The 144,179-nt window shown below is 43.5% G+C and overlaps 2 protein-coding genes across 3 annotated transcripts; one reads left to right on the top strand and one right to left on the bottom strand.

Annotated features, from left to right (window-relative positions):
* The first annotated feature begins 35,607 nt into the window (after positions 1 to 35,607).
* On the top strand, positions 35,608 to 47,600 carry Nipal4 (NIPA like domain containing 4). 2 transcript variants are annotated; one of them, XM_076855726.2, is made up of 6 exons: positions 35,608 to 35,770; positions 39,123 to 39,362; positions 42,768 to 42,824; positions 43,966 to 44,056; positions 46,361 to 46,521; positions 46,972 to 47,600. In XM_076855726.2, exons 1-6 carry the CDS (start codon positions 35,734 to 35,736, stop codon positions 47,598 to 47,600), a joined length of 1,215 nt encoding a protein of 404 aa, XP_076711841.2. In that variant the 5' UTR covers positions 35,608 to 35,733. The 2 variants fall into 2 exon arrangements, with proteins under 2 accessions (XP_076711841.2, XP_076711840.2); XM_076855725.2 differs by lacking the exon at positions 42,768 to 42,824 and having other exon boundaries at positions 35,734 to 35,770.
* A 3,864-nt stretch (positions 47,601 to 51,464) lies between these two features.
* Positions 51,465 to 136,465, bottom strand: Adam19 (ADAM metallopeptidase domain 19). The gene is made up of 23 exons (XM_076856392.2): positions 136,284 to 136,465; positions 132,088 to 132,173; positions 127,492 to 127,562; positions 99,875 to 99,953; positions 93,198 to 93,274; positions 84,328 to 84,520; positions 83,592 to 83,657; positions 78,744 to 78,815; positions 74,483 to 74,649; positions 72,573 to 72,657; positions 71,065 to 71,204; positions 69,046 to 69,223; positions 67,650 to 67,739; positions 65,848 to 66,043; positions 64,444 to 64,552; positions 62,694 to 62,898; positions 61,603 to 61,680; positions 61,399 to 61,507; positions 60,280 to 60,424; positions 59,368 to 59,452; positions 58,834 to 59,058; positions 55,515 to 55,667; positions 51,465 to 54,925 (listed from the first exon to the last, which is right to left on the bottom strand). The coding sequence occupies exons 1-23, from the start codon at positions 136,378 to 136,380 to the stop codon at positions 54,872 to 54,874; spliced, it is 2,760 nt and encodes a 919-aa protein (XP_076712507.1). The 5' UTR covers positions 136,381 to 136,465; the 3' UTR covers positions 51,465 to 54,871.
* Positions 136,466 to 144,179: the final 7,714 nt, after the last annotated feature.

Genomic DNA, 144,179 nt, shown 5'->3' with positions numbered 1-144,179 from the left:
TGGGAAGAGAGGGTAAAACGGAGGATATAGTTGATCAGAACATGCTATGTGTATGTATGGAAATATCACACTGAACCCCATTAATATGTACAAACAATACCTGTCAATCATTTGCTTTTCATTTTATTTTAAATATTTAATTAAGGTAAAAATTAAACAAATATTGGGGCTTAAGAATAAAATGAATTTGGGCTGGGGTTGTGGCTCAGTGGTAGATCTCTTGCCTAGCATATGTGAGGCACTGGGTCCGATTCTCAGCACCACAGAAAAATAAATGTCCACCAACAACTAATAAAATATTTTTTAAAAGAATAAAATGAATTAAAAATATAGTAGTTTCATTCTTATTTGCCAACATGATTCTATATTTAGAAGATCCTCAAAATGCCAATTGCTAGAACTCAAATGAATTCAGCAAAGTAGCAGGATATAAAATTAACACCCATAAATCAATTGTGTACCTATATATCAGTGCTGAATCAATTGAAAGAGAAATTAGGACTACTATGCCATTCATATTAGCCTCAAAAAAATAGAATACTTGGGAATCAATCTAACAAAAGAGGTGAAAGACCTCTATAATGAAAACTACAGAACACTAAAGAAACAGAAGACCTTGGAAGATGGAAAGAACCCCCATGTTCTTGAATAAGCAGATTTAATATTGTCAAAATAGCCATGCTACCAAAAGCACTATACAGATTTAATGCAATTTATATTAAAATTCCAAAGGTGTTCTTCATAGAAATAGAAAAATCAGTCATGAAGTTCATTTGAAAAAATAAGAGGCCCAGAATAGCCAAAGAAATCATCAGCAAGAAATATGAAGCAGGAAGCATCACAATACCAAACCTTAAGTTATACTACAGAGCTATAGTAACAAAAATGATATGACTTTGGCACCAAAATGGAGATGAAGACCACTGGTACAAAATAGAAATCACATATAAATATACCTCATACTATACAAAGGTGCCACAAACATACATTGGGGAAAAGTTAGCTTCTTCAATAAGTGGTCCTGGGAAAACTGGAAATCCATATGTAGCAAAATGAAATTAAACTTCTATCTCTCATCCTGCACAAAAATAAATGCAAAGTGGATCAAGGGCCTAGGCAGTAGACCAGAGATCCAATACCTACTAGGAAAAAAAGTAGGCCCAAATCTCCATTATGTCAGCTTAGGAACCAAATTCCTCAACAAGGACCTAAAGTGCAAGAGGTAAAAATCAAGAATCAATAAATGGGGGCCAAGGTTGTGGCTCAGTGGTAGAGCACTTGCCTAGTATGTGTGAGGCACTGGGTTCAATCCCTGGCACCACATAAAAATAAAAACAAAAGTATAAAAAGAAGAATCAATAAATGGGATGGTATCAAACTAAAAAGCTTCTTCACAGCAAAGGAAACAATCAAGAACATGAATAGAGAGCCTACAGATGGGAGAAAATCTTTGCCAACTGCACTACAGATAGAGCATTAATCTCTAGGGTATGTAAAGAACTCAAAAAACACCAAAAGAAAAAAAATCCCAAATAAATCAATAAATGGGCAAAGGAACTGAACAGACTTCACAGAAGAATTACATCTGTCAACAAATACATGAAAAAATGTTCAACATTTCTAGCAAGGAATTCAAATTAAAACTACACTGAGATTTCATCTCCAATCAGAATGGCAATTATCAAGAATACAAGTAAAAATAAATGTTGGTTGAGGAAGTGGGGAGAAAAGGTATACCCCTACATTGCTAATGGGACTGCAAATTGATGCAACCACCCTGGAAGGCAGTTTGGAAAGTCCTCAGAAAACTTGGAATGGAACCACCATTTGACCCATATCCCACTCCTCAGCATATATACCCAAAGGACTTAAAATCAGCATACTATAGTAACACGGCCACATCAATGTTTATACCAGCTCAATTCATAATAGCTAAGCTATGTAAACAACCTAGGAGCCCTTCAACAGATGAATGGTTAAAGAAAATGTGGATACACACACACACACACACACACACACACACACGCACACACACACACACACACACACACACTAGAATTTTACTCAGCTATAAAGAAGAAATTACGGCATTTGCCAGTAAATGGCTGGAACTGGACTATCATGGTAACTGAAATAAGCCAATTTCAAAAAACCAAAGGTTGAATATTCTCTCTGATATTCAGATGTACACACAATAAGGGGGGTGGATAGAAGTTCACTGGATTAGACAGAAGGGAATGAAGAGAAGGTACACAGGATGGGAATAGGAAAATGTATCAGGCATAACTTTCCTATGTTCATACATGAATTCACGGCCAGTATAACTCCACATCACATAAAACAAGAATGGGAAGTGATACTCCATAATATGTCAAAATAGCTTCTATCATGCATAACTAAAAAGAATAAAACATTAGTTTCAATGACAAACTAGATCAAGCAGAAGAAAATCTGTAAATTTGAAAACAGATCTTTGGAAATAATCCATTCAGAGGAGAAAAAGAAAATGAAAAAGAATGAAGACAGCCTATAGAACTTATGGGGCATTATTAAGTGAACAAATATACACATTTTTTGGTAGTTCCATAAAGGAAAGTAACAAACACGGGATAGAAGCTTAATTAACAGAATACTTGCTGAAAACTTCCCAAGTCTTAAAGGAGGTAATAGAAATCCACATGCAAAAAGCTCAATGATTCCCCAAGCAGACACAATCCAAAGAAGTCCTCTCCAAGGCATATTATAATTAGTCTGCCATATATCAAAGCCAAGAGAACTTTAGAAGCAGCAAGAGACAAGGATCAAATCACAAATAAGGAAATACTCGGTAGACTATCAGATTTCTCATGAAAGAGAATCTGTCCCAGATAAGAAAAAGTAGAGGGAACTCATCACTACTAGATCTTATGACAAATACTAAGGGAATTGTTCAAATGGAAAGAAAAGGATGATAATTACTAAAATAAAAACATATTAAATATAAAATTCACTGGTAAAAATAAACACACTCATATTCAGACTACTCCAATACTGTTATGATGCTCTGTAAATCATATGTATTTCTAACATGAGAGTTAAAAGAGTAAATAATGATAGTTACAATGATTTTTAAGAAATATACAGTATAAAAACATGTGAATTGACATCAAAAATACAAACTGTAGAGTGAGAGTAAAAGTCTAGAGTTTTTGTATGTGGCTGAAATTGTTTTCAGTGCAATAAGTCTGCTATGTTTTCTGTAAGCCTCATTATAACCACAAAAATAAAATTGATACCATATACAAACAATGAGAAAGGAACCAAAACTTAATTAACATTATGGAAAAATCATCAAATCACAAAGATAAACAACAGAAAGAAAACAACAGAACAAAATGGCAATAGTAAATTCTTACCCATCAAGTACTTCAAATGTAAATAAATTAACAAATAGAAGAAAAATGTTCAAGGTCATTAGCAATTAGGGAAATGCAAATCAAAATCACACTGAGATTTCATCTCATCACACTCCGATGGCAGTCATCAAGAATACAAACAGTAAATACTGGAGACGATGTGGAGAAAAAGGAACAATTTTACACTGTGAACAGGATTATAAATTTAGTATGATCACTGTGGAAATCAGCATGGAGTTTCCTGAAAAGACTAGGCATAGAACCACCATATGTCCCAGCTAGCTATACTGCTCCTCAGTATTTATCCTGAAGAATTAAAGTCATCATACTGCAATGATACAAACTATGAACAAGACTAGGTGTCCATCAACAGATGAATGAATAAGGAAAATGTGGTGTATATGTATATACACACATATATATACACACACACACACATACACACACACACACACACACATACACACACACACACACATACACACACACACACACATACACACACACACACACACACACACATATATATACACACACATACACACACACACACACACAATGGAGTTTTATTCAGACAAAAAGAAAAATGAAATTATGTCATTTGCAGAAAAAAAAATGAATGGAACTATCGACCATTATGTTAAGTGAAACAAACCAAACTCAGGTGGTCAAGGGTCTTATGTATTCTCTCATATGTGGAAACAAGGGATGTAAAAAGGAAAAGGTGGGGGGAAATCTCATGAAAATCAAAGAGAAATCAGTAGAGGAAGGGACTAGGGGAGGGAGGAGGACAGGGAGAAAGAATGTGCTGGGAAATGATATTAAACAAAATACATTGTTATATCATGTGCATATATAAATATGTAACAAATAATTCCATCATTATGTACAACCAATAAAAGTGAGGCAAGAGAAAAATGTAAATGGATTAAATTCTATAATCTAAAGACAGAATAGCTTTATAATTAGAATAGCTTTATAATAATTCCATCATTATGTATAACCAATAAAAGTGAGGCAAGAGAAAAAATGTAAATGGATTAAATTCTATAATCTAAAGACAGACTAGATTTTAAAAACATCATCCAACTGCATGCTGCCTACCAGAGACCCACTTTAGCCTTAAGACAAACATAGGCTGATATGAAGAGATGAAAGAAGATACTACATACAAATGACGACCAGACAGTGCCAGGGTAGCTATACTTAAAAGGTCTTCACTTATTGGTATAGGACTCAATCTATCACAAGAACATCACAACTATAAATGTATATGCACTCTATATTGAAGTACCTACATAAAGTAAACATTAATGGTCATAAAGGGATACCTATGCAGCAAATAATAGTAGGGACTTCAGTATTCCACTTCAACAATAGAAAGGTCAACTAGACAGAAAATCTATAAGGAAAAAAAACAATAAACCAAAACATAAATCAAATAGAGAATAGAAAAATCATGAAAATAAAATAAATTGACTTAAAAAAAAAAATCACAAATCCTTAGCTTGACTAAGTAAAAAACATAAAACTGGAAATAACATCACAACACATACCTGAATAAAGGGATCATAAGGAACAATTTTCAGTTATACATGTCAACACATTTGATAACCTAGAGGAAATGGATAAATTTCTGTGAAAATACAACATATAAAGGTTGAATCAAGAAGAAATGGAAGCTGGGCGCAGTGGTGCCCACCTGCAATCCCAGAGGCTAGGAAGGCTGAGACAATGAAATTGTTTTAGGGTGTAAGGTAAGGGTTCAATCAACTCAAAATGGGTGTAAGTCCTAAAGCCATAAAACTCCTAGAAGGAAACTTAGAGGAAAAGCTCTTTGATGTTAGCCTTGGGCAAGGATTTTTTTAGATCTCACACTAAAAACTAAAACCTTAGAATACAAAAGCAAAAATAAATGGGACTGTGGCAAACTAAAGAGCTTTCACAAAGCAAAGAAAACCATCAACAGAATGAAAAAGCAAACTACTGAATAAGGAAATATATTTAGAAACCAAACGTCTGATAAGGAATTAATAGTGAAGTGCTGCTTGGATCTAGAATGTCCCCAAAGGCCCATGTATTAAACAGTGGCCTCAAGGAGGTGCTGTGGAGGAGGGTAAACCAAGAGGTGAGGCCTAGTAAAGAAAGGTCACCGAGTCATGCCCTCAAAACAGATATCAATACTCTGCCACTTGTGCCACAGGCCCAAAAATGATGGGCCAATCAACTATGGGTGGAAACCTTCAAGACTATGAACCAAAACAACCCTTTCCTCTTCTGGCATTCTGTCACAGTGATGGAAAGCTGACCAACATACCAACCATAGAATTCAAAAGCCAAAAAGAAAACTACTGTATGGACCAATAATTCCTTTTTTTTAGTTTATATACCAAAAGAATATAAAATCACCACCTCATAGATATTTGCACACCTATATTCAATGTTGCAGCATTATACACAGTATCCAGAATATGGATACAACCTATGCTGTCCACCAATGGATGACTGCACAAAGAAACTGTAGTATACATACACATTGAAATATTATTTGTTGTTCTAGAAGATCTTGCAATTTGCCACGACATGGGTAGGCTTAGAGGATCCTATGCTAAGTAAAATAAACCAGATACAGAGAGAAAAACACTGCATGATCTCACATATATGTGCAATATTTTAAAAAGAAAGTCAAATATACAGAATTAGAAAACAAAACAATAGTTAGTAGAGTCAGAATAGGGCAAAGGAAATGATAAGCAGACAAAAATACGCAAATAAATACATAGGATAAGTACATTGAAAGACTAACACCCAACATTGGGGTTATAGTTAATAGTATATCACAGAAGTTTCGTCTAAGTGAGCAAGTTCATACTGCTCTTGCCACAAAATAAGCAGAATGATGGGTATGTTAATTTGTTCCACCATAGGAACTATATGTAAAATAACATGCTGGGAGGATGGAGGGGAGTCATGGGGAATCAAATCTACAACTGTGCTACATCCATGTATGAACACATCACAACGAGTCCTGCAGCCATGGAATTATAAGGCACTAATTAAAATAGAAGGAAGAAATGTAGAGCAAGTGAATGAGGGACAGAGGAGGGAAGGGAAAAGGAAGGTGCTGGGGAGTGAGACTGACCAAGTTACGTTATGTGCATGGGTGAATATGGCATCATAGATCCCACTGTTGTGTGTATAATTACAATATACCAACAAAAAACTTGAATAACGTGTTGTATGATAAATATACATCATAAGATTTTATTTTAACATAAAATTATATAGAATAGTAGGGTAGCATCTGATGTGTGTCTGCGTAATGTTTAAGTCAGGTTGAACCTCCTCAATCATCGATATTGAACAATGATTTTCACCATGAAGAAATATCATTTCTTCTAGCTTTGAGTTATGTAGTATATAATGCACAGAAGAATGACTAATAGATGACGACTAACACTCCAGAAATTCCTACGACTGCCTAACTACATGTAATACCCATTGGTCAACCTCTCTGCATCCCTTCCATTCCCCTGCCTCTGGTAATCAACATTCTCAACTTTGATGAGGTCAACTTTAGATTCCATATATACATGAGATCATGCAGTTCTCGTCTTTCTGTGCCTGGTTTATTTCACTTATAATGATCTCTAGTTCTACATATGTTGTCGTATGGCAGGATGTCATTTTTTTTATGGTAGAATGCTATTCTATTATGTATATGCAGCACATTTTATTTATCCATTCATCAACTAATAGACACTTGAGTTTAGTTCTATGTTGGCATTTGAGAATAGTGCTACAGTGAAGGGTACTGCAGATGTCCCTTTGATATACCAATTTCATTTAGTTTGGCTATATACCCAGTAGTGGTATTGCTGAATCACATAGTTCTTCAAACAATTAAAAGTAGAACTGCTTACACATCATTTTCAATACCTGTATTAATTTACATTTCTACCAAAGGGTTCCTATTTATCCCTACACTTGCCAGCACTCGTCTTTGGTAATGGCCATTCAGCCTTACTGAAGTTAGGTGATATATCTTATTGTGGTTTCAATTTGTATTTCCCTGATAATTAGTGATGTTAGCCACCAAGTAGTTGAAAAATTGCCTATTTATGCATCTTGTCCTGAAAAATGTCTATTTAGTTTGACCTTTCATTCATCTTAAAATCAGGTCAATTTTAGTTTTTAGTTTTTGCTATTGAGTTTGAGTTCCTTTACACTGTGGATGCCAACCCTTGTCATAGTCCAAAAATATTTTCTCCCATATGTTAGGCATCTCTTCAATCTGCTGATTGTTTCCTGGGCTGCACAGGGCTTTTTAGTTTGATGAAATTTCATTTTCAGCTTGTTTTGTTCCCCTTGCTTTTGAGGTCCTATCCAAAACATCCTTACCCATTTCATTGTCCACTTCTCCTATTTTTTCTTGTAGTTTGTTTCAGGTCATATACTTCAGTCTTTCACCCATTTTGTACTTATCTTTCTAACTGGTGATTCCTAGGTAACTAGTTTCAGTCTTCTGCATGTGACTATCCTATTTCAAGCACTGTGAATTGAATAGCAGTCCTTTCTTTAATGTGTCTGTTCTGTGCCTTTATTGATAATTATTTGGCTATACATGTATAGGGTTGTTTCAGGGCACTAACTTCTGTTCCACTGGTTTGTGTGCAATTGTGCCAGTATCCTGCTGTTTTGATTCAAATAGCTTTGTAGAATATTTTGAAATCTGGTAGAATACTTCCAGTTTGTTCTTTTGCTCAAGACTTTAAAGAAAAAAATCAACAAAAAGTTGGTTCTTGGAAACAGTCAACAAAATTGGCAAATATTTAGCTAGATGAACCAAGGGAAAAAAAATAGAGATGATTCAAATTACTAAAATTTGGAAACAGAAATAGGAACATTACTACCAATCCCACCGAATGAAAAGAAGAGTACTGTGAGAAATTGCATGACAACAAACTGGATAACCTAGGTATAGTGGACAAATTCCTAGAAAAACAAACTCTCAAGAGTGAAAGACAAAGGAATAATTATAGATCTATACAGATTTTTAAAAAATTAAATCTGTAATTAAAAAAAATCTCCCAATAAAGAAAAGCTCTAGATCTGATGGCTTCCCAGGTAAATTACAACACACATTTCAAGGATCAACACCAATCTTTTTCATGATTTTTGATAAAAACCCAAAAGAAAAGGGAACACTTTCTAATTCATTATGAATCCAGCATTACCCAGATATGGGGAAAAAAAAAAGTGAGGAAAAAAATCCCCAACTATAGACCACCTCTCTTGTAGATCCTAATGCAAAAAACAGTAACAAAAAATCTTAATAAAATCTTAATAAAATTCAACAGCATATTAAAAGTATTCTACAACATGCTAATTGGGATTTATTCCTGAAATAAAAGGATGGGTCAATATATGAAAATCAATGTAATATCGCACATTAATAGAATGTTTTTAAAAACTACATGCTCATCTCAATTGATGCAGAAGTAGCATTTTATAAAATTCAATACCTTTTCATTAAAAAAGAAAAAAACAGGCAAGAAAATAGGAATAGAAGGAAACTACTTCAACATAATAAAAGCCAAATATAGAAGACCCATAGCAAACATCATACTTAGTGGTAAAGACTAAAACCTTTTCCTCTAAATTCAGGAATAGGGAAGAATCCTCATTTTCACCAAGTGCAATGGGAATCCAAGCCAAAGCAATTAGGCAAAAAAGAAATATATATCTGTGTTCATACATGTAAAAAGATGTAAATATTCTACACTAAAAATGTTAGAACTAATAAACAAATTGAGCAAAGTAGTAGTATATAAAGCTAAGACACAGAGAACAGTTTTATTTCTATACACCAAGAATGAATGACCTCATCATTAAAAAGAATATGCAGGAATCAATTAACCAAGGAAGTGAAATACTTGTATGATAAAAACTGCAAAACACTCCTGGCAGAAATTGAAACCATAAATAAAAAGAAATTCCAAGTACATAGATTGGAAAGCTGTATAATGTTAAGATGTTAATATTACTCAACCTTATCTGCACATTCAATGCAATCATAACAAAAAATCAAATGAAGTTTTTTAAAGAAATAAAAAGATTTATAAATATACCTATAAATAAAATTCATGTGTAATCTCAGAAGGCCCCTAGTAATCAAGACAAACTTGTAAGAGAAGAATAAATTTGGCAGGCTCATGCTTCCCGATATCAACATTTACTACAGAGCTACAGTAACCAAAACAGCCTTGTACTCCTATAAAAGATGGAAACACAAACAGAATAGAAATATGGGTATGGTGGTGTGCACCTGTAATCCTAGAAACTCAGAAGGCTGAGGCAGGAGGATCACAAGTTCAAACCTAGCCTTGATAACCTAGGTGTCAAAAATAAATTGTTCAGGACCATAGCTCAGTGATAGAACACTTGCCTAATATATGCAATGGCCTGGGTTCAATATCAGTATTGGGGGCGGTAAATAGAAGGTCTGGGGCAAAACACCCTCACTTATATGGTCAAATGATTTTTTTTAAGCAAGGATGCCAAGTTTATTCAATTGGAAAAGAATAGTCTCTTCCAAGTGGCACTGGGAAAACTAGATATCCAGATAGCATATACAAAGAAAAAAATCTTATTGATCAAATATCTAGCTGTAAAAGAAAAATTATTGAAATCTTAAAAAGAAAACAGATATGTCTTTTTATTATATTGGATTTTTTCAACGACTAGATAATGGATTAGATACCAAAGGCTTAAGCAACAACAACAACAAAAATACCCTCAAACAAAACGGACTTCACTAAGCAGCTGAGTAACCATCCCTGAGCAGATAAGTCACAGAAGCCAAAGGAAGCAAATAAGCAGCATTGCCCACACACTCATGACCTCAGAAAACAGACCAATAGTCCTTCCTGAATGGCATAGCAAATTGTGACCCTGGGAAGCAAGTAGGCAGCCCTTCCCATCCTCCTGTGGTTCCACAAAGCACACAACAGCCCATTCTCAGAAGCTTGATCCGCCAAGTCCAGAGAAATAGAAGCTCAGCTCTAAGGAGCAGCTGAGCAGACCTGCCTGAGCAGGTCAGCCACTAGAAAGCCCACAAAAATCATCAGTGAAGCCCAGAGACGGACAGATGTCCTTCAGTGTAGCCTGGCAAACATCCTGCCTTTCTGGACCCTTGGGGTTGTCCTGCTCTCACACAATGCAAATGGGCTGATGGGTGCTCCATACGTATAGGCCAGTCCCCATCACTCTCAGAGCTACAGTGAATCTGCTCCATCTAAGGGAGATGCATTTTTACCGGTAGTACAATCCTACAGCCACTGCAGTCTAGGCATTGAGACATCCACAGAATCACCAACTCTGATTACATATGAAGCAGCTACACAGACACTAAAGAACACCTGGAACCAAAACCAATGCAGCACATCCAACCAATACCCTAGGAAACACCACCAGTAGAAACCAACTGCCAAAGCCCTCAATATTAATAGAGGTAACTGACCCACCAGGTGCACAAATACCCATGTAGGGACACAAGAAATATGGGAAAACAATCTGATGCTTCCAAAGGAACAGAATAGCTCTGTAGCAAGAGACCCAGTGAAAATGGAATTGGAACATTGAGGATTAAAAAGAAAAGGGAATTGACAGATTGCCCGATAAATAACTCAAAAGAATAATTTTAAGGAAACCTTATAATAAAGTACAAGAGAATACAAACAACTCAATAATGTTGAGGCTAATTCATGACATGAGAAATTCAGCAAAGAGATCATAAAAAAAAAAAAAAAAGGAACTGCAAATTGGTACAGCCAATATGGAAAGCAGAATGGAGATTCCTTGGAAAACTGGGAATGGAACCACCATTTGACCCAGTTATCCCACTCCTCAGTCTATATCCAAAGGACTTAAAACCAGCATACTACAGGGACACAGACACATCAATGTTTATAGCAGCATAATTCACAATAGCTAAACTGTGGAACCAACCTAGATGCCCTTCAGTAGATGAATGGATAAAGAAAATGTGGTATAAATACACAATGGAATATTACTCAGCATTAAAAGAAAATAAAGTCATGGCATTTGCAGGTAAATGGATGGAGTTGGAGAATATAATGGTAACTGAAGTTAGCCAATCCCAAAAAAACAAATGTTGAATGTTTTTTCTGATATAAGGAGGCTGAATCATAATGGGGATGGGGGGAAGCATGGGGATAGGAAAGATGGTGTGGAATGAAATGAACATCATTAGCATAAGTACATGTAGGAAGACACAAATGGTGTGACTCTACTTTGTTTACAACCAGAGAAATGAAAAATTGTGCTCCATTTGTGTACTATGAATTAAAATACATTCTGCTGTCATGTATAACAAATTAGAATAAATTTTTAAAATTAATATTATTGATTTGAAACTAGAAAAATCCAATCAGAAATCCTATTTATAAAAAAAAAAAATCAACGGAATAAGTAGTTGAGAACATCAAACAGCAGAATTGATCAGGTAGAAGATATAATTTTTGAGCTTGAAAACAGGTCTTTAAAAATAACCTAGTCAGATTTAAAAAGAAAATAATTTAAAAGAAGGAATAAAACTTAAGGGATAAGTAAATAAACTTTCTCACACAGATATTTCAGAAGAGGAGAAAATGCACAGAAAACTTATTCAACAAAATAATTGCTAAAAACTTCCCAAATAATGGAAAGAAATAAATTCCCAGGTCCAGGAAGCTCACATGACTCCTAATTGATTCAAAAACAACAAAAATCCTCCCCGAGACATATTATACTTAGCTGTGAAAGATACAAAGCTAACAACTCTAAATTGTCAAGAGAAAAGCATCCAGCCACATGTAGGGGAGTCCCCATTAGATTAACAGCAGGCTTTCCTTAGGAACATTATGGGCTAGGAAAGAAAGTGAAAACATTCAAACCTTGCAAGAAAAAAAAGGAAAAAAATATCCCTGCCAATGACGAATATTATAATCCAGCAAAGCTATCCTTCAGAAATGCAACAGGAATAAAGTCTTTCCAACACATACAACACAGGGAATTCATCACCAGACTGGCCCTACAAGAAGTGCTCAAGGGTGTGCTACATCAGAAATGAAAGTATGGCATACTTACCATCATGAGAACCCAAAAAGGACAAAACTCTATAGAGCAGGCACACAACATAAAGAGAAGAGAATCACACCCCACTGGAAAAGAAAACCACCAAACCACAAAGATGAACTAGAGGAAAAATGGAAGAACATTCCTGGGGAGGGGTGGGGAAGAAAGACAGGAATAAGACTTATCGGTAATAACCTAGAACGTAAATGGATTAATTCCCCATTAAAAGATAGACTGACTGAATGGATTTAAAAAAAAAAAAAAAACCCTAGACCATTTTTCTTCTGCCTGTAAGAAACCAACTTCACTTTAAGTCTGTGTGTTTACTACTGAATGGGTTGAAAAAAATACCATACCAAAAAAAGCAAGCAGAAGTAGCTGTTCTTATATTAGATAAAATTGACACGAAATAAAAAACTAAAGAGACAAATAATGTTATTAGGTAATGACAAAGAAAGTATTTTTCAATCAAAAAAGAGACTAATAGAATAATGATGAGGGACTTTGACATCCTACTTCTATCAATGGGCTAGTCCATCCACACCAAAAAGGAAACATTTGCATTAAACTATATTATAGACCTGATGGATCTAAAGATATTCACAAAACATTTCAACATCAGTTGCTAAATACACATTCTCCTCAACACCTGGAACATTTTCCAGGATAGACTGTAATGTTAAGCCACAGTCTTAAAATTTTTTGTTAAAAACCAAAACCATAGCATATATCTTTGACCACAGAGGAATAAATCTAAAACTCAGTAAGAACTTTAGTAAGTTCAGTAAGTAACATTCACTAAGAACTTTAGAAATTGGACCAAAACATGGAAATTAAACATCATCCTCTCAAACTACCATAGTTCAATGAATAAATTGAAAAGGAAATTTTAAAAATTATTGAACAAATGAAAATGAAAACAGCATACTAAAAAATCTATTGGATACAGCAAAAAACATGCTAAGAGGAAAGGTTATAGCAGTAAGAGAGAGAGAGAGAGAGAGAGAGTGTGTGTGTGTGTGTGTGAGAGAGAGAGAGAGAGAGATTGATTTCAAACAACCAAGCAATGCAACTAAAGGAAATAAAACAATAAGAACCAAACCAGAAATAGAGGGAAAGTAGCAATGATGATCAGAGCAGAAATAAAAGAAACTTTTAAAAATATATAAAAGATTAACATGAATAATTTGTTTTTATTAAAAGATAAAAATATGAACAAGCTTCTAGCTAGACTAGCTGAGATAAAAAGAAAATCAAAATGAATAAAAATCATGAAAAATGAATGAAAATCAAAATGAAAAAAGCATTACAACTGATACCAAAGAAACAAAACACAACAAAAACAAATATATTGACTACTAGGAACAATTACATATCAATTAACTGGAAAACCTAAAAGAATTTTTTGGATACATATAAGCTATTAAAATTGAACCAGTAGGATATAGAAAACCAATACTTAGGAATCAATGATTTAAAAGAAGTCTTCAACAAAGTAAATCCCAGGACTGGATGATTTCACTGCTGAATTTTACCAAAATTTAGAAGAATTAATGCCAATTCTTCTCAAAGTATTCTAAAGTACTGAAAGGGAGGGAACTCTTCCAAATTCACTCAAAGAGGCCAGAATTAACTTGATACCAAAAAGATCAAACAAGGATATATATATGCAAAAGAAAAAAACTACAGTATATTATTGATGAACATAGATGCAAAAATTCTGAAAAATACTAGCAAATAAAATCCAAAAGCACATAAGATTTTTATATCATGACCAAATAGCATTTATCCAGGGATGCAAGATGGTTCACCATATGCAAATCAATAAATAGAACACAAACAGAGTGAGGGATAAAAACCATATGGCCATTTCAATAGAAGAAAAAACATTTAAAGAATTTAATATTCCTTCATGATAAAAAATAAAAGACATTAAGTATATAATAAAATTTGTACAATTGTATTAGTAAAATGTTTTTTAAATAAACTATACTTACAAAGAATAAAAAGAAGGAATGTACCTCAATAGAATAAGGGCTACATATGTCAAAACTACACACTATATCCTACATCATACTGAAAAAAGAAAACCTGAAATCATTTTCTCTTAGATAACAAGAGATGTCCACAAGAGAGATGTCCACTTTACCACTCTTATTTAATGTAGTTTTGGAAGTCTTAGAACAACGTGACATGGAAAGAAATAAAGAATACCCAAATAGGAAAGAAGAAGGCTAAATTATCCCTGCTTGCAAATGACATTATTTTATATCCAGAAACATCATAAGATTCAAAAAATCTTTTAGAATTTAATAAATTCAGTAAGATTGCAGTATACAAAAAAACAATATAAATAAGTCAGTAGCTTTTTAATACACCAGTATAACAAAATTGCTGAGAAACAAAGCAATACTATTCACAATAACTAAAAATAAAAAAAAATACACCTAGGAATAAATCTAACCAGGTAAGTGAATGGGAAGTGAATGGGCTCCACAATAAAAATTACAAATCCCTGATGAAACCCAAGGGGGGACACACACAGGAAAGACACCCCCGTTCATAGGTTACAAGAATTAATATTGCTAAACTCTCTATACTCAGAGTGATATACAGCTTCAATCCAATTCCTATGAAAATACCAATGACATTTTTTCACAGAAATAGAGAAAACATTCCTCAAATTGGTGGGGAGCCATAAAGACCACAAGCAGCTGAAGCAACCCTGAATACAAATGACAAAACTGGAGAATTATAATACCTAACTTCAAAACAAACAACAAAGCACTAGTGACAAGATGGCCTGGTAAGGACATAGAGACAGACACACAGACCAAGGGAACAGAATAGCAAACTAAGAAGTCTATGTATTCACAGCCAACTAATTTTCAAGGAAGCAAGCAGGAAAAAGTCAAGTCTGGAGAAAGTAAAGTCTCTAGTAAATGATGTGGAAATACAGTCTCCCCACACACAGAAGAGGCTAGATCCCTCTCTCTCACCATATACAATAAGAAAAAAAAAACTCAAAATGGAACAAAGACTTAAAATATAAGACCCAAAACTATAAAATTGCTACAAGAAAATATAGGGAAGCTGGGTGTGGTGGCACATGCCTGTAATCCCAGAGACTTGGGAGGGTAAGGCAGGAGGATTGGAAGTTCAAAGTCACCCTCAGCAATTTAGAAAGACTAAGCAACTTAGCAAGATCCTGTCTCAAAAAATAAATAAATAAATAAAAAGGCCTGGGGATATATCTCAGTGGGTAGGTACCCGCTGGGTTCAATCCCCAGTACCAAAACAAGAGAGAGAGAGAGAGACAGAGAGAGAGACAGAGAGAGAGAGAGAGAGACAGACAGAGAGAGAGAGACAGACAGAGAGAGAGAGACAGACAGAGAGAGAGACAGACAGAGAGAGAGACAGACAGAGAGAGAGACAGACAGAGAGAGAGACAGACAGAGGGCGAGAGACAGAAAGTGTGTGTGTGTGTGTGTGTGTGTGTGTGTGTGTGTGTAAAATGTTTAAGGTATTGGTAAGGGAATAAGGGAACAGTTATTTTTGAATAGGATCCCAATAACAAAGAATGCAAAAGTAAAAACTGACAAATGGAATTGTATAAAAACTAAGAAGTTTCCATACAGCAAAGGAAACAGTTAACAGAATAAAGACAACCAACCTAGTGGGAAGAAATATTTGCAAACTATTCATCTGACAAGAGACGAGTTCCTTACATATCTGGAAACAAAACAGCAAAAAGACAAAATCCGATTAAAATATGGGTGAACAACATGAATAGACATATCTCCCAAAAGATGTGCAAATGGTAGATAAGGGTATTTTAAAAAAAAAAAAAAAAAGAGTTCAACATTGCTAATCATCAGGGATATGCTAATCCAAACCACAGTGATGGTCAAGTTCTTTCCTTGCATGCATGAGCCCCTGGGCTCATCCCCAGATCTACGACAAAAGAACGAAACAATGAGATACTACCTAACTCCAATAAGAATGGCTATTATCAAAGACAGAAAATGACAAGTGGTGGAAGAAAGTGGACAACAGGGAACTCTTGCACACTGCTTATGGGAATGTAAATTGTACAGCCATTATGGAAAACAGTATAGAAATTCCTCAATTAAAAATAGAACTGTGTGATTCAACAATCCCACTCCTGGGTATATATCCAAAAATCAGTAATTGAAATCTGTACATCAAAGAGATATCTGTACTCACATACTTATGGCAGCACTGTTCACAATAGCCTAGGTGTGGAATCAACCTATGGATCCATCAGTCGATGACTTGCTTAAAAAAAAAAAAAAAAATGCAGTATATGTGCACAATGGAATAGTATTCAGCCATAATAAAGAATGAAATTCTGTCATTTTCAACAACCTGGATGGAGATGGGGGTCATTATGGTAAGTGAAATAAGTCAGGCACAGAAATAAATACCACACTAGAGGGCCACACCTGAGCTATTTGAATAGTCTCTACTCAGCCTTGGAGCCAAGGAGATTTTGGTCTGGCATTGCATGTCCTTTTGTGGTTTATTATGCAAAGCATGTGGTAACCTTTGTCTTTGCTAGGACAGAGAGGCTGCTCTGTAGCTCCAGACTTGGGCATTACCTACTAGACGTGGACAGCCCTCCTCCTACCCTATTTGACAAAAGAACATTCCATTGAAATCCTTTGAATCCCTCTTGTATAAATAAAGCAAACGCAGGCTCCTCTCTCCTTCCAGTGTGGAAGCAGGACCCCTATGGTCACAAGGCTGTCCCACTCTCATTTTTCAAAATTATTTCTATGTCATGTGATTTTTTGCCCTATTTCTCAGCCAGCACATTTCATGCAAGGGAAACCCAAAATTCACAGCCTGCATGGGATGTGGGAGAGAAGTATAGGAATCGAGACCACACAGTCTTACATTTTTGTAAAAGCTAGTTTTTAATCACAAAGAAGCAGAGAACAGAATATTGGTTATCAGATTCTGGGAAGGATGTAGGGGAGGGAGAAGGAAGAGGTAGTAGTTAATGGGTACAGTTGGATTAGAGGAGTAGCTTTTAGTGTTCTACAGCACAGGAGGATAACCATGGTTGCCAACCTAATAAAAATAAATAAATAAATAAATAAAGGCTTAATTGGGAAAAAAAAATTACTAGTACAGAGGATTTTGAATGTTCCTAACACAAAGGAATGATACGTATCTGACAAATCAGCCAATTACTGTGATTTGATCATTATACATTCTATATGCATATTAATACATCACACTATACCCCATAAATATGATCAATATGTTGAAAATAAAAATATATTTTTAAAAACTGGATTTTATGAAAAGTAACTTCTGTGTCTCAAAGGCCTTTGGAAAGGCTATGCATGAAAGAAAATACTTGCAAACCACATCTGATAAGAGATTAATATCCAGAATATATAGAGAATTAAAAATACAATTTGAAAATGGGAAAAGGACTTTAATAGACATTTCTCCAAAGAAAATATACAAATGGCCAATAAAGAACTGAAAAAAAATGCTAACATCACTAATCATTAGGAAAACACAGATCAAAACCACAATAATACTCATTAGGATGTCTCATATCAAAAAACAAATTCAAATAACAAATGTTGGCAAGAGTGTAGAGAAATTGGAACCCTTGTGCACTGCTGGTGGCAATGTAAAGCAGAGCAGCTGCTACAGCCAACAGCAAGTGGCAATTCTTCAAACAATTAAGTGGGAGACTGCCATATGACTCAGCCATTCCACTTGAGGGTTTATTCTCAAAAGAACCGAGCGGGGACTTGAACATATATCCATACACCTGTGTTCATTCACTATAGCCCACAAGTTAAAGCAAACAAGTGTCCACCGGTGAATGAATGGATGAACAAAATGTGGTAGACACAATGGAACATAATTCAGTCTGAAAAAGGAAGGAAATTCTGAAATGCTGTGGCATGGATGAAACCGGTGGGCATTACGCCAAGTGCAGTTGTCCAATCATGAGACACATGTTATGATTTCACCTACCTGAAGCACAAAGTAGCCAGATTCATTGAGACAGTATATATGGTGGTTTCCAGGGCTGGGGGAAGGAGGAATAGAATGTTATTTAGTGAATGCAAGGCTTCATTTCTGTAAAAAATGAAGAAAAATGTTCTGGAGATAGATGGTGGTTATACAACATTAATGAACTTCTATGATTGAACTGTACATTTTATAATGGCAATTTTTAGGTTTGACATATCTTGCCACAATAAAAAATTGAAACAATCCACCAGGGCCACAGACCTAAGGGAGCCCATGAAATCAGAGGAATAAAACATGCACACAGGGACCTGTGAGAACATGATGAGTCTAAGGATTACCAGCACTTAGTGAGCTTTCTCCACACAGGCATCAGGAAAGAAGCTTCAAGTGCTTTTTTCATATAAACTTCACAACTTGGAGGAAGGTAGGATTATTTGCCCATTTTACAGATGAAGGTAGAGGCACAGGTCTCACAGCTGGTAAGGGATGGGGCTAGGATTCACAGGCTGGTAAGTTTGGATCCTGATCTGGGCTTTGTAATCACTAAGCATGTGACAATACACTGTGCAGTGTCTCAGTCCCATGGGGTCCCAAGAGTGGGCCTCAGCAAGTGTCTTAGAGAACAAAGGAAGGAGAAATCTCTTCCAGCTAGGTTAAGACAGAGAGGGTGAGGGCAAGATCAGGAGGACTAGCAGAAAGGGGTTCCACTCGACTCTAAACTTGAAAGACGAGAATCTGCACATGTAGACATGGAAGGAGAAGCACTGGCACTCTCTGGAAGTGAAAAGTAACCTACCAACAAAGAATGGCCAGGAGATGGCCTGGCCATTGCCAGGTTAGACCAAGTTAAATGTGCTTCTACCCCAGCCACACTTCTGTAGGCCAGGACTATCACAACTGTTGTCTTTATGCATTTTTTTTTTAAAGAAAGAGTGAGAGAGAGGGAGAGAGAGAGAGAATTTTTTTTTTAATATTTATTCTTTAGTACTTGGCGGACACATCTTTGTTTGTACGTGGTGCTGAGGATCGAACCCGGGCCGCACGCATGCCAGGCAAGCGCACTACCACTTGAGCCACATCCCCAGCCCAATCACAACTGTTGTAAGTGATAAGTGCATTACAAGCACTGGTCACCTTTAATATCCGATGCACAGTGTAGCTTATGAGCAATGTGCAACCCCAAACATCTGCTCTGACACATCATTCAGGCCCCAGTGTGGCACTTTCCCTCATCTCATGCACAGCCTTGGAAGGAAAGGCTACAGCGTCCAAGTTCAGCCAAGGCTGGTGGATGCATTAGCAAGATGAAGATTCCCTGGAACTGCATAGAAAATTGAGCTACAGAGGCCTGTAGGTCAGAGAAAAGGCACATCAATTATAAAGGAAAACATGAAAACCCAACTTTCAACCTTATGCATTTATTTAAAAGGTCATGGGGAAGGCAGATGTTCATGTCACTAACTTGTAGCTGAAAATCCAGGAACATTTTCTGTATATATGTATAGCACATAGTTTGAATCTGTTTCAAGGATACATGGTTACACCTATTCCTCTAATTCTGTAATGTTATTAGAATAGGAACATTGAAAATATTTCATGGCTTTGCTCAAAGACAAAACATTTGGTGAAACATCAGATTTCACACGATAACAACTTTCAGATGCCTGATGAAATTGCTGACGAATGCTGTTCAAGTAAGTAAATTTAGACAGGGTAAAAAAAAAATGCACTAAAAGAGTTAACTAATGGAATACCTTCAACTAAATAGTGAATTATGGTCTTTGAAGAAAATGAAATTTTAATTTGCCCTAATTAAAATTATTTGGTATGAACTACTGATTACTATCAACATTACAAAAAAGAGGCATCTTCCATTTTAAAGGAATTCGAAAACATTTTCATGAATTTTAGACACCTTGTTTTCCTAAATGAAAATGCATGTGGAATTTGTAAAGGGACATTCCAATGAAATATAAGCTAAAAAAATTATACATTATTAAAATTCACATACAAATAATCCTAAACTAACCTGTTTTGCAAGTTTGTTTTTTTTTTTTTTTTTTTTTGGCTCTTATTGCTCAAAGTATACTCTTGACTAAAGGTAAGAAAAAAATTGAGCTACTGCTTCTGGAAAGAATTCCTAACAATGCACCAGGACTGAAAATTTGAGAGAGCTCTTCAAGAAATACTCCAATTCAAATACTGTTTAAAGAGACAGTGAAAATTATAAGGGATATTTATATGAAAATATTTTGTAATACTTCCTGCAATAATAATTAATCACCCCAGCTATCCCTCTGCTTGGTCTATACCCAAAAGACTTAACAGCATACTACAGGAACACAGCCACATCAATGTTTATAGCAGCACAATTCACAATAGCTAAACTGTGGAGCCAACCTAGATGCCCTTCAGTGGATGAATGGATAAAGAAGTGTGACATATATACACAATGGAATTTTACTCAGCAATAAAAAAGAATAAAATCATGGCATTTGCAGGTAAATGGATGGCATTGGAGAAGATAATGCTAAGTAAAGTTAGCCAATCCCCAAAAAACAAATGCCGAATGTTTTCTCTGATATAAGGAAGCTGACTCATAGTGGGGTAGAGAGGGGGAGCATGGGAGGAATAGATGAACTTTAGACAGGGTAGAGGGGTGGGAGGGAAAAAGAGGGGGCAGGGGATTAGCAAGGATGGTGGAATGTGATAGACATCATTATCCAAAGTACATGTATGAAGACATGGTATGAAGACATGAATTGGTATCAACATACTTTATATACAACCAGAGATATGAAAACTTGTGCTGTATCTGTGTAATAAGAATTGTAATGCATTCCGCTGTCATTCATTTTCTTTTTAAAAATCAATAAAAAATAATTAATCATGACCCCATTAAAGTGGTTGAATGTGACATTGAAATACACTTTTTTTGCTAAATCCAAGTATTGCTTTAAGAATTTAATGGCAATTAAGGTGTCTTTCCTCATCAACGTTTCTCCGAATGAATAAAAAATGTCCAAGAAGAATAATGACTTGAGACAGGTGGTCTAATTTTCCATCACAGAGAAAAGAACACAACTCTGTAAAAATACTGATTATAAGAATATTGCTAAATGAAGGTAAGAAAACTGAAACAGACTACATGCATAAGAGCAAGTGAATTACAATGTCCTTATTTTATCCATCCAACATCATTGGTCCAACAGTGGAATACTTAGAAGTAATAGAATGGTAAATTCAATTCAGTGGTGTTGGATTTTCACTAACTTTCAGTCATAAAAAACATTACTTTACAATTGTTTTATATTCAGTGAGATAAAGGTATATTATGTCAAGTCAGAAAGACAGATATTTTATCATAGTTAAGGTGATACAGAACTTTTAGTCATTTAGAGGCACATGGTATGTGGTACCTTTGCCCCAGATATTGCTAACTCTGGGAGGGGCTGGGACTGGCTCTGCCCTCAGCACTGCTAAAGGGAATGAAGCCCACAGTGGAAAAAGGAACAGGACATTAACATCCCTCCATGTGGAGGGGAGAATTACCAACTCCCAGAGTCAGTCCCCACTTCCCCATATGGTTTGACTTACTGTTTTTCCTGCCTGAGCTTCCTTCTGGGCAGATTCCCTGCTGGCCCCCAGATGCTTCCCTGTCTGGCTAGACCTCTCAACAGGGGAAGGAGGGGCTTCCCTGGGAAGATATGCTGTGAGATGCTATCAGAGCCAGAAACCCAGCCCCTGGACTCTACCTTCCTTAGTCAGAATAAAACCCAGGGAATTCTGCCTTCTGGAGTTTCAGACCAACAAGAAAGGGGGAAGAGCAAAGAGACCCTGGTTGGAGTTTTTCTAAAACATTTTCAGATAAGAAGCTAAGCCTGCCAGTGAGCCAGAGAAAGCAAACAGGGTCCAGGGTGAACCCAGGCTGATGGGACAAGACAGCCCAGGTTCCACTCACTGACTGCCACTACACCTTCTCAATTTACTCCTCTTGTCCCCACAGTGCAAATGTATTCCACCTTTTGTATTTGAAGATGCAAAGTCAAAAACAAAGAAGTTACACAACTGCACCTCTCGCCTTTTTCAGTTCTCCTCAAACCTTATCGCTCCTCCCTATCCCCAGGACCCTCACACCTTCCAGAAATGTCTACCAGAAATATTCCCTCACCCCCATCCCTAGTCTTTACAGATTAATGTTTTTCATCATCGTTCAAGTCTCACTTATAACATTCCTTCCTCCTAGAAGCTTAGATTGCAGATGCTCTGAGAGATGTCCTCCAACCATTCCATCCTTGACCTTCTTGGTTTTTATCAAATTTTAATACAAAGTTAACTGACCATGTAATTAATCCAGTCCATGAGTACAGGATTGCCTCTGTTCTGCATATCATCGTAATGCCCAGGCCTTGCATGGTGGGTGGCACATCATAAATGTTCCATTTCTTAATTTGTTTTTCCCAAGCCTATTACCCTCTCACCACCAAAAAACAGCTTGCTTTGTAATTGGTATTAACAAGTTAACTGCCATAATATAGCAGCTATAATGAAAGAAAGGGCTAATTGGTACTGGCTGGAAGTATTATAGTTGTACTGTGGGTAACAGGACTGAGGAGGAGGAAGGAGGCGGGAGGGACAGGGACAAATGATAATGGAACAGAATTAAAGCTGAGCATAAGGTTTGCTGGTGCAGACGTTCTTTTTCTTGGGTCACCCCTCAACCAACAATGTAGGCAGGAGAGAGTGACTGGCTGAAAACTAGAAAGTATCAGTTTCTTTATCTACAAAATAAAAATAATGGTATAATAATAATAATACCTACCTCCTGGGCTGTTGCAAGGATTAGATGCTAGAATGCACCAATCACTTTGACAAGGTGTCAGTGGTCAATCACTAGCATTGGTCCAGAGGACAGGGTTCCACCAACTGAAGATACTTTTCCTGCTTCAGCCAGGCCTCAGTGCCCCATTTCTTTCTTTCCAACCTGGTTTTCACTCAAGACTGTCTAGAGGTGGTCACAGTCCACCTTGGAAGATCTCACTCACCCCTTGTCTCCAATCAGTCCAAAGCTATGTTCCAAGAGATTGGGACCAAAAGCCCAGTTGTGGAAGAAGAAACCAGTTGGATAGGACTATGGCAGAACCCAGGAAACCAGAAGTTCAGAAAGATATGTTCCTGAAAACAATTTCCCTGTCTCAGCCCCTCTTTGGCATGCTGCTCAGCCTTCAAGAACCCAGAATTTATTCTCAGGATCTGAAGCCTGGGATCAGGAGTCCTTGGATGGGCCTCCTATGTGCAAATTCCCCACCCCAAGAGGTGAAGGTGAGTCCACAGAGTCCTTTACTACCTGAAACTGACTGCTTAACAAAACTGGACTCACCTGTGATTTGAAGCGTCTCTAAAACCTCAGCTCAGCTGGGCACACACCTGTAATCCCAGATACCTGGGAGTTTGAGTCAGGGAAAAAAAAAAAAAAAAAAAAATCACCGGTTTAAGGCCAATCTGGGAAACTTAGACCCTGTCTCAAAACAGAAAATAGAAAGAGTTGGGGATGCACCTCTGGTTTCAAACCCCTGTAGTGGGTGGGGGGAAATAAAAAACAAAACAGCTCAGCCCTGGCCCAAATTGTTCCCTAGATTCCCCCTCAGAGAGGGAAATGTATAGGCAAAAAGACTACACAGAGCTGGGAGAGAGGAGACCTGGAGCTAGACCTAGGTTTTCTTCTTTGGACCTCATTTTCTCCATCTTTCAAGTAAGCAAATACTCCAGCTACTCTGAGGAGTTCCAGCCCTGGCAGGCTGAGATTTCCAAGCTGAGACTGTGGATGTGAACCCGCACCTGCTCTGGGGGAGATGGCAAAGGAAAAGGGAAGGAAGGAGGTCCTTAAAAGAAAGGCTTTAACTTAGGGGAGCCAGGAACATGCCTTAAGCATCCATGAACTTGAAACAGTAAGCACATTTCTACTTTAGAAAATGGTCTTTAGCCTCAGAACCTCAAAAGGATCCAAACAGATTAACAACAACTGCTGTACTGGGATTTTTTAGAGTATACTTGCAGTGTTTGGAAAAACCTTGGAATACTACTCTTTTGGTGGGAATGAGAGGATGCAGCCTTGAGCTAGTTTCCTGATACTGCTTTAACAAACTACTTGGTGTTGGAAAACAACACAAATTTAAATCTTACTCTTCCGGCCATTGAAACATCCAAGCAATCTGGCTTACTCACTGGGCTAAAACCAAGGTGTCCACAAGGGTGGTTCCCTCCGGAGGCTCCAGGGATCAATCTTTGTTCCTTGTTTCTGGAGGCTGCTAGCTCACCACCATATCACTTCACAGGGCCGCATCCTAAGACTCTGACCCTTCGGCCTTCCCTTTATAAGGACCTTGCGGTTACATTGGAGTCACCTGGGAAATCCAGCAGACTCTCCCCAGCTCATGATACTTAACTTAATCACACTTACAAAAAGTCCCTTTTATAATGTAAAATAACTTCAGGGATTAAGAATCAGACCTGGTGCAGGGGAATGCTAATATTCAATCTACCACCAGCAGCAGCAGGAGGGACCTCAGGATCCTATTTCTTCTTTAGGTTGATATTATTAATAAGAACAACTACAAGTCATTGAGTGCTAACTACTGGTTGATACTTAATTGCATAATTTTTATCCTCCCATAAACTTTATGAGCTAAGCAGCACTATCACCATTTCTCAGTGAGGTTGATTGAGGTTAAGAGTCTTGCCCAAACCCACAAAGCTAGTCCATGCTAGTCCTGGGACACAAACCCAAGCCTGTCTGATACCAAAGCTATACCACTGTAACCAACCTTCCTCTTAGCTCCTCTAGCAGAAGGGTTCTGGAGGCAGGAGGATGTAAGGCTGCAGCTGCAGAAAGACATGGTCCTCTTCTTCATGCATACTAATCTAGCATCCTAAAGATGATCTCAGAACTGTGACTCCACCCATAACCCTTTCTTGCTTAAAATGATGAATATCAGAACATGGTAAATATTAAGTTATAAAAGTCTCTCTGATTTGGGGTAAAAAATAAACACATGAATTACAATTCAGAATGGTACAAAATGAAGGCTATGAGTTCCCCTGACTACCCTATGTCTAAGAAACAGTCACCATCATTCACAAATTCCTTGGTGTCATTACATGAAATTGCATACACATATCCACAAAGATTTATTTATATTCTTTAAAAAAATGAAATCATATTATAAAGGTCTCAAGCTTTTCTCTTGTAATGTAACTTGGGTACTTTCTCATGTTAGCACAGATGGATATACATCATTATTTCTTAGAATACTGAACATTTTTAGAATGTTGAAATGTATGCACATCTCTAACTTAAATGTTTCTGTTTTTTTTTTCAGTGGACAAGCTGTTTTCAAGCTTAAGGGTTATAAATTCTGCTGTAATGAACATCCCTGAACATACTTCTTTATATATGTTTGCAGTTACACCTGTAGGATATATTCTAGAAGTGGAATTTTAGGTAAAAGGATGTGACTAAATAAAACATGGATCCCTCTTGAACGGCTGGTGGAGATTTTTATCTCTATTACCGATAGGTGTTGGAAAGGCCCCCAAAAAGTCTTATCAAAAATTCTTTGGGCCTTTCTAAGGGCTGGCAAAGAAAATATAAACAATAGTTACAAGGGTATGAACATCTGTAAAAATCCTTTGAACTTCACACTTAACATAGGTCAATATTCTCTATGAAGCTCTGCCTCCATAAAAATATACAAACATGGAATAGTTTCCCCTTTAGCCAAAAAACCAAGGGTCATCAACCCATGTTCTCTTGAAATTCAGTGCAAAGTGTTTGTGTGTATCTTTCTGGAGCAAGTCAGTACTTTTTGCCAGATTCTTAAAAGAGATTTGGAGCCCCTAAAAAGATTAAAAAAAAAAAAAAAAAAAAATGATCGACCCTTCCCTAGCTCTGGTTCTGCTGGGGTTTGACTAAAGCTCAGCCCACTCTACAGACCAGGCTTTCTGAAATGGGTTACAAGAGACACGAACGCTAAGTTCTTTGCGGAGCAAAATGCAGATAATTATCATCTGTTGCTCTTTGGCCCAAAAAAAATTTAAAAAAAAAAAAAAAGTGAGGCTTTTTATTGGCTCAGTGCCTGGGCCTGCAGCCAATCCTAAGGCAGGCGGGTGTGCCACGCCCTTGTGGGCGGGACTTCATCCCTCCTCCGCATCCCCAGGCTCCTAGGGCTGGGCTGCCCGCCACCTCGCCTGCTTCCAGGCGGAGTCTTTGAAAGTTGGGGAGTCGGAGAGGGTGAGGCACCCCACTGCCTCACCTGACAAGCTCAGAATAAACCTTAACGCGCACTCTGGATTCCTTTGGGTCTCTCATTCAGGTCCTGCTTGCAAACCAGAATTTCCAGTGTGTCTGTGTTGGCAGAAAGTTAATGAGCAGCCAGCCCAGGAGACTTGGCGCTGTGAATCTGCCCAAGGGGAAGGACAAGATGCTTAGTCCTCAGTATCTCTCCTAGGAATGAAGCAGGAGGGAAGGGTGCACGACAGGGAGTGAAGAATCAAGGGGAGGGAATCGGGAAACATATCTAAGCACCACATCAGTCACATTTCAGCTTAAACATCAGCCCCTTAGTGAAGCCTTCCCGAACAATCTTATCAGGCCCTCTCCTGCTCTTACCCTATTTTATTTTCTTTATGTTCATATTTTTTCTTTGCTTATTTGTGGCATATATACTCCTTTTAGAATGTAAGGTCCATGACAGCAGGACCCTTCTGTTGTGACATTTGCTGTCACAACACTGTCATAAATTGCAGAACAAGGCCTGACATGTAGTCAAATAAAACATACTTATTAAACGTGAATTACCATCACTTTGTGTATCACTGCAAACTTGGGAAGCAGGTACCTTTATTATCTCCGTGTTACAAATGAAGAAAATGAGAGGAGGAGGAATTAAGTGACTTGCCCAAAATCATGCCAGTAGGAACTGCCATAGCCTGAGTTGGCAACCAGGACCATCCAGCTTAAAATTAGCCAGTGCCCTTGTGTGGTGCTGTACTGCTTACCCCAGCTCCTGCTCCCAGACCTGTCTAGTCTCTCAAATTGACAATTCCAGCAAGGATTCATCTGCGCTTAGACAGAGACAGGCAGAAGAGTCAGATGTATGAAAATTGTCTGATCTGGTGCCAGGGGATGGTGGGTAAGAGCATTCTCCTCCCAGTGCTGAGGCTGGAGAACAGGCCTCTCCAGAGCTGCCAGCTAATCCCTGGCCTCCTTCCAGCAAGGACAGCTGAATGCAGGCTCTCTAACAGCAGCCTCACCTCCAGGGCCATGGACACTCAAGTGAACTTCATTTTATGCAAAATTCCACCAGGCACAATGATAATTAACTTCTTACTTCGCACCAGATGCTATTCTAAATACATCATTTATTAACTCACTGAACCCCCAAATTAGCCTTGTGAGACCTGCCCTATATTATCCCCATCTATAGGAAAAATGAGACCCAGGGAGGCTAAACAAACTGCTGAAGGACATACAGCTGCAGAATGGTAAAGACAGCATATAAACTCATGCTTTCTGACTACCCTTTTCTTCTTTTAACCACTACTCTACCTTATAGCTCAGCAGTGAACTTGAGAATAAGGCTTTCTTTACAAAAAGATCCACCACTGGGGTAGCTGGAAGAACTTGGACAACCCAGGGAGGCTCTCTGGCATCTGATTGTCTTATGTGCATAAGTGGACAATCATCTTCCTTCCCAAATATGTTTCTGTAGTACAGACTGTTATCAGATGGTATGTATATTGGCAGGGGTGATTCCATGACTAATTAGATTTGGAACAATCTGGGTTAAGCTAAATTTGGAAGACTTTACAGCAGACTGTCTCAGTGCCTTTAATATGCTAATATGCAATGAGCATCTCCAAGACAGGGGTGGAGGAGTTAATGTTTCCCAAGCTTTTTAAAACACAGAACATTCCACATTTGGAATAGTGTCTCATGGAACACAGATTGCAAAACACTCATTAAAGAAGCTTATTTCCAGGGAAATTTCCATTTTTCTGGAGCTCAGACAGAATTTTCTTCTCTTTCTCTACTTTTGTCCTCTGGGAAGAGAGGAACTTTGGTATATTGAACATGGAGCAGAGGAAAGACAACTCATTTGCTAAGCATCTACAATATGCCAGGTCTGTGATTCTAATGTAAATTGCCTTTCATGGTTTTCAAAATAGCCCTTTCTAGCAGGTTTTATTGTAAGCAGGTGGTATAATGATACAGATGAAAATGTTCTTTGGAATCAAATAAATGTGGATTTGAATTTTAGCTTGGTATTTGAGAGCTATAACTTTGGGAATTTGAACAAGTCACCTAACCTCTGGGTCTTAGTTTCCTCATTTTTTTTTGAATGGGTAACATGACACCTACTTTATAAGGTTATCATGAGGATTTGCTGATATAATGCAGGGGAAATATATAGAATCTGCACACAGCAAGTATTCAGTAAGAGGTTACTATTATTATTATCCCCATTTTACAGATAAAACAGCGAAGACCAGAAAGGGTGAGTAACTTGCCTAAGGTCACAGAGTTATTATGAGTGGCCAAGGTGAGACCCATACACAACTGCCAACTTGTTCCTGCCACTCAGAATCCCTGAGGGAGGCTGGCCCAATTTTATTTGAACTTGCAAATAAAACACCACTCCCAAGCCATGCCTCACATCACATGGTACTCAGAAATAAGTGAAATTTTTCCTTTGGGACTCAGATCACAGCACCCATGCAGGAGTGTTCAGACCCCTTTAGCAACATTGTGGCTGGGTTCCAGGACCCTGACAAATGGGTCTGGGGAACTTAGAAGGTTTAAGCCTATAGGAGGTCTCTGACCATTATTCTGGATCTTAGGCCAGCTCTGATGAACCATCCTGTAAGAGCAATGGGCAGTGCACGTGATGGAGGCCCAGGAGATCACACAATCCCCCTCTTCAACCCAGAATCTTCACAGTCTGAACATGGGTAGGAAAGGTCTCAGAAGCTACTATTGAGGAGGGGACAGCAGGGAGACACCATGGAGGCCTGCAAACAAGACACCTGTCCCAAACCATGGCTCACATCATATCTACTCAGGAGGGAGTGGAAATTTCCCCTTTGAATTCAGATGACATCTGGGAAAATAGGAACTCCCTGTCTGAATAAACAACAGTTGTTGCTCTTTATAGAGGTTTGTATATTGTTCTTCCATGTAACTTTCTGTTTGGGGAAAAAGTTGGCTGTCTACTCTGATCCCACCAAAAAGAAGAAGAAAGAAGAAGGTTTTAAAAACCAGTGATATAGTCTGAATGCATAAAAAACCCATCATTATGTATAAGTCTAATGATTCAATAGATAATGGGGAGAAGAAAACCCAGTGATCTTGGTTTTTGTTGCACATATTGGGGAAACTGAGACCCAGGTAGAAAGGAAATGCCTCTGGTTCCTACATGTTAGTAGCAGAATGTGAACTAAAACTCCTGACTTTTAGACCAACCAGTCTCTCAAAGATCAGCATCTGAGATAGGTTCATTAAATGGGGCGGGGGGTGGCAGAGCCCCAGTTTGTCATTGGTTTTCAGATTGACTTCCCAGTTTTCAATCAGTCTTCCCTCTGGCCATGCTCAGAACTCAGCGCATCCCTACCCTCCCTGTTCCCACATGCCAAGGGCTGCAGGTCCACACAGGCTCAGGGGAGCAGCGTCACTGATCTCCCTTGATTCCTACCCTGAGGTTGCTGGTGACTCAAAGAAGCAAACAGTAGGGAACCAGGATGATGGAGCAGCAGGCACTTTGAGAACCTTCTAAATCCTTACTTAGCTACTTATCATCTGTGTGATCTGGAGACAGGCACTTGACCTTACAAGTCTCATTGTTATCAGCGGTAGAATTAGGGTAACTTCATGAAGTCACTGTGAAATTCACCTACAGTGAGGTTATCCTAACATGGGATTACTATAAAGATTAGAGGTAATACACATAAAACAAACAAAAAAAAAAAAACAAAAAAAACCCTGCAACCTAGAAGTTGTGCAACCAGTAATAGTTCACATTGGTATTATTATATTCACTGCAGTTGGATTTTGATAAGATCTGAAGTTCTTATTCATGATTTAAGTGCAGTAGGCTCTCTGCACACCCACTTCAAGGCCAACCAATGCTACACTTCCACGTGCATGCCTCAGAGTAAGCTCTGCCCTCTGCAGTAATTTGAAACTGTCCTGCAGGAAGATGTTACCATAAGTGTAAAGTGATTAGCTTGAGAAGAGTGGCCAAGACATTGGCTCTAGAATTAATCTGCTGGGTTTCATCATAGTTCCACTCTTTAATTGCAGTCAAGTTACTTCACCTCTCTGAGCCTCAGTTTTCTCATCTCTAAAATGGAAATAATAGCGGCACCCAATTCACAGGCTTATGAGAATTAAATGGGATGATGCATATGAAATTTTTAGTGCAATGGCTCATTCTTTAAAACATGAGCTAAAAAATATTTATGGAAATATGGAGCAGTATGGAATATGAAAGTATGGAGAAGAAAATACTGGGTCAGGTTTCAAGTAATTTTGAATGAAGTGACAACTCTGTAATCAATACTGAGATCAATACTGAGAGATTTGGGCATGACCTGGTCCTGCTCTGTGCCTCAGTTTCTCCATCTGCAAACCAAGAAGGTTGGATTAGGTGAGCCCTTGTAGGACTTTGAATGAGGGTGGCTGAGAAGACTGTAAGGCACCCCCAGTGGTTTCTGGATGGCCCCAATCTTCCCAGTTACCCCACACAGAGGAAGGCTAGGAAGGGTCTCAGAAACAAAGCTCTGGTCTTACCAAACCAATGCTGTAGCTAAGAGAACTGCTGTAGGGATGCACCAGCCCAACTGAAGATCTGTGTGGGTCACTGTATGTGACCTTGGGAAAGTCACTTCATCTCTCTGAGCTCCAATTCCTTCTTCTGTAAAGTGCAACTTCAAATCTTACCGAGATTGTAATGAGCCCACGAGTTAATGTATGCAAAGTGTTTAGCACACAGAGGAAGATCTCAGCAATAGAGCACTATGTTAATCATCATTACTGATACCAGTTTCACATGGAGCCCATCACTGGGCATGGTTCTCAGAGCTAGGCCAAGTGCACATGTGCTCATTCCAACCATCCTTTCTGAGGACAATAGAGCTCTTTATGAGGACAGCATCCATTCTGAGGACACACCTGGAAAAGTGTGGGCGGGCTCTGCATAGCAATAACCTAGATTCCCACGATTCCCCAACAGCCTGAAGAAGGTGACACCATCTGTCTTTCCCCACCCTGTCCAGAAGACCAGTTCTGCAGAGCAGGAAAAGACTGGCGACTCTTTCTTGGTCAGTCCTCTCAGCCAAGGGAGAAAGGGGAAGTGACCTCCCCAAGCTGCACAGAGAGTTACTAGAGTGTTTAGGATGGAACAGTGTCTGGGTTTGATTCTTGGCTTCTTGGCCTACAGACTGAGGATCCTGAATGGACTTCTACTTCCTCATCTGGAGAATGGAGATAATAACAGAATCTGCTTCCCAGAGTTGTTGCAAAGATTGCACGAGCATGTACATGATGGACGGCAGGCCCTCAATAAATACCCACCTACATGCCTCATGTCTCGGCTCCTACTTCTTTATTTTTTGACTATGCCATACTGGAAATACCCAACACACTCATTTTGGGTTTCCTTTCAGCTCTGAAGCTGTGTGGAGTAATGGAATTGTTCTGGACTGGCCTGGGGTGCTAGTCTAGAAACCAGACTGGGACCCAGATTCCAAGTGTCTGTGACTTTCTACTGGTCACTTTCCATCTCTGGCTCTCAGTTTCTTCCTCTATAATGACATTATTCCATGGAAACATAATGCAGGACACATAGGAATTTTTCAATAGTAACCATTGTATGAAAAGTTAAAAAAAAAAGTAGTAAGTAAATTAATAACCTATTTTACCTGACTCAGTGTGTGAAAAATAGTCTCATTTCAACATGTAATTAATATTTAAAAGTCACTGAGATATTTTAAATTATTTTTTTCTTACTAAATCTTTGAAACCTGGGTGTTTTTTCAACCCAGGGCAATTTTGGTAGTTATCTGGGGTGATTTTGATCTTGAAAACCTGGGGGGAGACAGTAGAGGTATATGTGTGTGTTCCTGGCAACAAGAAGGTGAGAACTACGTAGGAATGATGTGAACATCCTACAATGCCCAGGCCAAACCCCTACATCAAACGATTAAATGCACCAAAAGGTTATGAGAACCTGCTTCACTTAAGGCACATCCCCATTTGGATTAGTCGCTTATCAAGTCCTCAGTAGCCATATATGACTGGTGGCTACCCTATCAGATGGTGCAGCTCTGTAACCCAGAACAATTTGGAACTTGGGTTTTGGTAAATTTGTTTTCCTGCTCATCCTAAAGAGTTATCCAATAGACCTGTGGGCGGGCTAAGGACGAACCCATCTGTCCCTGAGTGGTCAGACCCTTTCAAAGCCATCAGTCCTCCCCAGGGAGACTGGGCCTGGGACAGACAGTAAGCCCTTAGAGACAATGGGCTTTCTTAGAGACAATGCTGCAGCCCTGCTACCTGCCTGACAGGGCCAATTGTGGTTCAAGGAGAAAAGGGCTTTGTCAGGACAGCAGCCGAGGAGACTGTGGTTCAATGGGGCCCTTATGTCTGCTCTGGTCAGAGCCCCAATGCCAGCCTGGGCAGGCCCAGCCCCCTCCTAGAGCAGATGGGAAGCCTGAGGCCCAGAAAGGGTGTGGAAGGCCCTGCACTAGATCCCAATGTCCTCTACCTTATACCACTGCCCAAAATATGAAATTCATCTGAGACTAAAAAACCTTTCTCAAAGCATAGGATGAGTTCCATGTAGCCCTTAACCCCAGGCAAAAGGAGTCCTAGCCAGGACCCTAAATTTAGTGTCTCTTCAAATCTCAAACACACATCAAAACAAATGTGTCAAAGAATACTTAAGTGTACCTGTATCTCAGGTTCTGAGTACATCTCTGACAACTACAATCCTAAGAATCCTTTCTCGTGATTTAAAAAGGCCCGGCTATTAAGAGAGGCTGCTAGAGCCTAAGTGTTCTCATCATACAAACATTCCCCCTGCCAAACACACATACATGGGTAACTATGTAAGGCAGGTAAATGTATCCATTAGCTTGATTATGGTAATCATATCAAAATGTATGCCTATATCAAATCATTGCATCATGTCTTAAATATATATAATTAGTAATCATCAACAATACCTTAACAAAGCTGGGAAAAACACAGCCAGAGGGAAACACTCTCAGTGTATTGTCCTATGTCCTTGGAACAATCGCAATCGAGTCTGGGTGCAGTGACAGTTTGAAGGGTGTACCGTTGCTACATCAGAATGGACACCAATTCATAGCACAGGAGGATTTGTGCTGCAGGAATGCTTAGGTAAGAGAAAAGATAAATTCTCTTGTCAAATCCTCCCTCTCAGGTTGCAGAGTGCTCGCGCTCTTCCATAATAAAGTGACTTTTCCCACTGAAGCCAATTATCCAGGCTTTTTGCAGCTCTGTGTTCAGTTCATACTGGTCCTAAAGGTATTTACCTCCATTCGAATTCTGGCTCCACATTCCTTGGGGTGTGCTTGCATAAATGACCCACGATCCAGGATGTGTTCTGTGTGGGCAGTGCCTGGGACTACTACACCCTTTCTACACTCGGGGAAGGGCCAAAAAGAGATGTGTTATTTGACAGATAAGGAAATTGATCCTCATGAAAAGTGAGTTAAAGTCATCCAGAAAGTTAGAAGTCACATGTTCGGAGAACCCATCCCTGAAGGCCCAGCTAGAAGGACTCGCAGGAGAGAGGAGGACAATGACAGTGGAGACAATAGACTGGGGGCCAAGTAGCTTTGTCCTCGCCTGGCTCCTCACATGGAGATAATGGTCCCTTACAGGAGACTTAAATGAGATTATACCCAGAAGGAGGCTCTGCCTGTAGCAATGGTTCAATAGATACTTAAAGGCCACCTCCTCCAGGAAGCTAGAGACCAACACTTCCAGAACTGACCCCTGCTTTCTTAACGGCCCCACACCTTCACTGCCCTGGAGCAGGAGTTTATTACAGTTGAAATGCCAGGCAGCTAAGTGTAGTCTTTGATCCTGGCACTTCCATTTCCCAGCTGGGACCCAGGACAAGTCTCCCATGCTCTACTTTCTGCAAATGACAAAGGCATGTCCCTCGTAGGGTTGTCATAAGGATTAAACGGATTTGTATTTTTTAGCACTTAAAACTCTGCCTGACCCATAGCAAACAGTTTTACCAGTAGAGTGTTTTAAAATTTTTTCTATTACCCACAGAAATACACACACACACACATATACAATTTTTAAATGGTAAATTTTTATGTATTGGTTTCTAAACAACTGATCCCATTTTGTTCTCCCATCAATATATAAGGTTTCTGGGGACAAGGGCTAATTTTAGTCTCCAATCACTTCATTTCCTCCTTTGATTCAATTTACCAACCTCCTCTCCTTCATTCACTCAACAAACAAATTAGTACATTTATTGGGCACTTATTGTGTTCCTGCTACCTACTGGCACCCAACACAGATCAGATCTCTATGTTGAATGAATGAATAAGTCAAGGGAAGAAGGGAGAAGGAGGAAAGGAACCAGGTTCTCAGAATCCTTTGGTCCTTCCAACTCGCACGTTGTCACTTCCCCTCTGCGGGAAATGTGCCACCTCTCTGACCATCCTGGGGCGCATCCACTCTGTCACTGGGGGAGGTGGATGCCAGCGCAGTTGTCAGGAGGGGCGGATCCCGCGGACACGCCCCCCTCGCCTCCTGCCACTGACACTGGGCGGTGACTTTGCGTCTGGGAGCCCAGCCCGGTCCGCACCCCAGGAGGGCATGCGCCCCTCTTCGGGCGGCGGGAGCGCTGGGCCCCCAGCGCCCGGAGTTGCCCAAGGGTTTGAGTGACTCCTCCTCGGGGACCCTCCCTTCTGGGGCACGTCATTCTCCCTACCCCTGGGTACCGACCCCGCCGGCTTCTCCGGAGCTACGCTGGGACGCTGGGACGAGTCGCAGCCACCTGCTCCGGAGCGGAGGAGCCTGGGGCGCCGTCGCCGGCGCGTGGGTCCCTAAGCCCAGGGCCCCATGGAGCTGCGGGCCGGCAACGCCAGCTGTGAGAACGGTGCGTGCTGCAGGGCTGGGGACCGGGCGGGCGGGCTCCGCGCTTTGCACCCTAGCTCCTGTCGCCCCATCTCATCCCCTGCCACGGGAACCAAAGGAGGGAAAGGGGAGGGTCAGTACGAGCTGACCCCCACCAGTTCTCAGACTCGCCTTGGTGACTAAGACGAGATGTCCACCTTCGCAGCTGAGGTAGCCAAGCAAGAAAGGGAGGAAAGGAAGGAAACTGAACGTATTGGGGTTACTGGTGGGGGATGCAGTGTGGCTCAGGGTTAGTGTATGGTTAATGCAGATTTTAGTAATTGCCATGATCTGTCTGTGACCCAAGACAGGGGAGAGGACCACAAAGACTCTCCAGCCCCAAGCCCACATACACCTTTCTTCAGTGGGGGAGAACCTCAGGCCGGACTAAGGAAAGATGCTTGGCTTCATGTCAAGTTCTTAGCAGGAATCCGGTAGTGGACTAGGCCCTTCCCTGAACTCTCTCATTTAATCCTTGAAACAACTCCATCAGGTAGGTAGTGTGACTCTTTTACTGTCCCTATTTTGGAAATATAGAAACTGAGGCCCTAAAAAGGTGTTTGCTCAAGGTAGTACAATGGGGAAATGGACTATGAAATAGGGCTCTTGGATCCTAAAACTTATACCTGTATGACTGTGCTCAGCTCCTTTCTTGTTCAGACTCCACTTTCCCACCTCATCTTGGAATTGCAGGTGGTGGGGTACCCCCATTTCTCTCACTTCTGCCCTTCTTACCTGAAGTTTTCAAAGCCAGCCTGTTGAGTGTTGGCTGACTTTGGTTTCCTGAGTGACCAGGCAGCTATTTTCAAGCTTAACCTCTTATCCTAGGGGATAATGTGTTCCCTGGTCCAAGAATATTCTGGAAGAAGAGGCTAGAATCATTTATCCCACCATCCATTTTTCAGATGAGCACTTCTTCAGAATTGGATTTCCTTTGGCTATCAGCCTTCTCTTGATTCACCATAGTGGGAGAATTTGACCCTCAACAGAGGGTCTTGAGCCTGTAGGTGCTGCAGGCATTGCAGTGACAGCCAGGTCCTCAGAGTTCTTTGGCTCCACCACTAGAGATTCACCTTCAGGGAGCTGGGGAAGGGAGGGGAATGGGCTTGGCCTTGCTCACAGGAGTTGCCTTCCTTGGCCCACCTCCTCCCAAGCTCTGGCTCATTTCCGGGGACTCAGAGAACTCCCCAGATTTGGCTCTTGGGCAAGAAGGACTGAACTGGAGGAACAGGAGTGAGCAATGCAGAACCAGTCTGATCAGGGACTGCGATGATGGTTTCCTGTCTCATCTTCCCTAGATTGTGACACAGGTGTCGGAAATACAGGTCTCTCCTAATAGGTTCCAAACCCAACTCTACTACCAGACTTACTTTCATGACTCAAGTAAGTCTCCTACCTTGGTGGGACTCAGTTTCCCCAGCTGAAAGTAACAGGGTGAGACTGACTGTTTTGGGAGGATTCTTCTGATCCTGTTGTCAGTGGTTCTGTGCCATGGAGGAAAGGTCAACATTACCTTTGTTTTATTCCAAAAGGTGCCACTCTGCTGCAGATGTGCCAAAGCTGGAACTTCCTGGCCTTGGACTTTGGGGCTCTTCTAGGCACTGGCTGGGAGTTCTAGTATGGTGGGAGAAGTGCCTGGTCCAGGCTTACATCCTTGGCATTGGAACCTGGGCTTCTGTTATACAGCCTGAAAAGGCCCTTCTACCTCTAGAGATCACCAACTCAAATGCCTAAGAGGCTAAGCCCATAACAAAAGTGGCTGAAGGGAGCCAGGTAGACTCTGAGGAGTTGCACAGAGCATGTCCTAAGATGTCAACGCTGCTCAGGGACAGATAGTTGTTGCCTCATGGGATGTTATGCCCAGTGAGGTAGCTCTTCTGACTTTCAAATCAAGCCCCAAATATGAATTTTCAAGGGAGAGCTCCCATTTTTTTTTTTTTTTTTGGATATTGAACCCACTTTACCACTTTAAAGCACTCTGTGCTTTACCACTGAGCTACATCACCAGCCCATTTTGTTGTTTTGAGGCAGGGTCTCATTAAGTTGCTAAGGTCTTGCTAAGTTGCCCAGGCCGGCCTTGAACTTGCTATCCTCCTGCCTCAACCTCCAGAGTAGCTGGGATTATAGGCATGTACCAACATGCCAGTTTACAGATTCATATTTTAAAATAAATAAGCAATACCAATTGGGATCGACTTCCCCACTTGCAACCTGCTTTACCGGGGTGGCTGTGGTGTGTGATTGTGATCATGGGCTTTGGCATCAAATGCGCTTGGATTTTAATTTTAGGTTCACCGTTTACTATATATATATATATATATATATATATATATATATATATATATAGTTTTAGGAAGAATACCAAAATCAGTCTCTTTGACTAAAAACCTGGAAATCATCACCATGCCTGCTTATTGGTTGTTAGGAATCTTCATGGAAAACTCCAGAACAGAGGACCATGTGGATGGTACCATGTAGGAGTGTTGAATGTTCTTTGTTCTGTTTTACTGAACTTCTGTAGCTTAGTTTTTCACTGAGGTCTGACCCTTGTGCCCAGGCCTGTCCTTGATGTCATTAGTGTCTGTGCCCGTTGGGAGTCAAGGTTGAACTGACTCTGGGCCACAAGGGCAAATTCAGACACTCAGGGACTCTGGGACTTAGAGAACAAACTAAAGACAGTTGGGGTGGCAAGGACACGGGTCCTTGAGTGGACCAAAGAAAGTCCCAGCCACAGAAGTGACAGAAGCAAGGCCTGAGAATGGTCAGTTCCCACAAACAGGAAGCTCATCATTCCTGGCTAAAAGGGGCTTGTCTAGCCCCACTCCCTCATGCTGTCTATGACCAGTCCCCCATTGCAGCTGGAGCTTAGGAACATGAAAGTAAATAGACCCCTGTGTGGGATCATAAGCTATTGGAGGCCTACATGTCCAAAGGGCTGAGAGGGGATTCTGGTGGAGGGCAGGGGGTTGAACTTAATGATGCCTGTGAACTTGGGGGACACTGCCTAGTGTTTGGGGCATCGGTACCATACATTGGAGTTCTGCAGTCTGACCCTCTGTGTGTCCTTAAGCAAGTGGCATGACCTCTCATTGCCTTTATTTCCATATCTGTGAAGTGGGAACTGAAGGCATCATTTATTTGACAGGTAGCTGTAGAACTATGATATGTTCATGCAAATAAGGCCCTTAGCCAGAGTGACTTTTTAACACACCATCGCTATTATTTTTGGTTCGGGCCCAGTGTGTGAGTGGAGCCCTGGAACAGTGGCCAGTTCCATGATTTTTCAAGTGCACACATGTCCCCAACATGACTCTCACTGTAGTCTTCCCATCCAGGTTCCCTGATCAGTCTCTACTGCTCCTCCCAAGAAGTCCTGTGTCAGATCGTTGGTGGCCTCAGCCATGAGGTGCCTAACAATGCCACCTTTGACAGCTGGCAGGAGAGGATCAGAAAGAACTATGGCTTCTACATTGGCCTGGGCCTGACCTTTGTGTCCAGCTTCCTCATCGGCAGCAGTGTCATCCTCAAGAAGAAAGGTCTCCTGCGACTTGTGGCCACAGGGGCCACTCGGGCTGGTAAGGTCCTTGGGGCAGGAGAGGGTAGGTGGGGCACAGGGCAGCTGAGCCCATAGCTGACTTCCCCTCACAGAGATCAGGGCTCAAGTCTGAGAATATGGTGAAGATGGGCACTAAATTCTCAACCCTACTGAGAGTCGCAGCCACCAACAGGAGACCCTCCTTTATAATCCAGCATTTCCTGAGAACCTTGAGACGTGGGCATTGATGTAAAGATAGGGAAAATTCTCAGGATCAGGATTCAGATACTCCAGCCTTCATTAGTCCTGTCTTTGCTTCTTAGCAACTGTGTCACCCCAGATAAGCCACATCTTCCATCAAATGATAGTTCAAATGCCCCTGCCCACCACAAGGTCAGACTCTAGTGTGCCCTCACTTACTGTCCAGTTGAGCTTTCTATGGGCTACAACACAATTATTGAGTCTCTTTTCACAAAGGACTTGCTTATTTGGAAAATAGAATATGTATCCATGAAATGATTATTGAGAAAATCTCTACTGCTCCTTCCAAGAAGTTCTGTGTTAAATCATCAGTGAAGTTCAGACCTGGAGGGTAGGCATAGGGAAGGTTTTCTAGAAAAGTCAATCTTCCAGCTGAGACCTAAGTCATAAGGAGACAGCAAGGGAAAAGAGGAGGAAGACATGATATCTCAGGTAGAAGGAACAGTGTGTGCAAAAGCTCAGAGGGGAGAGAATATGAGTGATCCTAGAAACTGAGAGTAGTTCAGGTAAGGGGGAAAGAGGAGGGCCAGCTCGTGAATGGTCTTGTAAGCTGGGCTGCAGAGTATGAATGCAATTGCTATGTGACTGAGAGGCTTTAGGCAGAGGAGTGACACAGTCTGATTTATGTTGAAAAGGTCCCTGGCTGCTGGGTAGAGAACAGATTAGGGCACAAGACTGGAGATGGGGAGACCAGTTAGATAAGCAAGAGGACAGCACATGGGTCTGGAAATGGAACTGGGGATGGAGACAAGCAGTGGATTCTGGAGTTTGTTTTAGGAGGCAGAACTCACTAGCTTTGATGTTTACTGGCTACAGGAGCAGGTACAAAAAAAGTCAAAGACTACTCAGGCTTGTGACTTGAGCAGTCGGGGAAGCCAATGGTGCCCTTTTCTAATATGAGGAGTGAAGATGGAGAATGTATTCAAGTTTGGACATGTTCAATGAAGGTTTCTGCAGGACACTGCACTGGGCAAGTGCACTACCAGGGTTCTAGTTCTGGCTCCTGGATTTCTGGTGATGGAATCCTGGGCAAGGAACGTATTTTTTTTTCCTATGCCTCAATTTCATCATCTATAAAAGGGGCATAAGAATAATTGCCAGCCTAAAGGGCTACTCAGAAGACATGTACAGGTTGACTCTTATCTAAAAGGCTTGGGACCAGAAGTGCTAGGAATTTCAGGCTTTTTTCAGATTTGGAATACTTGCATTGGCATAATAAAATACCTTAGGGATGAGATTCAAGTGCAAACACAAAATTCATACCTTATATGCATAGTCGGAAGGTAATTGTATACGTTGTGTTTAATAATTTTGTGCATGAAGCCATTTTATTGTGTGATATTTCCCACTTGTGGCATCATGTCAGCCCACCCCCCCCCCGCCCACTAAAAAAAAAAAATTGGATTTGGGGAGCATTTGGGGTTTGGGATTTTAGGATTAGGGATGCTTCACCTGTAACTTGTTTAGAAAGATCCTTGACACCGTGGTATTGGTATTGCTGTTATCTAAGGAGGGCCTGGCAGAGCCTGAGTGTGCTCAAAAACAAAGAGCTGTGACGTGCAGGTGGACATTGGAAGCAGTGGCCATTGCTACTCTGTTTTTCACTTCTGGTCAAGTGGTTTTTTTTTGTTTGTTTTTGTTGTTGTTGTTGTTGTTTTAGAGTGAGAGTGAGAGAGAGAGAGAATTTTTTTTTAATATTTATTTTTTAGTTATCGGCGGACACAACATCTTTCTTTGTATGTGGTGCTGAGGATCGAACCCGGGCCGCACGCATGCCAGGAGAGCGTGCTACTGCTTGAGCCACATCCCCAGCCCCTGGTCAAGTGTTTTGAAGACAGTTACTTCCCAAGTGCAAGTGCCAGGGAAATGTCTGCTTATGCTCAGGGCAGAGCAGGGAAAGCATCACCAACCACTCAGAAAGACAACTTCCCCAGAATCCCTTGTTCCCTCCAATGTGCTATTCCAGTGTCTTCTGAAATGTTAACTCTTAGAATAAAATGTTCTCAGAGTTTTTAGCATTTAGACAACATCCTGACCACTTCTGGAAATGGATGAAAGCAAAAGATATTCTCCTTATACAAGAATAGAAGCATTCCAAAAAAGAAACATGATTTTTGGGTTTTCACAGAACTGGTTCAGGCCCATCCATCCCTCATCATCATCACCATCACTGATATTTTTGAGACTCACCATGTGTTGGGTCCTTAACAAAGTAGACTCAATTCCTAACTTTGTAGAGCTTCCATTTTAGTGGGGGAAATGCCAGAAAATTCACAGATCAACCAAATTTTTACATGACACATGCCATGAGGGAGAAGAGGTGGTGTTATAAAAGAGAATCCAAAGGGGAAGTTTTGAGGGGATTGGGGGTATTAACATTCAGAGATTGGCAGGATACATGTGGTTTCAGGCAAACACTGGCAGGAAGTGAACTCTAGATATAGGGAAAAGTATATGCAAAGGTCTTGAGGGAGGAAAGAGCTGATGGTTTTTGAAGAACTAAAAGAAAGGAGAAGAGTGGCAGGAGGTGTGCTTGGCGAGGTGAGCGGGGCCAAGACTATGTATGCATGGTCTTGTTAAGGATTCTGGTCTTTATCCTAAGAGTAATTGGAAGCCATTGGCCAGCTATAAACAGAGATTTAATTATAAAAGACCACTGGCTGCCATGAAAGGAATAGATTATTAAAAGGACAAGTGTAGAATCAGAGTTGTCACCTGTCATTGTCTCAGCCTAGACCAGAGGTGATGGTGCCTTTGAGTCGAATGGAGGGAGTTAAGTGGACATGTGTGAGACAAAGTCAGAGGAGGAGGAGAGAGAAGGGTCAAGAGCAATTCCCTGGCTTCTGGATTAAGCAACCAAGTACGTGGAGGTGCCATTTACCCCAGGGGTTTCATTTGGCAGGTAGGGGGGCATTTAAAAATCAACCTTTTAGGACAGAGATTGAGATGCCTGTGAGATGTCAGGGAAACAGTTGGATATGGGTCTGGGCCCAGAAGAAAGGTCCAGCTACAGATATGAAGTGGGCACCATAGATAGATGGTATTTACCACTTTGGGATTGGATGGAACCACCCAAGAGAGGTCCTAGAACTAAAACCTGGGGCACACAGAGTGAAGGCAGCATCAGGAAAAGAGACTGAGAAAGTTTGGCCACGTTTAACTTGGTGTCCATTTCCTTCTACAGTGGACGGGGGCTATGGCTACCTGAAGGACTTGATGTGGTGGGCTGGATTTCTCACCAGTAAGTGGATTCTCTTGCTACTAATAATAGCAGTCTATTGATGGAAGGGATGGAGATGAAGGAAGGGTTGAAAGGGCATTTCTGTTTCTATCATAGGAAGTATGAACCTAAGGCCAGATTCCTAGAGTGAGTCATGAAAACTTTGATATCTTACTCTTATCTCTGATGGTTTTCTCAGCTTAACATCAGTTTTAATCCATGAAGCATCTACCCGCCAGAGAGGTTTGTACAGAGGTGATAAGGATAAAGTTGTATTTTCTCAACTTTCCTTGAAATAAAAGGAGATAGGCTCACTGCCTCTTGATAGTGGACTCTTAGACTTCTCCATGGTAGAAGCTGGGCTCCCAGAAGAACTTCCCCTCTCCCTGGACAATTCATCTGTTGGCCCATTTAGAGCATGACTGTGTCTGACACTTGCGGTGTGCACACTCGCACATTTCCCCCATTTTCCATCACCCTCTCTGGCTCTTAAACCCTAATTCTTTTGAGTTTCCACTAACACCTTTTATTTATAATCCCCTAAGTCAGTTTTGATCTTTGTCCTAGCCAGAGCAATTGCAGTGACCATCTGATTCCAAAGAAGAGAGCCAGGCAGCTATCTGCCCAGCAAAGAGATGGAAAAAACATGGGCATTTGCAATTTGAGAACTTAGAAGGGGAGAATTTAAGCTCTTTGGGATGTCAAGCTTTTCTAAAAACCTGCCTGTTGATTTAGACTGTCCACAGTTCTCCTGGGAAAGAGGGCTCCAAGGACCGCTGGTACCCAGAGAATCAATAAATTTAACTTAACTTAAAGATATAGACCAAAACATGGGCAGTCCCTGAGACAGACTAAACTGTGCCTGGACTAGAAACCAAGAGGGAGGAAGAGGAGGAAAAGAAGAAGAAAAGGGGGCTTCTATTCACAAGTACTGCATGTAGCTAGACCTCAGCCTCGTCATCTTTAAAATGGAAGGATTTGGTCAGGATAGTCAGGGAAAGAGCATAAGGCTCTCCTGAGCATGCATGGTCTTGTTAAGGAATGCTGGTCTGGGTTTTAGGGATGATTGGAGCCTGAAAGAAGCCATCTCCACCCAGATTCATCTGGAATGGAGATGATTCCTTGAAGTCACCCTTGTCTTTTTCTTCCCTTCATTTCCTAGTGGCTGCTGGAGAAGTTGCCAACTTTGGGGCCTATGCATTTGCATCTACAACAGTTGTCACACCGCTGGGAGCCCTGAGCGTCCTCATAAGGTTATTGTCATCTCTCTAGCCATCTTCAGCTCTTTCATGGGTTCAGTTTCTTGAGACCTGGAATTACCTGGTGGGATCCACTGCATTCAGGGACCTGGCTTGGTCCCAGCCCCTAGAAAGAGGCAGAGTGCTGTTTGAAGCTCCAAACCCTTGAGTTGTTTGCGGCCATTGGCCTTGGCATCTCCTTGACTAATGGGTGGTTAAAGGGCAGGCCAAGCCCAAATCAGTTGTAGGGGCTGCCACAGCCAGTAGGCTGATGTCTCATGTGAACATCTGGCGCTCCAAGAGAAGCGTGCAAATTAAGAGCACAAACCCCAGATTAACACTGAGTTTTAATCCTCACTTGAACACTTAATAGTTCTGTTATCCTGGGCAAGTCACTCCATCCCTCTCAGCCTCAGTTTCCCTCCTGCAAAATGATAATGCTAGTATACCTACCTGGAGGTCCCGTTCTGGAGACTAAATGTGACGCTGCACAGGAAGTGTTTAGTACAGAACTGGCACTGAAGAATAACCATGGCCGCCTTATACTGAGGACTCACTATGTGCTCTGTGTTCTCCATGTGTTCCTTATTAACTCATTCAATCCTCACAACCTGAGGCTAAGACAGGTGAAGCAACTTGGCTGAGGTAACCAGGTTCCAAGTGGCCAGCCCAGGATTCCAACCCAGGCTGTCTTATACCAGAGACTGGGTGCTTAGCTGCTATGCTATGTTGCCTCTCAATAAACACTCCACAAATGATTGATCATTTCGGAAATAACTGAGGCTAATCTGGGGATGAGCTCAGTGACAGAGCGCTTGCCCAGCATGCCCAGGGCCCTAGGATTGGTCCCCACCACCATGAAAATGAACTAATTACTAAAATAAAATAACTGATACTAAAAGGGTATGTTTCCACCACCCCCACTCCTCCTGAGCTACACATAGAGCCAATTCCTCTGCGACAGTGCCAACACTTCATTTGAAGGAGTTTTGATATGGGGGCTAACCTTGGAAACCTGGTAAATCCCAGCCTTCCACACCCAGTCCCCATAGTTTCCTCTGTATTGTTTCATCATCTTAATGACAATTTTGCAACATTTCCACAGTCAGAAAACAAATTTGACCATGACTCACACTGTAGGACTAGCCCAGCTGATTTTAGCTGATGAAGCGCTGATACCTCTCTATTGCATATCTGATAGGTTTACAAATCCCTACTCCCAGGAAGTTGGGAGAAGCATGTAATCCTGCATTGTGTAACCCTTGCCTATGCAAATGCAATCAGACTGTTTAAACAAGACATTTTAAGTAAAATGTTTGGGGCATTTTTTACATCAGTATCCACTCTCCTGATACTTTGCACCAAAACTTTTTGAGACGAATGTTGTCCCAGGACAGCCAACAGATTGGACCCTACTCTAATGCCACCTTCATTTTTTTTAAAAAAAGATCCAATGATCAGACCCAGCTTGACTGATTCCCTTTTCCTTCACCTCTGCTGTCTCATCTAGAGGATGAGAGGAGAATAGAATTATGTCACCAAGGAAGAGCAAGGAACTGGAAGTATTTTATCCAGGAAAGTGAAGACTCAGGGATCCTCTTCACTGAGGTGTGGAGGTTATGAGACAGAACTTGAGCTCAAATCCTGACTCCACTGACCTACCAATTTTATTTCTATGAGGCTCATTTTTTTCTCATCTATAAAATGGGGACAGTATATTTTACTTCACAAAGAATTGTGAGATGTTAGTGATATTTAGAGATAATAAATGTAAAGTTCCTAGAACAGAACTTAGTAGGGAAAATATGATCAAGACACTATGTCTAGAATTGTCATTGTGGTCATTCATATCGACATATACAAATGATTTGTTCTTCATGACCCAAGGAACAGAAATGAAACAAGGAGTAGAAGTTTCCAGAAGGTCTATTTGTGATGGATAACTAGAATAAACCTACGATGAGCTCATTTTGCTTGTAAAAGGGATGAGCTCCCTGCTACCAGAGGTACACAAGACAAGACTGAAAGGCTTTTCACAGCAGTCCTACAAGGGATATGTCCACAGGATAGAAAGACAAAAGCTTTTCCAACCCTTCAGTTTGCAAATGATTTCTGTCTCAAAAAAATGAAAGAAATCCACTTTCCCTTCTTTTCCTCCTCCCAGAAATGAGTTTCTGTTCTGATCATTTTGGGGAGGTCTAGCAAAGCTTTCACTTTGTCAGAGCAATAGATTAGAGCTCTAATCTATTGCTGTCCATGATTTCAGCCCCACTGTCTCTTTGGGCTGTACTAACCCCTTTCTCCCACCTCGGCGTGCAGTGCCATCCTCTCCTCCTATTTCCTGGGAGAGCGTCTGAACCTGCTGGGGAAGCTGGGCTGTGTGATCTGCGTGGCTGGCAGCACAGTGATGGTGATACACGCCCCTGAGGAAGAGAAGGTCAAAACCGTGGTGGAGATGGCTTCCAAGCTGAAAGACACAGGTAGGCTTCCAGCACGAGAGAGCAGCAAACACCAGGGCTGAGCCCTGAGGAAGTTCCCATTGACTGCTGACCGTCTCAGGTCCACCCCTGCAGGAGAAGGCAAGCTAAAGCAGGCTGGTGCATGTTAGCAAGGCGAGCTCGTGGCTGCCTAGCCTGATGAGTGTGGACACCACTTACCGTTTCTTATGTGCTAGACACCGTCCTGAATGCTTCATATGCATTGTCACACTGAATCTCACAAAACCCTACCAGGAAGATCCTATTGTTGGTCTGTTTCTGTACATGCGGAAACTGGGGTCTTGGGGGTTTAATAACTAACCCAAGTCATTGAAAGGTTTGAAGCTGGGACTGGAACCCATGTTTGTCTGACTCAAGAGCCACCTCCCCTGGGGTCCTAGTTGCTGTCCGCATCCTTCACAGCTGGGGTGACCTAGTCTCTCCTTCCCACAGGGTTCATCGTGTTTGCTGTGCTTCTGCTGGTGTCCTGCCTCATCCTCATCTTCATCGTCGCCCCACGTTATGGGCAAAGGAACATCCTCATCTACATCACCATCTGCTCCGTGATCGGAGCCTTCTCAGTGACTGCCGTCAAGGGTCTGGGCATCACCGTCAAGAACTTCTTCCAGGGGTTGCCAGTCGTACGGCACCCCCTCCCCTACATCCTGTCCCTCATCCTGGCTCTGTCCCTCAGCACTCAGGTCAACTTCCTCAACAGGGCCCTGGACATCTTCAACACCTCCCTGGTGTTCCCCATCTACTACGTGTTCTTCACCACCGTGGTGGTGACCTCCTCTGTCATCCTCTTCAAGGAGTGGTACAGCATGTCTGCCGTGGACATCGTGGGCACCCTCTCTGGCTTTGCCACCATCATCTTAGGTGTGTTCATGCTCCACGCTTTCAAAGACTTGGAAGTCAGCTGGGCCAATTTGCCCCGCACGCACAGAAACCCTACGCCATCGCCCACCCCAGAGCCCACGGTTATTAGACTGGAAGATAAGAATGTCCTTGTGGACAATATAGAGCTTGCCGGCACTCCATCACCAGTGGAGAAGCCCAAAGTATTTATAATCCATTCTTAAAGCTCAGACTACATGAGTGAGAGGATGAGCCCAATGGTGCAACCTGACCTCTTGATTTCAAAACATGCTTATTTTTGGTGCAGCTGTTGCCAATGGATTTATTTTTCCTTGAGATGTTAACTTATACCTCATCACTGCTTCTAGGAGAAAATTTTCCACCCAAGGAGAGGTGGTGGCAGAAATTCCTGGAAACAGCCTCAGTGACCAAATATCTTAGTTTACATTGGAGCCAGCAGGTCCCCTGGGCCTCCCTTTCCACTGGTTCCTTTGGTGCCATCTCTGTGTTGGGAAGAAGAGAGAATTTGACCTGTTGAATGTCACAATCTAAGAACTTTCCTGAGATATTAGCCCTCAGGAAATCCTTTGTACCAATTCTCCTTCTGAGACTGAATCGCCATTCTTTAGCCCAAGAATGAGATAGAGCTGGCTTCCCGAGACCAGTTTGTCAGCCACCCCATCCAGAGCCGACAGCTATCCAACCGGTGTCGCTTCTGCCATTTCCTCTCAGAGGCAGAAGCAGGACCTCAGCTGACCTTACTGTGAAAGACACCTGATGTCTCAGGAAAAAATTTCAACCAGCCTGTTCTCCGAGTACTCCAGCCTGGTGGTCAGTGTATTGGTGTCCATCCAGTCCCCTCCATTGCCACCTCTTCCCTCACTATGACTGTCCCAAGGAGCCAGTCACTAAGACAGACAGGCAATAATTTTAGAACTCAAAATAACAACCAAAGATGTGCCACAGCCAAGCTCTGCTGACCAAATCTGATGTCCTGTTTGGCTCTACTCTGGACAGAGACAGCAAAGGCACTCTCTTACAAGTGATCTGGCTAGAACCAAGCTGGAATTCAGCAGAGTGCATGGGTGCTTGATGCCACATCGCCCAAAAGGGGAGTTAACTCAGTCATGTGTGAGGTTGGTCTCCCACAGAATACCTTTTTATTTTTTTCAAGGAGTCAACCAAAATATGATTTGGAGAGGTGGAAAGAAGCATGAGGAGAAAAGTCGGGAGTTGGCAGAAGATAGTCGCAAGCTCTCTGGAAACCAGGGGCTCATTTTGGGGTTTACTCTTATGCCCAACCAGGTATAAAGAGCTCTTCCGGGTAATTTCTGGGCTGCAGACTTGGAGACTTGGCCAGTGGGATTAGCTCTGAATCTCAGTGACAGAGTCGGAGCACAGACTTGGCATGGGTGCATTTTGGCCAATGACCAGTTTGCCATGGAGTCCCTGGTTCCACTAATGAGTTAGCTGTTTACCCCAGGAAGCACCATGCTGGGGCTGCTCCACACCATCAGCTAAGGGTGCTGCCTTCAGTCCTCTTACATTTAGCCAGGGGCATCTACTAAATCGGAGCAGCTGGAGATACTCCTCCTTTTCTTCTAGCTTCAAGAATATGGGAGTTGTTGCAAGAACCATTACAAAGGAAAGTTAGGAGCCAGTTTACTAGAAAGAGGGAAGATTTGAGCCTCAGCCTCCAGGTGGGTACAGAGCTTCCCTATGAATCCCCAACCTGTGTGCTATGTTTACATCTTGTGCCTTAGTGAAGCCAAAGCCCAGGCTGAACTCTTGCTGGCCTTGCACTCCAAAGACTCGGTGGACTGACCGACTGCCTCCCTGCACCTGTAGCCCTGCACCTCCAGGTTTTAATGAATGTGGATTTCTGTCTGTAATTAAAATCAATGCAACATATTGAATCTTGAAAATAGGAGTGAGCTGAGGGTCCTGGGAGTGGGGCTGACAGGTCAAAAATAAAGGCTTTGGAGTGTTTGATATTTGCATCTTGAACTTCCTTGATCATGGAGGAGTTCAACTAGTTCCTCTAGTTTTGGGAGGTCAGTCCCCATCTGTAAAAGAGCATGACTACTAAGAAAAGCCCTCCAGAGTCTGCCGTGATGCCCTCACTGGAGCGGGAGAGGTTGTTTTTGGAATAGGGTCCATTGAAGGCAATGCTTTCTGAGTTCATGCCTGGGCCCTTACCAGGCACCAGGCAAAGTAGGCATTCCATGTGAATCCTCGCTTTAACTCCTCACAGAGTCCTACAGTGGATATATTTTTTTTTTATCCCCAATGTATAAATGAGAAAAGGAACTTGGAGAAGATGATTGCCCAAGGTCACACAGCCAGGGAGATTTGGAAGTTGACATCTGATTCTAAGCCAAGGGTCTTAACCACCAGGTGGTGTGTTTTCCCAATAGACTAACCTTACACCCTCCTGCAGAGTCTGATACTACTTTACTTTCTTGAGATCTGTGATGTCTTCCTATCCAGATATGAACTGCATGAGAGTTAGTCTGGGCTTACTGTTTATCCCTTGTTCCTAACATATGGTTAGAATTTTTTTAAAAAAATGAACTTGATTGGGAGCCAGTTTCCAATCCATGGCAATCCTATGAGAAACCTAGCATGGTAAACAGAGTGACTCTGAAACCAACATAGTGAGCACCTTCTGAGCACATGGGCTGTGGTGGGCACTGTCGGGTACTTTCACACAGAGTGATTTTCAGGTAGGTAGGTGAGTCTGCTTTCTGTCACTTTAACAAGTATCTGAGACAATCACTTATAAGGAGAAACGTACAAGGGTTTTGGAGGTTCCAGTCCATGACTGGCTGGGCCTGTGGCTTCCGGCTGGTGGCAAGACAGCACCATAACAGCAAGAGCGCATATAGCAGGGCACTTATGGCTGGAAGCCAGAGAGAGAACTAAGAAGAGTCTGGAGTCCCTATTTTGCTTTGCGACATCCTTGAGGACCCTTCTACTAGGCCCGTCTCTTAAAAGTTAACCACCTCCCAACAGCATCTTCCTGGGAAATAAACCTCCAACACAGAGGGCTTTGGGGGACATTTGAGATCCAGACTACAGCTAATATTCTTCTTAGTTGCATACAAAAGGAGACTCAGAATTCTGACACTTAATCTTGACTCACACTTCTTGTAAGTGGCAGAGCCAGGATTTGAACTCAGGTCAGTACATCCAAGTATTATTCTGTCAACAGATGATATCAACCCAGAGGACTGGCCAAAAGAGTGGACAGTGTCCTATAAAACAGGCAGAGGTGTCTGGGTAGGGACTCATTTCACAAGCCTGAGTGTTATAGTCACGGAAGCATTTGTGTTTAGATGCCTTTCGTGTCCTTAGGTGACCTCACAACCATGAGAGCTTAGAAAAGTACAGTCGGATAGCAAGGACCCTCTCTCAGGATTTCTGTGAAGATTAAATGAGATAAAGAAATGTAAAATGTGCAGCATCTTGCATGTGTTAAGTCCTAAGTCTCCTCACACTGCTGTTCTATCTGTTACAGAAACTCAAGATCAAGGTAGGGATCAAATGAGAGTGTGAGGGCAGACCCCTTTGTGAACTGGAAAGCACTGGATGTGAGCTGGATTATCACATAGGGCTCTAGAATTAGCCCATGCAGCATGGCCCTGGCTGCACCTGTCTTCCCAGCCAGGAGATCTTGGGCAAGTGTCTCTCTAAAGTTTCATCCTTAGCAATGAGATGAGTCATCTTCTAAAGGCATAGTATAGGAGAAGTAAACCAGAGAACCCAAGATCATTTGGGCCTTTAATGACCCAAGACCCAGTTAAACTAAACCAGCTCCTGTCTGGGTGCAAAGGAAAACAGGCCCTTCTCCTGGCCATGGGAAACCCAGGCTTTGCTGGGGCTCAAGGTCAACCATAATGGCCTTGTAGGCTGGACTGATGGTCTTTGTCTTTCTGAGGAGAGCTCATGTCATGGATTCTATCTGGTCCAAGCAGTGAGACAATGAAACAAACACACAAAAGAGATGCCAAACCAGATAACATTCCAAATGAAAAAGTTTGTTTTAATTAAATACAAACAAGGAAAAAAAAAGGCACCACGGCCCATTCAAGTATTTTGCATAGATGTACAAATATTGTAAACAATTAATAGGTGGATAAGAGAGAAGAGGATCTGTTTTTCCATTAAGCATCTCCCAAATAAAAAGAAAATTCACATTGCCCTGGATCCCTAACGCGTACGTACACACAGTGGGTGGTGTGGGGGGACGTTCAGAGGGTGGCTTTGGGCGAGTTGGGCTTGGATTCTGCAGAACTTCTCCTTAGCAGGCTTCCCTAGGGATGGAACCCCTTTCCAGTTGGCATTCCCTTGGCTTGTGTAGGTGCCCCGTAGAGCTGTTATACACATATTTAACACAATTACTGGCTTTAGAACTTGTCCCCAATTTTTAAAATGCAAGTCTTCCATACCTTTGTCAACTAAGAAGAAATTAGGTCAGACCTAAGGGGAGGCTTTATTAAAAAGGATTATTGAAGGATGAGAAGGAGGTACTGCAATCAGAGAGGGGGAAATTGCAACGCAGAGAATACTCAGACTTTGAGATCTGCAAGAAGCTTAGAGTTGGGGCAGGAAAGGGCTTTTCTCTTATGGTATAAGTCAACATGGAGGAAAGGAACCTACAGCAAGCAGGTAGTGCCATTTGGCTAATGTCCACAGAGCCAGGGAGCCAGGGAGCCAGGGGGCTGTCTTCCTGAGGTTTGCATTCAGAGATAGCTCCAAAGCCCCCGAGAAAAACATTCCCAGGTTGTAAAACTGGCAGGAGCCTAGTTTAACTTCTAAAAAGATTTACATCCTTCTTTATCTGAACAAACAGCATGCTGTTGATGGACAGACCAAACTGGAGTGAAGCCACCCTCCTCCCCACCAGACCCTGGACCTACACCTACCCTCAGCCCAAGCCAGAACACAGGCTGTTTGTAACAGTCCTTCCCCAAAAAGACGGGGACAGAGACTCCCATGAACACTGTTCTTTCGAGCCATGTCCACTCCTTCTAATAAAAGAAAAGGCCTTCTCCGCCAGGGCCAGGGGATGCTTGTTCATTTGGAGTCAGTTGGTCCGAGCATCCTCCCTGTGGCCATGGTACCCTCCTCTCCGTATGGCAAAGTTTGCATCTCTTGTGATAATCCTTTGGAATAAAGCCTGCCTTCCCTAAATCCAGATGTGTTTGTACTTGAAACCTCCCAGCAGCACTCTAGGCAGAGGAGTGACCAAGGGATGGTAACTCTTGGCACTCTTCTCCCTGGAAGCCTCTCTGACCTGCTGGAAAATGACTCCCAGCTCCCTGAACTGAACCAGGAGTGAAATGGCAAATAGAACTGGCTGCCCAAAGTTTCCATCAAATTAAAAAGATTCTACCATCTTCCAGTTCACAGTATGATTTTATGGGATGGAGATGGTATTAAGAAGAAAACCCAAAAGAAAACAAAAGGGAACAAAAACCAGGGCTCTTTCCACTATGGTTCCAGGGATAGTGGATTTGGGGTTCAAAAGGCTCATGCCATCATCATGGCCACCACATGGTCACATCAGAGTGGCCTACCTCCTGATATGAGGGAGAAGGGCTGCACCAGCTACAGGAGCATCCAGGCGACACGGGGTTGGTTGATTCATTTGCAAGGGATGCGGGGGTCACCTTTTCTGGGACCCAGTCTGGAAGCACGGGGCATTGGGTGCAGCATGCTTCAATGGAAGGCTGTCCTGACTGAATCTGGCAGTAAGAAGGTGGGGAATGGACATGGGGGAAGGAGGGCCCGAGTATCGTAGCCACCCTGAGGGAAGAGAAATGCATTTTCCTGAGATCCTTCTAAACCCACCCCATGTTTGTCCCCAGGTGTGCATTCCACATCCCCTACCTGTCTACAAACCCAAGAACATTAGTTCAGCACCTACTATCTGCAGAGAACTATGAGGAGGCCCTTGGATGGTGAGCAGGGAATCAAAGGATCAGCCTCCTCTTTGCACTGAGGTCTTCAAGAGCAAGAAGGTGGGAGGTCCCTGGAAAACCCTCAAAGAAGTGAACATTATGCCAGCTCCCCTCTGGAGAGCTGCTCAGCACCTTTCTGGGGGTAGGAGACAAGTCTCTAAGAGATCACCCCCAGCTATGCTATAAAAATTGTCCGACTAGCAGAGCACCCCACAGACTTCCTCCTGAGCTTCAGACAGAATGAGGTCCTTGGAGTCCAGTCCCTCATCTGCTCAGAGCAGTGACCAGAGGAGAGAACGAAGGAAGTAGACATCAAAAGCCTGGTTGGAGGGGGGAGACGCTGCCCCAGCTCAGACTGTTTCACTGCAGTGATTGACAGCTGCCTTCTCCAAGGATCTCTGATGCTCCTCCTTCACTACTACCACAGCCATCCCTGGGGGACCTCACCTAGATATAGGTGAGGGAGTACAGAGGAAGAAGCTCGCCCTGTTGAGGTCACAAACACAAGGAAAAATGATGCTAGGCCCCCATGGCTATACCCCAAGTCCACTTGGGTCAACACTCTTGAGATCCAGTGCAGAAAATCCAGTGGACACCCCATGAGGCAGGACCCTGACTCGTAAGTCACAAGCACCTGATTGCTAGAAAAGTCAGGACTGCTGGGGCTCCACTCACCAAAGCACCACGTGACAGAGTGGGTCTGAGGGGGAGGAGAAGGTAGAAGCGTGGAATGCAGAAGAGAACCTAAGGGCAACCAAGAATTACCAAGAGTCCAGTGGCAACCTTTGGCATCACGGCTCAGAGGAGGCCCAGGTCTGGTGCTCCCCCTGCTGTCTACATTGCCTACAAATAGTACCTGTCTGAGTCAGTGTGACCCGTGTGAATAAAGGGACTCAGGCTTGGGAGATAGGGGGAAGGGGACTTGGCTTGTCACATGCAGCCATATAGCCAGGAGCTGTCACTTTGACCAAGCCCTGAGAAGGACCAGAGCAATGGCTGGTTGGACCCTTTCGCAATCCCTAACAGCTAAAAGAGATGGGTAAGGGCCCAGCCTCTGTTCAGCTTGGGATCTCCAAGGGAGACAGAGCAATGAAAAGCTCTCACACGTACCCTCCATCACAGGCCCTGGATGGATGACTTCTCCAAGCTAAGCTCCAGGCAGGGGGGCTGAGCAGGACTTGCCCCAGCTGGCTCACCAGCTCAGAGGGCCTTGCCCACCTCCATGAGCACCTCTGAACGGGGAGGACAGAGGGCAAAGCTGCCATTCGCCCTCCACCACGCTCTCCCCTCCCTATCCAGGGCTGTATATTGCACAAAACAACATTTAGAAGCCATTAGATAGTAGTCCTCTGGGCCTCTGAAGAAGCTGAGGAGGCATGAGTCAAGAAGGAGAATTTCCGAGATGTGGTGGTTCCAGGAGGAGGCCAGGAGCTGCTCAGAGGTGTCTAGACATGCTTCTTCCAGATCCCGTGGTCCTGGAAACTGTGGTGTCCAGAGTCCCCAGGAAAGCAAGAACCCTCTAGGTGGGTCTAGATTTTGGAGCTGGTCATCCCAAAAGCTCTCTGTGATCGGTATTCAGGAAACTGGAAGGAACAAAAAGGCAGGGAGAAAGAAATCAGCTTGATGTCCACTGGGGGGATTCACGGGGAGCTGTGCTCTTGCTTTTTACAGATGGAAGGGCAGATACATCATCCGCCAAGAAGAAGGCTTTCAACAAAAGTCCTGGACCGTCAGCCTGTGCAGAGGTGTGGCGGAGTCCACTTCCTCACCTCGGCCCTTTCACACTCCCAGGACTGGCAAGCTGAGAACGTCAGCCCCAGAGAAGAGGTAAGGAGAGAGGCCAGGGATACCTGGCCTACCACAGCCACTGCTGCTTATTACTGCCCTTTTATAGATGAGCAAAGGGGGACTCGAGAAAGGGACTCGTTCAGGGCCACCCAGCAGGACTGGTATAGATGCAGGTAGAAGCCACCACAGCTCAGGCACCGAACTGCTACCTTTCACATGAAACCAAAGCCCCCATCACTGATTTCAGGGATAGTCAAGCAGGCACCAAAAAATGCTAAGCTTTTGTCCCTGGTTTTTGCTTTGGGATTTCCATCCAGACAAGAAGCATGCCCTGGTTTGTTTTCTCATCCACACAGGTGACCTCTGGGACTTTCGTGGACTCACCTTTGAGGCAGGAACTACCAGAGGCTGGGACTGCTGAGGGCCAGCAGCAGAGGGCCTAAGCTCTGAGGCACCATTTGGCCTGGGGAGGGTCCTGCGGCCTGGCACAGGGTTTGCAGGGAGCGCCTTCTGGGGTGGCCGAGGCCTGGAGAAATCCTGGAGAGAAATAAGTCAAGCTTCCAGATGGTGCCTAGTATACAGGAAGCACTCAACACAAATTAGACGAATAAGTGCACTAAATTTCTTAAAATCAGCATGTATTTCTCTACACTAGTTAAGTTTCGTGAAACAGGAATGTATTTCTTATGTAGCTGGGAAAAAAAGTTTAGAGGGGCAAAGAATGGATGGCCCCAAAGTTGGTAGGGTTTAAGAGAAGCCAGTTCCTTCCCTGAGAAGGTCACTAATGGGTAGAAAAATGGGCTAAAGGCAAGCATGCAGAGAGGCCAGGAAGAATGCTAAGGGCCAGCGCGTTCTCTAAGAGACTGTAAGAGAACTGAGAGCAGAAACAAACTCAGACAGCAGGAAAAGTCATGTTCTCCCGCTCCCAACGTGATCACCCTTCCCAAACTGCAGTAGCTGCTGGAGGCCAGGAGAGGCCTTCTAGGGAAAGTGATGCGGGTGCAGATGTTGCCTGCAGTTGAGGAAATGCAAAATGAGCCACTAGGGGGTTGCTATCTGGGCCTTATCAGAATGTCAGCACCAGGCCTTGCAGAGCAGTGACCTGCCTCAGGCCACATCTGATAGGACCCAGCTCTGCTCTGCCAGGGGCCTCAGAGCACTGTTTCCTGGAAGCCAAAGCAGCCCCAGGCTCAGGGTCCCCTTCCTTAAGGGGTGGCATCTACATCAGTCAGGCTGCACAAGGCAGACACTGGGTGTCATCCTGGGCCAACGCCCATCTGCAGGTGATCCTCAAGTCCTGTTTACTCTTTTTCTCAGTCACTCATCCTCTCCACGCTTCCATTCCTACCTCAGTGCAAGCTCCCACCATCTTTCTGAGAACAGTGTTTAAACCTGCTGACTAGTATGCTCATTTGCCATCACAGCGGCCTTTTTGTTTTCTAAAACTATTTTTTTAAAAATTTTTTAGTTGTCAATGGACCTTTATTTTATCTATTCATATGTGGTGCTGAGAATCAAACCCAGTGCCTCACACATGCTAGGCAAGCGCTCTACCCCTGAGCCACTACCCCAGTCCCTTTAAAACTATCTAAAATTTTCTTTTTAGTTGTTAATGGACCTTTATCTAATTAATTTATTTGTATGTGGTGCCGAGAATTGAACCCTGTGCTCCACATATGCTAGGCAAGCACTCTACCACTGCGCCACTTCCCCGGGCCCTAAAAACCATTTATTTAACTTCAGTGTAATACATACATCAGGGCCATCTGCCATCAGAGTTTCCCTACTAGTGGGTCCTGGACCAAGAAGGCCCTTTCCTCCCCTGCTTCACAGTCCAGCTACCTCCTTCTCTTCCTTCATACCAGAGCTCAAATCAAATGTCACCTCCCAAGGAGGCCTTTCTTTTTTTTTTTTTTTTTTGGTACTGGAAATTGAGCCCAAGGGTGCTTAACCACTGAGCCACATCCCTAGCCCTTTTTTGTATTTTATTAGAGACAGGGTCTCACTGAGTTACTTAGGGCCTCAAGTTGCTGAGGCTGGCTTTGAACTTGTGATCCTCCTGCCTCAACCTCCAGAGCCACTGGGGTTACAGGTATATGCCACCATGTCTAGCCCGGGGTGGCCCTTCTGAGCACCCTGTACCCCTTCTTCACAAAACTGACCATTGTCACAGCTACATGCATCCCAGAGCCTCTTCCCCAGCAGAATGGCAACTGCTTGCTCATTATGGCTGTTATCAGGCAGAAGCACATGGGTGGGAAGCACAGAAGACGTCCTGAATGCTCAGTGCCCCCTCTCCAGGAGGCCCACATCACCCAGCTAGGAGGGTGGACCTCAGGTCTGGCCTGAGACTAGACAGGATAAGTGCCTTAGGGCTGGGAGGTGGGAATCTCACTTAGCTGGGGGACACTTGGGTTTAAGTCTTCCACCCACAGACCCTGTGATCTTGGGCAAGTTCCTCCACCCTGTGAGACTTAGCAACCCAGGTGAGACAAGAGGGTAGAAATACTCACTTCTTGGAAAGGCTCTGAAGGGGGAGGTGGCTGGCCCCATTTCATCCCTGCAACTTCCCCGCAGAGCAGCTGCCCGCACTGCCTTCCCTTGAGAACCCCCATCTGAACCCCAGGTCCTGGGGGAGCCATGCTTGGGATCTGGATGTTGGGACACCTGCCACTGCCCTCTCCCACTTCGCCCTGTCTCTACAGGGTTGGTTTCTCTCCCTTGCTCCTCTCTCTTTCCACTGCATGTTGAATTGTGTACACTCCCTCAAAAAAAAAAAAGAAAAAAAATTCAAATGTTGAATTCCTAACTCCCAGTACCTCAGAATGTGACCATATTTGGAGCTGAGGTCTTTAAAGAGGTGATTAAATTAAAATGAGGCCGTTAGGGTGGGCTCTCATCCAATCTGGTGTTCTTGGAAGAAGAAATCCAGATACAGAGATACCAGGGATGCAGAGGAAAGGCCACATGTGGACATTGTGAGTGGGCAGCTGCCTGTAGGGCAAGGAGAGAGGCCTCAGGAGAAGACGACCTTGCCAGAACCTTCATCTTAGGCTTCCAGTCTCTGGAACTATGAGAAAATAAACGTCCACGGTTCTATCCACCCATTCGGTGGTATTTTGTTATGGCAGTCCTAGCAGCTGAATACACTCCCCGCTCTTGTGCCATGAACAAGGCATTGGGGTACACAGACTCTCCAACTAGGGGGTGATAGTGACAGATACAATTTGGAGAGACAATACTATGAAGAGAGTACAAGAGCACCAAGCTCAGACCTGGGGGTCAGGGGAAGCCACAGGGAGGAGTGGCATATAAGACCACATCAAAGGGACAAAGGGAGCTGGCCAGACAGAGGGCAGAGGAGAGGATCAGGCAGAGCAGTTTGCAGCTATGTAGACAGGAGACGAGCACCGGGGACCAATAGGAGTTAATTTTGGGTGGAAGGTAGGTAGTGGTTGGTCATAAAATAGGCCAAGCAGGGAGAAAGTGTCCTTGGTTGAGAGGCTGTCTAGGTACCATATTTCCCCACGCTCAAACTGTTGTAATCCTTTCTGAGCCCCCTGGATTCACCAGATTGCTGGAAGGGCAGTCAATTCCAAGTCCATCTTCCCAGATCTGACATTGCAAATTGCAGGTGGCCTTTTAAGGGTGATGCCCCCCCACCCCCTGCGCCCCTGACCAGAACTACTGAGAATCCACTTACCTGGGAAATAATGCAATTTGGTGCAGGGGGTATAGGCCGGCTTGGGGGAGGCCTCCTGGTTGATTCTTTTCTCTCTACTTGAAACACAGTCCCTGGGGAGTTTCTGGTAGCCCTGTTCAGATGTATTGGCAATGGTACAGGTGGGGATCCACCATGTAGATAGTCTGGAGGGGGCCGGGGAGGAGGTTGGGAGGGCTTTCTCAGGGTTTCAGGGGTGTTGGTCACCTGTAGGCACAAGACAAGGATCACCTGAGACAAGGATTTAAAAACTCAGGGGTGCCCTGTGTGGGCATCTCATGGAGATGATCAGAGCCCAGGGATAGACAGATATGCTGACCTGTTACCACCCCTGGGATCCTAGAAGTCAGACCTTAAAGCCATTGGTGGACACCAAAACCAATTGCTATGTCTCTCAAGTCATTAAGATGGCTTTTATTACCAGTCCCTTGGGCCTACAGAGACCCTTGGGAAAATCTAACAGGGTCCTGAGGAATAAAGGAGAAGTAGCAAAACTCAACACCTCCAAGCCCTTACCTTTCGCTTTCCCTGGGGTGTCTGCAACTTGAAAGTTGGGTTGGCATGACCAGATCCATTGTTTTGAGACACCCTGAAGGGACAACTGGAAACAAGGAATAGAGGAAGAGAAGAGGGGATGTTCAGCAAGGAGCAGAGGCTGAGTCCCTCTGACCCAAGCACAGCCAACCCACTGCTAAATCTTCCTTAGTATACTCCAGAGGAAGTGGGACTGGTCCGCTCTCAAATTCCATCTCCCTAGGTAAGGACATTTGGCATGGTCAATGGAGAGCTGCTAAGCAACGAAAGTTGGCCTGACACAAAACAGAGCTTTCTAAGCACCTTATCTTCACCTTCTGTAGATCTTTCCTCCCTACAGAGATACAAGAATTGTCAACCAATTCCCCTCAGCCTTGGGTTCAGAAAGTCCAGAGATTAAAAATTCCCTCCAGGACAAATGTAATTTAATGGGGGACTCAGAACGTACATTACGATATCCTAAGGATGGTATCACTTTACAAAAAAAATTAGTCTACACTGGGCTGATGTCTAGCCACCTCTGTAATGACTGGGCTTGGGCAAGTCATTTCTTCTCTGTTGCCGCAGTTTCCTGCTCTTTAAAATGGGGGGCAAATCAATTAGATAAAGGATGGCAAATGATTTTATCTCATATTCCAACTTTAGTTGGTTGGGGGCATTCTGCAGAGGATTTGGAAGTGATGACCAGGCTCAGTAGAGACTATTACAATGAGATCATCTTAGTAAATGTCTGGCATGGTCACAGAACATGACACAAAGGAGACAGCGGCACGAACTCTACATTTATCTTCCCTGAATCAGACTCACCACTACCACCCTTCCAACACATATTGCTTACAAAGAACTTTGTGATCCAGAAGGGAACCCCAGGTCATTGATGGCACCCTGTCTTACCTGAACTGCTGCCTCAGCTTGAAAGGGAGGGCCGAGGGCTTGAGCTGGCCCAGTTTATTGTTCTGTTTGCAGCAATAGTACATCAGCGTGAGGACCGCCAGCACGAAGAGGGCTGAAAACACTCCCGCTATCACAGGACCAACACCTTCCAGAAAGAGAGCTCAAGTGAGAGACTGAGGAGCTGGTTGAGCTCCAGCAAAACAATATATTCCTGATTCTTCTTCAGACTTGATTTGCATTTAATTTGCATTGCTTATTTTAGCTTATAAATTATGATGAAAATCACATATTATGTACTACCAGGACACCACTAATATTAGTTTAAATAGCTAATTAACTTATTTCAAAGGGGCCTTATAATATAAATCTGCCACGGGCACTTTGGTTTAATTGAAAATAGTCTGTTTTAAGGCAAGCAGATCAAGCCCTATTATCATGTGTCACTAGTTTCTGGACTGAATCGTGATTTTCCTGGATACCAGGCAACCAACATAAAACACTGACAGACTCCTACCCTTCATCCACGATTTCACCAAAACTGACTCAATCTTCTCATGAATTATAAATTTAAATGCACAAAGTACCTTTACACCAATGAAACACTGCTTTTATCAGTTTTATATATTGAAGCTTCTTCCTTGAAAGATTTTATTCTTGAAAACAGTACTTTGCTACTATTAAAGGAAAAGGTTCAGAAACCACAGGGCTAGAGTATCTGAGATTTCCTACTAAAAAAACTATAAGTGTTCCGAGTGTTCGGTTTCCCACTTTAACCTTTGTTTATGCAAAGAAGTCTAAACTACCAGAATGTACCCCATAGTAATGTTTACTTTAAGTACCCAAAATAGGACTAGTCACCACCCCGTCCCACCAAAAAAGGATGTGACTATTCAATGACCTATAGTTTCTCTTTATATCTCATTCCACTAAGCAGGATCACCTCCTCAGTAAAAGGACAGACAGACTGAGCCCGGTCCCCAAACCCTCCTCCCCACACCCCTTTATCTTGGTTCCCTCATCTACAAAATCAGAAGTATGCATCAGTCTCAGTGCAGACACTCTGCAACATGCTACCTGTCCCCATGGTGCCACCCCTCTTACAGCAGGCAGGGGACTCACTCTCGGGGGGCATGGGCCCACTGTCGATGCTGCCTCCTTGGCCCGGAGTGTTGCAGAAGGGTGGTGCCCAGCCCCGGAAGCAGTGGCAGTTCTGATTGTTGTTGCAGACCTGGGGTGAGGGAAAGGCAGGGGCGTTAGCTCGCCAGAGAGCCCCAGCCTCCCACAAGGCCTGTCCTCCCAAAACCAGCCCAGGGGAGCACTCACCCCATGACCATTGCACTTCTTCCCACAGCCTTCGGTTTCAAAGAAGGAGGTGTTCCTGCACTGCCCCTCGAAGCAGATCTGCAGGGAGGAGGAAGCACAGTTGTCAGCACAGCAGACACCGGTCAGGAATTGGGAGATGGGATGTGGGTTTTGCACTTAGAACACACAGGAACCTGAAAAGGCAGCCCACTTCAGGTTACCACTGTGGGAAATGGAAAGAGCTTAAAAAGCCAAAGATAGAACAGGAATTAACAAAATTCTGCTATTACCTTTGTGATTAGGGAGGAAAACACATATTGTTAAAAATCCTAATTTAACAATGATAATGAAATATTTATTCCATATTACTACTATATTGATATATATGGGTTTTTAAAAATTTTTTTTGTACTTTTAAGTGAACAGAATGCCTTTATTTGTTTATTTTATATAGTGCTGAGGATCGAATCCAGTGCCTCACACATGCTAGGCGAGCACTCTGCCCCTGAGCTACAGCCCCAACCCCGATATATATGTTATAATATATATCTATCAATAGGTGCTAGTTTTAATATTATGTTTAACAATAACAATTCTGACAGCAGCCTTCTCTGTGCTAGGAACTATACCCTGAGCTTTAAAGTTCTTTATGAATTCTTCATCCATCTGAGGTAGTTGACATGATTTCCCCAAGGCTTCCCTAACTTAGTCCATTTTTAATTCACATGATAACTAATGATATAGACAAAATCAATAATAGCTGGCCCACCTAAGTGTGTGTCAGAAACATTCTCACTTAACCCTTAGACTACAAGTGACAGTCTATTGCCATTGCTATGTAAGTTTTCTTTTCTTTTTTTTAAACTAGAGATGGACACAATATTTTATTTTCATTTATTTATTTGTTTTTATGTGGTGCTGAGGATTGAACCCAGTGCTTCACGCATGCGAGGCAGGTGCTCTACCACTGAGCTACAACCCCAGGCCTAAATAAGCTTTTAGAAGTCACTGAGAATGAGAAGCTGGGGAGGCCTCTCCTTTCAGAGCTCACCCTTCTCAACCTCTCCTCTCTGCAGCCTGGGTCCTGAGTGGGACTGGGGAGAGGGACTCACGTGATTGTAGCCACACTTGGTCCCAGTCATCACCAGGCCTGGGTCCAGCATGTCACCCTCTTCTTCGGGACCTCTGTAGACATGGGTGCCCCGGCACCGGATCTGCCTTCCATTCATGATGATGGTGGTGTCGATGGGGACTGCGTTGGACTCCAAGGGCCGGGCCTCAGAGCTCTGACACTGGATCTTCCCACACTTGGCATCCCTGAGCCCCAGAGAGAGGGAGGAAAGGAGATGGAATCAGGCTGGGAAAGAGCGAGGGTAGGGCAGAGCTTCAGTCTTTCTTGGCCAAGAGAGCAGGCTTGGTGGGGCAAAGACACAGGCAGTGAGGGTGCTTTAAGGGAGCCACCAGGGGAGACCCTGTGTAGACCTAGACCAAGGCAAGGGAGCAGGCTCTTTGTCTCTGAGACGATCTCAGCCAGAGAAGATGCCTTGGAAAGTCCTAACTTCAAGGACAACTGCCTGACCTAAGCAATCTGTTCCCTTATGTTCTTTAGGGCACCATCCACCTTGTGCTCCAGCCAGAAGCCTGGGGACACTTCTGACTCTCCCTTATTCCCTGCTCTTGGATTCAAGCAGATTTTGAGCCCTGCCAATCCTCCCTCCTACATATCCACCCTAGCACACATTACCATCCTTTCTTCCCTGTACTGTAGGAAACTGATTTCCCTGCCTCCAATCTCACCTCATAGGAGTTTAACCTCTCATTACTTTCAGGCCAAAGTCTGAACTTTTCATGACCTACTTCCTGCTTAACAGCACAAGCTCATTTCTCATCATCCCCTCTTTTTTGCACTTCTAAATTAAATATACCAAACTATTGTTAGTTCTTCCAACTGTCAGGTTTTTGGTTTTTTTTTTCCAACCATCTCTCTGCCTAGAACACTCTTCTACACACCAGCACCATCCCTGACCCTGCTGGTTTAGATAATTGCATCATAACTGTGCCTAGGTATAAGTTCTTTGGGAAACCACACCAGGCCACTAAGTCGGGTTGGGTGTCTCTCTCTCCACATTCTCAGTATCACGCTGTATTGCTAATTAAAAGCTCTACACACTCAGCACAGTATCTTGTACATGGTAAACCTTCAATACATAATGGTTGGATACATGGATGGGTAGATGGATGGATGGAGAGGTGGATGGATCCAGGTGGTTGGGTGGATGAATGGATAGGTGGGTAGGTAGATGAATGGATGGACAGGTGAGTGGATGAATAAATGGATAGGTAGATGGATAAATGGATAGATGGATGGGTACTGGGTAGATGAATGGGTAGATAGATGAATGGATCCAAGTGGTTGGATGAATGGATGGATAGGGGGTGGGTGGATGAATGGATGGATAGGTGGATGGAGATGGATGGATGGATAGGTACATAGGTAGATGAATGGGTAGTTAGGTGAGTGCATAGTCAGTTGGAATGAATGAATGACAATGAGTCACTCAAATAAGGGCATAAGTGCATTCAGTACAAATGATCTCAGAAAGTCAATTCCCTCCCCCTATTGTAAAAAAAGGCTCAAAAGGAAGCCTGATCAGCTTTCCATCAAGCTTTGCCAACCCTCCCTCTGATCCCATCGGGCTGATTGGTATATTGTTGAACAGCAGGTTAAGAATAGAGACTTTAGCTGACTTGGGTAGAGGCCCAGCTCTAGGACCAGTGCTCTGCTGAGCTGGGAAGGAGAAAGGCAGACAGAGCAGGATTTACTCTCATTCTTCTTCTCATGGGGTCTACACTACTCATCACCTCATGTTGCACTTCTTGTGTTCGCCGTTCATGTCCTTCCCACAGTTTCCAAAGGTGTCTCCTGCCACATTCACCTTCTCAAAGCACAGGTCAGGGGCAGGCCGGGCTCCTGGGTGTGTAAGAAACAACTTTTGTCAATACACTAGCCTGCCAGAAGCCCCCAGGGCAAAGCTAGCCTTTGGCAAAATCAAGAGGTTAAGAATGTTTTTGGGGGGGAGAAAAAACTCAGTCTCTTCCTGTTCTCTTATCAGGCTATTTCATTCCCATTTCTCATCAAGACCAATTCGTAGAAAATGTCTGATATCCATTTTCATGCCCCACTGAGGATTTATATCTCTGGGGGTTTGCATGCTAGGACTATCTCTAATGAAGAAGAATCGCCATATTTTAGGATTTAAAAAAAAAAAGATAATGCATACAATAAAGTATAAACATATGGCATGGCTTTGGAATTTTTCCTCAGCCATTCAATCTCTATTCCCCTTTATCCTGGAAAGGCAATAATTATTAACAGTTTATTTTCAGAGAGAATTTTATCTCTCTCTTGTGTGTCTCCCAGGTACAAAATTCCATGTGTATCTTCTAGAGAAAATCTATCTAATAAAGAACGGAAGCTTATTGTATCCAATGTTCTGTGTCTGGCATTTTTGTTAATTTTTTGTGGGAGATGATTTTATTCACCATGCAGAGCAGCCTTCTTTCTACTTCTTTAGCTGTATAGCTTTCCAGAATTAGTTTAATGGGTTCCTCTTAAAGGACATAGAGGTTATAATGCTGTAACTAACAACAGCACTATAAAAACATCTTTGTAAATTTATCTTCACATAGATAAGCAAGTACAAGTGTAGGCCCTAGGCTGTTTCCCAGCAGTGGAACTGATGGACCCAATAAGTGCATTTAAAATTTTGATATCTCCGAATTACTTTCCATAGGGATTGTACCTATCTCTTACTTTCACATCCTCCACAACACTATATATGATCACTCTTGTTATATTATTATTTTATCATCAATACTCTTAAACTAACTTTCAGTCTTTAAAATCTGACATATGAGCAGTTCCATCTGGTTATAATTTGTTTTCCTTTAATATGACTGAGATTAAACAACTTTCCATAGCTTAGGGGCCATTTTCATTTGCTTTTCTGTCTCTATCATCTGTTCATTTGTCTTTTGGATTCTTGTCATCTGTTTGTCTCATCTGAGAACTAAAAGCATCTAGGGTCTGGGAAGAATGCTGTCCATTCATCTTCCCTGAATATCCACCCAGAGTCCAGGCCGTGAAAGAGGTGGTATCCAGGGGTGTTCTGAAGCTAAGATGGTAAGCCGCCTGAGGGACCGGAGGGGAGGCTGGCTCTGAAGTTCTGGGGGGAGGGGGGCTGTGTTCCCCAGAAGAACCCTTACCAGGACCCCACAGCTGCTGGCACTGCTCCTGGTAGGTGAGGCACATGCCATTGTAGCAGTAGGCCTGGCCGCCCTCGCAGGGGGTGCCGTCCATCTGGTAGAAGTTGGTGGGGCAGTGGGGAGACTTGCCCGTGCAGTATTCTGGGAGGTCACACTGCCGCGCCTGCTCACGGCACAGCGTGCCAGGAGCCACGAGCTGAATTTGAACGAGATGGAGGAAAAACAGTCATTTTCTTGCTTGCCCTTAACCCCATTAGCCAAGGGCTTGTGAGCATCACTCTTGCAGAACAGAATGTTCCAGCCACCAGGGTTATATCAGAGCAGTTTTTACCCCATGAGCCTTCTAATGCAAACAGTGACTCCAGAGTTTTCAAGGTGCTAACTCACTTCCTCTTTGCAGCCATCTTAAGTAGAAATAGGTCAGAAATAACATTTATGCAACAGTTTTAGGGCTTACTATGTGATTTAGTAACAACAACAAACTTCATGCACTCAAGTTGCCCAGTGCCAATATTAGTGCATTTAGTTTTCCTGATAGTCCTATGTAATATAATTGTCCCTGTTTTACAGATGATAAAACCTGAGGTTTAAAGGTAAAGTAATTATCCAGAGTCTCACAGTTAGTCATGGCAGAGGATCCAGGCCTACTAACACATTCAAATATACACACACAGCATTCATACAGCACCTCTGGATTTATAAAGCATTCCAGCAATAATGCATTCCCAGAACTGAGTCAGGTACTGGGTTAAGTATGTTATATACACTTATGCTATTCATGAGCTATGTGCTGCTATTTATCCCACATTGCAGATCAAATAACCTGATTAGTAATAACACACGTCAGGAAAATAGTAAAACCTGAGCTTTCACTTAAGTAATTATTTTTGTTTTTTGGGTTTTTTTTTTTTTTTTTTTGGTTCTGGAAATTAAATTCAGGGGTGCTTAAACACTGAACCACATCCCTAGCCCTTTTTATTTTCTATTTTGAGACAAGGCCTCACTAAGTTGCTTAGGGCCTTGCTAAGCTGTTGAGGCTGGCCTCAAACTTGTGATCTTCCTGCCTCAGCCTCCTTACTTGCTGGGATTATAGGCATGCACCATCATGCCTGGTCCTATTTGAGTCTTAACAGCCCCCCTGGGTGATCCATGTTATTAATACTGATAAAGAACCTAGACTCAGTTAATAAGTCCCCCAAAGTCACACATCCAGGGCTTGAAGTCAAGGTCTCAGACACCAGGAATGCTTTGTGAGTCTCCGACTGAAATCCTGGCACTAAATGAAATGATCACACTCCATGCTTATTCTTAGGCTTGGGTCCAAGGCTGCAAGGACTTGACCCAGCACAGCCTCCCTGGGGGACACAAAGTCATACCAGAAGGTCTGCAAACTCCCCCTGAGCGAGGCAAGAAAACTCAGGACTGAGGACAAAGCCCTCCTTTGCTCCTGGGTGACTACACACCAACCACAAGGTCCTCCCAAAAGAGAAAGCAGTCGGGCCGTTCTGCAGGCCATGCTCAGGCCAAGTTACTTGCTGAAAGACAGGGGCCCCCGATGCAATGGTGAGCAGAGGTAGTGTGTGGAGGAGAAGCTGCAGGGCGCACATATCTCTACCAACCTGGAGCAGGTTGGAAGCAAAGAGGAGCCATCCTGAAGCCAGTTTGCCAGGTCCAAATCCCAGCTCCTTCATGATCCCATCACTCCCCCAGGATGGCAGCTGAAGCCTGGCCACATCTGCTTCTCACACCCTAGCACAGCAGTCACCTGTCAGGTCAGGTCCCCAGGGAACAGGTCCACTTACCTTGCACTGGTGGCAGCAGGAGCCATGAGCACACTCGGCCCCTTCTCTCAGGGTGCAGTTGGAGGCATTGCAGCAGGGGTTGTTACATTCCTGAGGAGGTAATGAGTGGGCGTGAGTCTCTGGACAGCCGGGCAGGCATCAAGAATGAGAGTCCTCCAGGCTGGCGGCAAGAATGAGAGCCCTGCAGGAGGAGGGCTTCTGCCACCTCCCTAGCCCCAGCCCTGCCCCATGTGCCCCTGCAGCCCCTGCTCCCTAGAATTCCTTACCAGAACATCATTCAACAGCTTTATCATCAAGGTCATGTGCACGTATCACAGACCGTACACATATGCACAGTCCCCAGGGGCACCACGGAGAAGCACAATATTTTGAGTGTGACAATTTTCCCAGGGAACAGGTCCACTTACCTTGCAATTGGTGGCAGCAGGAGCCATGAGCACACTCGGCCCCTTCTCTCAGGGTACAAATTTCCCAATACATATGTGTATGTGATTATAGTTATTTTACAAAATCATAGTATTCACACTGCTTTTAATACAACTCCCTCCTTTCTGAAGGCTCTGGGCTCATCTCTGAGCTGATGGTAGTGGGGGAGATATCATCTTTAACTTCTGAACGTTACATGCTCATATTTAACAACAACAACAAAAAAAAAAATAGCCCACCACAGAGGAAGTTATAAAATCAGATTTTTCCACGTACACAGACCCTCACTTTCACCCCTATCATGTACTGTTACTCATGTATTCTTCCCCAATTATTATGCCTTAACTGACATATTTTCATCCTTCAAAAAATAGAGATGAAACAACTCAGTTCTGCTTTTTGCAGAACAACATGCTTCTGTTAAAAACTACAGAGCTGGGCTGTACGCCCTCCACCCTCACTTTGAAGATGAGAAGTAAAGAAGGAGTGTTCTGCCCCTTCTTCCTCTTAGCAGCCCTTCCCAGCCTCGCCGGCACTTCCTACATCCACTTTCAATCATCCCTTCTCCAGGCTAAACAGCATGAGCTTGTTATTTTAAGCAGCCTCCTAAGGCTCATGTTCAAGTTCATAGACCCAGCTGTGCGGCCTCCAGAATACATTCAGTGCAGCTGGAGGGCCAAGGAGGCCACTGGGGAAGAGAGAGACAACATGCCACAGGGTCGTGGTTTCTGGTTTGACCAGATGCTCACAAAGGCAATGCCACCCTGATCTTGGACACAAATAGTTCAACCAGAGAGAGGCTGCAGAAGCAGTGCACCTGGAAGGCTTCTGCCCACACCTGACATGCGGTGGGGTCTTTGATGGTCACGTGTAGGAAAGGCCTATGAAGAAGTAATTCTTTACACATTCTCTTTGGATCTGGAGCTTTGAAGCCAAGGCAAATTCTTCCCTCCTCCTAGCACCGTCTTACCTCTTCCTCCCCACAGTCGCACTCTTCCCCATCTTCCAGGTACCCATTCCCACACCTCCGGCCTCCATACAGTGTCTTCGTGTCTGGCATGTTGGAAAGACACATCCCACCGCCTGATTGCAGATACCTGTCCAGCTCCCTCCTGTTGCATCCATTGAACACTCGGGGGAAGGGGTGCCTGGTGGACGACAAGGCTGGAATTGGCTGGGGGTCTGCTACCCGTGAGGCTGATTTCCACCTGGCCGCAGACTCCCTAGTTCCTCACACATACATTTTGCCCACTTAGAACTTTCAGACACACTGACTTCGAAATCTTTCATGGTTAATCATGAAATACTAACCATGCCATAATGTTTAATTTTTCTTACTCTGTATGGAAAACATATTTGAGAATTATTACAGCAGTATCTGCCTTTGTAGGAGGGAGTTGCAATAAGCAAAGGGTAATGCACACCTTACAACAAGGCCTCCAGCTTTAGAACTGAACAAAATATCACCCAACCCAAAATTTTACTGAAGCTGATATCAGATGGGTATTCTCTGTGACGGAGGAACAGTCAAAAAAGGTCAAGATCATAGGTTAATTTTTTTCACGAGCTAGTAATATGTATGCAGAGCACACTTTGTACTAAACTATCCAACTCACAAAACTTGTACTCTTTATCTTACAAGAGCATGAAAGTTCCTGGGTCCTCTGCTATTAGGAAAAAGAAATGAAAGTACAGCAGTTCTCCCTCACCCTCAATTTTGTTTTTCATGGTTTCAGTTACCTAAAGCCAATTGTGATCTGAAAATATTAAATGGAAAATTCCAGAAATAAATAATTTATAAGTTTTAAATAAATTTTATTATAGTTACAAATTACATAGTTAATTATTGCTATAATTATTCTACTTTATTATTAATTGTTGTTTTTAATCTCTTTCTGTACCTACTTTAGAAATTAAACTTTATCATAGGGATAGATATGCAGGAAAAAAAACATAGGATATGTGAGGTTCTCTTATGATATGTGATTCCAGGCGTCTGGAATGTCTTAGAATGTGTCCCCTGCAGACAAGACAAAGCATCTGTGCCACAATTTTGATCTAAGAAGGGAGGGTTACCTGCTCGAATAATTGTTAAACTAGCAAAATTAGTAAATTGGGTAGAAACAAATTGAAGTAGTAATGAATATCAACAGATCAGGTAAAAACAAACTGGAGTACTAATGAATATAACTCTCAAACATTTGTCTACAGATACTCCTTTGAGATTGGAAGAGAAAGGGGTGAATTTCCTCTGAGCACATGGGCTCTGAGCATGATCTGTGGAGTTGTATCCTCCATTCAATACCATCCATTCGGTGTCACAGCTGAGAAGGGAAGAACAAACACTAGACACCAGAGCTCCATGCCTTCCATCGAGACACTTGGGTCCTGGAAGAACCCAACCAGATAACTCCATATCCAGACAATTTGAAGAGAAGTCTTCTTTCAAAGGTTCTGGTTTAGAAAATCCCTCCCAACTTCAAGGAGATACAGCTGTCTTTTTTTCCTTGTGGATAACAACCTGCAAATTCCCTGAAGAGTCACTGTAGGGGTATGTGGATGGTCCCCTTCTACTTGTTCTGGAAGCTACATCAGAGCTTTGATGCAAAGTCTGGGATGTAAATAGCACTAACTGAACTCTTTGGGATGAAAGGATCACAGCTAAGGCTGTGATCACAGTGGGTCCTCAGAATGGATAAACAACATGTGTGGTCGGGCCAATTTTGCAGCTGAAGACCCTAAGACAGAAATTAAGTATATCTAGGGTTCCACCAACACCGGAATTCCTACTAGGAATCTAGTACTTCTTCTAAACACTTGCCTTCTTGGTCCTCTTCCAATTTCTTTGTGGTAAAAACCACATTCTCTGCTAAGGCCCTACTAGAGGTTTAACAGAGGCTCTCTGGGACCAGCTGGGAGGAAAATTTGGATCACCCTGGATGTGCATGCCTCACCCTCCTCCCCATCCTCACCCTTCCTGTTGACTCACCCAGTGGCGGCTGCCATGATGCACCCACCATCAGCTGCACTAGCCGAGCAGCAATCTGCAGAATCATGGCTCATACCAAAATTGTGGCCCATCTCGTGGGCCATGGTGGCAGCCACACCAATGGCATTTTCAGAGTGGTCCTGTTCAGGGAGAGAGTTTAGGTCAAGGTCAAGGGGACAGCTCCTCCTCACCCTATCTCTGTCTTTTCCTTGTCAAAGCCTTGCGACTCCCTGTGGATTCCCCAACAACTGAGCAAAAGGCTCTCTATACCTGCTTTCAACAGCAAGTCTAGAGCCTGTTATTATTAGGAAATCAAATGCTTAAAAGTTCCTGTTTCCTGAGTTCTTGAAGGTTGCAGACCATGTCTGACCATTGGTGAATTCCCAGACCAATATTTCCAGTGTTTTCTGAATAAATGAAAGATAAGGATTTCCTCCATTTTTCCTCTTAACCTATGTACCTCTTCAGGATGTAGGGCAATTGACAGGGAAACCCCACCTTCGACCAATCATAGGGTACACTTGACTCAGTGTCTTCTGAGAGCACCCCATGTGACAGACACATCCCAGACACAGCCCCTGGTGTAGCATGTGCCACTTAATGCTCAAAAGCAAAAGCTACAGAAATAGGAAGAAAACAAGCAGAACTGGCACAGTGATTGGCACCTATAGCCTCAGCTACTCAGGAGGCTGACATAGGAGAATGGCTTGAACCAAGGAGTTAGAGGCCAGCCTGGGCAACATAGTGAGCCCCATCTCAAAACAAACAAAAAATTAACAGCAAAACAGAAACAGAAAAAATGATTTATTAAACACATATGTTTGTTGTATAATTTCATTTAATTTCCATTCTGACCCAAATATTATAAATCATAAAGTTATCTTTATTTTTACAACTGAGGACACCTGTTAACTCATCCAAAGTCACATGGATGCTCTTTGAAACTAATCCCTTGGAACTCCAGATCCTGGATTTTTAACCTTTATGTCAATAAATAAATACAGGATGGGTGGAGGGATGGACAAACAGATGGATAGCAGCCTTCCTGATATCTACTCACAGGTTAGAAATGAGTAGTCAAAATACTCTCCTAAAGTCAGAGAGAATTTCAACAGAAGTTTCCTAACTGTGATTTTGAGATGGGCTCTTGTTTCATAATGACAAAACTGCAAGCTCTCGAATAAAAAAAAAAAACAAACATAAAAACAAAAAAAAAAAACTATCTATCTTCCTACTCTCCTCCAGCCCCTGATGATGGACTCATGCAGTCTCTCAGGCCTCTCCTGTGGTTGAAAATCAAAAATAAACTACAATAAATGAAAATTCACCCCTGAGTACCTCCACCTGTGAGAATTAATTGACTTCATTTTAAATAATTGCCCTTCTTGATGCAAAAGCTTTTCACTTTTGCAACCGTAAATATCAGATTAGTTTTTAAAAGATGACTTCATGTCTTGGGAGAAAGTTTTATTGAATTCTGTGGCCCCAAAGTATTGACTGAGACTTACCATGTTGACCCCTCCCGATTGGTATACTGAGCACATGGCCATGAGCGGGGCCAGACCAATGGTGGTACCGTGGAAGGACATGCCCCTGTAGGAAGGAAAGAGAGGTGACTCAGGTGGGGGCTGGAAGGGCTGCTCCTATGTGTGCAGGAGTGGGTGACATTCCCAGCTCATTCCCAAGGGGAGGGGCTCTGGTGTCCTGGCCATCTGGGCAACTTTAGGTCACCCCACCTCTCACTTCCTCTCACCTCCAGAGAAACAGATTGAATGAAAGGTCACTTTCCCCACAATGTGCCCATAGTCAATTCCCAGGAAGGAAACAGGCAGGGCCCATAGAGCTCCATCCCATTCCCGCTGCACAGGAAAAGGTCACAGGGAGGAGCGGATGGGAAGGTGGCGCAGGGTCTGATGCTGAAGTGAATCATGCCCGCTTCCACCAGCTGCCAGGGCCCTAGGGCTTGCCCCTGCTCTGTGACACATGCCTTATGGGGTCTAGGGGTGGGGAGATTGGGTGCCATTTCATTCTCACAGGTTCTGGGGCCAAGGAAACAGCTGTGTCCCATCAGGAACCTGCAAAGCACAGCTGGGTGCAAGGCTGAGCTGTTTCTGCCTTTGTTTTGCAATTATGATCCTAATCTGCCCACAGCCATCCCGATTTGCCCCAGTTTAATACCTCCCTCTCTTAGCTGTATATATCCAGGGTCGGCAAGAAGGAATTAAAAAATATATACCAGTGTTTTTGTGCATGCCACAAAAATGTAATCTATTTGAAATCTCTATGGAAATGCATTATGGTACTTATCTCAATGGTTGTCTTCTTATCTAGACCTTGGAATCTCTGAGAATGAGATTATCTGGTTTATTTTGGGACCGCTAGAGCTGAGCACAGAACAAACGTTTGCTGAATTCAAGGCAGCTTATACTCAGAGATACAACATGCAAAGGAATATGCAAAAGAGATGCAATCTATATGAAGGAAGCCCTACGTGGTATTTTATAAACTTGAAGATGGCTCTGAGGAAGTCCAACTGGAGACCTAGATTTAAAGTCTTCTCCAAAATAGTACTGTGCTTCCAAAGCTCAGGCAAAAGTTTTGGTAACCAAAACTCTTCCTAGATGTATGTTCTGTTGTAAGTCACCTCCCATAGCCCAGGTCTTTGAGACTGTTACTTTCCTTTTTTTTTTTTTTTTTTTAAAAAATGGTAAACCAAGGTTTAAATGATTATTGATTCAGAGCTACCTCTAGGGAACTGAAGAAAAAGGGCTATATGTCCTTTGTCATAACTGCTTCAAAATACCTTTGGAAGCCAACACTAATAAATAATCACCCTCAGGAGACAGTCACTTACCTCCACAACCCCAGAAGTGTCTGTCCTTTCTGCAGGACTGATGCAACCCAAAAGAATCCCTACCCAGTGTCTTGCTCCCACCAAAGTACACAGTATCCACACTCTCTGTCACTTTGACCATCTCAGGCACTCAGCTCTGAGCCTCTGGGGAATCAAATGAAGGATGACCCAGGAAGACCCTCTCCTGCATCTGTGGTGAGAGATGAGCTCATCTCCTAGCTCAAAGAGTGTCTCAAGGTAGCCATGACCAATTGTCAGTCACTCCCAACACCCAGTCGGTTCAGCTGCTCAACTGGTTGTACGTGAGGCTAATTTTCTTAGAGAGACAGTAACCATTTCATAGAACCATTATGCCTCTTAGGCTTTTTAATATTTTCTGAGGTGTGTTGGGCACAGAGTACACGTCTGAGAAATGCCTGCTGATGTGGACCTGGGAGCCTGCAGGTTCCTTGTCCAACCAACACTCAGCACTGGGGAAAGAAAGGGCAAGCTCTGAGTACACGCACTGTGGGCAGAGGCATCGCAGCCAAGGCCGAGGCCACACGCATGGGAAAAGCTACTTACGTGATCAACTGAGCATTGTCATGCTTCTTCTGGGTAAGCAGCTTGCGCCTCCAACTAAGAAAGGACCAGAGGGTAGAGTACGGATTCTCTGAAACTTCACACAAGTTCCCATGAGTCCACACTTCCAAGCCCACGAGAGCGATTCGAATGTTCAAGGATCGGTAAAACTGAAAAGACACAGAAAAGACACCTAAACGCCATGTGGGATTTATCAGCCTCTGTGTGGCCTTAGAGTTCAGAGAACAGATCTCTCTTCGCCCGTGTCTCCAAGGGCAGCAGGGACAGGAATTCTCCACACTGTTCAGAAGGCGAAAGGGGTTCTGGGAGAAATGCCTAATATTCTGGTGCAGAACTGGTGAGTGTTTGTGTAGAGGAGACATAATGTTACTTCAAATATGTCCAGGGCTATCATGTGTGAAAAGAATCAGAGTTGCTGGGCCTGGTCTTCCAGAAGGGCTGGGGTCTCTGAGCAAAACAGGCAGGATGACAAATTTCATACTAAAACAGGATGAAAGCTTTCAAACAAAGCTGGTCGTGAGTAAGCTCAGAGCTGAGCTCTGCTCACTTCTGTAGGATCCACCCTTGTCCTGGCTTTCTGCACAATTTTCTCTTCCTTTATCTTTTTTATATGTATCTAATTTTTTTTTCTTGTATAAGAACCTTTTAACAACAACAACAAAAAACTTTACTGGCTGGGTGCAGCAGCACATGCCTATAATCCCAGTGACTTGGGGCCAAAGGCAGAAGACTGTTCCAGTAATTTGGCAAGGCCCTAAGCAACTTAGTGAGACCCTGTCTCTAAATAAAAAATAAAAAGGGCTGGGGATATGGCTCAGTGGTGAAGTGCCCCTGGGTTCAATCCTCTATACAAAAAAAAAAAAAAAAACAACCCCAAGACCCGCAACCCTCCCCCACCTTTACTGAGGTATAATTTACATGCCATAAAACACACCTATTTCAAGAATACAACTCAGTAGTTTTTATTAAGCTCTACCAAGTTACAGAGCTATCATCATACTCCAGTTTTAGAATGTTTTCATCATGCCAGTAAGGTCCCTCATGTCCATTTATAGTCATGCCCCATTCTAATCCCCAGTTCCAGATAACCATTAATCTTCTTTCTGTCTCCACAGATTGGCCTTTTCTGAAACTTTTTTTTTTTTTTTTAATAAACAGAATCATACAATACAGGTTTTGTCCCTGGCTTCTTTCACTTAGCATAATGTTTTTGGGATTCATTCATGTTATAACCTGTATCATTTTGTCCTTCCTTGTTATCACTGAATAATATTCCTATGTGGATATATGAAATTATATATGCATTTTTTTAATTAAAAGAAGACTGCCTGATTTTTGGAAGTGAATAAGTAAAATTATATACAAATAGATGAGAATAAATTTTTTATCATCAAAATTAAATGAATAATACATAAGAGGACAGACATGCTTACTCTAACAGGTTTTCTTAGAAGCTTGGGTTTTTTTTTTCAAGGATTCCACAAACAGATAGTAAGTACAAGACTGCAAAGCTCCCAGGTGATCTTCAGGATTCTGTCCAAACCCAGAGACCCTGAACTTCAACAAATGAGACCTCTCAGCCTCCTTAAGATTAGAGCTGCCCCTAACCTCTATGCCACAGCCTCTCTCCTGTGCACAGAAGCAGGAGGAGGGTTTTCTTTACAGTGAAGGCACTGGAAGGTGTGGGTTCAAGGGGTTCTTTGATGCATCTTAGAAGCTACTGAGCTATTGAGAAAGAAAGAAAAGAAAAGCATCATGCACCATTCACAACAGCTAAGGATGCAATCAGTCTAGGTGCCCGTGAAAGGATAAAGAAAATGTGTTATATGTATATACACAATGGATTATTATTCAACTTCAAAGAAGAATGAAATCATGTCATTTCCAGGAGACTGGACATCACCATGTTAAGTGAAATAAGTCAAACATAAAAAGACAAGTACAGCGTGTTTTCTCTCATATGTGTGGGGAAAATGACCTGAAAGCAGAAGAGGGACTGTTAGGTAAGGGACAAGGATCAGGGTGGGGCAACAGGGAAAGGCAAGAGAGGTGGGGGGGGGGCATGAACAAAGCATGATACATTAGTCAAACCCCATAATCTGTACAATTAATATCATTGATGATTATGATACTTATTTAGAAAATCATGTATGCAGAGGCCACATGAGTCATGTGAACTAGTGAGACCATTTTAATCTAAAATTGGCAGATACTGCCCCACCTAAAAATAATAACCCAGGCGCCAATGTTTGAAAAGCATTTTGTGTTCTAAGCCCCAAGGTGCAGATAAACAAGGAAGCCAGGATGAGGGCCTACCTCATCACCTCGGAGCCCACTCAAGACCCTAGATGGCTAAAGGGCTGGGGTAGATATAGACCTTCTTCTTGTCCCAGAGAAATTGTGGCTCCACAAAGTATCTATGGGAATTTTGATTTTTCTGTTTTATACCACATCACTCACTCCAGAAAATAAAGGGCTTAGATTCTCATTTAACTTTGCTTCACTAGGGAGCTTTGAACGGAAAAAGACTTGGCCTTCTCACAGGGGAAAATATTTCGACAGGGCTCATGATTCAGCAAACGAGTGCAGTTCATCTCAGCTTTCATTGAACAATCCTTTAGTGCAAGTAGCTGGGTCAGCAAACTTCAGAGAAGTGGGTGTGTCTACACACACACAGATACACACATACACACCCAGGGAGTGACTAACCTCAGCTGCCAGGGAGAGAAGCAAGTGGCTCCACAGAGTGGACCAGTCAGTAAAGCATGGGTTTCAACTATGGCTGGGGGTTTGTGGCTGTTTCTCTTTTACTTTCGTTTTTTTTTTTTTTTTTTTTTCCTTTTTTTTTTTCCAATCAGTGCCCCCGATTCCATCACCTAGACCAGCTGCAGTGGTCACAAAGGGGAGACCCAGCCAAGTCAAGTCCCCCACCTGCCACATCCCCAGGACAACAGACGTCACGTGGATGACATCAGGGTTGGCTCCTGTATATTCCCCAGGGAAACAAGCTTTCCTCATTTTCCCAGATGTTGAGTGTTTGGGTTACAGGATTATTTAAACAGTGCTCTTTAGTGAGCTGGGAGCTGGACAGAAGACTCTGCTGTGTCTGAGTCCTTCCCTCCAGGAAATGCCAGTGTTTGACTTGCACCTGCCTGTGTTTCCAAAGTCTTTGAGGTCATCCCATCTGATGACCTTAGAACACCACCAAATTTGCTTGTTAGTCCCTTTAAAAAATATATTTTAGATTCTCTTCTTTATCCTCCAATATTTAGGTAAACAATTTTAAAAAAAAATTTAAAAATTCCCCTTCAGACTTGGGATCCATGAATCCCTAGCAGGCCCAGAATTCAGTTTTATGAGTGTCTAGAAATTGTACATAAAATTGCTATGAGATCCTCAAAGAGATGTGGGACCCCAAACATACCCAAACCTACTTTTTAAATGATATACTGTTAGCCTGTCAAGAGGCTGCTGTCATACCTTTTCTGCAATCTGTACTCCGGACAGCGTGTTTTAGTGAAATTTAAAAATTTGAGTATTTCTTAAAAGTATGTTGTAAAAGGTCATAAGCTGGGAAAGTTAACCATCTGCAGTCTCCCTAAGAGATAAGAAATCATTTTAGGGCAGTTTTTACAGAGGGAAACTTTGCAGATTGGCCCCAAATAAACCATTCCTCAACTTTCCCGGTGGGGTACCTTTCCCATCCTGACCTACCTTAATTCCCTCCTAATTCAAAGAATCGTTGGGCTTTATACCTGAAAGGAGCCTTCAGAAACTCTCAGGCATTCTTAAACTGGGCTCCTCCATACCCTCGGGAGCCACTGCAGGGGTGAAGGAAGGGCTGAGAGGGACAGTGCTCACCCCTGCCTCACTCTGAGCAGTGTGTTTCCATAGGACTTTTACATAGACATGGACATAAAAGTTCACTTTAAAAGGATTCCACCCAAAAATAAATAAATAAATAAAGTCACTGATTTAGGCCAATTCCTCTACCTTATAAATTAAAACAAAGCAAAACAGAAACAAAAATTCCTGCAACCTGAAGATGAGCAACTTGCCTACGGTTACACAGTTCAGGGCTTCCTTATGACCACCCTAAGCCTTGATGGCACCACTTGGCCCTTTTCAGAAACCGGCTGGGGAGGCCAATGCAGCAGATGGCACTCAGGTGCATGTGATCTCCGGTCCTGAGGCGCCACTGTCGTGTTGGCACCTGTCCCACCAAGTACACACCTGGTCTCACCTTATCAACGTAGTTGGCAACCTCGATGAGCTTGTGTTTGGTGGCATCCTGGTCTCGTCGATTCTTCTGAAACTACATAAAACAAACAGAACCAGGTGAGACCCCGGAGCCCTTCCTGTGTCCATGGCTTGTCTTTGAATTTCTTTTTTTCTTCTGTCTTCTGTAAGCAGCCATTTCTCATCTAACTCTCTTCTCCACCATAGCAACAGCTCATGATGTACAGGACTTGGGTTATATCCATCTTGGTATGTGTACCTACCAGCTAAATGCAGGGCACATAGCAGGCAAGCAGTAATTGTGGAGTGAATTGAATTACCTTCTAACCCTTGCAGTAAATCATATTTTCCTGCCCTTCAAATTACAAAGCTTCTGGCAAACTCCCATTGAGGCTTAGAAGAGGGACTGACCTGATTCTTGCCTTGGTCATCACCCCAATATGAATCCACCGCCACATAGATCTCATGAGGCTCCCCTGCATGTGTTCAATCAACACTGGTCAAACCCCTGTTGAACAACAGCTATGGGCAAGACTCTGTTTAGCATTAGGCAGCACACAAAGAAGTGTGAGGTTGCGGTCCTGGAGCTTCAATTAAAATGGTGAAAGGACCAGAAATAGCTAGTATAATAGATCCTGTATTTAAGGATTACACAATTAAAATGGGTTAAGAAAACTTGCTGAGAAAATCTTCACAGAAATTACTGCAATGGAGAGCATTTGAATGACACACAATGGGTGCTGACAACAGGACCATAGATATAAGCAAAGAGACTTCAGACTGCACCATTAAGATCAACCAGCAGTGCCTTCTACAGAGAACGTGGACTGCGTAAGACTAAAACCAGACATTTCTTATCAATTTCCTCTACTTGATTAGAAATGTCTGCCATGGGTACCAGGAAGATGATGTATCAGTATGAATGGACCATTACTGCCTCAAAGGATAGATTTGTCTCAGCTGCAATAATGGAGAAAAGTTTAACAATGCAAAGATAAGATTTTTCTAAAATTGCAACTTGAATTTGCAAATGATGGGCAACTCCTGTATGCTGTCATCATTACAAAGAATTTGGGTACCTATATGATTTACCACAGGTATGCAACGTAAATGTCACTTCAAATATAAACCTTCACATTCTTCCTCTACCCCACCCCACAAGAATATCCAAGCCAAAAATAAAAAAACAGAAAATAAATAAATGAACAACCAAATAAAACACTGTCGGATATTTGTATGGCCAGGATTGTGTTCTTAGCCCTGATGCATAGAAAAAAATCAACCATTTCTTTTCTTCCACTGATTATGGGCTTCCTTGGAACTGTCACTCACCAGAAGGGAATCTCACTATCCTCTTTGCTTCCTATAGAGTTAAATTTTGAGACCCTGTGACATAGACCTTTCCATGTTAACCCAGAAGTTTCCATCTTGAAGCCTTCCTGATTTCTAAACTGGCCTCGTGGCACAGAAAGTATTGCATCATTTCCATTCATTTAGTAAACATTTATTAGAACATTAGGGTCAGGTTTTGCTGTCTTTCAAATATATTATCCTATCTTCAAACAATAAGGCCCAATAAGGCCACCATAGTTGGAGTGCATCATGTTGTCCAGCACAGTCTGAAGCAAGAGTCAGTAAACTTCCTATAAAGGTCCAGATAGTAAATATTTTAGTCTTTTAGGGCCATACTGTCTCAGTCACAACTACTCAGCTCTGCCTTGGTGACCGGAAGTAGCCACAGATAGTAGATAAACCAATGAGCATGGCTCTGTTCAGCAAAACTGTTTACAAAAACATGTGGTGGGTGGCCACAGACTAGATTTGCAATCCCTTTGGCTTTAAAACAATTTTTTTCAACTTTCCATTTTCTAGGTTGACACTGAAAACACTGCATGGTGTATCCATCCTTTCTCAGCTACCCCACATTCTGAGGTATCATGAAAGGCTTTTGCAGCCCTGTGTTTTCAGGTGCTCTGTCCCCTCCTATGACACTACACTCTCGGTTGCTCCCCTGGACTTCTGCCTCACCTAAGGAGGGAACATGCTGAGATCCACCCCAGGAGCTCCCACCTGAGCCCAGGGAGCAGGAAGCTGCGGGCTCATTTCCACTAGTGACAACTCTCTCAAGGCAGCAGTGCCAGGCCTCCCTGTTCCTACCCATTCTGCACTCAATGCCCTAATGCAGAGCCCAGAGCCCTGTCTCAGCACCCCTGCTTCTGTGGCTGCTGGACATTCCGACACCTCCCTGGGGGTGTATCTCGGTGGCAGAGTGCTTGCCGAGCATGCATGAGGCCCTCAGTTCCATCCCCAGCACCAGTGAATAAATAAATATATTCAAAACCCTTCTCCAAGGTTCCCCTAGGGAGACTGAAAGGCAGCAAAGGGGAAACACCCCTCCTTCCAACTGGCACAGCTGGGTTTTATATACACTTCACTATTGGGCTTCTACCTGACAAAGGATTGAAAAAAAGAAGAAGAAAAGGCTCACGACCTCTTTATTAGATGATCTTAGACACAAGGTTTAAATGGAAATGTGTCCTGGAGTCCAAAGAATTCAGCTCTCTCCCAGCAACCCTCCTGCAGGGCAGGGGATGGAGCATAGTGCCTTGGCTGGCTTTGAAACTGGCTTTTGATTTTGTTCCCCATATTGCTCCCCATCCTCTGCACACACTTGCCTTTAGGAAGAAGCAAAAGTCCTAGAGAAAACACACACACACAACACACACACACACACACACACACACACTTTGCTGGAAAAAAAACATGTTACTAAAAAACTAAACTCTTCTCAAAGTGGAATACAATGTTCCTTCGCTGGAATGCCCTTCACCTCCACTCCTCTGCCCAGTTAACTCTTCCTTGTCCTTTAACCCAGGGCCACCTCTTCCTGCCACTCACACTGGGAGGCAACTCTTCAGGCCTGAAGGTCAGCACTCTTCCCACCACCTGACACTGTTTCAGGATCTGCACTTTGAGAGTGTGCCCTGAGTAGAGCCACCTTAGAATGAGGCCTTTTGGGGAGCTGGTAACCCTGTCTGCATGGGGTACAACATAGAGGGGAGTTGTAATGAGTCCTGCCTGCAGGGCAGCCCAGGCAAGCACACCACGTGAGAACAGGCACCAGGACACGGAGGCCCAGCTGCAGAGGCGGGGCTGGGTTGTGTGGTTGGTTGAGTCTACAGAGGTGAGACCTGGAAGTAGCATCTGCCTAATTTAGGCCAATGGGGCTGAATCCAGTCTGCAGGTGTTCTCTTCAACAGTGCCACCTCAGAGAAGCTTCCCCAAGTCCTTGAACCATGTGGGATTCTCCACTCCACGGACTCCAATCCTCCCTAAGGGATAACCTTGGTGGTTGCACACTTGGGAACTACAAAGCTTTTGTGCTGTTGCTGCAAACTCTAAGATGCCAGAGATGGGTCTGACTTCTTGAGAACTGTATCCTGAGCATTTGGCCCATCACAGAAAATCAGGGAATCATTGATGAATGAAGAAAATGAATGAGTGAGCCAGGTAGTTTTCATCAAATTCCAGATGAAAGGAATATAAATTAAAGTCTACCCTGTTGTTATAGTTTGGATATGAGATGTTACCCCCAAAGCTCCTGTTAAGGTAGAAATATTTAGGGGAAAAGAAACGATCAGCAGCTCAGGAGGCTGAGGCTGGAGGATCATGAGTTCAAAGCCAGCTCAACAACTTAGCAAGGCCCTAAGTAACTTAGCCAGACCCTGACTCTAAACAAAATACTTTTTTAAAAGGTCTGGGGATGTGGCTTAGTGGTTAAGTGCCCCTGGGTTCAATCCTTCATATCTACCCCCCCGCCAAAAAAAAATCACATCATGACAGCTGTAATGGAATTAGCTCATCTTAGGTTGAATGGACTGGGTGGTAACTATAGGCAGGTGGGACATGGCTAAAGGAGGTGGGTCACTGGGGGCATGCCCTGGAAAGATACATTCTTCGCAGAGACCCCTCCCTGCCACCCCTCTCTCTCTGCTTCCTGACCCCACCATAAGCTAAGCAGTTTTCCTCCACTGGGCCCTTCCTCCATGACGTGCTGCCTCACCGTGGGCCCAGAACAATGACGTTAACCACCTATGGACTGAGACCTTTGAAACCGAGCCCCAAATAAACTTCACCTCCTCTAAGTTGTTCTTGTTGGGGATTTTGGTCACAAGGATGCAATAAACCTGACCAAGACACCTGCTACTTCTTTAGATAAGTGGGTTTCCAAAACTTTCCTGGGCACAGAAATCACTGAATTATTTAAACACAGACTGTTGTTCCCCAACCTGGCAGTTTAGAATTCAGTAGGGCCCCGAGATCTGAATTTCTCACAAGTCCCTAAGTGCTACAGATGCTGCTAACCTGGGAACCATATTTTGGGAATCATGGCTTTATGTTCTCATTTGATAGCCACATGGTTATAAAAATGGACCCATACATGGGCAAGAAAATGGTATTCAACTAGATGACAAAGAGTACAGTTATTATCTCTATACAAAATAAAATTTTTAGAGAATTCATGGGCCCACTAAGAATTATTCATCAGGACCTAAATTAGGACTTCAGACCCAGTCTGAGAAATGTCACTCCAGATAATGGCCCTACTACTCTTTTCCTTCTGATGAGTGTGTGGAGCTAGGAGAGACTTTTCTTGTTTTATTTTCTCTTTTTTTTCCCCAACTATATTAAAAATGGCCAAAAAAAGAATGGTTAGATTTAAGGTCAAAAATCATATGATAAATCAGAGAGAGATGAATGTGCCAGCATTTCCCCAAAGCAGCCCAAAGCCTGGAGTGTCAAAGCCATCAAGAGAGTAGATTCTATGCTCAAACCCATGGCCCCCCCTTACCTCTGCATAATCAGCCACAAGGTAAAGCTCCACGTACTTCATGGAGTGTATGTCTTCCCTTTTCATCTAAGGAAGAGATATAAGCAGATCAGAGCTATAGAAACCGTGAACTTGGCCTCATTTCAAAATCTGCTGAGAAAACGAGCTGGTGAGCTGGCGGTGAGCCTTCTTGCTTACATTGTACTTGGACACTAGAAACGGCTTGGGCTGTGGCCGCCATCAGCCTCGCTGCACGACGCTGTCCACCTGCCATTTGGTTATTGCTGGAGGCGGCTCTGGGACATGGAATCCAGGCCTTTATTCCCAAAAACTAATGAGCTGACCTGACTAGCACAAGTAGAAGAGAGGGCGACACACTGTGAGGGAGCCTGCTGATGACCGATTTTCCCAATAACCTTTAAGACCACAGACGATTTTCAGCATAAATAACATTTGGTGTACAAGGTGAAGTGGTTATTTCAGAAGGGGAAACATACTCTTTTTTTTTTTTTCTTATACTTTGTGCAATCAACACATTAGAGCATTGTAAAACTAGTAGTATTTCCCCCCAAAGTAGTTATTCTCTTATTAGTTATTCTCACACTTGACCATGACTTCAAATAAAAGAAGAAGTTCTTCCCTTCTTCTCCGCCATTCTCTTTCAATTGATAAATACTCTTGGGCTCAAAGTAAGGATGCTCAGAGGGGACAAGCCTAGCCCCAGGTTGACTAGTGCACAGAGAGTCTTGGAACTCACCCTGCGAGGTCGTTTCTTGGTCTGGCGTGTAAACTGAATGGCCCAGTCCCTGGTGGTGAGCTTAGAGTGCTCGAACCCACAGTTCCCTGGGGGCAGCTTGAGATGTTCGGATCTGTAAATAAGGTGTTGGCTCTCGCTGTCAGGGAGGGGCTCAATGATGTAGCTGAGGTTACTGCTCACCATGATCAGTCCTCTGTTGATAGAAGAAATAGAATATCTGGTCAAAGATTTTTTCCAGGATCCTGAATAAGTCCCTTGTACAGGCCCATAGGCATGTGGCACAGTTGGTTTTGATCATTGGATCTTCACATTATTGTGGTGCCATGCACCCTTTGTGAGGACCCGATGCAGGCTCAGACCTCCTCTCTAGAGAAATGCACTTGTAATCTGAGATGTGGCACACAATTTCAGGGCTCTGGGGCCCCCTAAATTCATCAGAGGCTTCCGGTTAAGAATCTCTGAACTAGTAAAGTCAGAAGATGTTTAAAACGCTGGGTGCGGTAGCACACACCTATAATCCCCGGAACTTGGGAAGCTGAGGCAATAGCAAGCATTGCAAGTTCGAGGCCAGCCTGGGCAACTTAGCAAGACCCTGTCTCACAAAAAAATAAAGGGCTGGGCATGTAGCTCAGTGGTTGAGCACTCCTTGGTTCCATCCTCAGCACAGAAAAAAAAAAAAAAGTTTAAAATCTTGTACCCAGGACAGTTAAAACTGATGAAGGACTGTAGGAGCAAGATCCCAAAAGGTCTCCCAAACCAAACATGGCCTATGATAATCACAGGTCAGAACTTTATAGACTCTTCCGAAAAGGCAGTGGCTGGAGAAAAGCCCAATGGCCTGCAATAAGGAGACCTGGGGTTCTCAGAAAATGTCCTAAATCACCCTGAGCCTCAATTTCCTCAACCCTAAAATGAAAATGGTAATTCACTAACTTATGAGGACTCCTAATAAAAATGAAAGGCAGCTGTCCTGGTACTTGGAAGCAAAGCTGGAAATGCAGGACTGGAGACGTTCCTGCTAGTCCCCAAGGCTTCCTGCCAGCATGGCAGCTGTTTGGTGAAGTGACACCCACAACCAGGCATGGGTGGCAATTTTTTTTTCCTTGATCATAGATTTTTAACCTAGAATTAGAATAAAGATGTGTGCTCATTTATTTTATTCTTCCACTCACTAAGCTTTGACCGTGTTCCAGTTGAAATCTAGACATAATCCTTGTCCTTATTAAGAAGCCATGGGAGATTGGGTCCAGATTCCCCAAAGATATCAAAATCACGGTGCTCTGTAGAAAATGGTATAGAATTTTCATATAACCTACTAACACTCCATTTAAATCAACGCTAGATTACTTATAAAACCAAAACAATGCCAATAATATGCAAATAGTTGTTACGCTGTATTATTTAGGAAATGATGAAAAGATTAAAAAAAAATGTGTTCAATAGAGATGCAAATGTTTTTTCAAAAAATTCTCATCCCTGATTGATTGAAAATGCGGATGGATGTGAGGACCATCCATCACTCAAGGCCCATAGGAGGAAAGCCATTCACCCCACAAACATTGGCCAGGCTCCTGCTAGCTGCTGAGAATGGAATAGTGAACGAGATGGGCAAAGCCCCTGCCCTCATGAAGCAGAGTCTAAACCTGGGGACAGTGACTGCAATGGAAATGCAGACGGTTGGGAGGACTCATCAGCCCTCACACTGACGGACTGAATGCTCAGATGCTACCCATGAGGTCTCTGAGGGCTAATCCAGACTCCATGAGGAAGAGCTCCCCCTTCTTATCTGCTGCTCTCCCACATCATCAAGGGCGGGATGAGGAGAGGCCCAGGCAGCAGGTATCTGCATCCTCCATCCAGTGAGATGAACACCACAGCAAGGGAATGAACCCAAGGCTCTGGGCAGAAGGAAACCCAGGAGGAAGTCCCAAGGGCCTGGCAGTGCTTCAGGTACTTCAAGACCCTTCCTCAGACTCCTGTCCATCCAGATAGCGCCAAACCTAAAGTGTCCCCAGCTCTGAGTCCGTCACTATGATCTGGAAGGACTTCTCTCTCAGGTCATCTTGGCCCCACCCACCCTATTGGGAGGCCTGCCCAGGTTTTGTCCTTGGGGAAGAGTCTGTGATGCTCTCAGGAAAAACAATGCCAGCCCCTGGTCTGCAGTAGCCCTGCCCAGGTCCCATCCCAGACAGCTCATTCCTGTGCCAGCGGCCTGCCCACTTCCCAGCTGCCTCACCCAGGCAGATGCAGCAGTGCCTGCCCAGCCCCTTGGCAGGTCACCTAAGGTGCTCCCACAACAGCTGGGGGTGAAGCGGAGAGAGCAAGGGTCACATCCACTCCCTGATTCAGACAGGAAAGGGCAGAAGCAAGAGTGGCTGAGGGCATCCTGTTCCCAAGCTATCTTCTCACCTCAGCTGACCAGGTCATCTCCCACCATCTTGGTTTCCCTCAAAGGCTACAAACACAGAAGGCTGGATCACAAGCCAACTGGTGCTCCTGTGTGTGCCAGGGTGTGGCTGCTGGAATTACAGCAGAGAGTGGAAGTTTCCATGTGAGAATGGGTGAGTTCCAGTATAGGGCCACAAGGTACAGTTGACCCAGCGTCACATGAACAAGCCTCTGGGCCAAACAGAGAAGAGACCAAGCAAAATTCTGGAGCATGGTAAATGACCTCCGTTGTAGTGGCAATAAGTTATTAAGCCTTTGCTACAGACCAAGCATTTTATTATTCACACCAACTTTTATGATCCTTATGAATGTTACCCTCATGGCATCAATGGGAAAACTAAGGCTCAGTAAGGTCAATTAACTAACTGAAAGTCACAAAGGTAGTAAGAGTAAAAAGTAGGGGCTGGTACCTCAGCCTTCTGCTTCTGAATTCAACAGCTGTAACCATGACCTGACACTGCCTCTGTCACAATAGCTCTGTAGCATGGATCAGAAAGGCATCCCCAGTTTACAGTCAGCTGCAAAAGAAGGTGCCAGCAACTCTCTTCTGAAGTGTGATTGGCCATTACCCAGTTGGCCTGTCTGAAGACGTGAGAAGGTGAGAAGACAGGAGCATTTAGTCTACATTCTGTCCTCAGACATGGTGCACTGGGAGCTCATGGCGTCCCACGCGCCGTGTTGACAAACATCACTCTTCTGTTATTCCCCACATCACATTACAAGGCGTGCATCACCGTGGGTCTCATTCTACAGATGAGAAAACTGAGGCTTAGAGAGATTAAATAATGAGCTCTCACAGGTATTATGGGGCTAAAGATTAAGGGCTACAGGCTCTGGACCCTATACCCTTAACCTCTCTGCTATCTGCCTCCATTGGTGAGTTCCAAACCTGTGGGTTGGAGATCCCTAGGACCAGAGCTTCCAGAGTTATAAGCATATTCTACAGTGTTGCTAACACAGATGCCCAGCCACCCTAGGACTCTGCAGGCTTATGCATCTGGGGACCTGTTGTCAGGTCCCCAGATGATTCCCTGCACGACCACACTCGGAAACTCTGGCCAGGAGCCCACACTCTGCAGTAGGCACCTATTCTGTCTCAGGGAATATGCAGATTAGTTTGAGAAACATCAGCTTGGAAGGTCACTGAAGGTCCACCTGGCAATAGGATATTGTGATCACTCCCCTCCTTCCCCCACTGCAGCCCCTGGTGATTCGCCCCTTGTCTCAGTTACAATCCTCCCAGGCAGCCTGGGGGTGGATGGTGGAGTTTCTGAGAATGGGTTCTGGGGCCCTTTGCTGCCATTACCCCCAAGTCCTCTAGCCACCCTCCCCTGAGCACCCACCAGTCATTTATCCTTCTAAGAGCCTGAGTTGATCTAATTTGCTAAATGCTAAAACTGGCAGAGTTAGAGGTCAGCCAGGAGGCAGTGGTGGGGGCCCAGGAGGCTGAGGGCCAGGACCTCACACACTATTCTCCATTCTGTCTGTCCTATTCCTCATCGTTAAGAGCATGATAAATATGAAATTATATAGAGGAAGCTGGGCAGCAGACAGTTCGTGTTTAACCCACAAATGACTGAATGGCTCAACCAAATGCATCCCATCCATCAAGGAATTAAGCCAGAAAATTTGCCCACTTACCATTCCTGGAAATATGCCCATTTTCAACTAGACCCAGAGGGACATGTCTGATGTCCCTGCATCTAGACCTATCCTAAGATGCAACCACCCTGCTCCCTTTCTTCCCTGTCTCCCCTCTCCCCCAATCTGCATCCATGTAACAGGGAACTTCAAAGTCAGTACAGAGGGAGAAGAGAAGGTGTACAGATGTGCTCCCTTGGGACAGGGTGACAGGGCACAGACAGAGAGCATTGGCTCTGGACTGAGATTTACCTGGATTCAAATTCTAGGTCTACTGCCCTCAAGCTCTGTGGTCAGTTATTTGATAACACTGTCTATCTCCCGGGATCATTATGATAAAGAACTGAAGCAATGGGCAATGTTACCAATAACAAAAGTACCATTTTAAAAGAATAGCTGATAGTCATTGGGCACACTACTGTATGCCAGGCAAGGTCAATGGTTTCTTCCGTAGCCTTTTGACACATTCACACTGGTCATCTGCTATGGGTCAGGAAGAGCTCCAACCTCTGGGGTACAGCATAACCAAAACAAAGTCCCAAGGAGCCGGTGCCCATCACCTAATAGAAATCCACCAGTGACATCAATATTGATGTTCCTACCTGACAGGTGAGAAAACAGGAACTGGAGAACTGTAGTGGCTTGTCAGGTTTTAAAGCAGGAACACTGCCTGACTCCAGATTCTAAGGTTGCACATGGTAATGGTGTTGCCCTCTGGGGGCTTAACTCACACAGTGACTGACATAAAGGGGACATTTATTATCTCTTCTGCAGGAGGAAGCAAGGTTTTCAAAGTAGAAAGGACCATGCCACTTCTTAGGGGCTAGCTGCGTAGACCCAAGCCACCTCCTTCCACTCCAGCCCCCCACCTCCCTGAGATTCTGCCCCTTCTCTCTGCAGCCCAGAGCTTCCACAATAAAGGAATATTTTTGATGATCTGGTCTTCCCTGTTTTGATAGATGAGAAGAAAACCTGGAAAAAAAGGGACTTGCCCAAGGTCAGCCAGTGAGTTACTGCAGAGCTGGGGCAGATCCCAGGTCTCCTAATGCCCAGGCTCATTCCGACAGGATGGAGTCCACACACTTACTGTCCAAACCCACCTCCAGGACTAAGCCATCTATCTGTAGGACTAAAGGTAGGCAGAATAGAGAGCTTTCACTGTTTTTAGTCTATATGTTCCTGTGCCATTTCAATATTTAACATTAAACTCGTATTACTTATAGAATGACAATTTTCAATAAGTATTGCCTTCAAAAATCAACAGCTCAACAATCAGGCACCCCTCCTGCTGACAGACCATGAGCTAGAGACACACACACTCATATGCACAGTTTCCCAGGATGCACAGGCTCAAAGACACTTCATCCCTGACCTGGCTAGATTTCTTCACAAATACTAATCACTCCTGACTTGTAGACCAGGTGTCAGTTGCAAAGCTATTGTATGTGCAAGAAGTTGTGGTAACATTTAGAGGCTCGTCCTTACTTCATCCGAGACAAGCTTAGGGATGGGGACACTTGGCATTCCTAATAAAATGGTATGTGGCATCTTTTTATGTGTGTAGTGTGTAAGTATCCATGGCTTCCACCCAATTCTCAAAGGGGTCAAAGGCTTATGTAAGATTATAAAGCACTATCTTACACATCCAGGTTCTTTTTTGCAAGGAATATTTCCATAAAGGACACACAAGAAGCTAATAACAATGCTGGAGGTGGGGACTTAAATCTAGAAATCTAGGGTGAGAAAGAGACTCATCTTCCATTGCACATTTTTTAAAATACTATTTGAATGTATTTTTTTCTATGACCAGGAATTATTTCTTCAGTCATAAAACCACCCACAGAGCTGCTTTGGAGAGAGGAGGGAACCCAGGAACCATCTGGAAGCTCCACTGAATTCCTCTAGCTTTGTATCATCAGCCTGATGATCCCACTTGGTGTAAATCCTGCCCCTTTTTCCCCATCGCAGGAGCACGTTTCCAGGAGAGACAGGATCACAATGGAGATTCTGCACTGCAGCCTGGTTCTATGAGCCTTAGGGAACAACTTGAGTCTGAACATCTTGGGTTTGAGTGCTGCTGCTGTGGCAGCTGCTCCCCCTCCAGGGTCCAGATGGAGCCATCTGGCATGAGTCTCCAGCTCTTAAGTCGGGCTGCCTACAACCTTGGTTCCTTAAGGTGTGCAGTGACAAGGCTGAGAAAAAAACGCTGGCAGGCCCCACCAGACAGAAGCACACTAAGCAGAAACACTTGGGCAGCTCACCCGATTTCCCCCCGTCAGCGCGGCTGCTGGAATGATTTCCAAGAGGCCATGCCAAGTTCCCACTGCTCCAGACGGAGGGGACAGAGGATGAGGCAGAGAGAAGCAGGTCACACCTGCATGCTCCCTTTCCTCTTTCTTGGGAAGGACTTTGTTTACTTGCAGACTGCAGGTGGTGGTGGCTGGGCCTGTAAACACCACTGGGGCCAGTTGGCTTGGCTCAACCAAGTCGCTTGAGTGGGGGATTTGAGGCCACTCTGTTAATCACCTCCCGGCCAAAACCTATTTCCTGCCTGATTCCCTCTGGTGACTCACCACATGGCCTTTCAGAGGAGACATGGCCCAATTCATAAACAGACTTGTGGGGCCTGCAGGGAGAGGGGCCTTCGATTTTTATGGGAATGTGGCTGTCTTAGCATGGTTCCGCTGTCATGGGATGATATGTCTGCCATATGCCTATAAAGTTCTGTAGTCTTAACTAAGCACTTAAACTTAATCTCCAGCATAGCCGTCATTGATGGTCATCTTACAGATGAGGAAACAGAGGACTTCAAAAATTACAATGGCTGTCTGTCTTCCACTTGTTCAGGACATGGGCATACCACAGACATCCAATATTAATTTGTTGAATGAAAGAAGTTGTCATTGAATGAATCAATTGATAAGAGGAGAATAGTGAGCAGGGCGCGTTGGTGCTGACCTGGGAGACTTGAGATAGGGGGATCGTGAGTTCAAAGCCAGCCTCAGCAACTTAGCAAGGACCTAAGCAATTCAGTGAGACCTTATCTCTAAACAAAATTAAAAAAAAAAAAAAAAAAAAAACGGTTGGGGATGTGACTCAGTAGTAAAGTGCCCCTGAGTTCTATCCCTGGTACCAAAAAAAAAAAAAGAGGGCCACCTTCTACTGGCTCCTAAAAGCCAGTGGTGGGCATGTATTTCCAATTCTGCCTTCAATAACGTCACATTGGTAGGTTGAAATTGGCTGTGATAAGAAACAACTCTACCAGCATACAGATGGTTGCTACAAATCATAGATTTTTTTCCCCCCTTTTTCTTTCTTTTTTTAAATAGAACCAGTTTCTAGCATACTGGATACAGGCACCAGTGTAGGCAATCAGAATCCAGGTTTTTGGATCATCACCTCTTTTCAAAAAATAGAGAAGGGAGTAGGGGGAGTCTAAAACTGTGATATTTATCACTTCTACGTGGCTAGATCCTGCTAAATTTAAGGCTGATGGAGACAAATGAATATGTGAAATATAATTCACATGCTGAAGGAACACAGTCTCAGTTACAAACTGTAATGTGAGCACAGATCACCTGGGGTAAAATGCAGACTGTAAACCAGTAGGAGTGGGTAGGACCCGAGATACTGCATTTTGATCAAGATCCCAGGGAAAGCTGATGCTGTCCATCTACAGACCACACCCAGAGAAGCCAGGCCTTGGAGGAGAATGAGTGCTACATCAGAGGTCTACTCACACATTTAACCTCACATCATGCATATAGTCTCTTGATCCACCTGCTACAAATGAGACCATGGAGACCCAAGGTCACCCAGCTGGTAAACTCCTACCAGCAGGAAGTCCAGATTGGAGACGGAAGAGTTGCCCTCATACAACACCATCTAGATAGAACTCTCAGTTGATTCTCTGTCTTGAAAATTACCCTGGCCTCCCCCTTCTCCTCCCATCTTCTCTTTTCCCTAATTGCTTGTTTTTCTATTTTACTGCCTATATTTTCACTATCCTTCTACCACAGAAGAACTAGAAGTGGGAAGGAATGCTCAAACTCAGTTTCAAGTTTATTAACCATGTCACTTATTTCCTGTCTTCTGTTGCTTTGACAGCTAGGACTCGCTGACCCCGGAGGGACTGGCCTTCCCACAGTTAGCCAACTCCCAGAGACAATAAACAACTTGCCAGCTACAAAGACTTTCTCATGCAGGCCGGCCAGCCAAAGCCCCATAACCCACCATCTGCTTTCTTGAGCTCACACCTTCTGGGTAACTGCCCACCTGCCCCATCACCCCAGGACCAGGCACCAGACAACTAAGGACAGACAGCCCCTGAAACTGTACAAAGGAGAGAATCCTAAACCTGCTTGCCCTGCTTCCCAGATCCTCCCTGTAGAAACCACGATAAAGACACCTGCCCGCATTGCTCCTTGCTCCTCTGCCTCTCCACCACCTCAAGTGCATCCCCAGGTGGCCCTCGTGGTCAAATCTGGCCTTCTTCTGGTCAAATCTCCCAATTTGTTGGCATTATGATTCTTAAGTAAAAATAAAACCTTTATTTTTAAATATCAAGTTCCTTAGTAAGGGTAAACCCAAAGACCAGTTAACATGTGAATGATCTAGATTTCCCTGGCACCTCCCAAACTGGGCCCTTCTTAAGAGTTATCCACACACACTCTCAGTGGGCTCCTTCCCAGGGTCCTTGCTGTGAGTTAGTTCTGCTTGTCTTAAAAATCCCACTCCTGGGGAGAATGTCAGGTGCCCTCTGCAGCTTGAGGATCTCTTACCTAAATCCCCTGCAGGAGCTGAGTGTGACGCTGGATTCTTGCGCCTTCCTCACCATACCATGGTAAAAGCAGTGATCCTGGCAAAGAGAAAGGGACTGGTCAGGCAGTAACACTGATAAGGATGGCAATGTTAATGTCTCATGAAGGTGACAGATGACTGACAGCTTATACTATGTCTACCCTAACCTTACAGCACCTTTACAACATGCAAAGAGCTCTCTGAGCCACCCTTTTCTTTGGTTCTGAGAATAATCCTGAGAGGTGGGGCAGGGCAAATGTCATCATGCCCTCTGAACAGATGGAGAAGCTGAACTCACAGAAGCAGAGATTTCCCAAAGGTCTCCCTGCCAGCTGGAGAACAAAGGTTCTGGAGATCTGGTTCAGAGAGATTTCCATGGTGTGATGTCAGTCACAGAACACTGGCTTCTGAAGGATCCCACTTCCCCCCCAACATCCCCTTTGTAATCTCTTGCAATGGGTTCAACTATATCCTCCTAAAATTCATGTCCACTTGGAACCTCAGAATAGGACTATATTTGGAAATAAGATCTTTGCTCATGTAATTAAGTTGGCATGAGGTCATACTGGATTAGTGTGGGTCCTAAATCTAACAACTTATGTCCTTATAAGAAGAAGGGGAAAATCAAAGGGAGGTCGGTAGAGGAAAGAGACCAAGGGGGAGGAGGCAGGGAGGGAGGGGGAAATGCTGGGGGTGGGATATTGGCTAAATTATGTTGTTATATTGTGTGCACGCATGAATATGTAATTTCAAATTCCAACAATATGTACAATTATAATGCACCAATAAAAAATGAGGGGGAAAAAGATTACAACAAAAAAAAAAGAGAGAGGAGGAGAGGAGAGGACACAAAGAGACATACACAAAAAGAAAAGAAGTTGTGTGAAGATGGAAAAAGGTACACTCATATACTGCTGGTGGGACTGCAAATTGGTACAGCCAAGATGGAAAGCAGTATGGAGAATCCTTGGAAAACTGGGAATGGAACCACCATTTCACCCAGCTATCCCACACCTCAGTCTATTCCCAAAGGACTTAAAAACAGCATACTACAGGGACACAGCCACATCAATGTTGATAGCAGCACAATCCACAATAGCTACATTGTGGAGCCAACCTAGATGCCCTTCAGTGGATGAATGGAAAAAGAAAATGTGGTATATATACACAATGAAATGTTACTCAGCAATAAAGGAGAATAACCTCATGGTATTTGCAGGTAAATAGATGGAGTTGGAGAATATAATGCTGAGTGCAGTTAGCCACTCCCTAAAAAACAAATGTTGAATGTTTTCTCTGATATAAGGAGGCTGATTCGTAATGGGGTTGGGAGCGGGAGTATGGGAGGAACAGATAAATTCTGGATAGGGCAAAGGGGTGGAAGAGGAAGGGAGGGGGAGGGGGATAGAAAAGATGGTGGAATGAGATGGACATCATTACCCTAAGTACATGTATGAAGATACGAATGGTGTGAATATACTTTGTGTACAACCAGAGAAATGAAAAAATTGTGCTTTATGTGTGTAATATGAATTGTAATGTACTCTGCTGTCATATACAACAAATTAGAATACAAAATAATTTTTTTAAAAAAATAGATGGAGGCACACTGGAGTGAGGAAGTTCCTGGGAACACCAAGAAGGAGCTACTAGAAGCTCTAAGAGTCAAAGGAGGAGGATTTTTCCCTAGAGGCTTTGCGGGGAGCATGGTCCTGCCAATACTTCAATTTTAGACTTTGAGCCTCTAAAACTTTGAGAAGATTTCTGTTGTTTTAATCTTCAAGTTCATGGTGCCTTGTTAGAGCAGCCCTAGGAAATGAACACATTCCATGCCCTCCAGAGCTCAGGATGCTCTTGCTCCCCTGGATCCCTCCACACCTGGATCCCTCCTGGCTGGGCACTCAGGTCCATGAGGCCTGGTACTCTTCACTACTCATTATGCTTCACAGCCATCTGATCTCCCCACCCCAGCTGGTCCTCCATCACTACAAATAGCACATGCCAGGCCCTGGCTAGGCTTCAGAGATACAATAATAATCAAATAGAGACACACAGCTCCAGTCTTCAAGGGGTTTGTGGTCTTATTATAGCCACTCATTTATGAAGAAGCTTTAAAAACATAATTACAAATAAAAGTCCGAGGTGCTAGCAGAGTAGCCATGGCATTTGATAAGCAGGGTAGCTATAGTATTTACAAGGCAATTAAGGCACTGTTGAGGGTGCTAAAGCAGACACCTGGGGACAAAACAAGATGGAGGGACAATAACAGGGGACATGTTCCTATGAGCTTGTTCCCAAGTAGGTCCACAGAGATGAGCTTCCAAGAATAGAAAGAAGGTTCGGAAAACATCTGAAGGAGCCATAAACTACACAGCTGCAGACGTGGGAACGGCTCTTCTTCTAACACCTGAGCCTGAGCAAGGCACACCGTAAATGTTCAGGCTTTCACCTACATGACAGTCCAGGGGACCTGTCTCTAGGACCATGCTGCCTGCTGTTTCCTTGTCCACCCCAGGCAGAGATGTGCTTTTCTGTATTTTCTGCCTCCACCTCCCTCCCAGCGCCAGGCTTGAGTACAGCCAAACAACAAAATTCAAGCATTTCGGCATAGCCAGGCCAGGTTCAATGCAGCCTCCTGCAGGCACCAGTTGTGTAAGCAGTTCCACAGGCTCTCTCTGGCCTTCAGCGTCTGCAGCCTTGCTCACAGAGGACTGTATACAAAGAGCAAGCTTTAGGATTGACAGAGAGATTTCACCATACCTGGCCCAGAGTGGCAGCCATTCCACATCTGTGACCATGCTATCATTAACTCCTCCTTCATTCAAGGCACAATGAGGGATGTGGAAACCCACCAAGGGGCTGAATCCATGGTTCTCTCTGTGACAGTTCTATCCTGTCCAGCTGAGCTGTGCAGCCAGATCAGAGGATGCAGGCCAAGCTGACACTAAGCTCAGGCCAGTTCTCTGGACCACAGGTGTCTTTTCATCTGCTGATAATCCGCCGAGCAGCCATGTGGCTTCTCTGTCCATGAACATCCACACAGTTGGGAGGAGGAACAGGCATCAGCCCCCTCTTTGCATCAAACTCTCCTGGACTTTTAACAAGTCAGATTCTGACCTTCAGAGGAATGCAAAGGAAATTCACTGAGCTCAGGGGATGTCCCACAGCACCTGTGAAAGAAGGTAAGGCAGACACAAAACCCTCCTTCTGGCCAGGAGTCCATCTATCTTCAAATGTCAACCTGTCACATAGCATCTCTACCTTCCCCTGGGCTCTGGGACCTGGAGGTGGATCATCAAATGATCCAGTTCTGAACCTGGACCTTAGAACTCAAGAGTGAGGCCACAGACTCCACAGCACAGGTGCATTCACCAGAGGAAAAGGGGCCGAGTACTCCCAGGGAGAGAGGAGGCCGGGTCTGTAAGGGGTAAATGGGGTTCATAAAAGTTGCAACACTGGAGAGTCAAGGAGTTCAGAAATGTAGGTCAGCCACAAGCTGCAAAATGCTGGTACCCTCACATGGCAAAGAGAACTCAAATCCAGAGGCAGCTCTGAAGAAGATCTATATTGCTTCCTGTCTTTGGACTGATGCTAACAGTACACAGCCCAGATGCTCTCTAAAGTAGCAAAACAACTGATTCTTACAACAGGCTCTACAATTGACAGAGGGCTTTCACACGCATTGTCACATGTGATCATCACACCTGCCACTTACTGTTAGTAATAGTAAGCGCTGCCGGCTCTCCGGCTCTTACTACCTAACAAACAACTTTGGTAGGTTTTTTTTTTTCCTTTAATTTTGAGCACAGCCTTATGAGGAAGATAGTATTATTCCCATGTTTTAAAAGGAGATAACTAAAGGTTAGAGTGGTCTTAAGTCACTCACAAAGTGACAGAGCAGAGTAGAGATTTGAATCCCAGCAGCCTAGCCCTCAACTCCAACCTCTGCTTCTCCCAGCATCATAATGACATAGGACCCGACTTGCCAAAGCTTTGTCACCCTCCAGCATCTCAAGTAACAAAACAGAGAAGTTTCAGTCTAAGCCTTGCCACTTCTGAGCGTGGGCAAGTTACTCTTCCTCTTCTCTTCTCAACTCTCTCATCTGTAAACTATGGAGCTGCAAGAGATGTTTATAAGTTCCCATAAAAATCAGTGATTCATCTTACCCTTCCAATAGCCCCAAGAGTCAGATATCAGCATATCCAATTTTTGAGATGAAAAAACAACAATGGTATGGTCCAAAGGGTTGATTAAGGCCACATAGCTAGTTAAAGCCAAGACTACAACACTGGCTTGGGACCCGAAGCCCTGTAACTCTTTTTGTTGGAACACATTCACACACCCATTCCCCCAGTGACCTGACCTAGATCAGGGCTACAGCCTTGATAAGGTTCCCAGAACTCAAGGCCCACAGTGGACACAGAGTGTAGACCTCACCATTCGGGTCAGGAGCCCCTAAGTGGTTTCTCCCATTGCCATTGCTCCTGGATTTCTGTTTCCAGATGAGCTGACTGGCAGCCCCGTGGGTCTGGGTAGGGGCCCTGCAGGAGTCCAGTAGCAGAGGATGTAAGCAAATAGTGAGCTGTGCCAGGATTCAGCTAGGATGTGCCTCGGTCAATACGACCTTCAGGAAGGAGGAGGGTTCTGGGGCTGAGGGGGAGTTCTCTTCCACTCCTCTGTTTCTGAAAGACCTTTACAACATCTCTGCCTAATGCACAAGCAGAGAGCACAAAGAACAAGTCAAGGATCAGCCATGAAGTCATTGCATTATGCAGCTTCTCTGTCTGATGGGGTTACCCCCGGGGGTCTTTCACAGCAGGAAGCATGAGCTCATGGGGAACTTGTGGACTGAGACCCATTCTTGAGCTGTGGGCACAGAAATGGGAGGAACTCAGAGGGGGGTGCTTTTGTGAGGGTGTAATAACTAGGGGCTTTCTATGCCAGGCTGTTACTCAGCCCCTAATGCTGCCCCAGGGGCACAGAACTGAGGTCTGAAGAAGGGAAGAGAAATTCTGACCAAGGGGCACTGAAGAGGTGTGGAGTCACAGCTGGACTGCCTCCCGGAAGATAGGAAGACACAGTCCAACATGCCTGCTGTGGACACTGGCCACTCTTTCAACTCTTGGTAGAAGGCCTTGGTAGAAAAGGTGCATTGACTACTAACTTTCATGCCCTGAAATATAACACAGCCCCTTCTACTGAGACACTACACTCTAGAGCTCTTAGATCTTCCAAAACTTAACTGTTCTATACCTCTTACCCCATTCATGAGTAATCTCTTAAACTTATCTGAGCTATTCTTGACTGATAGTAGTTGTAGTCTTGTTAGACATTTACCCTCTAGCAGGGAAATCTCTAAGAATGGGCCATGTGGGAATCTCAGGTTCCATGAGAAGCTGCTGGAATAGCACTGAGGCAGAAGGATGTTCTTGCCCTTCTCTACACCACATCTCAGATCCACACGCCCCAGGAATCCATTTCACTCGGCCCCAAAGGCAGAAGACCATGGCCTCTCCTTCTCAGCCTTTCCTTACTCCACCCCATCAGCCTAGAAGGGCCACTCTATCCCAGGGTTTCTCAACTTGGGCACTGTTGACATTTGAGGATGGACAATTCTCAGTTATGGAGGACTTGTCCTGTGCATTGTAGGATGTTTGGCAGCATTACTGGCCCCTGACCACTACGTGCTAGAGGGTCTCCCACCCCTCGGTCATGGAACAATCGAAACTATCTCTGAATATTGCCAAGTGTCTCCTGAAGGGGAAAATAGCTCATAGTGGAGAACCACTGTTCTGAGCCTACAAATCTCATAGGCATCTCTGTGGAAAGAGCCAGAAACCATGAAATACATATGATTCACTCCCCCAAGTGTCCACCATTGGGATGTGATGAAGCAAACCAATGTGACCATCTAAAAGACCATTTTGTCACTGATAAATCTTCGGCTTTGTGCACATATCCTGGCTCAAAAACGACGTGGAGGGAGATATGTCCAACATAAAGACAGACACAAAATAAGAAAACCTTTATAACATAAAATCACATCAAAAAGGCAGACTACAGAATGAGATGGACATCATTACCCTAGATACGAGTGTGACTGCACATGAGGTGTGACGCTACATTGTGTACAACCAGAGAAATGAAAGGTTGTGCTATAATTGTGTACAATGAATCAAAATGCATTCTGCTGTCATATATTCCTAATTAGAATAAATAAATAATTTTTTAAAAGGCAGACTATAAAATTTGAATGTTCAGTGATTACAACTCTGTAAACCCTAAATATCTACTTAAAAAGGGGGAGGTGGACTGATCAAAATGTAATTGGGTGAGGTAACAGAAGTATGAGCAAATTATTTTACTTAAATTTTTGTTAATATGTGGATAATTGACACAACACACAACATCTTCATGATGCTTTACACCAATTTTAATTGGTGTGATTACCCTAAAACATTCTATTTGTTTAGCAACTTTAGCCAGCAATGTACAGTGAGCACATGTTTTGCTTCTCCTGTTTGCTCCTTTGATCTTTAGTCAGGGGAAGCAATTCCTTTTGAGAAGGCACCATGTCCATCACACCCCTCCTCAGTCCCTAGGGGTGGTGCCCAGATAGGGCAGCTGCAGAAAAGATATTTATTGACCTGAATTTACCTCAGGTTTCAGCATGGAGGTTTGAGGGTTTCCATCTGGAGTGTAGTGGGTTTCTGTGTAGGCCGGAGCAAAAAGTTGCCTGCAAAGAAGAAAAACAAACATTTCAACCTATAGTTAATAATTTCCAACCTCCTAGTAACAGCAGTTGGTCATTTTAATGGAAGCAGAAGTGTCATCCCAAGCATCTCTATGCAGAAGACACTGGGCAGCCATAGGAGTTATGGAATAAAAAGAAAATGAGGAAATGTTTCACTAATTTTATATACATTGAGAACTCCAACCAGATAAAGTTGATAGAACTAAAGCAATAATCTTTTCTTTCTTTTTCTTTTTTCCTTTCTAGTTCATGAGAAAATAAACACAGGAACACACAGGCAGCATTTTCTAAGTTTTGTAACCCTTGATTGATTTTCCGACTTTGCATGCACCAATTTTAAGCATCAGCACTTCAACTTTTCTCTCTGAGGCATGCTGTAGTGAGATTATCAATCAAGGGGTCCCACCTGGTTCTGGTCAAGGACTTAGCCCATGTTTTAGGCAAAGCCATAGAGTGGTGTTGCAAGGACTAAACAGACTCTTGTTGTTTATGCCTGAATTTTTAGAGAAATAGAGCTTCAGATTTCCTAAGTCTTGGTAATTCTTTACGTCCCCCATCCAATAATTTCTTTTTCTTTCTCTTTCTAAACTGGGACATTGGTTTTTCTTTTGTCACAGACCTCTGAAGCTGAGAATGAGAAATCCTCACCAAAGCCCAGAAGACACTGAAAAAGGTTCCTAGAATTTCTCCAGAAGTCAAAAGAAAAGTAAAAATCAAGCGGATGTTTCAATTAGCCCAGCAACATTAAAGGCAGAATTATTCTATAGAAAGTCAAGGTTAGGCATAAAAAAAAGGATTCTCATGAAAGACACTACTAGAATTGGAGTCTGACCCCCAAACAACAAAAAAGTAATTCAGATCTCTATCCACAGATAATGGAAAGATGTCCAAAACGAAGTTAGATAGAAACAGTGAATTTCAAAAAAGTTTGAATTTTCATTTTTTTGGGTACCAAGGATCGAACTCAGGGGTACTCAACCACTGAGCCACATCTACAGCCCTATTTTGTATTTTACTTAGAGACAGAGTCCCACTGAGTTGCTTAGCACCTCACCATTGCTGAGGCTGGCTTTGAACTCTTGATCCTCTTGTCTCAGCCTCCCAAACCACTGGGATTACAGGCGTGCGCCACCGCTCCCAGCCAGAAAAGTTTGAATTTTAGAAGTCATTTTATTGAAAAACTAACAATCATACACACTTGTGCATGCATTGAAAACAACTGGAAAAACAAATGCCTCTCGTTTAATGGTGATTATCTCAGGACTGCAGAAGATGTTCACAGTGTAAGTTACAAGCTTCTGAAATCTATTTTTAAAATCATCTGAACTGAAAACATAATTCAAAACTGCTTTTGAAAAGAAGAAAATGTAGGCTGAGGCCAACCCAGACACCCAAAAGAATCTGAAGGGCTAACCTGGGTGGGGGAAGAGGTGACATTCCCTAGTGAGAGAAGGTCATCAGTAGAGTCACTAGTGCTGCTTCCAGCTCCAAGTTCTCTGACTCCTGACTCAGGTTCCCTCACCCGCCCAGGGTGCAATTGGAAGGCAAATACTAACATCCAAACTCCACAAGAAGAAAAGAAACCCAACAGGGATATGTAAAAGGAGCAAAACACAAAACCCAGCTGGTGCAGAGAAACTCATTCACATGGAAATACAGGGTCAGCAAAGAACATGCCAAAATCGGTCTCCCAGCCCTTCCCTCTTCCTCCTTGGCTTCTAAGCAGCCCAGGAGCTAGGGGAAGACTCACTCCTTGGTCTACAGGAACCAAACTCCATGAGGGCAGAGGCCAACTAGTTTTGCTCACTGGTACGAATCAGTGCTTCACATAATTTTGTGTAAGGAAAGAACTAGTATCTAGTGACTGAAGGAATGAGTGACAGGTTCAGTAGACCCAGAGCCTGGAGCACGGTCTGGATTCTAGAAGTCTGATGTTCTGATTCTAGCTCTGACTTCTACTCTCTCTCGGGCCATAAGCTGGCTACTTGACCTCTCCAGACTTTTGTTTCTTCTTACACACACACACACACACACACACACACACACACAAAGAGGATAATACACTAGTTGATAAGGGTGTCTTAAGAATCAAACAACCCAATAATCCATGAAGCAGGCTGACCCAATGCCTGGCACAGAGCCAAGTGTGGTAAAATTTAATGATTATCATTATTGCTTTCAACAGGGATTAGGATGGAACAAGCCAGAAAAGCTGATGAAATTTATCTGTTTCTCTTACTCTCCTCAGCCCTTCACTCCCCGCTTGAGGAGGTGATAAAAAGTAGTGAGTTCACAGTGCAGCCCCATTTCCTGGGCTTCCCTCACAGGCTGCATGATGGATGGCTGGTAAGGGGTTCAGGGTTTAATGGCCCATCCTGGGTGCCAGTGGGGAGATGTCAATTTTCCCACAGGAAAAGCACTCATAGTACATACATTCTCAGCCTCTTTTGAGTATCAGCAGAGAGAGAAATCATGGATCCAGTGACATTTAGATGTGATCCAAAGTGAGTCTTGGCAATGTCCGCATTCTTGTCTGCTGTCAGACACACGTCCTCAGAAGATATGACTCTTTCTGCAGCTTCTTATTCTGAGGATCTGTTCCCATCCTCATAGGACTCTTGGAGCCACAGCATTGAAAGGGACCTTAGATATTCTATGGTGAAATCCATTCCACCGTGGCTCCCTGAAGGCATGCACCTCTGCTCTTTTAAGGTCCCTCCCCCAAGTCCCAGCTCTGACCAGGCAGTCCCAAGTTTATTATGAATTTCATAAGTGGAAAAATGAATAAATGAATGAAGGAAGCTTCCAGCTAGGATAGGAATCTGCAAGGTATCCATTCAGCATTGGAACTTCCAGGGGCAGGAGCTCATTAGACTACCTTCTCCAGTTCTGTCCACATGTAGTAGTTATGCGTGTTTGTTTTGTTGTTGTTGTTGTTTGTTTGCTTGTTTTGGTACTAGGGATTGAACTCAGGGGCACTCAACCACTGAGCCACATCCCCAGCCCTTTTTTGTATTTTTATTTAAAGACAGGGTCTCACTGAGTTGCATGGGGCCTCACTAAATTGGTGAGGCTGTCTTTGAACTTGCGATCTTCCTGTCTCAGCTTCCTGAGCTGCTGGGATTACAGCTGTGTGCCACCTCGCCCAGCTAGTTAAGTACCAAATTGAAAACCTCCTCTCTTTAGGCACCCTCCAGCTTTTACCCTGCCTTTTGAACCTACAGAGAACAATCTGCTTTCTCTTCCACCTAACCACCTTTCAAATCAACATTTATTTGAAAGTGCAAATTGTCCAGTCCCACCCCAGACTTAGAGAATCAGACAGAAACTCTGGCTGGGGCCACGCCTTCTGTTCTAACAACTTTCCAGATGATTCTGATGCAGGCTCAAGTTTAGAATCACCACCCCAGACCATAAGTTCTCAAACCAAAACTTCAGAAATGCCTAAACATGTCTCACTGTCCAAGATCCCCCTTACCTTCCTGCCTCCGCCACATCCTGGATTGTTCTGAGTTTGGGAAACCCAGAGAGTTCGCAATTGGAACCGTCTGCATGTGTCCCAAGTCCTAGGTCCTGGCTTGTTTCATTTTTCCATCATGGCACACCCGCCAGGTAGGTCCTCATACCTTCCCTGTTTTGTCCTTGAGGACATGGAAGCTCCCCTTGCCCACAACATGGTGCCAGAGCCAGATTCCAGCTCGTGTCTGTGGGCCCCAGTCTTTAAATACTTTCCGACTCTTGTAGGTGGAAGCATAAAACTCAAACACTGCCCAGAACCTGTAGACCAAACTGTAATTTGATGATGACGACAAGTGACCTTGAGGTCATATATGAGATCACAAAAAAAAAAAAAGGAGACCATTAACTCTTGGATGTGAAAGTCTGCTGAGAAGAAAAAGTGGATAAACAAGAACTTCAGGGCTAATTATATTGAAATAACCCTTTCCCCAAATGGGTCTGCAGACTCAGCCAGGTCCTTCCTTCTAGAAGCAAAAGGAAAGGTCAAGGTTTATCCCCCTCTGCATGATTTTACCAAGAGGGGATAGAATATTGCTTTCAAATGCTCCCCACTGCCCTAGGTAGAGCTGTCCATGTCTCCATGCCCATGTACCCAGGTGGGTCCCTGGTGCTTTTAAGACAAAGGATACTGTACCCACACAGAGAGGAGACAGCATGGACACTGAGTGGCCCAGCCTGGCCCAGCTGTCCTTTCTCTGACTACATCTTGTTCTCATCTCCTCCCTGACAAGGGGCTGGCTCAGCACATCGGCAGGAAGCTGTCTTTCACCGCTGGATTACATTAGGATTTTCAGGAAACGAGTCTCAGTGATGTGTCTCCAGGAAGAGGGGAAGACTGTCCAAGATTTCCCACCCCACCCCCTCCTTTGGCTGCTGGCTTTGATAGAAAAGCCATTCTGTTGTATCCTATTACCTCCAGCCCTATATAGCTGTTCTGGGCTCAGAAGCTCAGGGGCAGGCAGAGATCAGCAGAAGATTCTCCATCCTGTCACAGCATCCTCTCAATAACCACAGGTGGCACTGGACTTTGGGTAAAACCAAGATTGCTAGATACCAGAGTCCTGGGGCAAAGCTACCACCTCGGAATCCCACCTAAGAAAAGAAGCTGTCCCCCCAAATACCAAATAAAACGTTAAGATCACGCTCCAGGGAAGGACAGAATTGTCCCTGGGAATCTGACACCTTCCTGTTTCAGCAGCCAGGAACCTAAGGCTTGGAGTCTTCAAACCCAGGACTATTTCTTTAAGTAGGATTTACTGTCAGACAAATTTCAAAAGCCTCTCTAAGCTAAAACTCCCTCTTGGGAGGGAGGAGCAGAGAGACTAAAATAAATCAGCAAAACATCTTCTGGGAGCTCAACCCGCCTTCTTCCCTCATCAAATAAGCAAACTGGGGGAGATAAAATGATAACAATATCCAAACCACCTTGAGAAAGAGCTCTCTCGAATGCACATGCTCAGCGTCAGCACGCGTTGCTCTGATCATTCCAGGGTTGACCCTGACCCTCTGCCTCCTCCACCTGGATCTTGGCTCTGTGGAGTTCCAAGTCTTGTACCCTGGTAATGCCTGGGGAGGTACAGCCTTGCTGCTCCCTCTCATTTGGGCTGGAAGGGCCTCAGCCAATCAGGGTTAGTGACAGCCTAGGCACACATTCTAAATGCCATTATGGTGACACTCAGCCTAATAACCATCCAGAAAGGCTCTCTCCCAGCCCTACTGAGAATGACTTTCTCTAATTAAGGACCAAGAAATATGCATGCTTCGTTTTTCCAGGTGATTTTTTTTTTTTTTATCAACTCCAAGTTCTCTTTCCCATTCCCAGACTCCTAGTCACCTTCTAAAAACCTAAAACTGATTTATACATACATACCATTGTTATGTGTCAATTTATTTTTAAAAATCTAAGGAGGATATAGGCACAGCATTGAGGGAAAATGTAGGCTAAGACTGCTTTGCTTTCAGTGTCACTTTCTGACTGTCCTTCTAAGTTCTGAAATGAGGCAAAAGATGATGCTTCCTCTTAGGGCCACACCAAAACATTGTCATGTCTTAATTCTCAAAGAATCAGGGCCTGGCTAAGGTTCTTGGGGGCTCCAGTGGGAAATCAGAGCTTTCCTTATTTTTTTTAAATTTTTTATTTTATTTTATTTTATTTTTATTATTATTATTATTATTTTTTTTTTTTTTTTTTTGCAGTACTAGAGACTGAACTGAGGAGCACTCTACTACTAAGCTGTATCCAGCCCTTTTTATTTATTAATTGGCAGGGCAGGCAGGGTCTTGCTGAGTTACTCAGGCTGTCCTCAATCTTGCTATCCTCCTGCCTCATCCAACTTCCTGGGATTGTGATATGTGCTACCATGCCTAGCTTTATACCAGTTTTAGCATCTTGCTGATTACTCCATTAATTCAATAAATAAAATTTTGATAAGTGCTGACTGTGTATTTGTACAAGAATTATTTTCACTTGGGCTACCTAAACACCTTCCATTTCCTAGACTGCAACAATAAACTGGGTAATAATTACTATCTCATAGCAATGAAGGAAGCATTCAAATCCTAGTTCTGACACTTAAAGGTTGTGTGACTTTGAGCAAGACAGTATCCTGTCTGTATCTCGGTTTTCTCATCTATACAATGGGGAGAATGATAGCATCTCCTTCAATAGGGCTGCTGTAAAGTCTGTGCCTGGCATATAGAGAGGCTATATAACTACTTGTTAAATAAAGTTTTTTAAATGTGAAAAAATTCTTTATTCAGTATAAAGTATTTGCAATCTGCAAAAATCAACTGTTACTATTTTCTCCAAGACTAGCTATGAACAGATGTGGCAAAATCTAGATAATTGTTGACTCCAGACAACAGGCATTTGTCTATTCCTAAGTCTCTCTCTTTTTTGGGTATGTTTGATTGTAAATTCTGATACTAATGTTTCAAATTAGCTAGGAGATACTGGGCAAGTCATAGGCTACTCAGCTTCCCTGTCCCTTTCTATCAAAAGGCAAAGGTTCAGGACAGACAGGCACTGGGAATCCTTTCTGAAAAGCAGAGAGTATTATTTTAATGTGATGGTCTATGCTGGTCCATATTTGAGACAAAGATAACAAATTCGGTATTATTCTATTTTTATGTTTATTTATCTTGTGGTACTAGGAGAAACATCCGTGCTACATCCCTAGCTTTTCTAATTTTCATTTTTTTTTTTATTTTGAGACAGAGTCTCATTAAGTTGCCCAGGCTGATCTCAAACTTGTGATTCTCCTGCCTCTGTATCCCAAGTAACTGGGACTACAGGTGGGCATGACTGTACCTAGCCTTATTTTGGGTTTTGGAAAGTGAAAGAAAGAAGGAGACGTGAACTGGAGTTATTTCAGAACCAAGACTTACAGGCCAGCACTCATTCCACCTCTGACTCCAAAGGAATGGAAACAGAGATGCCAAAGGCATGGCCCCAAATCCAAATAAGGCATGGATAAGTCCAGGGGCCTAGTTGCAGAGATATTCTTTTTTGAGGGAGCAGAAAGGCCACGGAAGGTGCAACCTTAAAAGTTGTTCCTATAGTAAAGAGCCGGGACCTCCTCCTAGTCCAAGGACTTACATGCACAAGGAGCCTCACTGCCAAAGGATCAGTTTTGTAAGCAACACTACAGAGGCAAGATGGCGCTACCCGCAAATCCGGCAAAAAGCCAGAGCTATTCTGTATGTTGTCTTTAGCCTCCTATTAAGGAAGTTTCCAAACAATGCATTAAATCAACACTCCTTTTTCACTGCTTCCAATTATATCTTCTCCCAGTCCTCACAACCTGGCACCCTTCCGACCAGCTCCTGGTCCCATGTTTTGCTTCTACATTATACACCAAAGGATGTTTGGATGAGTACTGCTTACTCCTTGGGCCTTACTCCTCTTACTCCTCTTCTTCTCTCCCTCTTGGCTGCCTCTGTGAAGATGAGTAACCTGTCTGTACAAATAGGTCGACTTCTTGGCATCCGGTTGCTTAACTGGCAGGGGCCTGAGTGGCCCTCAAAATGGCTCACCAAGAAGGGTTTACAATTTTGTTTAAAAGTATCCTAAACGACCCATTATGGGTACTTACCGGAAGTGGGTAAAACCAGTTCGGAGAAATGACAAATTTCCTCAGAAACACACACAAAAAATTGAAAGCAGAAGTATTGCCTGATAGCAGCTTCTCAAGCAACCATTTGGCAAATAACCACTGTGTTCCTACATCAGATTAGCTGATAGCACTGATAACCTGGAAGGGAAGTGCTAGGGCACAAGGTGTGAGAAACTGCCATTTGTAAAGATAAACCATGGTTAAGGCACAAGGGGAAGTGAACAAAAGGACCCTCTTCAATCACTGAACCTTTGAAAATATACTTAAGAAGAAAACAGGTAAACCACATCCTTAAAAAAAGCGAGCAAGGAAACATTAAAAAGGTAACTGAAGACCCCAAACTAACCTGCCCTAATGTCGGTGGTTAGTCCCTCTTAGCTTCTGCTTATATATCACAGTAATTTCTATAAATGTGCCCAATGTTTCCATACAACTGAAAGCACAAACCACAACCACAGCACAAGACAAGAACATCAGGACTTGAAAGGCCCTCACAAATCATAGGGGACATCCACTGTTCTGATCTGCTCAGCATCCATCCCACCTTCCAGTGGCCTGGTCTGTAGTTAGAGAAACACTCCCCACTCATTGCACTGCTGACTGAGGCACCTGAAATTAGCCAAGGTTCCTGCCTTGGCCTGGCCATGTGCACGGGACATAACAAGCCTGGACAGTCAGTCAGATCTCATCTCTGAATTTCAAGAAGAATGTCATGTGCATGGAAGTCATGGTCCCCAGTGGTAGAAGGGACTGTTAATTCCTTTATCTCATCCTTTCCAAACCCTCCTTCTTCAGCTTTTCCTTCATTCTATGTGTGGCCCATTCGTTGTCTCTTCCCAAAAGATTTTTTGCCCCCTAGGGGCCCAAGTAGTGTGTAAGTTATGGGGTTTACTGTAACAAGACAATCTTGATATACTACCCGCCCTGCCCACCCTTCCTTTTACAGATAAAAAATTTGAAAAAATAAAAGCAACTTGCCCGACATCACACAGCTGTATTTTGTTTCTAAACCAATCAGTCTCAAAAAACTAGAATAATCTAAATGTTTGTAGTAGATAATGCAAAAGTTAAGTCATCCATCCAGACAGACCCAGAAGACAGAGAGGAAGAATGTTCATGCAATCTCATCAATAATCGCTTATTGGTGGGAGTGTGTGTGTATGTAAAATAGTACAAATTTCAGGGCATGTGGCATTGGGAAGCCCCAATTCCCCACGGCTGGCTTTCACCATGTGTTTGCTCTTGTGCTTGGCCAAGCTGTGGTACCTTGACTGAACCACAAGCCCTACATCTGCAAGCCCACTCACTGCACAAATATTTATGGAGGCCGATCATGTGGCAGATGGGAAGATAACAGGCAAGAGGCAGGCCTGGTTTTCCTGCCCTCCACCTGGCACCTGCATCTCCTATAAGATTAGAGGAGGTCATTCATGAGAGCACTTGCAAACATTCATAGGCCATGCAGAGGGGGCAGATGTCTGATCCCCATAAGGCAAGTTTCACAGTCCTTCTTTCCTCCTTCCTTCCTAGAATAGTTGAAAACTGGTGTGGTGACCATCTGCCAGTCTCCCCTAACAAGCTGCCTACTTGGATGGTTATGGAGGAGTGAGTTCATGCGTGCAAGTGTGCAATAGAGTGCATTGAGGGGAGAGAACAAGGATGGCCTCAGCATCTGGAGCTAAGGATGCTCACTCCACATTGGGGATCTCCTTTTCCCCAGCTGTATTTCTATCAGCCCATACTTGAGTGGCCAGCCTGACCTTTGCTTTCTTCTGGAAGTCCTACATCTAGGATGAGTACATCAAGAGATAAAGAGCTTCTGGAATACAAGGAACCCAAAGACATCCCTCCCAAGTTACATCACCCTTTCTCCAGCGCTTGAGCCTCTCTGTGAAGGAATCTTTTTTCATGATTTGCCCTGCCCGTCCCCAGGAGGTGGGGCCTTGGAAAAGAAACCCTGCTTGATATAATACAATCATTATAGCTCCTTGGCCCATCTGGACCTCTCTCCAGGGAGACTGATGCAAGAGGAGAACACTGGAGCTGCCAAACCCACAATCTCAGTGAGGAAAAGGAGGAGGAAGGGGAGCCATGGGTCACATGGGAGCCATGGAAGAGACTGGAAAAGAGCCATAGTACAGAAGTCATAAAGACCCTGCTTTTGCAAATGGCTGAGGAGAGCCTGGCCCAGCTCCACCCACTCAATGATATCATTGTTTTCAACAAAAGTGGGTTTGAGAGCCCCAGAGAGGCCCCCGGTGAAGCCCCAGCTGCTCCAAGAGCTGAGTTCCTGGGAGAACAAGTACTTAGAATTTTAGATAAGGAGGAAAGACAGAGATAACAAAGGAAAGGACAGATTTATGCTTTTGCTAGGCCCTTTAGTGTTATGGAGAGTCAAAGACCCTATTTCTCCTGTGGATCTCATCAGTGGACAGGGGATCCTCACCATGATTCTGTAAGGGTGATGACTAGGATTATTACCTTCACCTAGTGAGAAAACTAAAGATCCAACAAAAGAAGTGGCCTGAGGTCTCAACCACAAGCTAAGGACAGGCTTGAGACTGGCACCATTGTCCTGCTACTTGCTCAAGCTGAGGACCTCAGAATAACCCTCTCCCTCTGCTCATATGCCCCCACTTCCCAGTATCTGTGAGTCCATCATATAAATATCTCTGGAATCCATGTTCTTCTCCCCATATCAGCTGCCTCATCCCCAAATTAGTCCTCTTAAAATGCATTTGGATGCTGTCACTATCTGGCTGCGATGTTTTCCCCATGTGTTGGGGACGGAACCCAGGACTTTACTCATGCTAGGCAACTATCTGGCTTTTAAAACACCCATCATCACTTCCCATTGCCCTTGAGAGGAAACTTTTTAGAGGGGGTGGGGTGGGTACTGAGGATTAAAGCTAGGGGTGCTTAAACAGTGAGCCACATCTCCAGCCTTTCTTTCTATTTTTTATTTTGAGACAGGATCTCACTAAGCTGCACAAGTCCTTGCTAAGTTGCTGAGGCCAGCCTCGAACCTGGAATCTTCCTGTCTCAGCCTCCTGAGCTGTAGGGATTACAGGGATGCACCATCACACTCAGCTGCAAGAAAACTCTTTAAGGAGCCTAAAAGGACTTCAAGGACTCACTCTAGCAACCTCCGCAACCTCTCATTTCCTTCCTTTTGTTTGGTTCTAACCTTGGAGAAGCCGATTTGCCTTCACATGTCACTCTGGCCTTAGGGCCTGTGTTCAAGCTACTTGTGCTGCTTGGCATGCACCCCCCCCCCCCAATGGAATGAGCCAACTCCATCACACCCTCTATGACCACCACAAGCTTTCAGTTCTTCCTTCCTCCTAGAAGCCATCCCTGACTCCAATCCAGAGCCAGTTCCTTTTCCCCATACTCCTCCATCCTACCCACGTTGTTCGGTAATTGTGCAACCATCTCCACCACTAATCTCTAAGCCCCATGATGGCAGAGACTGTATATGTCCCCTCCTTGCTTCTCTCAGAAACACCCACAGCTACCCCCGTGCCTGCTACATGGTCAGCTCTCACGACATCTGTCAAATGAAGGAAGTAAAAACAGAAGTGAAGCATTCTCAGTGAGCAGTCCAGAGCTCAAGTTCAAACACTGGAGATTCTCATCAAAAACGCCAGAGATTCTAAAACCCACAGCCACCCTCAGCTGAGTAGGAGCAAGACCTGCCCCCAACTTGCCCAGAAGTCTATTCATTGAGCATTTGAGGGTCAGCCAAAGGTCTGTGTATGTCACTGAGTTCTAAATAGAGATAAAACTAACTTTCTAAAAGTCAAAGTATCTCCCGGATGAGATGTACATGTGGTTTCATTTTCACGACAGAACCAGTCCAAAAACCCAATACTGGTCTCACCTCTCAGATTTTTCCCTAGGAGAGTCGGGCACTATTGTCCAAGCAGAAACATTAGTGTGTAGGAAACATCCTGATTTCCAGGGAGTTAAGGTAAAGAGTTCAGTTACATCCTTGGAGCTTGGAGAAATGGGAGGTAGAAGGTGGTCACTTCCAGTGCATTTTCCAATTCAAAATGTCCATCCATCCATCCATGCAATCACTCTCCATCCTGCCCACCATCCTGCTTCTCATAAGATTTCCCATCTAGCCAAGTTGTGAAGACGCCTCCATTTTTATTTATTTATTTATTTATTATTTTTTAGGTAATGGGATTGAACTCAGGGTGCTCTACCACTGATCTACATCCCAGTTCTTTTTCATTTTTATTTTGAGACAGGATCTCACTAAGTTGCCTAAGGCCCTGCTAAGTGGCTGAGGCTAGCCTCAAACTTTTGATCCTGCTGTCTCAGCCTCCCAAGTCTCTGGGATTATAAGCGTGTACCACCAGACTCCAAAGAAAAAGCCATCTTCACTCTGTGCTCAGGCCCCTGTAGTCATGAACTCCCTCTGCCAGGTACACCTCCAACATCGACTCAGCCCAAATTTCTCTTTAGTGGGTATAGAAAGATACCCACTATCAAAATATAGAAAAAGTATAGAAAATCTATCAAAGTATAGAAAAGACAACCTAGGGCGGGGTTGTGGCTCAGAGGTAGAGTGCTCACCTAGCATGCGCGAGGCACTGGGTTTGATCCTCAGCACCACATGAAAATGAAATAAAGATATTGCAACTGCCTATAAAAGAAAAGAAAATACAGCCTAGATTTAAAGTAGTCTTAGAGCATCTTTCCTAGAAGTAGTCCACTTACTTTGTGGACCACATGGTTTTCACTAAGGCAAGAGAGAACCCAGCTCAAAGTCCAAAATGGAAGAACAAAAAAATTGAGCTCCCCACCACTCAAATCCTCTGGTAGCCAGCTGTGGAAGGAAAAGCAACTCCTTCCCCACCTTGACATATCACCTTCTGAGTTCAGATGATTTGGCTAGTTAGGAATACTGAATTCCTAAGACATTACGAGTATTAGAGCTTTGAGTTTCTCTTGATCCACACCAAATATTTATATATTATTTTCTCAGTCTGAATTCCTTTCTCATTCTCCCTCTCATCTCTTCTTTCTCCCTCTTTAAAGCCACCCCCACCCTGAAGAACAGAGCTAGCTCCAAATGACCCTCTTTGAGGAAGCTTGCTCAAATTTTGTCACAAATTTTCTCTTGCCTGTTGCCTCTGCAGCACTTGACTTTCAACTCTACTGTATAAATCTGATATCTGCCTGGACCATGCTGTTTGTACATTGTTTCCTCTGCTACAGGGACAAAGATGGCTGAGTTTTCATCCCTACCTCCTACAGCACCAAGCACAGGACTCTATACAGAGGTGCTCAATGGACAGCCCTGAAATCAACCTGGTAGCATAGAGAAAAGTTGGCTCAGGCTTAAAATTACAAAACATGGTACATCCACATTCTGGAATACTAAAGAGCAACAAAAATAAATACTGCAGCTGGGTGTGGTGGTGCACACCTATAATCCCAGTGGCTCAGGAGGCTGAAGCAGAAAGATCTCGAGTTCAAAGCCAGTCTCAGCAACATAATGACATCCTAAAGCAACTCATTGAGACAGGATCTAAATAAAATATAACAAAGGGCTGGGGATGTGGCTTACTGGTTAACCACCAATGGGTTTAATTCCTGGCACCGAAAAGAGAAAAGACAAGAGAAGACTGCAACATATTACAACGTGAAGACCCGAGCAGTGATGCACATCTTAATCTCAGTGACTAGATAGTTGAGGCAGGAGGATCCCAAGTTCCAGGCCAGCCTCAGCAATATAGGGAGACACTATCTCAAAATAAAAAAATAAATAAATAAAGAGAATGGGGATGTATCTCAGTAGTAAGGCACACCTGGGTTTGATTCCCAATAACAAAAAAGAAAAAGAAAAAATTCCTGCAATATATAAAAACCTCAAAAACATCACCCTAAGTAAAAGATCCATATTGAATAACCCTATTTATAAGAAATATCCAGAATATGCAGACTTAGAGATAGCAGATTAGTGCCTCAGTAGAACTGGTATAGAGGAGGGGGCTGGAGAATGGGGAATGGCTGTATTAATTTCCTAGGGCTGCCTTAACAAAGTGCCACAGACTATATGGCCTAAAAAACAGAAGTTAATTATCACATGGTTTTGGAGGCTTAGACCAACATCAAGGTGTGAGCAGCCCATGCTCCCTCTGCAGGAAGGGAAGGATCTATTCCAGGCTTCTTTTCTAGATTCTGAGTTCCTTGGCTAATGGCAGTGAAATTCAATTCTTCATGGGGCATTCTCCCCAGGTGCAAATTGAGTGTGAATTTCCTCTTCCTGTAAGGACTCTGATCATCTTGGATCAGGGTTCCACCACACTATAGCATGACTTCACCTTAGCTGAATACATCCACAACTTAGTCCCCAAATAAGGCTGCTCTGAAGTATTGGGTGTTAAGACACCAACATATGAATTTTGGGGACACAATTCTAACCACAGTACTGCTGTTTCTTTGGGAAGTGAAGAAAATATTCTAAAATTAGTTCATGGTGACATTTGTGCAACTCTACAAATATACTAAAAAACATTGAATTGTATACTTTAAATAAGTGAAGTATATGATGTGTTGTTTCTCATTAAAACTGTTTGGGAAAAAAAGGTAGGAGGATTTCGATTTAAAGAGTCTGCCCAAAATCCTCAGTGAGAAAAGTGAAGCAGAAGGCATCACAATACCAAGCCTTAAATTATACTACAGAGCGATAGTAACAAAAATGGCATGGTATTGGCAACCGAAACAGACATGCAAACAATGGTACAGAATAGAAGAAGACAGAGACAAATCCACATAAATACAGTTATCTCATACTAGAAATAGGTTCCAAAAACATTCATTGGAGGAAAAAATGGTCTCTTCAACAAATGGTGCTGAAAAAAACTGGAAATCCACATGTAACACAATGAAATTAAACCCCTCTCTCTCATCCTGCACAAACTCAGTTCAAAATGGATCAAGGACTTAGGCACTAGAACAGAGACCATGTACCTACTAGAAGAAAAAGTAGGCCTAAATCTTCACCATGTCAGCTTGAGAACTGAATTCCTCAACAAGACTCCTAAAGCACAAGAAATAAAATCAAGAATCATGCTTTGATGTACATATACATAGTGAAATGTTATGGTTTAGATGTGGTGTCCTCCAAAAGCCCACATGTGAGACAATGCAGGAAGGTTCAAAGGAGAAAGGATTGGGTTGTGAGGTCTTAACCCCATCAGTGATTTAACCCCCTGACAGGGATTAACTGAGTGGTAACTGACGTGGTAGGGTGTGGCTGGAGGAGGTGGGAATTGGGGGCGTGGCTTTGTGGTATACATTTGTAGCTGGAGAATGGAGTCTCTCTATCTGCTTCCAGATGATGATGTAAGCTGCTTCCTTCCGCCACACTCTTCTGCCATGATGTTCTGCCTCACCTTGAGCCCTGAGGAATGGAGCCTGCCTTCTATGGACTAAGATTTCTGAAATCATGAGCCCCTAAATAAATCTTTTCTCCTTAAAAAAGAGAATCAGTAAATGGGATGATATACAACTAAAAAGTTTCTTCATAGCAAAAAAAAAAACAATCCAGAAAGTGAGGAGAGAGCCTATAGAATCTTTGCCACCTGCACCTCAGATAGAGCATAAATCTCTAGGATCTATAAGGAACTCAAAACACACCAAAAAAACAAATAACCCAATTAATAAATGGGCTAAGGAACTGAACAGACACTTCACAGAAGAAATACAATTGGTCAACAAATATATGAAAAAATGTACAACATCCTAGCAATTAGAGGAATGCAAATTTAAACTACACTGAGATTTCATCTCACTTTGGTCAGAATGCTAATTACCAAGAATACAAGTAAACAGTAAATGTTAGTGAGGATATGGGGAGAAAGGTTTACTCATACATTGCGGATAGGCCTGCAAATTGATACAACCACTCATGAAAGCAGTATGGAGATTCCTTAGAAACCCTGGAATGGAACCACCATTTGACCTAGTTATCCCACTCCTGGGCATATAGCCAAAGGATTTAAAATCAGCATACTATAGTGATGCAGCCACATCAATGTTTATAGCAGTTTACAATAGTTCAGCTATGGAATCAACCTAGGTGTCCTTCAACAGATAAATAGATAAAGAAACTCTAGTACATATACACAATGCAATTATAGAATTTGCCAGTAAATGGATGGAACTGGAGACTATCATACTAAATGAAATAAGCCAATCCCCAAAAACCAAAGGTTGAATATTCTCTCTGATATGCAGATGCTGACTCACAATAGCCAGGGTGAGGGAGGAGAGGAGGTTCACCAGATTGGACAGGAGGGAAGCAGGGGAAGGGAGTGGGATGGGAATGGGAAAGACAGTAGAATGAATCAGACATAACTTTCCTATGTTCCTATATGAATATACAATCAGTATAACTCCACATCATGTACATCTAGGCCAGCCTGTACAACCACAAAAATGGGAAGTTATACTTCATGTATGCATAATATATTAAAATATATTCTACTGGCATGAATAACTAAAAAGAACATTTAAAAAAAAAAGTATGCCCAAGCTCAACAATTAAACTATTGGTGGGAGTTTATGAAAACATGATCTTTCAACAAGAATGGTGGGATATGAACATGTAGAAACACCAAAGACAATTTGCCTTTATCTAGTCAAACACTAGTAAATCCTCCTTGACCTAGTGATTTATTCTATAAGGTAACCCTCTAAAAGTAACATCCAAAGAGTAAAAGTGCATTCAGCCCAGCACTGTTTGTAAAGTATAAAAAAAAAAGGAAAATCCTGAATATCCATTGATAAGGAGTGATTAAATTTATCATAGCATCTTGGTTACTGCTAAACTGGATGATGCATATACAGGGATTCACTGTTATTCTCTCTACTCTGTGTTTAATAATTTGATAATTTTTTATAATTATCAAAACTTTGATAATTTTTTGTTGTAAGAATTTTTAAATGTTAATCATGGCATACACATGCAATGTAATACCATACAGCCATTTAAAATGATATGATAAACTGGGCATGGTAGTACACACCTATAATTTCAGCTACTCAGAAGGCTGAGGCAGAAGGATTGCAAGATCTAGGCCAGCCTGGACAACTTAGTGAGACCTTGTTTCAAAGTGTTTAAAAAAAATAAATAAATGAGCCTGCATGTAGCTCAGTAGCAGAGCAATTTCCTAGCATGCAGGTCTTGGGTTCTATCTCAAAGAAAAAAAAAGTATGATAAATATACATGGAAATATATCCATAATATACTCTCACACTCAGTCATATAAATGTAAAATGTTACAGCCTTTAGGGAGATACCTGTGAAGTGAGAGGTGCCTTCCTCATAATTTAAAAACAATTTTAACCTATGTGCCAGATGATCTTGCAACTCTACTTTGAAATGCCAATCCTAGAGAAATATTGCAAATATGTTGAAAGACGCTACACAAGCCTATTATTGCTGCATTATCTGTAATAATTAGAAACCTGAAACCTAACTGTCCATAGAAAAATCAATAAATTTTGATCCATCCATTCACAGCAAACCTACGTCACCATTAAAGAGAATGAAATGGGACTACCAATATGCCAACATGCAAAGACATTGAAGACAAATAATAAAAAGGTAAAGTATAAAATAGCATATAAAGTATGATCTCGTTTATTTCAAAAACTGTAACTTTCTTTAGAATTCTAGAGTTTTATTCTGAAAAATATCAAAAATTCCAAAAAGTTCTCAGGTCAATCTTTTAAAGTGGTTTAGTAATATCCATGCTATATATCCAACTGAACAAAAAAATATTGGTTTAAAAACTGAATATGACTCCACTTGGTTAAATATAGATAGGGTTAAAAAAAAAAAATCTAGGTAAAACCTGAAGTTCAAGGCCAATGCCCAGTCACTGGATGTTAGCTATTGTTATCCTAAGGTAAACAGCTGATGATGAAGGGATTCTCAAACTCAAGAACCGCTGGCCTCTTCCAACTCCCCAGCTTCCCCTCGCTCTGACCAGGGTCCATCTGAGGCCAACAGGGCAGTTGACAGCTTCCTCCCATTCATTTTACCCTGGGCTCCCGCTGAAGGGCAGCCAAAGAAATGAGCTAGAGACAAAAGAAATCCATGCACATCCTTCCTGGCTGCACAGGCAGCCCAGGCTGCTGGTCCCTGGAAGGAGATAGAGGCGGAACTGGAGAACAAATCCCAACCTCCTTATCAGACAGTTCAGAGCCTTGCCAGGGAGGGGCCAGGTGCTGACTCTGCCAAGCGCTCAAAAGAGGTACAGTTTGGCCGACTGGAGAACACTGCTAAGCTGCATTCTTGAGATACAGGTAGGTCAAACTGGGCCTTTCTGGAGAGCAGAAGTGAGTTTCCTCCCAGGGGCAATGGGTTCTAAAGTCACTCTTCTTAATTACATCTGGAAATCAACTCAGGGGAATTCCCTCTTACATCATCCTGAAATGTTTTTCAGACCCTGCAAAATACAAATAATGGTGGCTACAGACTGTGCTCTCATGGTGCACCAGGCACAGTGTAAGTCCTTTAAAAGCATTACATCCTTGAAGTCACAGAACATCCTGTGAGGCGGCCACTGATATCCCTAGCATGGGGGTGAAGAAACTAGACTCCCAAAAAGTTACTTAACTTTCACACCTCCAGAGACTGCAAAGAGCCAGGTTCAGATCCACACGTGGATTATGCCACTACTTTACACAAACATTCAAACTCTAACCAGGGCAGGTGAAAAGAAAGGAAAGTGAGATGGTTGAACAAGGAGAAGTAATGCTGATTCTAACCAGGACAGGGCTCAAAGCACACTGAGCCAGGATGGGACAACTGAGAATAATATCATTACCTGGTTAAGGCCCTTGTACTTTAGAGTCAATCAGACCTGGCTTCACCTCCTGGCTCTGCCCTTTATACCCAGGTGACCTTGAGCAAGTCACACTGTTCTACACTTCAGGGTGCCCATCTGCCAAATAGTGGTACCTACGCCTCATTGGGTGGTCGTCGTGATTAGAGGAACCGCATAAAGATTGCATGACAGTGCCTGTCACACAGGCATGGCTACATCTTGACTATTGCCACCATTGTCATCATTACTGGTTTCTGACTATCAATTCTAGTTACTCTCAACCAGAAGTTCCCTGTGGGGACTGGGCATCAAGGAACATGACCCGAACTGAGGAAATGTGGATGAGCAATAACCACACAGATTGTTTCTCAATGTGTTTTTCTCTTGTTACTTGCACGCCTGAAGAAAGTAGCAAGGGTCACATGTAATTCCTTGCATCACCAAGAGACTTCAGAAAACATTTGTCCTTGACTCAGTATTAATAAAAGTTGGCATAACCTAAAATACTACGTGCTAGTGCCGGATAGTAGACTAAGCACATCATAATGTATTATCCCTTAACCACAAACCCTGTGTGTTTTGTTTCCTAGTGTGTTTTGTTTCCTAGGTTTGCTGTGTAATAAAGTACCAGGAAGTTGGTGGATTGAAACAATAGAAAGATGGGGTTTTTTTTCACAGCTTTGGAGGCAGAAGAATAAAATCAGTATCCTTGGGCAAAAAATCAAGGTGTCAGCAGGGCTGTGCTCCCTCTGGGAGAATCTGTTCCTGCCTCTTCCTGCATCTGGTGGCTGCCAGCATTCCTTGGCTTGTGGCTGCCCCACTCCATTCTCTGCCACCATCATCTCTTCTGTCAGTGACCAACTCTCACTCTGCTTCCCTCATAAACACATTTGTGATTGCATTTAGGGCCCACCCAGATATCTAGGACAATCTTCCTGTGTCCAGATCTTTGACTTAGCCGTTTCCATGCCATCCCTTTCTTTCCTTGTCAAGAGCACTCCTGCAAACATGGTGAATGCTCCTAAAACACAGCACAATTTCTGTAAGAAGCGTGGCTAGCACCAATCCCACCAAGTGACGCACTCCAAGAAGGGTAAGGATTCTCTGCATGTCCAGGGAAAGTGGCATTCTGATAGGAAGCAAAGTGGCTATGGGGGGCAAACTAAGCTGATGCTCCAAACAATGTTGAAACTCCATAGAAGACGGTGTTGGGGCTCGAGTGTGTACAACCCAACTGCAGCTCAAAGAGAATGCTGGTTACCAAGAGATGCAGGCTTTTGAACCAGCAAGAGACAATAAGAAAGCGCCACATGATCCAGTTCCAAGTCTCCTCATAAAGTTGTTTTACTATGAAAACAATAAAATCTTGAGGCTATGTTAAAAAAAAAAAAAAAAAAAAAAACTCTAATCACACTTAAAAAAAAACTTTTTTTTTTTTTTTTTTTTTAAGGCAATGCCATCACATGTTCCAAGAATTAGAATGTGAATACTTTAGGGGGGGGAAGTGCATTTCTTAACCTACAACATCCTGTCATGAAGGTATTAATGGCAGTTTCCATGCAGGGATAGAATGTATTAAGGGGCAGGCAGACCTGTGTTTGACTCCTGGCTTTGTCTGATTTAATTAAACTCCTCATGCTTAAGTTTCCTTATTTATAAAGTGTAGATAATAATAATAATTCCTCTTTCAAAGGGTGCCATGAGGATTAAATAGGACATTGTGTCCAGAGACTTTGCACAGGGGCCAGCTCTCAGTAAATGCTTACCAAAGAGCAAGTATATTATTATGAATCAGATAAAGAAGAAAAACATAGAAGGCAAGTGACTTGCTAAAGACCACCTAGCCAGAAGGCATCAGAGCCTAAAATCAAATATGGGTCTCCCGTGCCTAACTTGGAACCTATTCCACTCCACAGACAGTGTCTTCCTGAGGCAGAGACTTTTTCTCTTTTGCCACTTCCACAGTGCCCTTTAAATAGGTAGTGTAGAAAGAGCTCTTAAACCCCAACTGGGACAAAAGCCCCATCTGACAGGTCAGAAAGTGAGGCTAAGGAGGGCCTGACTGGCATGTGGATCAATTCCAAATTGTCTGCCTCTGAGCTCAGTGCTGTGTCCACTGAACCAGGATGTCCCAATCTCAAGTCAGTTCCCCTAAACACAGCTAGGCACCAAGCTTTGCAAAGCACATGTTTCCATGTGTATAAATATTCATGTAACAAACAATGTCATATATATTCATTAGAGTAGAGTACTGCCTTTACAACCTCCAGCTGGGTCTAAAAAACAAGAAGTAGAATTAAATATGCACCATAATTTCATTTCTGCTTCCCCTGCCCCAACCATATTAATGGTCTCTGTGTATGCTTCCACCTTGTGTTTTTGTGCAACTGTGTCTACGAGTATCCATGTATGTGTTTTCAATGCACATTAGTTTGGGGCTAATATGCTCATGGCCTTCAGAGTCAACACACCTGTGTTATTTCCATCTGGGATGCTTCCTGACACTTGCTTAGGCAACAGTATAGCGGCACCTCTTCAGATCACCATTACCCTACTGAGACTGAGTTTCAACAATGGGCACTAAGAAGGTGTATTGTGTTTCCCATGATTTAAAAATAATGCTGTCTTAATTCATTCAGGCTGCTACTACAGTGCTATAAACCAGGTGGCTTATAAGCCATGGTTATTTTTCTCACAGTTCCAGGGACTGAGAAGTCCAAGGTCAAGGCCTTGGCCGATTTGATGTGTGATCAGAGCTCACTTTCTGCTTCACACATAGTACTTCTAGTTGTCTTTTCCTATGGTAAAAGGGTGAGCCATCTCCCTGGGGTCTCTTTTTCAAGGACTCTAAATCCTATAAGGACACTTGGGCCTCCTACATGAACTACTCACTTTGTAAAGGCACCACATCCTGATAGTATCACACTGGGGGTTAGGATTTCAACAGATGGATTTGCAAGCAATGCGATCATTTAGTCTATTGCAACTAGAAACCCTGTGGATGCAGAGATGTGCTTAGGAACTTGGCTTGGATGAACATCACCTCAGACTGTCTAACAATCCATTTGTTCTGAAACTCTAGGGGCTTCATACAAGATGGGAATTATAAATGAAACCAATCTCAAACTCCAAAGCCATAGGTGGAAACTTCACCTCCAAGAGGACCACTAGGTCTCTCTAGGGCAAAGTACCTAGCATTGCACTTAGAATTTAAATTCACTCATGCATTCACTGCCTTAAAGCAGCAGGGTTAATTGCACTCCTGATACTCCCCCCAGCAAAAAAAAAAAAAAAGTTAGAAGGAAATTTTAGACTTCCACAGGCAACTCCCATCAAATTCTGGTGTCCCCACCCATCCATCCAAGTGTTTCCTCGGCACTGGTCGCCTTGGCTCTTACAATCTTGGCTGGAGAGAATGGGGAGCCCAGCTGTGAGTAGAGTTTGGAAAAACATTTTGAATACTTTGGATCTGCCAAATACTTGGTTAAAGAATGATATCCTTTAATTTCTTAAGCCATGTGTGTTTTAAGTGGAATGTAATCCATACATCTGTGAGTCATTTAAGTGCAAGTCGGTGAAGCTGGTCTCACTAAGAGCATTGGGACTCCATCTAAACCCTTCTAAGCTTCTCTTTGATTCAGGAAATTGAATTTTGCCAACAACAAATGAAGCTCCTGAGAAGAAAGGGGTGAAAGAGAGCTGCCCTTTATCCTAGATAAGATGTTAGAGTCTCCTGACCCCAAAAGAAGCTGGGAACCTAAGAAGGAGCTCCATGCCTGGGTGGTGTTCAGGGTTCTGCTCCATGTCAGCCCCATATTTCTACAGAACTCCTTGGAAGAAAAGTGCAGGAATAGGAAGTGGTAACTAATCCATCCTGTCTATTATTGAGAAACTTTCCATCTGCTTATCCTCCCCTTCTCGCTTTCTCTAGCATTATACAATTCAAATAGGGTTGAGGCAAAAAGATGAAAATAGAGAACTAGATCACCCAGGTAACAGTGAAGGACTGTTAATTTTTCAGGCTGCAGCTTGATTTCCAGCATAAGAAAAGCAATCTCCTTTCCCATTGTGTCTCTGAGATATGAAGAAAGATTAAATCAGAAGTCATGGTGGGTATCAAAACCCATAAACCTCTGACTGCTCAAATTCTACCTTGACTGTTCCCTGTGGGGTTCAGCAAAGAAAAAAAAAACACAAATGAAAACAAATATCCATTCATATTAGCTGGACTTGTGTAAACAGGACCTCTCTTTAGCTAACTGGACTGGAGCACAATGAATGGACGAGACCAAAGGACGCCTCTTCCTTCCTTAAGCCAAAACCGAAGTATCCTCTTCTGGACCCAAAGGCAGGCAGTACACTAAAGAGATGAGGGTCCTAGAGTGTGCTTAAGAGACTAACAAAAATGCATGGCCAAAGATCCTCTGGCAAAGTCCCCATCCTTTGAACTGTCATTAGCTTTCGAAAGTGACCTTGTCATAGAGTGCTCCTGCCATGCACAGTGTACCCAGTGAGCATCCTGGAAGTGGGGTAACAGTTCAGCATGCCCTCCCCTTGGGAAAAAGCCAAGAAATGAGAGGAGAAGGCCAGGGCCCATGCCTCCCTGGAGATGTCCGTCTCCCAGGATGCCAACGCCAAGGAAGGAAGACTCCATCCGTTTCAGCAAACAAGATTTTGTCTGATATGGTCCCTGGGCTGATAAAGCAGTTTCAGAACGTGGGAAATGGCACGGAGAAAAAAATATTATGGATTTTTGCCTCAAAACTGTGGGCTGTGGAAATAGCAGCCTATCATTTCTGCCCTGTAATTTCCCTCCTGACCCGAAGAGTCCTGAGCTAGTAGTTCATCCCCAACCTCAAGGTCCAGTGGCTTTCGGGTGCGATTTCCCTTCAACCCACTGCCCGCTATCACCAGGGAGGGTCACCACAGCTAGAACAAACTTCCTGAGGCAGAGACTTTTTCTATTTTTGCACTTCCAGTGCCCTTTAAATAAGTAGTGTAGAAAGAGCTCTTAAACCCCAACTGGGACAAAAGCCCCATCTGACAGATCAGAAAGTGAGGCTAAGGAGGGCCTGACTGGCATGTGGATCAATTCCAAATTGTCTGCCTCTGAGCTCAGTGCTGTGTCCACTGAACCAGGATGTCCCAATCTCAAGTCAGTTCCCCTAAACACAGCTAGGCACCAAGCTTTGCAAAGCACATGTTTCCATGTGTATAAATATTCATGTAATAAACCATGTCATATATATTCATTAGAGTAGAGTACTGCCTTCACAACCTCCAGCTGGGTCTAAAAACCAAGCAGTAGAATTGAACATGCACCATAATTTCATTTCTGCTTCCCCTGCCCCAACCACATCAACAGTCTCCGTGTGTGCTTCTGCCTTGTGTTTTTGTGCAACTGTGTCTACGAGTATCCATGTCTGTGTTTTCAATGCATCCCAGAGTAGCCCACTAGTTAACAGTGAGTCTTGTGGGTGGGAAATTTTCTTCCTTTTATTCATGTAGCATGGCTACATGGTTTACATGAGCATGCATGAATTTTGCAATTTAGAAATAAGGAGTGAGAAATAACAGCTGCCATGTACTTATAACATCGGGCCCTTCATCTGCACCACCTTGTTTCATCCTCCCCGTGGCTCTAGGACTGGACTATGCTTATACTCCAGGAGTGGGAACTGAGGCTTTGAAAGAGGATATGCAGTTGTGACATGGCAGAGCCAGGATCTGAACAGGAGCACTGTCCACCATGAAGCCGCACACACATTTTCCCTAAGGGTTCCTTCCTTTTCGCCTGCACTCAGTAGACAAGGAGTGCATCTCTCTCAGGAATGTCAGCCACTTGTCCCCAGTTGCTTCAAAGCAGAAAACAGGCTGCAGCTGCCTGGCGATGGGAGCTCTGCGGGTCTGCTCCGTCTGCCACGTCCCCCTCTCCTGGCCCATCCTGCTCCTCCATCCACACCATTCTTGGCAATGATCTCTCCACGTGTGAATTCCATTAAAGGCTCTCTCACTGCTATTTTGGGCCATGCATTAGCACATAGGCTTTGATTTGATGGGAGAAAGCCAGACACCTCGGGATGATGAAAAAGACACTTGTCCTCTCCCTTACCCCAGAGACCCAGAAACCCCTGCCCATTGCTCTCGAGATGCCTGAAAATCCAGTATATGGAGAAATACTATATGGGTCCTGAGGGGGTAGGGATAGAAAGCTTCATAATCTATAGGGCCTCTCCCTGAATCGTCCCTCCCACTGTCCATATGGCTTGGACACAGGGGTCCTCCAGGTCTCTGCTCAAATATCAGTTCAACAAGGACTTCCCTGACCACCAATCATAAGCAATACCCGCCCCCTGTCCTTATAGACTCTCCAGGGAGCCTGTCCAGTCACCGGCTTGCTCACTGTCTTCCCCAGTTAGGGTGTAAGCGCCTTAAAGACAGAACGGTTGTATCCACAGCTTAACCCAGAGTGCCTGTGCTGGGGCCTGGAACTTAGAGAGGCATAGTAATGAAAAGAATGAATGAACGGGTGGAGGAGGGTGCTAACCAGAGCCTGACAAATCACTCACAGGACCTCGTTGCCCCCCAGATGTCACCGTCTTAGAGAGACTTTAACATGCCAGCTTGAAAAATCAGAAAAGCCTCTCCCCCGTTCCAAAGCTGTTTTGAATCCAGACTCACACGCTCCATGAATGAGAGGGCTTTGGGAAATAAACACACGAGGAAGTCGTGTGCAGTTGGAGTTCCGCTCACTAACACATGTTCAAAAACAAAAATCCCCATTTGGATGAAAATAGCAGGAAGCCGTCCCCCAGGGACACCTGGTGAGGTCATGCTGCTTGGCTCTGCTGCTTCCATTTTTGTCAACTCTCCTGCTTCTGCCAAATTAAGGAGGCCGGGAACCAGCCCCATCCAGCCCCAGGCACTCAGTGAAACACGGCTGGGCAGCAGGCAAGAGAACCTCACCTGCAGCCTCCTGGAACCTCACCGTGGGCCACATATATCACGGCAGCGGTGGGTGACCACTCTCCTCGCGCCCTCTAAGCCCTTCCTGAGACCACCTCATCCCATCCTCACAACCACCCTGTGCGGCTGGCTTTACTATCCTCGTTTTGTAGGTCAGGACACAGAAGTTCCAAAAAATTTGCCAGGCGTGCCATTCCATGCCTGTAATCCCGGTGACTCCAGAGGCTGAGGCAGGAGAACTGCAAATTCAAAGCCAGCCCCAACAATTTATCTCTGGACCCTACCTTAAAATGAAAAATAAAAAGGCTGGGGATGTGGCTCAAAAAAAAAAAAAGAAAGAAAGAAAGAAAGGAATCTGAAGGATGTAATGGTTTACCCCAGGTCACATTCTGTGAATCTAGAAGGAAGCCAAGAATACAAATAAGCTACCCAAGTCTTATCTCTCTTGTTTTCTTGCTGTGTGACCTTACACAAGTGCCTATCCCTGTCTGAGTCACAGTTTCAATAGCTGCATATAGACTACTGTTTTCAATGTTTTCTAAGGTGTCTTCCTGTTTTAACTTCCTATTAGATCTTGCAAAAAAATTCAAAATGGGAGGGAAGAACAAGGTCTCAAGTCCTGAGGTCTCTGCTTGGTTGATCCAACTCTTAAGTCTTTGCGCATAACACCAACACCAGAGGAAGCCTAAGGGCTGTCCTGGGGGCAGAACAGGACAGATTAAACTCAGGTGACAATAGGAAATATTTAGACCAGAACCAAAGGACTGAAGAACTAAAGCAGGCCCCTGAGAGCTTCCAGAACAATCCCTGTAAGGCTCTTTTTCCTGTAGGACCCCGGGAGACAACCAAAGAGAAGCCCTGGGCAAGGAGGTCCTGCGCCCTCTGGGGATGCAGCCAGCCAGATAGGTTCCAGGAAAATGGGAGAAAAGAAACATTCCACTAAGCCAGTAAAAGCCTAGTTACACTCTGGAGGAGAGTCGCAAAAGTAATGGCAATGCCCAGCCCTCTGTCTTCCCTAAGGCCGCCACATCCCAGGGCAGAGGAGAGATGTGAAGGAAGCCTCCTTATCACCCCAACTGCTAAGCTGTATTCGCACCACACTTGGGACACCACTCATCCTCCTCTGCAAGCATCCAGAGAGGCCAAATTTGGAATAAATTATATTGTCCCTTTGCACCCAAGCCAAGCACCATTCCCATCCTCTGGGACATGCAAGGCCCTTCTCCATCCCTTTCTTGGCAGTGATGTATTTGATTACTCATCAGCTTCCAGTGGGGGTTGGAGGCTGCCAAGAGGAGACGGGCAGCTCTCCAAGGCATGCATCCTTATCTTCAATGTCCACGTGGTGGGTGAAAGTGGGACTGTTGGTGAGGAGAGTACAGAGGCCTTCAGAATCCCTCAGGCAAGTAAGGAGAGCCACTCAGTGGCCAGGCAGACTGTGACTAGCCAAGGAAGTCCTGAGTTATGTCTACTCACCCCGCAATGATAAATCAAGACACAATTACACCTGGCGGCAAATCGATGTGGAAATGGTTCTGAGCCAGGCACTGCCCAAGGTGGATGAGGTTAGGGACCTGGAGGAGCTGGGGCCTAGTGAGGCCAGGAGACTGCAGATAGTGCCCTTATTGGCCAAATCTCAGATGTAACTGACCCAGGATAGATGGATCAGAAGTGCCCAGCGGCGGCATGCTCTGCCTGGCCCCTCTCTGCTGATTGCCTTCTCTTACTGCCAAGTGCTAGGCCTGAGCTAGTAAGGCAGCCACCTCCTGCTCATCCCCTCCATTAATCTCACATATACACCAACTAGGGCCTGCAATGAGCTCCAAGAGGCACCGGAAATATAGCTTAAGAAAGTTTAGGCAAGACGTTAGGAGTCCAGTGATTTCACAGCAAGTCAAGAGACAGTGCAAAAGCCCTATCTTGGCAAAATGCTTCCCTACGGGGACCAAGGATTGATAGCTTGGTGTCACTCCACTAAATGCTTCCTTCCCAGTGACACCTGTGTCCTTGTTGACAGAGAAGTTAATTGTTTCATTTCAGACAAAGAAGGAGTCCACTTACTCATTCTTCTCCAGGTCCAGGATCAGTTCTCGCCCCTCGGCCATTACCCTGAGCTCAGCTTTGAGTGGATGCTAAAAGGAACAACAACAACAACAAAATGTTAGTTCCTAAAAGCAGGGACCCTGGCTCCCAGGGACAGCACAGGGTCAGCACAGTGCTCACACATGGATCCACAGGAAGGGAGCAGGAAAAGGTCAATTGCATTTCCAGCCCAAACACGAACTGACTTGAGTCCCAGAATGACCCAAATCCTTCCTCCATCCGCTTTCTCCTGAGAAGCAAAGGAAAGAATCTACAAGCCAAGATGCTGTGGAGGTGCATGCGTGCGGCCTGGCCAAAGGAAACACAGGAAAGCAAGATCCTCAACAGTAAATTTCCTGGGGAGTCAGCCTTGGAGTCAAGTCCTGGCTCTGACACCTGCACCTGTGCAAACCTGGATGTGTCACCAAACCTCCCTACAACATATAATTTGAGATTCACAAAGGGCCCATGCACATGAAAATCTGCTCAACATTATGGGTGAATCATACCCCCACGCACGCTCTAAAATATATGCCATACCTGACATGAAGTCAAAGTGACAAAGATCATCTTAAACCACAAATCGTAATGTAGTAAAACAGGCATTTCGTACCCTAGGACAGGAAATTCAAATTGACACCAACCCTCTGGAAAATAATTTGACTATATGGTCCAAGAGTTTTAAAAATGGTTAAGCCATTTGATTCAGTAATATAAGACTGGCTAAAGAAGACAAATGGAAGGACAGGCAAAGGTTTGTCCACAAAGATGCTTAACATGTAGAATAATAAATAATGAAATATAACCTAAATGTCCCAAAATAGAATGTTCAAATAAACAATGACTCATTCATAGGATAGAACACTAGAAAGTCATTGAAAACAGGGATTTTAAGTAATTTTTAAATTACTAAGAAAGTTTACACAATAAGCATTAGGCAAAAGGCTTCAAATTTAACACTGTATATTTTATTCAAATACATTTTTGTAAGACGGGTATGTAAAGTGTGCATGCCTGTAATCTTAGCAACTTAGAAGGCTGAGGCAGAAGGATCACAAGCTAGAGGCCAGCCCCAAGCACCTTGGTGAGAACCTTAGCAACTTATCAAAATAAAAAGGCTAGGGATGTGGCTCAGTGGCAAAGCACCCCTGGGTTCAATCGCCAATACCAAAAATAAATAAATATGTTTTATAAAAAAGGAGGGGTCATGAAAATAGAAGGAAGGCCAGTGGAGTAGAGGAAGGGGACCAAGGGAAAGGACAAGGGAGGGAAAAGGGAGGTAGTGACAAATGAAATTGGCCAAGTTTTGTGCATGTTCAAATATGTCACAATGTGTCCTACTTTTATATATAATTACAATGCCCCAATTAAAAATTAGTTAAAAACAAAATAAGCAAAAAAATACTTAGGGATATATATATATATATATATATATATATATATATATACACACACACTTTTGTAAAGAGAAAAGGTAGAGAGAAATAAACCTAAAGGTGACCACAGTTTCTCTAAGCAGTGGGATCATGAGTTAACTTTATTTTCTTTTGTACTTCTTTCCATATATTTATAATTGCTTATATCATTTAAGAATAGAAAATTCAAATAAATTTGAAAGTTAAATCATAATAAACCTACATCATAATAAACATTCTTTGGGATTTATTTATTTATTTATTTATACAGGGGTGCTTTACCACTGAGCTCCATCCCCAGCTTTTATATTTTTATTTTGAGACAGGGTCTCACTAAGTTGCTGAGGCTGGCCTACAATTTGTGAGCCCCCTGCCTCAACCTCCTGAGTTGCTGGGAATGTTACCAGGTGTCACATGTTGGAGTTTTCTAACTTGGAACCAAGGAACTGATAAATTCTTAAAGTCCCTTCAATCCACAAACGTCCTTATGGAGCTTCTACCCCTTTTAAGGGTGACTCTAACTTAGTTCTGGCCTCTCTGAGAAAGTGGGTCACCTGTTCTGTCACTTCTGGTTAGGCACCTGCGTTTTTCTAGCACATTCTTTCTTCCTTGTAGCAAAGCCCACTCCCCCCATTAGGGTCCAGCATCCCTGATGAACTCTGAATGTTCCAATACCGACTCTTGGGCAACCTACCTATTGCCTAATTAATCCTATTACCTCATTTTAAGAAGGGACATTGCAAACCCTGGGGCAGGAAGCTGGGGGATATGTTTGCCCAATCACTTTCACTAAAAGATTCACCTCTCCGTTTCTGCCACCTTGATTCAGCTTTGCCAGCACCTATTCTGGTAGCAAGGTCCTTTGCCACTTTTACTCCAGGGAACTCCAGAGCAAGTGCCCTGCCCAGTCACACTGAGCACCAGGGACGCAGCCCCACGTGAGCATTTGAGAAAGAGCACACAGCGACAGAGCTGTGGCAATTATCCAAGAGGTAGACAACCACGTGAGGCCCACGTAAAAAAAGACTGTTGGCACACTCGCAGCACTATCACCTCTCCCCCAAAGAGACACGAGCTGCCCCATGAGTACTAAAACTTATTTTTATATGGGGAATCCAAAAATAATTCTCTCTGCTCTGGAAGGTGCTTAGACACTGATACTTAAAATAAGATGTTCCTTGTTTCCAGGGGACATTTGAAACAAAACAATGAAAGTACATTTTGAGGATCTATGAAGCTTCCCTGTCCAGCCCTCCTGACCAGCTCTTCTCTTGTAACTCGGGCTCTGTGCTGGGGAGGGGCAGCATCAGCTCTCCCAGGAAACCTAGGGAGCTGACCCTCTGTGAAAATTGCCCAAGGGAAGGGTCAAAAGTCCTTTGTGTTTAGGGCTAGACTAAATAGATCTTCAGCTCTATAAGTTATTGGAAACCTGACCTATACGTTTATATGCACCTTAAAAGCCAGCAGAGCATTTAGTATCTCAGAGTCTAACTGATGTTTAGCAAATGAATGAAATACATAATAGGAGACCTGAATGAAATCCAGCTTTGATTTCCTCTCTCTCTCCCTCCCTCTCTCTCTCTCTCTCTCCCTCCCTCCCTCCATCCCTCCTTCTCTCTGACATTCATTCAACAAATATTTATGGTGCTCACTATTCCCTCAGAACACAATAGCCCACGTTCTGGGCAGACAATGGTTGGGAACAAAGACAGGATTTGGTCCTCTGCTTTGTTCCTTAGCCCTTCCTGAGGATGCCTGGCATCTCACATCTGGAAGGAACAAAGAAGACTCTATAAAAAGTATCAGATCCATTCCTCAGGCAATAACAGTGGGTTGAAATATCCAAGATCTGAATTCTTAAAAATAATCTGCTCTAGGATGGCCATTCATTAATTTGTCTAGATTTGTTCCTGAAATTATTTTCAGCCTTTCCTACTTTTTGACAAAATGATTTGCTGCTTTTAGGCCAAAATGTCCTTGCTTTTATCTCCCCTAAGTTTTTCATTGTGAGTTCCCCTAATAAACCCATGCGGAGCATTTGGGGACATGTGTGTACCACTCTCACTATAACTTAGAGAAAGCTAGGCATTTCTCCTCTCCACTCAGTTTCCAGACTCAAAAGCCACAATGTCTTAAGTCTTTCCTGATGCATCTCTCTCCTGCTATCATCTTGCTTCTGAGTGCTGATAAATCACACACCGTTTGAACCCAGGGCTCCTAGAAGCCAGTCCTTGTCTCCAGTTTTCCTCCTGCTTATTCCCTCTAAGATGCATTTTACAAATGAGGAAGCTCAAGTTCTTTAGATCACATAGCAGGCTACTTCCATGTAGCAGATTCCTTTCTGCTCTTCATGTCTCACTTTCAGCAGTGAACCCCAGAACCAGAAACAATGTCCTAGACACACAGGTCCCAATATTTTCAGTTTTGTTCCCAATCACCTTGATAAAGCCTCCACATTTTGCTGGTGTTCTGGCCCAAGGGGACTATAGGATTTTAACATACATTTCTCAGGCCTAGGTCAAGCCCTGCTTCTTATTAAAAATAGTTTAGATCCAGGATAGTAGCAAAAACCTGTAATCTCAGCTACTCAGGAGGCTGAACCAGGAGGATCACAAATTTGAGGCTGACCTGGGCAACTTACCAAGGCCCTTTCTCAAAATCTTTTTTTTTTTTTAAAGGGCTGCAAATATAGCTCAGTGATAGAGCACTTGTCTAGCATGTGTGAGACGCTGGTTCAATCACCAGTACCACACACACAAAAAAAGAAAGATTAGGAGTTTAGATTAGCCCTTTTCTATCCAAACCCATAATCCTGTTAACAAAACAAAGCACCTATTATGCAAAGCAAAAATTAAAATGACAATATTTAATATATTCCAATCAAAAGTGATTTCCATGACACTATTACATTGGCACTTTTTTTGTGTGTCAGCATTAGTGTGAATTTCCATTTTTCTCAACTGATAGCATTTGGAATTTTCTAGAAGTTTGTCATACAGTGAAGGAAAGTCCCATTGAAGATATCCAAAACCAACCCAGAGAGGATCAAGTGAGAAAACCAGAACCAGTGGTAATGACTGGGCCTCCAAGAGCGCTTAGTACCCAAGCCTCACCGAGTTGTCAACTCCTGCCCCTGAAGATGAGAGCTTGAGACTCTTACCTTTCCTTTCATGGGGCTTTCTGAAGTCTTCCACTGAGGTATTATGAGTTCATGCTGTAGCTGGGGGCTGCCTTCTTCACTTCCTCCTGCCAATACAAGATGCAGAACCATGGGAAGCCGACCCTCCATACCTTAGCCAAGCCATACATGTACTTTCTGTGACAACTACTGCCACCTGGAGAGAACTCTGCAGGGGGTCTTCAGAAGACCGGCTGGTTGCAGGTTCTTGATACTCCTCCGCAGCTGTGGACTCTTCCAGGTGTTGGTTATAAAGTGGTGAACAGGACAAACAAGGTCTTTGTACTCACCAAATCTACCTTACAGAGGTGAGAGACAGAAAAGGAACAAACACTGTGGTGCTAAGTGCCCTGAAGAAAATAAAATAGGGTCATGGAATACAGACACCTACCTGGTGCTTATTTGAGACAGAGGGGGAAGTGTCCCCAGGAGAGCAATCCCCCCAGCTAGTGCAATGCCTGGCCAGAAATGGACTTGGCCTAAGGAATGAGAAGGTAGAGGTAGCTAGAGAGTGAAAGGAAGTCAGTAAGAGAGTGGTCAGCAAGACAGCTGTGGGTCTGATAAATGTAAAGCCATGGAAAGTGCCTGGATCTTATTATAAATAGACGTGGAAGGCAATGGATGTTTTAAACACAGTGCAATCTGATCTGCATTAGGTTTAAAAAGATCACTCTGTCTGCTGAGTGGAGAATGGGAGTGGGGGGATGGGGAAACATGGAGGGGCTGGGAGTAGAAGCAGGAAGGAGGCTGGAGACTAGCAGGAGCCCTGGTGAGGGATGACAGTGGCTCAGACTTGAATGACATCAGTGGAGAGGAATGAAGTGGTGGGATTCTGGGTATAAGCTAGAGGTTAAACTCAAGGGTATTGTTCCCACTGAGCTTTGGTTTTCTCATTGAGGATAATGATACCCACCTGCCCATCTCACAATGTTTGGGGGGAAAGTCAATGTGAAATTCCTTTCCCACTGGAGAGAAATCACATGTAACTTGAGCTTCCTAATGGCAAGTTTGCATATGTATTTTACTTCCTACTCAACAAATCATTCTCACGCCAACCCTGAGAAGTAGACAGCAGTATTTCTAGATTGCAAGAAAGGGAATTAAAATTACAGGGTAGAGATATTCAAGGGGAAGAGCAGATATTAAACACGGGTTCCAGATTATCTTAATGAAATGAGAATTTCCTAAGACCTAAGCAAATTAGTCTCAAGAAGAAGCTAAGCCCAAAGGACTTCTGGGGATGGGGGTAAAGGCTCCAAAACTATTCATTCTAAATCAACCCTATCAATTACATAGAATGTAATGAGTGATATAAAAGATGGCTGTAGTTCCATTAGAGTTTTTTTAAAGGGCTAATTATGATTAATTATGATTTATTATTATCTTTCAGATTAATGAGATGATATACTTGCAATCAAAATATATCATAATGGTGGAATGAGATGAATATCTTTACCCTAGGTACATGTATGAAGACATGAATGGTTTGACTTTACATTGTGTACAATCAGAGAAATGAAAAAATTGTGCTCCATTTGGGTATTATGAACTGAAACGCATTCTGCTGTCATGTATAAGAAATTAGAATTAAAAATTTTTTAAAATCATAAAAAATAATTTATTCAACTAGCATTAGCTTTCTAACACAAGTAAAAAAAAATCAGAAGCAACACATTACCAAATATTTTTTGAGTTCTTGACTATGTGCTGGGTACTATGCTAGGTGCTTAATACTCATGGGGGGAAAAGACAGGCACAATCCCTATCCTAAATCTAGATTATTTAAACAAAAAGGAATTATATGATATTTAATGGAATATTTAAAGGCACTAACAATCAAAATTTAAAGGCACTAACAATCAAAAAGTTGGTACAAACTTGGAAACAAGGCAAGGAGAAAGCAGAACTCTCTCTAGTGTCAGATTGGAACCCTCCCAAGGATTACTGACTTATCTAAAAGAATGTACCTTTGACTTTTTATTCACTATTGACTAAAAGCCTATACTCCATAAAGATACATATGAACTACAGTTTTCTCTTGGGAAGATACAAATGATTTTGCCATGGTAGAAAGATGACCAAGAATTACGGTTATTTTATGCTTGGGCCATCCACCACTTCTGTATCTGTCTTAGTCACAAGATTTCAACACTCTTTCTCCAATACCTTTATGACCCTGTTACTGTAATTCTCCTTTCCACCAACTTTACCTCCTATTCATTGCCTTATTAATGAATTGAGTACATCTGTGCCACATTAGTATGAGTCCAGTTTCTAACTTTTTGAAAATTATATTTCTGCAGTCTCTTGATGGAATTTGTAGTCATAAAAAGTATGTTTTTTGTTTTTTGTTTTTTTCAGCATGATGGAGCATGCCTGTAATCCCAGTAAATGTAGAAGCTGAGGCAGGAAGATCGCAAGTTTGAGGCCAGCCTCAGCAAGTTCGCAAGACCCTCAGCATCTCAGTGAGACCCTGTGTCAAAATTTAAATAAAAATGAAAAGGTGTAGGAATGTAGTTCTGTGGTAAAGCAAGGGTTTAATCCCCAGTACCAAAAAAGTAAAGAAAAAAATAGTTGTAGTTTTGGAGATCGTAATGATTTGGAAAATGCTTGTAATGTGAAGTGAAAACTGCAAGACACAAAAACTTTATGGTACGATTCCAATGTTATCAATATATACTTTTAGGCACACAAGAAGACGATAGGGGAAAACAAGAATATTAATAGCAACTGTGAATTGGGGATTGCATGTCATTTCATTTCTTTTCCACTTTTTATTACTTCCCAGGTTATTGTACAGCTAAGGTCTGTGAGGATTGTGAGGACTCAGCACTGATTTTCTTGTCCTTTCTGCCTTTTCTCCCGCAAGAAGCACAGACTCATGCCTCCTACTGGACTTCAAAATCAGAGACGAATAGAACCTAGTTCCCTCTTTCTCAAGAAGACCCTAACCATGGAGGAATTACGGAATTTCTCATTTCTTGGACTTACCCGTGAAGCCCCAGGGCCATGATTTCCCTTTTGGCACAAGAGCTTTAAAAGGCGGTTCCATCCGCCCGCGGACGCGCGGGAGGACCTTGGGATCTCGCACTGCAAGCTCCGCACGGTCCCGGCCAGCACAGCCTCCTTGCTCTACCTCGGCTGAGAATGCAGCCTGTCCAGGCCCCACCCGGCCCGCTCTCTCTTGATTTAAAAACGCTGACAGTTGGTCCTGCAAGCGTCGGTCTGGAGTCTGCCCAGCCCGTCTGCGGCGGCGGCAGAGTGAGGGCTAAGGTTTCTGGGGTCATAGAGAGAACACGGTCACCGCCCCCTGGGGAGCGCCTCTGAGATCAACCCAGAGAAAGAGTGATGTCTGGGAAACTAGTTGTGAGAACAGTAGAGTTCACCGAACATCAAAGCTTTAAGCACTGAGTCCAATCCCTTTACTTTACAGAAGGGGAAACTGAGGCCGGGTGAGGTCGGATAGGATGGAAAGAGAGCCCCGGTTTCCAGCCTGCACAACCTCAATCTGTGGCAGAGCTATGGGCAAGTCCTTTCCCTTTTGTGAGCCTCGGTTTCTCATCTGTGTAAGGGGTGCGCTGGACTTGGCCTTTATTCAGTAGGGTGGTGGGGTGGTTCAATGGTTATCGCCAGTTCCAGGGTCTGCACATCACAACAGGCGATACCCAGCGAGACACCTTACCAGCAAGTCCCGGGGGCATTTTATTTTCTCCCACCTGCCTGCGCCTGGCACAGAGCATGGTGCTAGGGGGCTGCTCTCCAGGCCGCGTGGGCAGAAGGTTGGGATGCTGGAGCACGGCCAGGGCACTGGACACTAGAGACAGGCGGAGCGAGGATGAGGGACCATGAGAAAAGAGGAGAGATCAGGAGAGCAGCGGAAAGAGAAGCCAAAAGCAGAAAAACAGAGGAAGGAGAAGGAGAGGGGAAGGCAAGCCAGCGAGAGGACCGGCTGTTTTCTGCTAGCGCCAGGTCTCCCCGATCTCCACTACCTCCCGGGGGGCACCAAGTGGAAACAAAGCCTGGAATCCTAGGCTTGGGGCGGCCGAGGCGCAGGCCCCGGGGAGTTGCAAGGGGGAGCAGAAATCGCAGTCCCGACGCTCGGGGGTCGGGGGAGACTCCCAGCTCCCTGAGCCACGCAGCCCACCCTCCTCCATCACCCCCAACGCCCCGCCACTTACTTCTCGTCCATCCCAGCTCCCGAGCCGCCCGCGGCCGGAGCAGCTGCAGAACCAGAGCCAGCAAGCAGAGCCGGGCGGCGCCCGCGCCCCCGGGCATGGTGACGGCGGCCCCTCGCTCTCCGTGCTCACACGCCCTCTGCCATGCCTGCCCCCGGCCCAGCGGCAGTGGCGGCGCGTCTGGAACCGACCGCTCGCCTAAAAGCCTCGGCTCCCGGCTCCCAGCCCTCTGCCGAGACGCTCCGCCCCCAGCCCCGCGGGGCTCGGCCAGGGGGATGGAGGAGGGGAGGCGCGGCCGGGAGGGGGCTTTGGGACTGGCCAGGGGAGGAGCCGACGAAACCCCTGGGTAGCCAGGCTGACTCAGATGAAGGGGACTTCCGCTAGGGTCACCCGAGCCCACGGAGGAGACGGATTCACGGTGGATGCGGCCTGGGGAGAGTCGGGGGCTAGGGTTTGTTAAGAGTAAAACTAGACCCCTCGTTGCATCGCGGTCGGTTGACTCAGTCCTGCACTGTGCTAGTTGCTGTGGGTGACAGAGGCAGCGGACCCAGCGCTGTGCGCCCCCCCCCGCCCCCCCCCCCCGAGGCCGCCACTCTTGGAGGCAGGCTCCTAAAGAGTTAACCCAACCACTAGGCACGGAGAACTAAGTGCTACATGGAGTTGTTTTCTTAGCAGGACACAAATCAAGGAGCCAGCCATTTCTTCTGGCTGGGGGAGGGGGGTAAAGATCAGGAATCCCAAGGGGAAGACATCTGAGCTCCGGAGGAGGAGAAATGGAACACTAGGCGGAAGCATCAGACTGGACGAACTGCTGGGGCCAGAAAGCCCAAGGACCTTGGAGGGGTAGGGGGCAGAATTCCCGATGGTGAGGGTAAAGGGTTTGGGATGAAATAGAAGATGAGACCCAAAATAGCGACCATCACTTACTGACTACTTATCTCTAAAATGAGAAAATCACAGTTAGGAGTATCAGACCCTACCCTCAGCACCTTATGTATACTAATTTAACATAATAAAGGCCTGTTATTTTTTCTTTCCATATGTTTATTGGTGCATTGTAGTTGTACACAATGATGGGATTTGTTGTTACATATTCATACATGCACACAATATAACAATATAGTTTGGCCAACATCACTCCCCAGCACTTCCTCCTGCCTCTCCTCCTCCCATTCCCTCCTTGCCTCTACTGACCTGCCTTTGATTTTTCATTAGATTCCCTACCCCCCACTTCTTTTCCCTTTTCCTCTTTAGCTTCCACTTATAAGAGAAAACATGTGACCCTTGACCTTCTGAGTTTGGTTTATTTTCCTTAACATAATGGTCTCAAGTTCCATCCATTTTCCTGCATATGACATAATTTGACTTTTCTTTATGGTTGAATAAGACTCCATTGTGTGTATATAACACATTTTCTTTATCCATTCATCTGCTAATGCTTCCATAGTTAAGTTATTGTGAATTGTGCTGCCACAAACATGGGTATGCATGCATCACTGTGGTATAGTGACTTCAATTCTTTAGGATGAATACCAAGGAGGGGTTCAAATGTTGGTTCCATGTAAAGTTTGTTATTGGCCTTTATATGTACTTTACTGCATACTTTATCTCTTAATTAATTCACTAATCCTATAGAGTAGGATTAGTGAATTAATTAAGAGTATTATCCCTATTTAGAAATGAGAAAATCAAACCTGAGAGGCTAACTAAGTCAGGGTCTGGAATCATACCCAGATCTTTACAACTTCAGGATCCAAAGTAACCCACCTTATTTTTGCCATGGAGAAACTGATAACCAGAGAAAAGTGATTTGTCTAAGATCCTTTAGCAAAGCTCAGTTCTAAAAATGAGGCCCCAGACATCCTATGAATCTCTTCCTTCCACTGAGCCTCATTGATCAAGCCCAGATTTGTACAGTTGAACAAAATGTTATGTGTTAGGAAGACCAAAGAACTCCTGAAAACCATGATAGGTGTGTCAAAGCCTGCCTATGGTTCCCCAGGAGGAAAATAAAATATGTAGTTCTGGTCCTTGGTGTGGATAGGACTGTATAAGTCTCATCCAGTTGCCATAATAAAATACCACAGACAGTGGCTTAAACAGCTGAAATTATTATCTCACAGTTCTGGAGGCTTGAAGTCTCAAGTTCCAAGTGTAGTCAGAGTTGGTTTCTGGTGAGGCTTCTCTTCCTGCCTTGTAGATGGCTGACTTCTCACTGTGTCCTCACATGGACTCTCTATATGTGCAGAGAAAGCACGGTTTGGTGTCTCTTCCTCTTCTTTTAAGGACACCAGTGCTAGCCTAGCAGGATCTCACTCTTCTGAACTTATGTAACCTTATAGACCTTATCTCCAAATATAGTCACATTTAGGGGTTAGGGTCTTGCTAAGTTGCCTCGGCTGGCCTCAAACTTGAAAAACACCTGCCTCAGCCGCCTGAGTAATACACCACCACTCCTGGCAAAAAAGTTCACTATTTCTTAAAGCTCTGCAATCTCTTTGCTGGATGGTCTGCCCTCAGGTCCACTGGCACAACAGTGTCATCCGCACAGTCCTAAGCAGTGGACTCCCTCCCATAGCTCTTTGCCACAGCCCTGCCCCTGAAGTACTGGACCCAAAGAAGAGAGGGTCCAACTTATAGAACAGCCTTGCTCTTTGGGCCCATGGAGGGAGTGGCAGCACAGTTGATCTCTGAAATGCCTTAAGGGTCATTCTTCCCTTTTCTTTTTTTGGGGGGTGGGGGTACTGGGGATTGAACCCAGGGCACTTCACCTCTAAGCTATATCTCCAATCCCTTTTTATTTTTTTATTTTGCTATAGGCTATCACTAAGTTGCTGAGGCTGCCTTGAACTTGCAATCCTACTACCTCAGCCTTCTGAGTCACTGGGATTATTGGCAGGTGCCATTCTTGAAGGATAAAGCAAGTTCTAAGCCTAAAAGCTCTATTGCCCTGTTCTGCAGAATTCCAGAATTCCTAGAGCTTTCCTTTATTTTATCCTGATTCTGTTCCCTTTGATCCAAACTGGTAGTGTCTTTGCTTGTACAATCCTATCCCAATGCCTGACTTCTGCTAAAAATGGGGTTAATCTTACAGAGCAATTTTTTCAGCCACAATCTTGGTGTTCACTCCACAATATGCTTTCTCATCTTTTACAATATGAATGGGCTGAAATTTTCAAGTTCTGGTTCTTCTGGGCTTGGCAATTCCTTCACTGTATATCCCCTCTCCCACATTTTGCACAAGCATCCAGGAGAAACCAGGCTACACCTTCAACTCTTTGTTTAGGAATCTCTGCAACTAAATAAGTGTCTAAATTTGTCACTCACAATTTCTACTTTGGACAAAACACTAGAACACAATTCAGTCAAGTCCTTTGCCACTTTATAACAAGGGTCACCTTTCCTCTATTTTTTTTTTAATTTTAGTTGTTGATAGACCTTTATTTTATTTATTTATATGCAGTGATGAGAATTGAACCCAGTGCCTCACACATGACAGGCAAGTAGGCTATCTTGAGCCCTAGCCCCAGCCCACCTTTCCTCTATTCTAATAACATGTCTCGTTGCCATCTGAGTTGTCACTAGAATCACCTTTAACATGTACATTTCTATTACATTATGTTCATGGTGATAGATGTGTTTCCCAAGATTATAGAAGCTTTCTCTATAACTCTTCTTCCTGAACCTTTGCCAGAATCATCTTTAACATCCACTTTTCTACCAACAGTCCTTCGAGGTAATCCAGGCTTTTTCTAGCATGGACCTCCAAGTTCATCCAGCCTCTACCCATTACCCAGTTCCAAAGCCAATTCCATATTGTTACGGAAGCACCATTAGTATTAGTATTAGTCTGCTAAGGCTAACAAAACACCACAGTCCAAATGGCCTACACAACAGAAACTTACCTTCTCTCAGTTTTGAAGATTAGAAGTCCAAGATGAAGATGCCATCAGGGTTGGTTTCTGGTGAGGTCTCTCTGCCTTATGGTCACGTTGCAGGTCCTCAAACATCTTCTTCTCTCCACATGCGGAAAGAGAGCAAGCAAGTTCTGATGTTTCTTATAAGAACAGCAGTTTTCCAGAGCAGTGTCCCAGGCTTGTAATTCCAGTGACTCAGGAAGCTGAGGTAGGAGGATTGCTAATTCAAGGCCAGCCTCCCCAACTCGTCAAGACTCTCAGCAACTTACTGGGACCTTGTTTCAAAATTTAAAAATATATTTTTAAAGGGACTAGGGATGCATCTCAATGGTAAAACACCCCCTTGGGTGTGATCCCCAGTGCCGAAAGAGAGAGAGAGAGAGAGAAGAAAGAAAGAAAGAAAGAAAGAAAGAAAGAAAGAAAGAAAGAAAGAAAGAAAGAAAGAAAGAAAGAACAGTAACAATAACTTCTGTTCTATCAGAGCAGGACCTCACCCTTATGACTTTTTTTAACCTTTATTGACTTTTTATAGACTATCTCCAAATGCAATCATATTGGGTTTAGAGTTTCGGCATAGGAATTTGGACTATATGCGAGGCCACAGTCCTAGACCTTTGAGACTAGTTTTGGTGCTCTCTCCAACCAGCTCTGTGACCTTGAGTAAGTCACTTTTCCTTTGTGGGTCTGGGCTTCTAATGAATGACCTGGGAATGGGAATATTCCCCTCCGATCTGTTTCACCCAGGAGCTATGAGGTGCTGTTACGATAATGACAGCGACCATTTGTGTGAAGTAAAACATGCTCAAGTGCCAGCTTAACTGATGCTGTGAGCAATTCCCACAGACATCCAAACTTCATACGTGAAACTTATTTCCATTAGCTGGCAGTCAGATGATCTTTGAATCAGCATGTGCCCCTAACACTTGAGGTAGCTCAAGCTCAAGGTAGCGGGAGAAAAAGCCCGGTGATCAACCACTAAGGAGAAGAAGTCAGAGCGTCCCTAGTTGTCTCACAGCCACCCTGTGGCTCTTGACTCCTGGAAGTCTTTCCATTTATTTGTAAAGAATGTATGTACTTTTTATAAAGAATACTACATCTCTACATAACCTTTAAAATATTTCTGACATTTAACCTAGTAATTGCATTTCTGGGAAACCATCCTAAAAAAATAATCTGCAACGCACACACAGATTTATGGACTAGAATGTTCATAGTGGGTTATTTATAATAGTGAAAATATTGGAAGCAACCTAAATATGCAACTGTGAAGGAACAGTTCATAAATTATATAATATCCATATGATGGATTATTGTGCAGCCACTTAAAATGATGAGAGTTTAGGCTCTGATGTTAAGTGGGAAAAAAGCAGGATCCAAAATTACATTGAAGTATGATCTCAGCTATGTAAATAAAGGACATTTTTTTAAAAAAGACTAGAAAGAAATGTGCCAAAATGTTAGCGGGGGTAACCTCTGCATGGTGAGACTATGGAGGAATTTTTTATTTAGTTTTATTTGGATTTTTTTTAATCTCTCTCTAATTTTCTACCATAAGTAAGTGATTGTTTTAGTAAGTGGTGTAGGTAAATGATAAACATATTTAAAAAAAAACACACAAAAAGAGAAGTCTTATCTGAATTAAGCAGAGCATTTTGCATAATTGACCTCTTTATATATACTGACTTTCTCTGATGTTGAGAAAACTGAGCCAGGGTTATATCATGTAATGCTAAAATTCAGGATTTGAGGTGGCTGAATCACTGCCTCTCCCTAGCTATAGTATTCTATGATGGTTAAGAGACAGTCATCCTGCCAGGGGTCACATTCCTTTTCTGTCTTTTATTAGCTCTGTGACCATGGGCAAAGGAATCAACTTTTCTGTGACTCTGTTGCCTCATCTATACAGGATGATGGTAATGACAGTTCCTAGCTCCTTCAGGCTCTGTGTTTAGAACAGCAGCCTTCCACAGTAAACAGTCAGCAAATGCCAGTTAATCTTCCCCTTCTTCTCCTGCCAGTTGCTGCAGAGGGGTGGGTGTTATTCACGGCGCCTGGTTCGTGCACTCAGTTATGTAATGCGTGACAAGTCTAATTATGTACAGTAGAGTACTGCATGGAGACATTTCTGTCAACTGCAGCCTGCATACAGGAGAAGGTCCCATGAGGTTAGCAGGGAGCTGGGAAAGTTGTGACATCATAGCCATAGAAAAGCCAGAGCAGGACACGCCGCTCATGAGTTCATGGTGATACTGTTGTAAACACACCTACTGCGCAGCCAGCTGTATAAAACCATAGCACTCGCGATGATGTCCAGGACACGGTTCTGGATAATAAACAATTATGTCACTGGGTTATGTATTTATCACTCTATATTTTTATCATTATTTTAGATCACTCTATAAAAAAAAAAGTTTTCTGCAAAGTAGTGTGCACTGTTAATCCAGCCACAGCCTCAAACATCTGTTTACATCTCTCCATTGCATCAAGAGGCCATGTCGTCACTGACCTCTACCATCTAGGTTATGTAAGTATACTCTATAATGTTCACACAATGACAAAATCACCTACTGCCACCCTTCTTAGAACATGCCCCCATCATTAAGTGACTTATGGCCATACTTCTTTGTGTGTGTGTGTGTGTGTGTGTGTGTGTGAGAGAGAGAGAGAGAGAGAGAGAGAGAGAGTTTTTTGCTGGAAATGAAACCCAGGGCCTTAGACACACTAAGCATGTGCTCTTCCACTGAGCTACATTCCCCAACCATGTACTCAGTCTTCAATTATTATCAGATATTGATCATGGCATACCGTCCCTGTCTTTTGCTTACTCCCTTTTACTAGAATGTGAGTCCATTACAACAAGAAATGGGACTTGGTTCTTCTCTCGTCCCCTGACTACCCTACATTTACAAAGTGCAACAAAATTTTAATAAGATAAATTATATAATTAATAACAGTCAACTCATTCTGACTCAGCACCAACTTCCAAGCCACCACAAGATAACGGTCTTCATTGGCCCCTGTTATGGAAATAATGTTGCCCTGTGATAACTGACTTTGTGATTCATTTTTCCAGGAACAAGCTTGGTTTTTTTTTAAAGTCCTATTTATTTAGATATAACTTATGCACATGAACAGTCTCCAATTTTTAGTCTACAGTTCTATGAGTTTTAACAAACAACATACATTTGAAGAACCACTTTCACAATCAAGACCACCCCCAAAGTTTTCCACCTCCCTCTTGCATTACACCCCTCTGCCTAGGCTCTAGCCATCACTGTTCTGTTTCATATCTCTTGGTGTGGCCCTTTTCAAGATGTCCTGTAAATGGAACCATGCAGGATGTAGACATTTTCATCTCTCCTTTTTCATAGAGAGCATGAATTTAAGAGTCTCATTCACATCCTGATGTGCACAGATGCTTCCTTCCTTTAGATGGCTCAGTGGTGTTTCATTGTATGGAAGTTCCATAGTCAGTTCATCCACTCTCCGGATGAAGGCCACCTGGGTGTGTCTGGTTTTGTAATCATGAATATTGTGACCATAAATATTCAAATATTAAATGAACACAAGTTTTCATTTCTCTGGGGTAAATAGGAGTGGAACTGCTGGATATCATAATTAAGCATATGTTGAACTTTATAAGAAACTGCAAAAAATTAGTTTCTAAAATGGCTGTGCAATTTGGCATTCCCATCAGCAATGTGTGAGAGCTCCTGTCACTCTGCATCCTTGAAGGACTTGGTATTCCCAGTTCTCTTGATTTGAGCCATAGGAATAGATGCATAATCACCCAAGAACTCTCTTGCTCTACAAATATTCTGTGAGGGAGCCATGTTAGAATAGTATAGATCCAATAGAATCCATTTTGATGGAAGGAATTAAAACAAAAATAGGGCCTTTTAGCCTGCCTCTTCAACAAATGGTGCTGGGAAAACTGGAAATCCATACGCAACAAAATGAAACTGAACCCCTATCTCTCACT

This window comes from Callospermophilus lateralis, chromosome 5, assembly GCF_048772815.1.
Source record: "Callospermophilus lateralis isolate mCalLat2 chromosome 5, mCalLat2.hap1, whole genome shotgun sequence".
NCBI classification, from domain to species: domain Eukaryota; kingdom Metazoa; phylum Chordata; class Mammalia; order Rodentia; family Sciuridae; genus Callospermophilus; species Callospermophilus lateralis.
This window is presented reverse-complemented; position numbering and strand designations above follow the sequence as displayed.

What these genes read in the sequence shown, in the direction of transcription:
- Adam19 (XM_076856392.2), bottom strand. Translation starts at nt 136,380, where the DNA reads ATGCCCGGGGGCGCGGGCGCCGCCCGGCTCTGCTTGCTGGCTCTGGTT. An exon ending in ATCATGGCAGCCGCCACTGG is followed by an intron (nt 69,224 to 71,064) that starts GTGAGTCAACAG and finishes GTCGTCCACCAG; the next exon opens with GCACCCCTTCCCCCGAGTGT. An exon ending in CCTGCTGCCACCAGTGCAAG is followed by an intron (nt 66,044 to 67,649) that starts GTAAGTGGACCT and finishes GTTCAAATTCAG; the next exon opens with CTCGTGGCTCCTGGCACGCT.
- Nipal4 (XM_076855726.2), top strand. Translation starts at nt 35,734, where the DNA reads ATGGAGCTGCGGGCCGGCAACGCCAGCTGTGAGAACG. An exon ending in CACAGGGGCCACTCGGGCTG is followed by an intron (nt 39,363 to 42,767) that starts GTAAGGTCCTTG and finishes TTCCTTCTACAG; the next exon opens with TGGACGGGGGCTATGGCTAC. An exon ending in TTCCAAGCTGAAAGACACAG is followed by an intron (nt 46,522 to 46,971) that starts GTAGGCTTCCAG and finishes TCCTTCCCACAG; the next exon opens with GGTTCATCGTGTTTGCTGTG.